We start from the raw sequence: 137,380 nt of genomic DNA on the forward strand, positions 1-137,380 counted from the left end.
CATTAATGTCTGCTCAGATTTGATGATCTATTTTAGAGAATGTGCCTAGCATTATATTGCTACTGCTTGTTTCCTTGTTATTTTTTAAAAAGTTCTTCCTTTCATAATCCCACATTGCAAATCTGCCCTCCAGTTTGGATAATCTATCTTATTTTCTTTCAAGCAGATTTGCCATCTTTGCATAGAGTTTTTAATTTCCTGGTAATCTCTTTGAATCTGCTTCACGTGTTCTATATTTTGTTTATATTTGTCATCAAATGGTTCTCTCCTTTGTTTGAGTTCCTCCCTTCTTCTGTCTGTGTCTGCTTGAGAGATGCTTAGCATCTCTTTTATTAATCTTCTTATATCTAGCTTTACTTGGCTAAATATTTCACTTTTGAACTCGTCTATGATGTCCTGAAGATATCTCTTTATATCCACTGGTGCCATGTCTGATATTGCTTTTATGCTGTTCTGATTCTCCTTTGTACATACCTGTACTGGCTCAGTGTTCTCAGGGTTGGGACCTGGGGACTTTTTGTTGTTGCTTCCTCTCCCCCTTTGATTTGTTTCTTCCAGAAGGCCCCAGTTTCTTTCTTTGTTGGTTGCAATTCTTCTGAAGCACACTGGCTAGGTGACCCTTCCCACTGCAGTATTTAATGAGTTGCAGACAGGGGCAGCATATGCTGGCCACTCCCTTCTGGATAAGTCAAGCTGCTTAGGACTGTACTGTGTTACTATGTGCTGCCTCCCGTCAGGGTCAGTCAAACATGTGAGGCTTTACTGTGTTAGTGTGGGCCGTCGCTGTAGGGAATTGATTTCGGATAACCTATTCAATCACAGCTAGGTCGTGTCACCAAGCCTAGCTCAATTCAACAGTCCCTTTCAGGAAGGTAAAAACTGACTGAAGTCACTGCTGCCATTTGTACTAGCCAGCCCTGCCTGGTCCCAGAATGTCGGCCACTGGAGCTCCCCTTTCTGTGGAATGGCTCCAGTCCCATCATTCACCACTGGTTGATGCAGACTCCCCACCAGCTCAGCTCTCCATGCAACTGGCTCACCCCCGACCTTAGTGTGACTGTGCCCCCAGTGAGTTGATGCGGTGGGACTTTGGACGGCTTGGCAAGTCACTCACTGCATCGGGAGTACTGTTCCTTTAGCTGTTCTAATAATAGCACCAGGACTGTATGTTTGATTGGTTCTTCTCACTTTAGTTTCTTCTTGGGCGAGAGAATTTATCACCCTCTGTTGCAGGCTCCCCATGCTGTATTATGTTGAATACTAAGTTCACTATCTCAGGGAGCCTCTATAGCCAGCTGTTATCTATCTGCCATTTTTGCTCTGCCCCTCAGTATTTAATTTAAATGTAGCTAATTTAAACCTTCTTGCTGAAATTGCAAACAAAGACTAGTAGATTGGTTCAGAAAAACAAAATCATCTACATGCTAACTACAACCTAGGATTTTATTTTTTTATTTTATTTGAAAGAGAATAGAACCCCCCCCCAAAAACTATAAAGTCAATCAAAACAAAGCAGTGAAAGTAGCACTGAATTTCAAAACAGGCTAATAGGATATCAAAAATGCCTACTATAATATTTCTTCCTATCTTCACAACCATACCATCAACATAGCAAAATCAAACAAACAAACAAAAAAAAAACCAGAAGAAAAACCATCAAAACGTAATACTCAACAAAACAATACACTGGAACAAGACCAAACAGAACAATCCTGCACACTGTTATCTTTAAAATAGCACCTAAGTTATCAGACAAACAGTAAAACGGAACAAGACATTGGATTTCAAAAACAAGACATGAGGACATCCCCTACAGCTCACTAATGTGTATGGCCATCCTCAAAGCAGATGAACAGACAACCAACCCAGCCCATAGAGTCAACCAAACAGCACCAGCACCAAGCTATTCCCTTCCCCTCAGCTGCTATCATCTCACCTTCAGTGCTCTGAATCAGTGGAGCAGGGTGGGGATGCTCTTCAGCCTTTTCAGCCTGCGTACTGGTTGGCTCACAGGAAGGCATGGTTTCTCTTGTGCCTGAGGCTATTACCCCTCAGCACAGCTGGGCTTGCTTCATGGGAAGGCCTAGAATGTTCAATAAAAAGAAAGAAAGAAGTTGATAGTAAAAGCTTGGGAAACAATATTCCATCCAAACAGGAACCACAAATGATCTGACATGAATGAATCAGTGTCATAGATGTGAGGTCAAAGAGACTTCAAGAAAAAGATATCATGAATGGGGAAAAAGTCTAGTCCAGCAAAAACATATAGTTTCTATCATGTATTAACCCATTGTCTGTATTGGATTAAACAATTGTATGTGGGATTATGATGCAAATTCAGGATTTGGACAACACTATTCTCACTTAGGCCTCACACATAGATGTGGAACACGCTGCCCAACAAGTGCAGGGAACATCTTCCTCAAGTGCACACAAAACATTCTCTACAAGGTCTGGGGATTTAGCTCAGCGACATAAGAACCTACCTTGCAAGCAGGCAGTCGTGAGTTCAATCCCTGGTGCCGATAAAAAAAAAAAAACCATTCTCTACAACAGACCAAACAGCAGGCCAAAATGATCTAAATACCGTGCTAAAAATTGAGACTCACATAAAACTATTTTCTGGCCATGATGGAAGAAATATGAACTCAGCAGAAGGAAAACTGACAGATATGTGGCAATGAATCAGGGAATCCTTAAATAACCAATGGCTCAAAGAAGAACAGAAAATAATTTGAGTTGGATGGGAAGGAAAGCACTGCGTACAAAACACATCAAATGCAGCAAAGTAGAAATCAGAGATAAAATGTACAACTGCTTACACTTGCATTAAAAAGGAACAAAATTAAAACCAGAAACTGAACTATAGACCTTAAAGAACTAGAAAACTAACAGCATATAAAACCCAAAGTTAGCACAGGGGAGAAAATACACAAGACCTAAATTCAATAGGTGGGTTTGCTAACCCAGACAGGGAGGATGAGTCACTAGGGTTGCAAGTTCAAGGATAGTCTGGGAAACCTATCATGGACTTGTTTGAAAAAGGGTTTGTAGCTGGGTGTGGTGGCTCTCACCTGTAATCCCAGTACTTGGGAGGCTGAGGCAGGAGGGTCATTGCGAGTTTGAGACCAGCCTGGGCTACAAAGTGAGCTCAAGGCCTGCCAGAACTGCATTGAGACCCTGTCTCAAAAAAGAAAAAGGGTTTGTGTGAAGTGGGGGACAGGGATATAACTCAGTGCTCCCTGGATGCAATGCCCAGTGACACAGAGACACAGACAGAGAATGAGAATAGAGTAAGAAAACAAAATATAAAAATCATGAGACAAAAACTGGTTTTGAAAAACACCAACAAGATTGATGAATGTATTGCTAAGTGGGATAAGAAGGAGGGAAGACAACAAAGCTCAGACTTGAAAGAGGATACTATTACAGATTCTGTGAAAAGAAAAAGAAATCCAAGAGTGTTTTAAACAATTCTGTATTTAAATATAGACCAATTCCTAGAGACACAAAAATCTATGTCAACAGAAGTTCATGGTGGATAAGACAGCAAGATCAAGTGGTGGGCAGGCTTTATTTCCTGCCTTATATTGTAGGAACTACCCACCCTAGTTTATGTATAGCTTTCATATGTCTTACCCAAGCATTAGATATTAGACTAATCACTAAATATTCAGCCATCTCTCTAAAGTCTGATCTTCATTACCAGGTAACACTTAGAGAAGGCATCCGTATACCAACCTAATAGCCTGTTTCCTCTGTAGATAGTGACTTCAGATGAGATCGAGCACATTCAGGGTGATGTGGCTGTAACCCATAGTGACTTTGGAGGCATAGTAGATTTTAATAAACATGAAGTCCAATTTTTCTTTCTTGCCCTGTGCTGTTGATGTCCTAGCCAGTACAACATAGCCAATCCCCGTGTGGATTTTGTCCCATGTGTTTTTGAAGGCTTTATAGTTGGAATTCATAGTCAGGGCTTTGACCCATTTTGAGTAGGCTGCTTTCTAAGGTTCATACTTTCATACCAGTGCATTTGGACATCCTATTTCTCAACAAAGTTTTCTAACAAGGCTTTCCTTTCCTAGTACAAATGTTTTGCCAAATTTCCTGAAAATCATTTGGCCATATACCATCATGGGTGCATCCTGTGTAGTATATAGTGTGAGAAGAGCATTGTTAGTCGATTCATTTGCTCCATGAAATCCTAGAGTCGATTTATATAAATCTAGATAGCACAGCCTACTCAGACCTAGGCTGAATGGTAATCTGCTCTCCTAAGGTACAAACTCTTACAGGACCTCCCTTTCTTCCTCCTCTTCTTCCCCATCCCTACTCCTTTCCTTGTTGCTCCTCCTCCTAATGCTCCTTTCCCTCCTGTTTTTTATTTGAGCTCAACAATTTTTTCTTTTGCATTTTGGATCGTTTGTTCATAATATGATTTGGGTGATAGATTTTAAAAGGATGCCTATACCTGGTGTGCAAACTGTTCAAAATACTGCTAAAATTGGTTGTGTAAATGTAAACATATATTGTTTGTTATGACTTGAGTCTTTCATAGTTAAAAAGAATGTGATAAATGTTGTGATTGGGTTTTCATAGGTCATAAAAAATTACTAGCATATTAAACAAGAATTCCTTAGGGTGGGGTGAGATCATTATACAGGAGTCCATTTGATGCATAAGAAAGCAGCTGCCTGGAATGACTTTAACCAGTTCTTATTTGTTAATGGCAGGTCCCAATCATCTCCATAATGTTAATGGAGATGCCCCAATAATTGTTATTAAAATATATTATTGTGATATATTTACTAAATGTCTTATGTAAGACAGAATCACAGTGTTATGGTAATGAATAGTTGTGTCATTATGGTTGTTAAGTGGCGTGTAGTTATTAATGGTTTATGTATGTTAGTAGTATAATACACTGGCTTGATATCCATGGGAACAATAGTTTAATGTTGATTATACATGTAATTGCTCATGTCTTATTCTACATATTATGTGCTAGTATATTTTTGCAATGGGTTATACATTAATGCATGAAGTACATATGAGGGCATTAATTGGGCATACATGGAGCACTATATGAATATGTGTACTGTGTTGTTAAGGAGTAATTAGTGTGAATTCAAGGAACAGTTTAATAAGAGTTTCAGTTTTGGGTACTGATGATGTAACTTTTGTTTCTTCCTTGAGTTGTGGCCTGGAGAAGGGTTTATTTCCATTTCTGGTTTATAAAACCAGGATAATTGTTTATATTACTGGGACTCTTCATTATTGGATTTTTGTTTTCTATTATTCTTGTTAGTGGGAAAAGGATTAGAATGATGAAGAAGTGATGGATGCTAGTTGGCCGATCATGATATAAGGGTATTCATCTGGCTGTCCTCTGATTCAGGTGAGAATGAGGAGGTTGGCTACCACCATCATAAAAGACATTGGCTGAGAGGATGGAATGTTATCTTGCATTGCTTTGACTGGTGCAGTGTTGGGAACAGAGCTAAAATTAGGATAGAGAATACAAGGGCTAAAACTTCTCCTAGTTTTTGGGAATGGAATGGAGAATTGTGTATGTGAGTAGGAAATATCACTCTGGTTGGATATGTGGAGGAGTGTTTTGGGCCTTAGCTGGGGTGTAATTGTCTGGCTCTCCAAGGAGGTTTGATGAAAAGAGGACTAGTGATAATAGTATTAGTACTATAAATAAGAGTCCTACAATGTCTTTAATTGTGTAATAAGGGTGAAATGGGATTTTGTCCGAGTCATAGTTGAGTCCTGACAGATTTTTTGATCCTGTTTTGTGAAGGAATAAAAGGTGTACTATAACTAAGGCTGTGATGACAAAGGGCACGATAAATTGGAAGGTTAAGAATCATGTGAGGGTGGCTTTATCAACCGAGAACCCATTTTTTTGATGTACAGAATTGCTGATAGAAGATCGCACCTCAGAATGATATCTTCCCTCATGGTAACCCATATCCTATGAAAGCAGCTGCTATGACTGCAAATAAAAGTGGGACTCCAATATTTCAAGTTTCTAGAAATGTGTAGGATCCATAGTAAGTACCTCGACCAATGTGAAAATAAAGAAAAATGAAGAATATTGATGCTCTGTTGGTGTGTGGATATTGGATTAATCAGCCATAGTTAACATCTCGGCAGACATGTGGGTAGATGAAAATGCTGTGATTGTGTCTGCAGTGTAGTGTATTGCTAAAAATAGTCCTGTAACAATTTGTAGTCTGAGGCAGATTCCTAAAAGGGAGCTGAAGTTTCACCATGCCGAGATGTTGGATGGGGCTGGAAGGTCAATAAAGAGTGGTTGATGATTTTGATTAGTGGGTGTGATTTTCATATGTGGTTCATTAAGTTTGTTTCTGTAGTTGAATTACAACAGTGGGTTTACATATCAGTAGTCATGGTTAAATTCCATGTCGGAATTATGACTTTAAACATTATGAACATTCTTAGAATTTTATTTGTCATAGGCTTCATGTGCTTATCAGAAAACCCTTCTCCCATTTATGGTGATCTGACATTGATCTTTGGTGATGGCCCTGATGTAAACTCATTTTAAGTCAAGGTGGGTCATTTTTAGGTCTTATAATATTTTTAATTTATTTAGGAGGAATAATAGTGGTATTTGGTTATACAATAGCTCTAGCCACAGAATGATACCTAGAAACATGAATTTCTAGTATAATTATTTGAAGTACTTTATTATTAGGATTAATTGTAGAATTTTTATTATTGTATTGATGGGCAACTAATGATCAGATTGAGATTTTAGTTGATTGCTACAATATAGGACAGTGAATTATTTGTGATAGTGAGAATGCAGTAGGCTTTCTTTGTGAAGATCCTGCAGGAGTAGCAGCTATTTATAGTTATAATTGTTGGTTAATGTTTGAAGCTAATTGATCTATGTTTGCAGGTATTTTTGTTGCTATTGAAATTACTTGGGGCAATTAGAAAACTATAATGATTGCTAGAGTTATAGAGATAAGAAAAGAAAGGAAATAAGCTTAATTTAGCCTATTTGGTTTGATGAAATAATGGCTGCTGAAATTTGTATGCTGGAAATGCATTTTGAAGCTGCTTTTTTGAGCCACATTAAATCGATTATTACTGATCATAAGTTTTGGCTTATCAGCAAATTTTTATAAAGAAGCAACCAGTGTGCAATAACTGGAAAGTAGCCTAATATGTTAAAAAAAAGTTAAAGGGCTTTGTTGAATAATTGATTTTTAAATTATAGTGATCCGGCCCACAGATCAAGGACGTGGTCCTCGCCTGGAGAGGGGATCAAGGCGGGATTCCAATCAAGTCTCATTTATTCTTAAAATGGCTACAACTTATATAGGGTGGAGGCGGGCCAATGGGGCAGGACAAGGGCACGGAGTGTTATCTGATAGGTCATTGTCACATCCAGATATATGATGTAAGCAGGAGAAGATTATGGGTAATGTAGGCAGACATGAGGATCAAGGCGGAAGTGGCAGAGGCCCACGGGAGGGCGAGATAAGGTGGCAGCAGTGAGATATGCTGCTCCCTACATCTCTTCCCTTTTTATTATATTTTTTAGGAGTATGGCAGGCCCTATGAGGACAGTGCCTGTCTTGGGTCAAGGACTCTTTATATGTACCCAATCGAGCCTTACCCGTCATGGGCCTGCAGGACAGCAGTTGGTCCTGTGTCTGTCTTAGGTGGTCGATGGCATAACATATGTGTCCTAGTTGCCTGTCTCTGGCTGTCTGTCCAGTGCCTCAGGGCATTGGGGCCACATCATTATGTGGACCAGCAGTGGAGGTTCTCTCCTGATAAGTTTGTTGTTCTGTCATCTCCAATTGATGGTAATGTAACTGAATGGGCTTTGTCATAAACGCGTTAATCCTGTTATTGAGGAGTGTCACAATCCTCTGGAAAATACAAGGGCCTACAGTAAGGAGTAGCAATAAAGCAGCCAGGGGCCCCAAGACGGGGGCAATGTAAGGGAAGAGACCCCCCACATGGAAAAGAAGGTCATTTCTCTGAGGCATCCTTTTTTCTCTCTTTGAGGTGCTCTCTTAGTTTAGTCGTGGGATCTCTGACGACTCCTGAGTGGTCAGCATAAAAACAGCATTTTTCTTTGAGAGCAGCACATAAGCCATCCTCCTTCATAAATACGAGGTTTAGTCCTCTTTTATTTTGTAGTACTATCTCAGATAAAGACATCAGAGATGTCTGTAAAGCCACCACAGATGTTTCTATTTCTTTTAAATCTTGATCTACTGCTGCCTGTAGTTGAGCTAGATGTTGATTTTCCAACACTAGAGCTGTAGTCCCTGTTTTTATTCCCATTGCAACTCCTAACCCTAGTAACACAACTAAGGTGAGTGTCGCAGGTTCTCTCTTGTACATATAGCCAGTTTTCCATGCCTGGAGATAGTAGTCTCCTGCGTGGAATGTTATGCGAGGAAGAACCTGTACAAGAACACAAAAATCTGCAGACTTGTTAAAAACAGTGGTTGCTATACAGGGTGAGAGGCCAAAATTGCAGGCCCAAGACGTTCCTGGGGGTGGAATGAGGTAATTATTTGTCTTGAACTCTGAATGAAGCTGGGCACAGAGTCGTGCTGCAAGTGCTGATGGACAGCTGGAGTCCCCAAGACAGGTCCCTCTACCTAAGATGTCAGGGAAAGTCAGCTTGTGGCGATTGTCCCAGTCACAGGCAGATGAGCTAGAAGAACTGTTAAAGGTTAAATTGAAGGCCTTTCCTTCATAATATGGGGGAAGAGCAGCCAAGCATAACCAACAGGATTGGGTGAGATCAGGTTGGGTATGATTTAAAGCCATGTATGTTCCTTTAATCAAACTGAATAGGTTAGCATGTGAATACTGAGGGGCAGGTATGTGATCTACCTGGTGTGGGAGGGCTTGAGAAATGCTTATGATTGGGTGACTTACTATGGTTGTTTGAACAGCAGTAACAGGATCTGTATCAGACTGATTGTATTTTGGATTTGGATTGTATTTTGGCTTTAGAGCAGAATTTGGGCCTATGGGCATGTATGAAACCTGTAGGGGAACTTTTTTATGAGAATAAGATTTCCCCTATCTTTGTCTGACTCATAGACTCAGAGTCCCCAAGTGTTGGGAGCCGCAGCCCCGAGCCCAGTCGCCTCACTTGGCGGACGTGAGGCCTGTAGTAAAGAGTGAAGCCTGAGGTAGATTGCCCCTCCCATCGAGCACGTTAGTTTCCTGCTTACCGCGTAAGCAACCCGCTCAACAATATAGTCTGCCTGGCAACTGATGATGTTAGCCAATCAGCTTGCCTTGCTCACTTTAACATGATTGGACACTGTATCCGTATATATACTGGTGCCACCCCTGGGGGGGAAGAAGAAGCCCGGAAGTAGAAGCCCAGAAGGAGCCGCGGAGAGCGGACCGGTAGAGGCTTCAGAGCGAAGCCCGGAAGGAGCCGCGGGGAGCGGACCAGAGGAGGCTTCGGCTGGGAGCGATCCCAGGGCAGGCTGTACGGAGAAGGAAAATAAAAGAAAAGGTTGTCCACTGCCAGACTTTGTCGTGTGTCCTTCCTGCCGGCCGGGAGCGGACATCGACACCCAAGTGCATCCTGTCAGCCAGCCAGTGTCCTCAGGAGTGGTGACAGTGACATTTAGAACCTGACAGGGTCTTTGATTGGCCGGTGGGTAGTCATCTAGGCTGCACCCCGGTGGCCCCCATGTCAGTTTAAGGTGTTTATCAGGAAAGGCAGGTTGTCATCTTGTTGCAACTGTTTGCAGCCTCAACGAGCACAAAAATATTTTCCCAGGGAATTACAATATGATCTGCCCACTGTTGCTGCGGGACAAAGGTAGAAATGACTTTGTCTGGGACATTGGAGCCCCAGAAAGAACCAACAGGGTGTGGGCACAAACCATGGACTTCCTGATCCTACCCAAGTCCAAACCATCTCTTGGTCATTCCAGGGGCTAAGCTCCCATTTCCAGGGTTGATGGGGGTTGCTATCCGTTAGATGTAGTTGTGTCAAAAGTCCAACGATGGTCCATAAGGTTTTGAGAAGTTGCACCATCTGTAAGAGAACACAGGGGATTGTGCCTCAGGAAAGGATGTTATTCCTGGGCGTCACGTAGGATCCTCAATGAAGGGCTGTCTACTTGTTTTATAAGCTGTTTGGGGAGCTATCTAGCTCCTTTTTTCTGTTTGGAGTAAATGCACACAGAGCTTCGTCCCCAGATGAGGACTGGGTCAGGACCATTCCATGTGTTGGTTAGGGGATCTCTCCATAGCACAGATGCAAATTGTGTTGCTGTCTGTGTGTGCCAGAAGCGAGATGCCACTGAGCAGCCTGAGGCATCCAGGGATAGAAAATTCAAAATAAAGAGAGCATGTGAGAGAATATTTCTAGGAGACCCTTGGGTTGGGTACCAGGTTTCTCTTTTTATTTTATCTATAGTGGATTTGAGGGAGCGATGTGTACATTCAACAATACCTTGTCCTTGAGGATTGTAAGGTATACCCATGGTGTGGAGAATATTGAGGCACTTACAAAATTTGGTGAAGTAGGTACTAGTATAGCCTGGGCTGTTGTCAGTCTTGAGCTGTTGGGGACATCCCAGAACCGAGAGAGCTGACAGCATATGGGCTATAATATGTTTAGTAGCCTCTCCAGTCTGGAGTGTGGCAAAGATGAAACCGCTGTATGTAGCAACAATTACATGTATATATTTTAAGTTGCCAAATTTATTAAAATGAGTAACATCCATCTGCCACAAAGCATTGGGGATTAAACCTCTTGGGTTGACTTCCAGATGTTGAACAGGCAAATGAACAGCACAAGTGGGGCAATTTTTTACAATTTGTGTGGTTTGTTCCCAAGTAATGTTGTGGAGGAGGGAAAGGGTTTGAGCATTGAGGTGGTGTAACTGATGAGTCCGTTGGGCCTCAGATACCTTAGAGTCCTCTGTGGGCTCAAAATGTGTCATGAATACCTGTGTCTGTGTGACAATATCAGCCAAATGATTTCTCTGAGCAAGGGGACCTGGGAGGCCAGAATGAGCTCGCAAGTGGCCAATGAAAAACTTATGACTGTAAAGCCAAATCATGTCCTGTAATTGCCTGAATAGGTTTGAAGCTGGGGAGGCATGGCTTATGGTTGCAACAGTTTCTAATAATGGAACAGAGTGAGCGAGATAGGCACTATCAGTAAACAAATTGAAGGGTTGGTCGAGGTAAGCAGTAAAAACTGCAAGAATAGCTACAGGTTCTGTCAACTGCGTGGATGATGTATCTGTCTGGAGTGTAAAAACACTGTTTTGTGCTACGTAAGCAGCCCTGCCAGAGGAGGAACCATCAGTGAATAATACTGGGGCATCGGGAAGAGGTTGTAAGGCTGTAATCTTGGGGAATACGAATGGGTGACCGTTAGCAAAATCAATCAACTTATTTGGAGGGTAATAGTTATCAATGGTCCCTGAGAAGGAGGCTATAGCAATAGGCCATGTCTCAGTGGTCTGGAGTAGCCAGTCCACTTGCTCTTTGGTGAAGGGTTGAATGATGACATCTGGTTCCTTTCCAAAATAACATTTTCCTAGCCTTCTGCCTTGAATTATCAGGTCAGAGACTGCTTGGTAGTAAGGCAATAATACTCTCTTTGGGGAGACTGGCAGATGAAGCCACATAAGAGGAGCTTGTTGCCAAAATATTGCTGTGGGAGAGAGTTTTGTATTAAAAATGAGATATTGTAGTGGTCTGTTATAATCTATGAAGGAGACAGTTTGTTGAGCAATAGCCTCTTCTACTGTATGGAGTGTTTTTCTAGCATTGGGTGTGAGCTCTCGGGGGAAAGTTGGGTCAATGTCTCCTCAGAGGACCTCATAAAGGGGTTGTAGATCATGTTTGGTCAATTTCAAATAGGTTAAAAGCCAATTAATATCACTAGAAGCTTTTGAAAATCATTAAGTGTCTTAAGGCCATCAAGCCTTAGTTGAGGCTTTAGAGAAAACACCTGAGTGCCTTGTAACTGAAAACCCAAATATGTATATGGGGTCAGTAAGCTGGACCTTGTCAGGGACTATTTGAAGCCAGCCTTTTGTAAGGCGGCTTGTAGTACCTGGTAACACTGTAAAGTCTGGTCTTGACTCTCTCCTGCCAAGAGGATGTCATCCATATAATGGGAGATATATATATTTGGCCAATGATCTCTAACTGGCTGTATTGTGGCAGCAACAAAAGACTGGCATAGCGTGGGGGAGTTAGCATCCCTTGTGGTAAGACTCGCCATTGAAATCTCTGCATAGGGGCTCTAAAATTAATTGATGGAAGCGCTGAAGGCAAAACGCTCTTGGTCATTTGGATATAAGGGAATAGAAAAAAAGCAATCTTTAAGATCTATGACAATTTTAAAAAACCCCAGGGGAATGGCACTGGGTGAAGGGAGGCCTGGCTGTAGGGGTCCCATTAAGACCATGGTCTTATTTATTGCCCTAAGTTCTTGTAGCAGCCTCCATTTCCCCGACTTTTTTTGAATAACAAAGATAGGTGTGTTTCAAGGGGAGTCACTAGGGACAATGTGGCCTGCATCTAACTGGTCTTGCATTAACTGTCACATGGCTGCAAGCTTTTCAGAGGTAAGGGGCCATTGATTGACCCAAATAGGTTTATCTGACAACCAGGTAATCTCTTTTGTATGGGCCGCAGGAGTGTCAATGACCCCTATTGAAAATGGCCTAGGCCTGTTTTAGAGGGGTTTGGGGTTGGGGAGATAGGAACTTTAATGTCTGAGCCCTGTTTACCTAAACCTTGATTAGGAAGGAATCCCTGAGTGAGCATTTGTTTGGTGACTATAGTACTGCGCTGCCCATCATCATTCCCATTTGAGTTAGCAAATCTCTGTTCCACAAGTTAAGGGGTAGCCCTTCCACAATATAGGGCTGTATGTGTCCTTGATTTTTTTAAATCTTTCCAGGTAAGTAGACTGGCACTACATTGTGGATTTTTAGATTGTCCAATCCCTTGTAAATGCATCATAGTGGTTTCTAAGGGCCATGTGGGAGGCCAGTCCTCCTTTCTAATGACAGTCACATAAGCACCTGTATCTATGAGCCCTGAGAATCTTTTCCCGTTAAGCAACAAAGCCATAAGAGGTTTATCTTTGGAAATGAATTGAGCCCAATATATATCTGAAGACCCAAGGGAAGAATTTCCCCTATAGGAAGCCACAGCTGCATTAGAAGTTTGGACTAAAGGCAATAGCACCAATTGAGCAATATGTTGTCCTTGGCTAATGGAAATCAGGCCAGAGATAGAGGATGCCATGACAACAATTTCACCAGTATAGTCATTATCTATGACTCCTGGAACAACTTGTAACCCTTTTAATATTGTGCTGCCATGTCCAAGAACTAATCCACAAGAGTCCTTGGGAAGGGGGCCAAAAACTGTGGGAGGCAGATAATGTAGCCTCACCCTGAGCAAGCGTCTCTGCAAACTGGGGATCTGTGTGACATTGTGTCAGCAGCTCAGAGATTAAAGTCCAATATGAAAAAGCAGTAACCAGAACCTTTTCCGGGCCAAAAACCCCAAAGTAGTCTTTGAGAGCATCTCCCACTCTTTTCCACCTATTTAAATCGATGGTGCCCTCTAGAGGGAACCATAGACACACTGAAGGTATAAACTGAAAGTACTGTAGCAAGTCTTTAGTCTTAACCTTGATCCCTCTAATTTTGAGTGCCTCCCTGAGGCCATTGACAAATAATTCATGTTCACTAAGTGTTTGCCCCATGCCGATAGAGAGATAAGATCTGTTCACCTACTGAGATTCAGGCAAGATGTAAGGTGGCTGTCCGCATGGATCACAGGGACGAAGCCCTTGAATCAGTCACACTGGCCAGCACTTTACTCCCGTGAACAGTCCCGCATCCTTATCCCTCGAGCCAGGTCGAGCCCCACATTGGGCACCACTTGATCCGGCCCATGGATCAAGGCTGTGGTCCTCGCCTGGAGAAGGGATGGGGATGGGAGGCTGGGCAAGAGAAAAGAGAGATGGAGACAAGTCGGAATTCCATTCAAGTCTCGTTTATTCTTAAAATGGCTACAACTTATATAGGGTGGAGGCAGGCCAATGGGGCTGGAAGAGGGCACAAAGTGTTATCTGATAGGTCATCATGACATCCAGATATATGACATAAGCAGGAGAGGATTATGGGTAATGTAGGCAGACATGAGGATCATGGGAAATGTAGGCGGACGTGGCAGAGGCTCACAGGAGGGCGAGATAAGGTGGCTGCAGTGAGATATGCCACTCCCTACATTACAGGCTATTCAGATTAGTTCTACTGCAATTGTAAATCCAATGATTTTTACTACAAGGGCCAAAGCTTTTAAGTATGTTGGAATACTCTTTTAATATACAGTTGTAGGTGGAATAATATTTGAAATGAAAAACCCTGCAAAAATGCTTCCAATTGCTAAACAGTTAAGGGAATTAACTAGTATGGGGTTGTTTTCATTGATTAGGGGTGAGAAATTATATCGAGGGCTTCCTAGTAAGGCAAAGAATAGGATTCCAGTGCTGTAGGTGGTGGTTAGGGATGTGGCAGTAAGGGTGAGGGTTAAGGCTGAGGCATTAATATGGGATGTGGTGGCAGGTCAGTAATTAGGTCTTCAGAATAGAAGCCTGTGAGAAAAGGTATTCCTGTTAGGGCAAGGCTTCTGATGATTAGGGAGAATGTGGTGATGGGCATAATTTTAAATAATCCTCCTATCTTTCAGATGTCTTGCTCATCATTTAGGTTATAGACAATTGAGCCCGAGCATATGAAGAGTATGGCTTTGAAAAAAGCATGTGTGCAGATGTGGAGGGAGGCTAGATATGGTTGGTTAATTCCAGTTGTAACTATTATTAAGCCTAGTTGGTTAGAAATAGAAAATGCTACAATTTTTTAAATATCATTTTGTGTGATTGCACAAATTGCAGTGAATAGTGTTGTAACAGCCCTTAGATAGTGTACTTGTTTGAATTAAATAGTTATTTTGTATTGGGGGGGGGAGAATTGGATTAGTAGGGAGACTCCTGCTACTACTATTGTGCTGGAGTGAAGTAGTGCTGATCCTAGTGTTGGGCCTTCTATTGTTGAAGGAAGTCAGGGGTATAGACTGAATTGAGTGGACCTTCCGGCAGCTACTAGCAGGCCTATTAGGGGTACTAAAGAAATTTAGTCTTGGGAGGAACAAGATAGCAGATAGATAACAACTGGTTACAGAAGCTCCCTGAGATAGTCAACTTAGAATTCAACATAATACAGAGTAGGGAACCCCAAACAGAGGGAGATGAATTCTCTAGTCCCAAGAATAAATTAAGGTGACTTGCCAATCTATCTGAGGTCCCGATACGGCTTGCTGAGGTCCCACTGTGGCTTGTTGAGGTCCTGCAACTGCTTACTGAGGTCCCACCTTGATTTGGCGATCTGTCCGATGTCCCGCTGCTTTGACACTGAATTCGGGGGCCTGTGGTGAGTGATGCAAGTGGAGCCATTCTACAGAAAAGGGGCCTCTGGCGAACGACATTCTTGGACTGGTTAGGACTGGGAAGTACAAGGGACAGCAGCAACTTCATTCACTTGCTCCCTTCATGAATGAGACTGGTGGAGTGAGCTAGGCGTGTGTCACGTCACCTGGCTGAGACCCAATGGGTTATGCAAAACCAAGTCCTTACAGTGGTGGCACACACTAACTACACTAACCCAGTGAAATCTCAGAAGTTTGACTGACAGTGCATGCCACAGCAGCTTGACTGACCTGGAGGGGAGGAGGTGCAAAGAAATGCAGTGCAAGTCAGAGCAATTTGACAGATCCTGGTGCTGCAGAGCTACAGCCACCACCTGCGGCACCTCTGGGCCCCCAGTGAGACCTGTCCCCATGGGCCCAAGAGTGACTGGGCACTCACCAGCTGCACCCGCCCCTAACCTTGCCACCACCACTGATGTGGGAAGGAGGTGGCTAAAAGTCCGCCACCACCGCCACCACTGCCACCACCCCTGTGATCCAGCCACCACCACCAGGAGGGGAGGTGATGCAGAGTAATACAGTGCAGGCCATAGCACTTGACTGATCTGGAGGGGAGGGGCTAGCATACACTGTACCTGTCTGCAACTCACTAGCACACTGCAATGGAAAGTGTCCTCTACCCAGCACACTTCAGAAGAATTGTAACCAACAAAGAAAGGAACTGAAGAAGCAAAAAAGATGGGAAGAGGAATCGCCAACAAAAAGTCCCCACGTCCCAACCCTGAGAAGTAAATAGCCAGGACAAGTAAATACAAAGGAGAATGAGAACAGCAAACATGCAATATCAGACACTGTGCCAGTGGACATAGAGATATATTCAGGACATCATAGAAGAGTTCAAAAGTGAAATACTTAGCCAAATAAAGCCAGATACAAGAAAATTAATTAAAGAGATACTAAGAACTCTTCAAGCAGACACAAAAGGAAGAAGGGAGGAACTTAAACAAAGGAGAGAACCATTTGTTGAAGAATATAAAAAATATAGAATACATGAAGCACATTCAAAGAGATCACCAGGAAATTAAAAACTCTATGCAAAGATGGCAAATCAGTTTGAAAGAAACTAAGGATAGACTATTCAACCTAGAGGACAATTTTTCAATGTGGAAGTATGAAAGGGTGTTGGGAGCCGCGTCTGTGATAGCTCGCCTTGCACGGCGGACGTGCGGCCTGTGGTAAAGAGCAAAGCCTGAGGTAGATTACCCCTCCCATCGAATATGTTAGTTTCCTGCTTACCGCGTAAACAACCCGCTCAACAATATAGTCTGCCTGGCAACTGATGATGTTAGCCAATCAGCTTGCCTTGCTTACTTTAACATGATTGGACACTGTACCCGTATATATACCGGTGCCACCCCTGGGCGGAAGAAGAAGCCAGGTAGAAGCCCAGAAGTAAAAGCCCAAAAGGAGCCGCGGAGAGCAGACCGGTAGAGGCTTTGGGGCAGACTGAAGCACAAAAGGAGCCGCGGGGAGCGGACCAGAGGAGGCTTCAGCTGGGAGAACCCAGGGCAGGCTGTACGGAGAAGGAAAATAAAAAGAAAAGGTTGTCCACTACCAGACTTTGTCGTGTGTCCTTCCTGCCGGCCGGGAGCGGACATCGACATTTGGAGGCCCGCCCGGGGACTGATCACCCCCGAGACGTGGAAGTGGACAACGCTCCAGTACAGAGCTGCGAGACAGGTGAGTTGGGGATAAGCCTGGGCTCTGGGTGGCGCGCACCTACAGGGCTTTTAGACTCCCCTCAGGCTCACGCGTAAGTGGCGGATTCCTTGGGCCTCACGCGGTGAGTAACATATTAAAAGATGGGAAACATGTTAGGTAGCAACACTAAGAGCGAGGGTGGTTGTGGAGAAAGCTCTCAAGAGCTTACAAAAGTACGCAGGGTATCTGAGCAGGCCCAGTCAGGGAGCTCCCGAGAGGGGTCCGTCAAGGGGAACAAGGATGCTAAGGAGGAGGACGGGGCTCTAGCCTCGGAGTCGTCTGACTCCGAGGACGAGGGAAAGTTGAATGGCAAGGAGGCCAAAGAGACCAGCTGTCAGGAGCCTAAATCGCTCAATAAGGAGTCGCAGGGTTCTTTTCCAGCGTTGCCCCGCGAATTGCGCTCTGCTCAACCTGGTCTGCGGAGGAGTAGAGAGCTCCTGAGCGCTCCCCGGCGCGAGAGGGAGGCGAAGCCTTCCGCCCCACCTTGGGGGCCGTTTCCGGAGGCGATTCCTCGCCACGAGGCGGCCGCCTGGGAGCTCTCTCCCCTTTCGCCAGAACAGGAAGTGATGCACGGGCCCCCATTTTCCGCCCAATCACGGCCGCTGTCTTATGCTCCGCCGCCGGCGGGTCGGTATTTTTACAGGCGGCTTTGGCAGGGGGGACGCTTGTCTCATGAGGTACATCCACCTGGGATAGATAGTGGCCCCTACGGGATATTTCCTGTACAAGTAGCTATGGGCCAGGGACGCAATGCATGGGAGCCTTTTGAGATAAAGCAGATTAGAGAACTTAAAAATGCAGTTACAACCTTTGGGCCGACTGCGCCTTACACCATTGCCATGCTGGAGAATCTGTCTTCTGGGCCCCTCACCCCCGCGGACTGGATTCAGCTGGCAAAGGCGTGTCTGCCCTCGGGTAGTTACCTGGATTGGCGAGCCTGGTACGCAGAGTTCTCTGCAGAGCAGGCTGAGAAAAACGCCGGTCGAGGAAATGGGAGCTGGGGATTTAGCTTAGCGGCATAAGCGCCTGCCTTGTAAGCAGGCAATCGCCAGTTCGATCCCTGGTACCACTAAAAAAAAAAAAAAAAAAAAAAAAAAAACGAAAAAGATAAAAATAAAAAATAAAAAATAAAAAACAAAAAGGGGGAGTAAGCCAAGGCCTGCCTCTAAAGGCGCGGTTATCTATGGCATGACAATGGATGGGCCCGGATCCAGTGGTCAGCTGGAACCGAGGCGCGGTTTGTGTTTTCCCACAGGAACCGGGACGAGAACCACTGTGGATACCGGAGAGACTGACACGGGCAACAAAGCCCTCGACTGAAGATCAGACCTGCCCTACTGGAGATCCATCACAGACCAACCAATAAGATGAATAGAAATAGCGGTAGCCCGAAATGGACAAGAAGATCCTCAGGCATATGCATGGCTTGCTCAATTGGCCCACGACCGAGTCTAGATATGGCGGGCATCCCTCATTCTCCTCCATAAGGTGACAATACACAGCAGGGTAGGTGAGTCAATGACGGGTAAGAGCGTGCCTCCCCAGCACGACTCGACCTAAGCCAGGCCCTACCCCATCCTGCACGTAAGCCGCTGGACTGTTAGATGCTGCCCAGGTCTAAATTTCTCTCCGAGGGGATTTCTTTACGGAGAGGAAATGAGTGCAAGCTTGTGTGCATCCAGGTTCCGTCCAGTTTGTGCCTGGCCCTAGAAAAAGGACGAGGGCCTCAGGGCCTTGGCAGACCATGGCATGGCCAACCAGGGTCTAAGCCAAGGACCTACGGTGGGCCTACACATAGGGCATAAGCCTCTGCACCCAGTCCAGGAAGGGCTACGATGCGCACATTCATAAAAAATAAAATAGGGGGAGATGTTGGGAGCCGCGTCTGTGATAGCTCGCCTTGCGCGGCGGACGTGCGGCCTGTGGTAAAGAGCAAAGCCTGAGGTAGATTACCCCTCCCATCGAATATGTTAGTTTCCTGCTTACCGCGTAAACAACCCGCTCAACAATATAGTCTGCCTGGCAACTGATGATGTTAGCCAATCAGCTTGCCTTGCTTACTTTAACATGATTGGACACTGTACCCGTATATATACCGGTGCCACCCCTGGGCGGAAGAAGAAGCCAGGTAGAAGCCCAGAAGTAAAAGCCCAAAAGGAGCCGCGGAGAGCGGACCGGTAGAGGCTTTGGGGCAGACTGAAGCACAAAAGGAGCCACGGGGAGCGGACCAGAGGAGGCTTCAGCTGGGAGAACCCAGGGCAGGCTGTACGGAGAAGGAAAATAAAAAGAAAAGGTTGTCCACTACCAGACTTTGTCGTGTGTCCTTCCTGCCGGCCGGGAGCGGACATCGACAAAAGGGAAAATTTTTTTTAAATAACAAGGAAACAAGCAGTAACAATACAAAGGCTAGAAGATGGCAAAAGTATCTATAACTTGAGAATAAAGAATGTGAATGAAGAAGCTGGGGTACAATAAAGGCCACTACAAAGGTTATTCACAGAAATAATTAAGGAAAACTTCCCAAACATAGGAAAAGGAAATAATATTCTGATATATGAGGTACACAGAACTCCAGCCACCTACAACCATAACAGAGCTATACCCAATCATATAATAATCAAGATCCCTAAAATTCAATATAAGAACAAAATATTAAAAGCTGTTAGAGACAAGAAACAGATAACCTATAGAGGAATGCTCATCAGAATAACGGCAGACTTCTCGACACAAACCATCAAGTCAAGAAGAGCCTGGAACGAAATATTCCAAGCCCTGAAAGAAAATAACCTCCACCACAGATTGATATACACTGATTAACTGTCTCTAGAAATTAATGGAGAAACAAGGTGTTTCCAAGACAAAGAGGAACTTGGGAAATTCACAACCACCAATCCAAGTCTACAGAGAATACTGCAGGGCATTCGAGAGAGAGAGAGAAAAGTACTAGGACTCAAGGAACAGTGGCAGAGAGGCCTTAATGAATGGAGCAGAAAACATAATGAAGAAGATAAGCAAACAACTGATGGCAAAAAAGAACATGACAGAAATGAGGCAGAGAAGACTTTATTCAAAACTGAGATGATTGATATTATCAACACTGAGAGTATAGGCAACTACACTGAAGATGACAAGAATTTACGATACACATCCTGGTTTGATAACTGCTGGTTTTTGAAATTCTATACTTTATATAATGTTGTATATTAATTTACTGTTATGTGCTCATATATTCAATTATACTATGTCTGATGATATAACTAATTCTATTAGAGATAAAAAGACAACACAGGAACTATGGTAGAACTCTTTGTACAACAGTCTCATATGTTTATTTCATTTCATGGTTTTATAGGAATATGTTTTGTTTTGCCATGCTTTGTTTTGTTTCTCCCTCTAATACAGAAAGGATAGAAATACACGTCAAGACTAATGCATGTGTAGAATCTGTAAACATTTTATGAGAACTGATCTTATGTGACATGATGAAATGAACAGATACTTTTTTAAAAAAGAGACACTAGAATACCCAGTGCTGATCCTGGAGTGTCATAATGTGCAACCCAGCAATCGTATATTCTTTTTTTTTTAAATTTTTTTTAATTTTATTTAAGAGGAAAAAGAGGAAAACACAAAACAAAACAAAGCGGTATAAGGGTACACGTAATACAGAACTACAAAAAAAAACATAACAGTAAGAAATCACCTGTTAATAGATTACATATTATCATCTTGGAAATAGTTGCTCAAATCATAGTATCAGAAAATACAAAGTGGACATTCAAACAGAGAGACTGCAAACAGCTGTGTTCAATGATCCAAAAACATTAATATAGTCAGCTATTTAACACCCCTAAACACACTTGCTGTTATGTCCGTTAGAGCTCTTTTTATTCCCCTCTCTTTTTTACAACAAAATTTACACATTTTGGATTTTATTAATCCTTAGTTCTTATTACTTTTTTGGGGGGCGGAGAATAAAGTCAAATATGGCAAAACAAAGCTGTCAGTCAAAACCAAGGATAGACATAGCACATGATGTAGAACAGAGTACAAGGTTATCAACAATGGTTAGCCTGTTTGGGTTTATTCAATGTCAACATAATTGAAGATATGGATAACTGCATGGATGTTTAAGTGTGTAGGAATGACAACCATATTACTAAGTTTTTGTTGCGCAGTTGAACACAGTTGTTGTTGTCTCGCTGTTTCAATTCCAACTTTACATATTCCACTCTTGTACCTTGAACAACTATCTGAAAAATGACAATATGTAAACATCAACTAGTGATTTTTACTGTTTTTTTTCCTCCGAACGTATGCATTATTTCTACCTATTTTCTGTTTTGTTTAGTCTTTCTCTAAATACAAATTTTTAAAAAAGGAATTTTGTCTTGTGTATATAAATAGTTGTTGCAGGTCTCGTGAATTAAAGTGAACAATAAACCACGCCATGGAGAGTACGAACCCGATGTCTCCAATTCGGTTATACAAGACTGCTTGAAGTGCTGCTGTGGAGGAAAGATACAATTCCCACCCCTTCCCAACCAATGAAAAGTTTGAATTGTTTGTTTGCTCTAACAGAATTATTATAGTAATTAGAAATAGTAGAAGGTACCTGAAGAATTTGTCAATGTGTGGGTCTGAGTGTATGTACCACAGAGAAAATTCTACAGTAGACTATGTTACAAATAGGGCTACTGATATAAATAAAATAGAAAAGTAGTCTAGTTTAAGTTTATATTCAAGTGTAGTGTTGGATTGTTAGTCAATTTCAGGTTGATACTACTGCTTTGTGGTTTGAGTTTAGGAATATAAGGGTGGAAATTAGGCTTAATAAGAAAGATAAAGAAGTGACTGATTTAACGTATATTGGGTATGAGATTTTTTTTGTGGATGTTAGTTGTGGAAGTTAGGATTGGCAATAAAAGGGTGGTTAGTGTAAGGATAAAAGACGAGATAAATAGATTGATTACTTTTATTTGGAGTTGTACCAATTTTTTGGTTCCTAAGACCAATGGAATACTTCTATTCTATAAGAGTTAAGAAAGCCATATTTTTAAGTATGGTGTGTGGAATTACAATTCCAACTCTCTTTCTTTAAGGTAAATAAGAAGGCTCTATCTTCTATTATTAGACTCACAATCTAATGTTTTTGTTAAACTATAGTTACAGTATAGGTTTCCTAAAATAACCTTAGGGTTTAAGCTGAGGAGGATTAGAGGAAGGATGTGATGAGTTATTAGGGAGTTTTCTCGAGTAAATGATGGGGTAATATTTGTGATATGTATGATATGGTATTTTCCCTCATTGTTTTGAGAAGAATATGAATAGTGTGTATAGGGCTGTAATGAGAATGTGAAGGCCAATGAGGATAATTGTTAGGTTGGACCAAGAGAAAGTGGAGACAATAATGCATAGTTCTCCAGCCAAGTTGATTGTTGGTGGGAGGGCTAAGCTAGTTAGGCTTGATAATAATCATCAAACTATTATAATGGGAGGGTGGTTTGAAGGCCTCAGGCTAAGATTATAATTTGGGTGTAAATGCGCTCATAGTTAGAATTTGCTAGACAAAGTAGTAAGGAGGATGTGAGGCCATGGGCAATTATTAGGGCAGTTGCGCCTATAAAACTCAATGGGGTTTGAATCATAATAGCTACAATGACTGAGTGGCTGACAGATGGGTAAGCAATGAGGGATTTTAAATCTGGCATAAGCAAATGGAGCTGGTTATAATTATGCCCCATATGGAAAGTAGGATGAAGGTTAAGCTATATAATTTGTTAGGGGTTCTAGGAGTTGGAGAATTCCTATTTTCTGTAGCGCCCTAGTTTTAGTAAGATGGCTGGTAATACTATCAATCCTGCAACTGGGGCCTCTACGTGAGCTTTTGGAAGTCAGAGGTAGAGCCCATAAAGTGGTGTTTTTACTATAAAAGCTATCATGCGTGCTAACCATATTGTATTGGTAGATCAGGTTGTGAGGGTTGGCAAAATATTGTAGTTAAATAAGAGAAAATTTAGGGAGCCCAGAGGTTTGGCAGATATACTAGAGCAACTAGTAGTGGAAGCGAACCTATTAGTGTGTAGAATAAGAATTATAAGCCCACTTTTATTCATTCTGTTTAGTTTCCTCATCGAGTAATAATAATTAGGGTGGGGATTCAGGTTGCTTCAAATAGGATGTAGAACATTATTATTTCTGTAGCTGAGGCGGTCATGGGGACAAAGCTCAGGAATCAAAACAGGGTGAGAGGGTTGTGAAGTAGGATGTACACAGGAACAGAGAAAGACTTAGGAAACACACCCTGGACAATGACATGCCACAGATCCACCTTTCAGTCCATGACAATACGGGGAGTACTTTAAGGATATAATGATCTAAAAATTCTTATGCTTCTTAGGGTGAGCTCATATTATCCTGTTACAATCCCCTAAAACACTGAGGATAAAAACACACTGTACTGGTTGGTAGCGTAAGAGCAGTAGGTTCCACCATTGAGCCTCCTTAGCAGAGCAGGTTACACCACCTGTGTTTGTAGGAATCTATGCTTTGGCACTAGAAGGAAATCGTGTTCTCCAAAGGTACTCCCAACACTCATCATTTGACTGAAAAAGGCTCAGTGATTTTCATTGCATGAGGACAGAACAGTCTTTCAAGAATCAGTGCTGGGAAATCCATGCATCTCTGGGGACAGCAATGAAGTGCAGTGCTCAGGTGGCAGCACACACACAGATTGTCCTTAAACAGATCAGAGAGCAAGTTGCATGAGCACAATGTAGAGAGAGGGCAAACACTTCCCCGAGCTAGGTTTGGCAGTGATACTTTGGATGGGACATCAGTGGCACAGGCATGAAAGAGAAAGCATATAAGACTTCACAAAAATTACAGTATTGTCCATCAAAACTCACCATCAACAGAGGGAAAACCCATATCATGGAGAAAAACAACTATTAGCCACACATGTAACAAAATGTAAATAGCAGAATATTACAGAACAATAAAAATGACATCGTTCAATTTAAAAATGAGCAAAGAGTCTGAATTGTCATTTCTCCAAGGAAACTATACAGTAGGCCCCATGAGAACGGGAAAGGATACTCAGTGTCCTCATTATCAGAACAGTGTAAATGAAAACACTCACACCCATCCTAATGGCCATTGTGAGAGAACGACGGAAAACAAGGGTAGGCAGGCGTGCAGGCTGGGGCTCTCCATGAGACCCTCAAATGGTAAAGGCACCATGTGGGATACAGCAGGAGGCTTCTCCTGAAACTAAAGAGAATTCTCTACTCAGAAGCTGCCCTTCTCAGCTCACACCCACAAGAAGCGCAGTGCATTCTGCGAGTGTCAGTGCACACCCAGGACCACTGCAGCATCTTTCACTGTGATACAGGAATGGAGGCAAGACGACTGTGCATCCACAGAGGGCTGAAGGAAGAAAACTGGGACAGCAGTCACCCTCGGAGGTGGGAGCACCCCCAAGACCCCAGCTAGCTGGTTCCCATCTGGGCAGACACAACCGATTGTACATACACTACGGTGTCTCCCTCACATATGCACCAGGAAGAAGGTGGTGTATAACCAGGCCAGGAGGACAGTGTAGCAGTGTGCCACACCGAGTGTGTGTGATGCGGGCTCTCACATCCGGTCTCTCCTGTGCTGCAGCACTTCTCCTGGCTGCCTGCTGTGCTGCTCAGCGCCCTGGTGAGAGGAAGGCACTGTGCCACGGCCTACGGCTGCTCCGCACTGTCCACCTTCAAACCAGCACCGTGACACGGAAACAGCTGCTCACACAGCCAAGAGACAGACAGGTCCGCGGCCAGCAGGGCAAGCACGTGCCTGACACAGGTATACAGGTTCTTAGTGAACATCATGGAGGAAGATAAAGAGATTAATTTTGATCCTCAGTGTGATCTGTAATTGAAAATTCCCAAGTTGTGTATTTCGGAAATTTTCGAATAAGATTTGGATTGTCACTTCTACCCAGGAAACAAAGCTTGTGGGAATGAGAAAATTATTACATATTCATGCAGTGGAAATTTACTCTGCCTTAAAAAGGATGGAAGTACTGATACCTCCTGAAATAGGAGAGAAAAACATGAAGACATTCCCTCAAGTGGAGTAAGTCAATCAAAAAACACACAGACAGGATTCCACTCTGATGACTACCCTACAGTTAGCATTTTCACAGATACAGAAAAAGGAATGGTGGTTGACAAGGGGTGGGGAGGAGGGCACAGGCACTGCTGTGTGAGGAGCTGAGGGCTTTAGTTTTCCATGGTGAAGACAGCTGCGGATGGTCAGTGAGCAAAGTCTTGGTCCATTATTAATACATCTGACACCACTGCAAAGAACACTGGAAAATGGGTAAGTTGAGGCTGAAGTGGAGCTCACTAGCAGAGCATCTGCTGACTGCACACAAAGTTTAGAGTTTGACCCTCAGCATGAGCAAAAAAGAAAAAAAGTAGTAGAGGATGATGCTAAGGTTTGCTAGGTGTCATTCCATGAAGAAATGAAGTCATAAGGATACTCATATGACTGCGAGCACTTTGCTGCAGAAGTCCGGGGCAGGACTGTGCCTTAATCACCATGGGAGGCCCCTGCATTAAACCCTGCATGTGCCAGAGCAAGCGATTGAATCATGGTGGGCAGCAGGGAAGCTTTCCCTAAGGCTTTCACAGATTCCTCCTGAGATGATCCTGGAGGAGCTGTGAGCAAACCTCAGCATTTATACCAGCAGCCTGGCCTAAGTGGGCCCTGAACTGCTTCAATATGACCCAGAGTGAATGTAAACTGAGTTGCTGAGGTCGGCCATGTCAGTGCACTGTGCCTATGGTATGCACCTCAAGAAAACCTCCGGACACCATGGCTGGACTGTTTCCTGGTAAGGAGTGCCCATTGTGTCAGGCACACCATGTAGTTCGGAGAACTGACCATCTGGGTGCTCTCCTCAGATAGCACTGCTGAATCTTGTATCTGACTTCCTGTAACCCAAGGCTGTGCCTTTCAGTGCTGCTGAATTGCATGTGTATTGTGTCACTGTAATAAACCTTAACAACCAGTATAAGAACATTGGCATGTCTATTGTATTTCTAGCTACTCACCTGAGGGGGACACTGGGAATCTCCATCATCTAATCCCCTTTCAGGGATAGTATTTATTCCTGAGAGAAACCCCTTAACACTCAGCACCTACTTGACACTCATGGAGCTCAGACTGCTGCTTAGGGTTTGCCACCAACTCAGCAGCCTGTCTTGGCTGACACCATGGGTGACATGGAGGCCAGGAATCAGGACTGGCTTTAGACACGTGGATGAAAGCATCACATGTGGGCTTTAAGTAAGGAGGAGTCAATACAAATACCAGGCGAGTCACAGATGGGTTTATTGTAACTTATCTAGGGTACAGTGGGGCATGGTGCATCCTCTACCGAAGCACAGCACAGAGCTGGTAGGGGGATGGAAGCACTACGAGGTAAGGCGCACCACGGTCACTGGGCCGAGGCTGCCCTTCAGGCACCGAGAAGCTGAAGCGCTGCAGCAGGGAGGTGAAGAACAAGAAGAGCTCCATGCGGGCCAGGGGCTCCCCAAGGCATATGCGGGGGCCTGTGGGTGGGGCAGGGATCAATGAGACTCCATCCTAAACCTCTTCCCACTTTAACACCCAGGAAGGGGAGAGAAAAGATGGTCCACTACAATCACCTGCGGAGAATGGCATGAAGGCCTCACGTTTCACAAAGCGGCCCTCAGCATCCAGAAAGTGTCCAGGGTGGAAATGCAGGGGCTTCTCCCAGACAGTCTCATCCTTCAGCACAGACGACAGATTGGTGAAAAGCATTGTCCCCTGGCAGAGACACACAGCATGAATGTGGCTTGAGATACACGACACAGGAATCCTGACACTTAATAACCACAAGCACACTCTATGAGGTACACACAGTCTGGTGGGGTACAAAGTCATATGGAGCCTCTCAAATATACTTTAATCCAGAAACTTCTCAGGACCATTCATGAGCACATGGCAAGGCCACAGGACAGGGATCCTGAGGGCGCCCATAGTCACATTATTCCCCATGGACATAGGATCCTCCAACAACTCCTCATTTGGGTTAATTCATCCTCTGATTACCCTGGGGGATCAGCGGGCACAGGGCAGCACTGGGTGCAACACCACTCACACAGGCTGGGCCTGGCAGCACCAATGGTAACGGGGCCCAGGTAGCAGAACAATTCCTGGCTACATCTGGCAGTGGCCATGCGAGGAAAGGAGGGACCAGGCCTACCTTGGGGATGAGGAAGCCTTGCACCTCAGTGTCACGAGATGTCATGTGGGGAACACCCATTGGGACGATGTCTGCAAAGCGCTGCACCTCATGAATCACAGCATTGGTGAGGGGCATGTGGGCCTGGTCCGCCATCTCTGGGCACCGCCCCTGTCCTATCACTTCATCGATCTCCTCTTGGACATGGCCTGAACAGACAAGTATCCCCATGCAGGTCAGTCCCTGGAGACTGGACTCTGACAATCTCCATGCCTGCATTAAGTGCTGTGTCCAGCTGAGCTGAACATCACATTTCATGTGCCTTGGCAGCTGAGGCTGGGAACCATGAGTTTCCCAGATCAGCTGTGCCCACTTCCCCTCCCTTGAGTTCCCATCCATCTGAGCCCAGCTCACGCTGCACATCCGGGTGTAGGATCATGAGGAGCAGAGCCCAGGACAATGTGACTGATGTGGTCACCATTCCTGCACCAAATAAGTCAGATACGAGTAGACGAAGGTTCTCATCATTGAAGCTGCTCTCTGAGTTCCCCTGGGCCTGAGAGAGGCAGAGAGGTTGGCCTCAGTGAAAAGGGGAGGGATGATTCAAATGTCCCCATGCACCACCCCTCAGCACAGGTGCTGGGTCTCTGGGAGATGCTGAGGCCCCACGTGGCCTCACACCTCCCAGAACACTTGGCTCACAGACCCTGATCCCTTCTCACAGCCCACTCTCACCTTATGCATCTCTGTCAGGAAAGCATCAGTCAGATCTCGGGGAGGCTGGTCTGGGGCCCAGCCTGTGTTGTGCTCAGCCAACAGCTTGTCATTCAAGGCAATGAAGGACCTCTGTGCAGACAGGACTTTGGCAGCCACACATGGGATTCGAAGGAGCAGTGGTATTGAGTTCAATACCTGTAACAGTATGGAGGCGGCCTGGGTGCTTCCTGTGCTCCAGACTCACAGGTGCCAGCCTCCTCCATGGTGACCTAAGAACTGGTGCTGCACACCTTTGCCCCGATCCCTCCACTGTGCCAGCAGCAAAACTCTCTCCTGCTGCTGAGCTGCCCCAAGAAACTCCTACCGTGGAAACCTCATGAGATTGGGTAACTTTCCAACATGGATACAGGCTCTACTCTTCTCTGCAGCCTGGAATCTCAAACACCTCTCCCATTACTACTGTCTGATTTGCCACCACAGACCTTTCTTCCTGCACTGATCCTCCCTGATGCTTTCTTCACATCCCTCTTGCAGGCAAGTTATCCTCTCAGAACCCTTATACAGGACGCTGTCCCTGTAGAGCCCTCTGAACCCCGCACCTGAATCTTCAAGCTGCTGTTCTCCCTCAAGGTCTCTTCCAGGAACTCTAAGAGCCTGAGGACCATCGGGTCATCATAGTCGAAGCGGCGTGCATAGATGAGGGAGGAGATCACATTGCACACTGCTTTGTTCAGCAGGGCTTTGGGGCAAAAGGGCTGTCCTGGGAACAGAAATGAAGGCCCTGCTGTTTGCTTTTCTCCCTATCCCTTCTGACGCAGTCCTTATCTTGTGTCCCTGAACCCATCACCCACCAGCATGGTTGGTGAAAGCAGCACACAGGCAGGCGGCCTCCTCGGTCACCCACTGCTCCAGGGACTTCTTCCTCAGGCCGAAATTGCGCAGGCTAGACACAGAGAAGCGTCGCTGCTCACGCCAGGCAGGTCCATTGTAGGCTCCAACAACCCCTGGAATGGGGAGCTCGAGTCAGGACCAGAAAGTACTAACCTGGGCCCATGCATCCTTCCCTCACTCTTGGCTGCTGATCTGACACAAACTTTGTTTCTACCACCATGCAACAGCTCCTTTTCTGACTTCATAGCCAGAAGACAAAGATTTCCATCGTCCCTTGAACATATTACCATGCACAATAAGTCTTGTCTACCTGTCACTAGCCCCAAGGTTATACTCTGATGTCATCTGTGACCTATTGACATTTACCTTGGGCTTTTGGTCCAAAGCCCAGTAGTGCATTGGTGGGCAGTGTGGGCCGATCTGAGGTATCCGTGCTGTGGTTCACCAGAGCCTCCCGCACAGCCAACAGCCCATTGACCACAACGACTGGAGTCCAGACAAACTGCAGGCTGAATACGTCCCCAAACTGATGTCGCAGCTGGAGGTGGAGGGACAGGGCACCTGTGATGTTGGGGCTCCTACCTTAATGTGTGTCCCAGCCTCACTGCCAAGACACAGAGACCCACTTCAAGCAGTGCAAAGACCAGGTCTATTTCCTTCTCTTTTCTGTTCGCTGTTTTCTTCTCCTTTTTCTTTATGGGAGTGATGAGGGCACTCGTGGCCTCATTCTTGCTACACCAGCACTCTGAGCCAACCCCTGCCCAACACCTAGCGTCTGGAGGCTCCGGCCACATTTCTTACATTCAGAACAACCACCTTACACCCGATCTGACAGCCCAGCTAGTGCCTGAGCAGAGGGCAGAAAACGTCAGTGAAATGTGCAAGCAGGGTCTTATCCTCTCTGGTTCCTCAGATAAGGAAACTCAGGTTCACAGATAGAACCAGAGAAGACTGGGACCCCATGACATACAAAGGATTTGATGCTAGAGATAGAACTTCTTTCAACATCAATTTCTATATTCCGGTGCTGCTTAGGACTCCTTTGCACTGTTTCCCCAGCCTCAAGTCTCTGCTCTCACCAGAATGGTCTCAGGTCCTATGAAAATTCTGATCCATCAAGTTGGATGCCAGTCACACTAACCCCTCCTGCCCAATTTCTACTTTGTCCCCCCACTCCTCTCATTATGGAAAGTGCAGTGTTATCTGCCCAGGTGGAGTCCTCCCCAGGACAGATCCTCTACTTCCCTTCTCAGATAAAACCATGTCCTTGTCCAGCATGTAGCCTTGAGCACCACTATTACTACAGGGGTCTCCTGACCTTTGCTGCTGTCTATCACCAGCTCCCCCACCTTGTCGCAGGAGTATGCCATGTTCTCGAAGTCCACCTGCAGTAGGTTGCCCAGCCCAGGCACAGGCACAGGGCCTGGCGGGTAACGAGCTGCCCAGCGTTGGCGTCTGTGCATCAGGTCCACCAGGAGCAGGAAGATGGCTACCGCCACTGCCACAGAGAACAGTGCATCCCCAGTCAGCAGGCCCATGGCTGCCCAGCAACAACCGCGTTGCTCTGAACAAAAGGAGCTTTTACCACTCTGGGCAGCTAGACACACAGAACACACTCTACCACTCCCTTAATATTGGAACTGGCCAGCTGTCCTCTTATAAAGCAGCTAATCCTGCCCTTTTTCCTGCATTGCATAACAACCTCTGTGTTCATTTTGCAACCAGAGGGTATAGAGAAGGACCAGATCAGATGAGTTCCACAGGTCCTTGACCCTTCTGCCTCTTCTTATTGATACACAGGGCAGGGAGGGTCCTGGGAAGAGCTCCGTGGCACTAGACAACTGGTTATGTGGGTTTCAATAATAACCCATGGTGTATCACTGCTCCAAGAAGCATAGTGAAAAGCAGACGCCAGGGAGCTGACAGACCAAACCAGCAGATTTGGTGACATACGATGGTTTGTCACACTGCGGTAAGACTGTTTTGCACACTCTGTAGAGAATGTTGCTGCCCAACAGGGATTAAGTGTTGTCCAAGGATTCTCAAAACCACCTCCAGCAGCTTCAGTTGCTTTGTGGCCTCTCTGAGCAGGCCACAGACAGACAGATCAGTGTGTGCCTATTTACCAAGCGAAGCACACAAGTGCACTCACACATGGGGAACCTCAACCGCACCACCCTCGAGGACAGAAACTAAGACCTGTTCTCATACTACCAATGAAGGGTCTCAGCCCTGAGCCGTGCTCACCTCAGGCCTCCTCCATGAGCACCATAGGGTTCTTCCCTTAGGAGACAAGACCCTGTGGGCCACACCCACGGCAGTTCAAGTTACTTTTACCTTTGATTTAAGCAATGCCTTGCTGGGACAGATGTAAGATTTTTTTTTCCTTTTTCTTTTTGACACACACTCTCACTATGTAGTTCAGGCTGCCTCGAGCTCACTTTGTACACCAGGCTGGTCTCAAAATTACAAAGATTGTCTTATCTTAGTCTTCTGAGGGCTGGGATTATGGGTGTGCACCAGTACGCCCAGCGAGAGGTAAACTTCTTGACTCCTCATTTCAGCTCACATTCTATTCGACCTTCCATGGAGGAGCCTGTGCTCTTCTTGCAAGCCTCTTCTTTGAAAGCCTCATCTGCGGATTCCTCTGAGGAGCCCAGTCAACTTAAAAATAATTTAACCAACAACAATGCAAAACCCAGGACGGTCTAGTGACTATGTGTCACAGTAGATACACAGTAGGTCCTCTGGCTAGAGAAGGGGAGGCGAGTGGATGGAGCAAAGAGACTTTTAGGGCACAACAGGAGGTTGCGGAGGGGTTTCCAGGTCAGGAACAATTCATAGTCATAGGAGGAGCAGGTCATGCTCAGGGGCCCTGACTCTGGCCACACCTGCAGCTCCTGGACTCCTCAGACGGTGTTTCTGTGCAGTTTCTCCCCACATCCAAGCAGTACATGAAGTATGCAATGCACCAGTCGACGAGCACCAGAGTGCCCCCAACTCTCCTAGGCAGCGGTTCCTCAGCCCACCATCCCTATTTAAATTTGGTGCACCTCAGTCAGCAGCATGACTGATTGGGACATAACAGGCTTTTCTCTTTCCCCTACACCTTGACCAGGTGGTCACTATCAGTAATGACATGGTTCATACCACTCATAAGCCCACGACCTCATCTAATGGTGAAGAATGGAGGGGAGAAGTCTGAGCTCAGCCTCATGGCCAACACCCGTCACTGCCCACTCCAGCCCTGCAGACTGCAGCACTGACTTTCTGAAATAGTTAGGATCCATGCGTTTCAGCATTGGACCTCCTAAGCTACTTCAAATCTAAAATCCACCACACAGCCCCTGGGCCAGAGCACAGCCACTAGCCCACTGGATCCCTTGGTTTTTAACCAAAAGCCGAAGTGGGAAACCCTCTGTAGCTCAGTCACAGTGAAAAGCGAAGAGTACAGGGTCAGGAGCCCAACTTTCCGTCCTCCTCCCCTTTCACCCTTGCTCTTTCAGGGCAGCTGGGAGCACAGCCTGCTCTGCGTGCTATGGCAGCACTGGGCAAGTCACACAGACGCTACGCACCTAACAGATGGACGGTTGTGTCTGTTACTACCACTCTGGTTCATAGGAGAGAATCTGCTCGGTAGACAGAGCACAAAGGCCCCCGGTTTAAGGAAACCTCCTTTCCAGAGAGCACACCTCTGCTCTTCACAACGCTCACATCTTGCTGATGCCCTCTGAGCTAGAATTCTGCTCAAATCCCACCTAGGTACCCATGCCCTCTACCCTACCTATTCCTGCTGCCCTACTCTTTCTTTTTGAGGGAAAAATTCACACAGAGGAAAAGATCTGGATTTGACAGAATTAACATGTGTTGAACACATTATGTGTCAAGCACACTGCACTGTTACAGAACTCCCATAACATCTACTTTTGGTGACAATGCACAGTGCTGGATTCCCCCAGGGACAGACCAATCTGGGGCTCACAGATCTCACCGAGCAGGAACCTAAAAAGGGGACAAGAACTATTTCTGCAAAAATGATCCGGTATTCCTAAAACACACCAAAATGCTTCAGTGACAGCCTCTTTCATCCCTGTTGCAGCCTCTCCACTGGTTCACTTTCTCCAAACACTGGGGAAGTGGCTTTAGCACTGACACCTGACTAGGCCCATATCAGACCTGAATGTTGCTCTTCACCTATCACACAGGTGATGACACCCTGGGAAGACAATTCCCCTTTCACCTGGCATTAGTGGAGAAAGACGCCTTCAACTTGGCTTCTCAATTCCAAGTCCTGGCCACGTGGCCTGGACCCACCATGATCGCCATAGCACTCTCTGATAACTCACAGAGCAGGGACCATCAGCTGTGGTGCAACCTAAACCTGTTTCTCCCTCCTGGAGGAAACAGAGCTCTGCCAGGGCCTCTGGCTCGCTCCCCCTCAACTCTGCAGCACTGTATTGCACTGCAGCCTCCACAACCATTTTTATGCCTCAGAAATCAAATGTTCCCAAATGTCTCAAGTATTCACAGGTTGAGTCACTCCGGATCAACCGCACTGACACCCGTACTCCTAAAGGAGACCTTTCCCAATAGGCAGAGGGATTTAGCACACCTATTCCCAGCCTTTGAATATGGCAAACCTGGGGCTCAACGAACTACTGTGAGGAACCTTTCCCTGTCTTATATTGTGGGGGTCAAATACATGGTCATATGTGCCCCACTAAGGACACTGTTAATATGGTGGCTAAACAGAGTGGCAGCCAGAAAGTTTCAATATGTTTTTACAGTCCTTATATATCCCTGTACAGATCTACAATCTAGAATAAAGCTTCTCTGGACTCATGCTTCTGGGTCAGAGTCATGGCAATGGCTAATATAGTCCCCATAAGCCCTGTGTTGTTCTTTCATGTCAGTGTCGGTGGCCACAAAGTTGTCTGCATAAAGATAGAAATGTTTGAAGATGTCATGCTGAAGACAGCCAAGAACTTCAGGCAGTTCTGCACTGGAAAATTTCACAAAAGATGGGGCTCCAAGAGGGTATAAGGAAAATACCTTCCACAGGGGCATAAAAGATTTCATGATTCAAGGTCAAGATTTTGTTAATGGAGATGGTACTGGAATTGCCAGTATGTACAAGAGCCCATTTGCAGGTTAAAATCTGAGACTCAGATCCTCAGCTCCATGGCAAATAGTAGTCTCAGTACAAATGATGTCAACTCTTTATCACCTGCTCCAAGTGGGACAGCTGGATGGGAAGCATGGAGCGTGAAAAAGTCCTTGATGGTGTGCTAGTGATGAGGAAGACTGAAGATATTCCTACAGGCCCCAGCAGTAAGGATCAACTGCCTGTGGTGACCTCAGTGTGGAGAAATGCATCTGTAATACAAGGCTGATTCATAACTCGAAAAAGTCACATGAATCCTTGTCCTGGTGAAGTCAGCACTTGCCAGCCAGAAATGCAAACAGAACAAATTCCATAGGTAGCCATTCCACATTCCAGAGGCCAACTACACCAAGACTCTCTAATAAACTGTCATTTTAGAATACTGGAATTGTTTCTTATGTGTACTGTCCAATATGATTACTGCTGGCCACTGTGACATTTCAACACTGCATATGGTTTGGGGTGGCCTAAAGAGAAATGTGTGACTGAGGAATGCAATGTTTAATATGTTTAAATTTTAATTTTAAAGAGTTCTTTGAGGCTGCTCTACCAGAGAGTGAGCTTTAAACTCAGGTTTCCTCCAATTCAGTCTCCTAATGCTGACTTGCTCAAGATACTGTACTTCATAGCTAATACTTAAGGATCACCACAATGAAAGCAGTTAGTTTTTTTTTTTTGTACCAGAGATCTAACTCACAATCTTGCACTTGCCAGGCAGGCATCTATAAGTTAATCCCCAGCATGCAGTGATTTTTTTTATGCAAAAAAAGAATCAAAATTCTCTTACATACATTAAGTCACTTGCAACACTCAAGCAAGAACAGTTACTGGTAGGTGTTTAATGGTCCTGGGACATCTGCCAGGAGTATCAATATCACTTAATCTAACTGAACCTTGGTCTCACACTCTGATGTGACGTATTTGACAGCGCCTAGACAGTCACCTTGTACACAGAACTAAAGAACTGATTGGCCCATTAGTCCTCCTATAGCTTCTCTAGCAATGCTCACCGCCAGTGTGGCTGTCTCCTCTGCTGTCCTCCCTCTCACCATCCACACAGCTCACTTTATACGTAATTGGAGAAAAACCAACGACAGACCAGGCTTAATAGATAAAGCATGTAATAGACACCAAGCATCAAACACAAATGAGTCTTCTAGAGACCACAGTCCTTTAGATGGGAGATCAAATTAAAAGTGTAGTGACAGTAAGGCCTTCAGTGTCACTGTGTGGTTCCTGGATTTTACATAACTCCCCTACCCCATCTATAATTGGTTTGGCAACTTCTGAAAACATACTAAACACTGACCTCACAGTCCCCCTTATGCATTCCTAATTTTGTCTTTTATTTCATTGTGGACCACAACCCTCACACAGGTAGCTGAGCGTCATGGGCAGGTCCCTGGCACAATTCCAGTTTGGACAAGCTCTTTCCAGAGTTCCCTCCTGGAAACACAAGACCTCTTGCTGCAACCACTGCGCTAGTTTCTCTTTCCTAGACTCTTCTGCGGACCACAGTGCCCTGAAAGCTCCCTCTCACAGCTGTGCCTTCCGCCTTCAGCACAAAAACAATAACACGGTGGTGAGTCATGAGACTTTCTTCTTAATTTAATGGTTTTGTAGACAGGATCTCCCTGTACAATTCAGGCTGGCCTTGAACTCACAGCACTAATCTTGTCTTTCTATCTTGGACATGAGTACTGTGTACGAGTGCCACCATGCCAAGCTTTGAAAATGTTTCCCAAACTGCATGCTCCATGAGAAAAATACACTTCTTTATAGAAAACTGTGTTTGTGACAGCGGAGATGCATTGTTTAGGGTACATTTCCTTTCTGTTTCGGAAAAACGAATACTGTGTAGGACGGTGATTTGTAGCTATGGAAGGAAATACCTGGACCTAAGGACTGAGCTAGGCCTGAGGGGGATGAAGCTGCTGCCCACCTTCTTGCCATCTCCTGGGTAGACGCTTCTTGCTATGCCACTCAGGTCGCCTTGTCCTGGAGGAGGGTGGTGCTCAGAGACCCAAGCTGTGGGGCTGCACTAGAAGGATGCAGAGGTGAAGCCTCTCAAGGCGGGATTTTATCTCAGCCTGCTCCCTGAGTCCTCTGGAACATGTAGTCTGCTAGGGTGCACAGTGCCCTCTGGGAATTGTAGTCCAGTAGTTAAGAGCCCAGTGGGCTGGGACTTACAGTGGGAGGGGATACCTCTGGCTAATTTGGGCTAAGAAGAAATGCAGTAAGAATTCTGAATATAATAAATAAGTGACTTATCTCATGTGGGCAAATGCCAGAGTAACAACTAGGTTCTCACTACTGAGGATGGCAATCAAAAGACTACATGATGACATATTTCAGTACCGAAAGTACAGTAAATAGACTATCAACTAAATTTTCTCTATGTACCGAAGTATCCATTGACAAATGAAGGAGAGGTCAAGACACTGCGAGTGAAACAAATCTTGAGGGATTTCATAATCAGCTTCCCTGCCTACCTTGGAATATGTTACAGAAGGAAATCTGCAGGATGAAATGAAATTACATTAAACAGTGACTGGGAACCACAGATGAGATAACATTGGACAAGGTAAGAACTGAGGCAAATGTAAAAGTAAGCACCATACAGTTCTTGCTTTGTTATTCCTCATTTGTACTCCTATACAACTGAAAACAAATACATAAAGTTATACTTCTATGTTAATGTGTGTAATGTACTCAGGTGTAACACAGATAAATAGCAATATACTGATACACCGATGGAAATGGTTAGGAACAGCTGACTTTGTCAACAATAAAACACAAATTATTAGAGTCAATCTCACACACCAGTAATCTCAGGAGACTGAAAGAATATGATCTGAGTTCAAGTGTAGCCACTGAAAATGAAACTGCAAAAACAATCCCACTTCAAATAGCATCAACTAGCCCTGAATCAAGGCCTGCAACTTCCCAATGCTGTTGGTTTCCAGCAGGAGCCTAAAGATATGTCTTGCAATAGTCTGTTGGCTATTGGGAAGAACATGGCAGACAAAGGGGAGAACATGGCAGACAAATAACAGCAGCCATGGAGGCTTTCTGAGATTACCAGTTTAGAATCCAGGAGCAGTGCCTTGTGAGAAGTCCTACATGAGGGGAGATGTACCCTGCCGACCCAGGAACAAACTAAGCTGAGAGAAACCAACTGGAAATGTAATCCTGATGCTATAACAGGAAAGATAAAATCTCAGTGCGGAAGCTGGATCCCCTGCCATTGGAAGCCGAGATTTGAATTTCCTGCTGCCGGTACTGCGTCCCAATCCACACAGCAGGGAGAGAGACACACGAAAGATCTGAGAGCTGGAATCAGCCAACCAAATGGAGTTGAGAGCAGGACTGGCAGGGAGCCCTGCATTGACCTGCGGTGAGTGAGAGAAATGGGGACCCTTTCATAGACTAGGAGGCTCCAACAGAGGACATTCTGGGAATGAGCAGACTAGCTGGAATAGGGCCCTGCAGTGACTTTAGTCGCATATTCCCCTCCCAAGCGCGAGTGGTGGGGAGTGCTTGGCCTGGTGATGCCGTGGACTAAGATCCAGTAGGCTAGCCCAAATCAGGTCCCTGTGCCTGGCAGTGCACCCTAGCAGTGAAGCATTCAGCAGGTTGACCTGGAGGGACAGGCCCAGCAGAGGCTGCCCAGGTCTGTGTCTCCCTAGTACAATGCAGTGGGAGGGAACAGCTAGCCAGCGGATTCAAACAAACTGTAACAGACAAAGGGGAAAAAAAACTGAGGCCTTCTACATACGCTTGTATGGAAGGAACAAAAAGTATGGGAAAAGGGAGCAACAAGAAAGGGTCCTCAGTCCCCAATCCTGAGAACACTGATGCATGAAAGGTAAATGCAAAAGAGAATGAAGATAGAAAACATGCAATATCAAACACGGCACCTATAGAAATAAAAAGGTATCTCCAGAGCCTCATAGATGAGTTCAAAAATGAAGTATTTAATGAAATAAAGCAAGAAATAAGTTAAATAGTTAGAGAAATCCTAAGTCCCCCCCCAAGAAAAAACAGATGGTGGAATGGAAGAACAGAAAAAAAGGGGAGAACTATTTGATGGAGAAAATAGAGAAAACATAGAATACGTGAAGTAGGTTCAAAGAGATTACCAGGAAACTAAAAACTCTATTGAAAGCTGGCATAACAGCTTGAAAGAAACTACAGATAGATTATCAGAACTGGAGGACAGATTTGTAAGGTGGGAGCATAAAATGAAAAACTTCTTAAAAATAACTAGAAAACAAACAGCAATAATACAAAGACTAGAAGATGATAAGAGGATCAATAACTTAAGAATTAAGAACATAAAAGAAGAATTAGGGACTCAAACAAATGAACTACAAAAGCTATTCACAGAAATAATCCAGGAGAATTTCCCTAAGTTAGCAAAAGGTAAAGATACTCAGATATAGGAGGCGTACAGGACCCCAGCCACCTACACCCCAAACAGAGCAACACCCAGGCATATAATAATCAAAATTCCAGAAATCCAATATAAGAACAGAATATTTAAAGATATCAAAGACAAGAAACAGATCACTTACAAGGGAACACCCATCAGAATTACAGAAGACTTCTCGGCACAAACCATCAAATCATGAAGAACGTGGAGGGAAATAGTTCAAGCTTTGAAAGATAATAACTTCAAGCCAAGATTGATATATCCTGCACAAATGTCCCTAGAAATTGATGGAAAAACAAAGTGCTTCCAAGATAAAGAGGAACTAGGGGAATTTGCAACCACCAATTCAACTCTACAGAGATTACTGCAGTATATTCTAAAAATGAAAAATACCAAGATTCCAGGAACACTGGCAGAGCGGCCACAATAAATGGAGCAGAAAGCAAAATGAAGAGGACAAACTGACAACTAATGACAGAAAAAGAGCTCAACAGAAATGAGGCAGAAAAGGTTGGATGTTAGGAACAGCCATTTTGGAGAAAACAAGACATCATAATAGGTAGTGCTGATTCAATATCCTCTTGTTTTGAAGTCCCATCAAGCTTTTTGTTCTTCTGTCTCCATCAGTTTTAATGTGTTGTATCTTATTGGATTTTATTATATATGATAATATAAACAAAAACTTTTATACACAAGGAGATTATACAGAAACCATTGTTCATATTCTATTAGTTGATTCTAAATACCCTGTAATACTGTCATTCTCTTGAACAGCTTTACATTGTCTTGATACGTTTGATGCTACAGTATACGAAGTTATGCAAAGATTTTAAGGAAAGAGACACTACGGTAACTACTTTGATGTCAAGATTATCTTGTGGTGAAACACTATTTTGCTTAAATGGCTATGTTTTGACCTGTGCTGTTTTGTTGTTATGCCCTCTTTTTTATCTCAATCTCTTTTTTTATTATCTACTTTTTCATTTTTATCTTTTTAATTAAGGATAAAATAAATAAAAATAGCAGGATATATTATAGTAACCCACTTTGATTTCCTATTAACTTGATTTGAAACTCTGTATTGCTCTCACCATCTTGTTTTGACTGATTTTTCTCTATTCTGTTATGCTTGATAGTACCAAGTTTCAAAGTATAGGCAACAACTATGAAGACAATAAGATTCATTGTGATGCCCATTCTGGTTGACAATTATCTTCTTTTGAAGTCCTCTAATGTCTCCAATGTTTTGGTTTTATTGGTCTTATTCTTTACAGTTTTGTTCAATTTTATTATAACTGATGATTTAGGCAATTCTTCTTAAGATAGCAAGAAGCAGTATGGCAACCATTGTTGATCACCTTATATTTTGTTTTTACTTTATGTATTATGTCCATCTTTTTTATTTGAATGACTCTGTCCTGGTAGGTCACATTTGGTTTTACTTTCTTCAAAAAAAAGTAATAAGAACTGTGGGAGTAATAAAACCCAAAATGTATAATTGTCATTGTACAAAAGAAAGGAAAAGAAAGTTCGCTAAAAGATAAATAACTGCATATATATGTGTATAAGATAGATAACCATATTACTGAGATTGTTGGATCATTGAACAAAACTGTTTGCAGTCTCACTGTTTGAAAGTCCCCTCTATATGCTTTAATTTTGTAACTTCAACAACTATTTCTAAGGTGACAATATGTAATTAACTAGTGATTTCCTACTGTTTATTTTTTCTGGCAGTCTGTATAACTTGTACCCTTTTTCTGTTTTTTTTTTCTTTTTTCTCCTTAAATAAAATTTAAAAAAAAAATAGTCTGTTGGCTATTTCAGAACCCTCCATGATTCCAATACATTTTCCATGGATACTTAGCCTAGGTACAGTTTAAGGGTCAGAAAGAATCATTTCTCCATGCTCCCCACTTTTTGGTCTTGCCACTTTTGCTGTTTTCCACTGCCATGAACCATTGCCCTCTACCATGCCAAATGAATTGACCATTTCCCAGTGGTTGGCTGGGAAATGGTCAATTCATTAGAGAGAAACAGCTGGAAGCAACCCTTCCTCTCCTGGTGAGTGGCTGTGAGCATGGCAGGCTGTGGTGGTCCAGGACAGGAGCCACTGGATTTTACTGGGACCCATGCCATTGTAGGACCTGGAGTGCTGAGTAACCAAGCAACCCCTCCCCGCTGGTGAGCAGCTGTGAGGACTGAGAATCAAACATCACACATTCCCCACCATCCCCTGTTAGTAAGTGGGAGCCAGTGCTCTGGACATCCCTTGAGAGGCTAACCATAGGCAATGTAGCAAATAGGGGGGATTTCCTTCTACCTTCTCTTTGAAGGCAAATACTTTTACCCCTGTTTTGGTTTGTTCTAATTAATGGTGTTTTTTAGCCTGTTTTGTTTTGTTGAGCTTCAATATACATGGAAGTATGGATAGCTATTTTGAAGAGAATGAGAGACTCTACGACAGCCATTAGTGACTTCCCTATTGTCTGGTTTTGAAGACCCAAAACACCTTCCTCATTCTGTTCAGATCAGTTTCATACTATGTTGTTTTGTATGAATTCTCTGTATGTGAAGACATGGGCAACTATTTGGAAGAAAACAAGAGACAATATGATAAATAGTGAAGATCTCAGGTTGTCTAGCTTCAAAATTTATGTTTCTTATATTCTATTTTGTTCTGTTTTGTTCTGTTTAATTTTACCCCCTTTAAAATAAAAATAAACAAACACATAACATCAAAAAGAACGAAATTTGGCATGTAAATAATCCATGGATGTACACAGGGAAAACTAAAACATTGCTGAATGAAATTAATGAAAATGCCCATAAAGATTTTAGGAGTTAAAATGAAGAAATTAAAGAAGAATGCATCCATGAAAGAATTTTTTATTGCTCATAGAATGGGATAAAGTATTCCTTGTGTTCCATATCCCAAAATGATCTGCACAGTTAATACAACTCCCATCAACATTCAAGCACTATTTTTTACAGAAACAGAAGCATGATTTCTAAACTTCTTATGGAATGTCAGAGGACTCCTGTGTTGGTTACTTTTCTCTTATTGTTGAGACAAAATAGCCAGTTCCCGAAAAGCAGGAAGGAAAGGCTTATTTACATCACAATTTGTGGAAGTTTCAGTGCACACTTGGCTGGCTCCAAGGCAAAGTGGCATGGTAGAGGGCAATGGTTCATGGCAGTGGAAAACAGCAAAAGTGGCAAGACCAAAAAGTGGGGAGCATGGATAAATGATTCTTTCTGACCCTTAAACTGTACCTAGGCTAAGTATCCATGGAAAATGTATTGGAATCATGGAGGGTTACTTCTTTTTTTTTAAAACCAGATGAGAAAGAAGTCCTCTGCTTGTAGCCTAGGAAACAGGCCTTCAGCCCCATCTCTTTAACAGTTAATTCCAATCTACCAACTCCAGTGCAACTCACAGCAAGAACAAAGACACTAAAACATATTTATACTGAAGGGCACCTAAGAAAGAGATCCTGAGTCCAGGCCAAAAGAGGGTTCAGGGAACAAAGGCGATGATCAAGGGCCTAATATGAATTTTACTAATTCGTGAAGGGAGTGGCTAAGGATGAGTGACTGTGAGAACGGTGGGCATTGTGTTAGTACTATGAGCTGAGCTAGCCGGGAGGCCAGAAAGCACCTCTGCAGTATTCAGAGAAAAGCCTATGAAGAAAGACCAGTCTTCATAACACAATTGAGGTACCAATCAATGTTTAGGAGGCTGCTGTTTAATTTTATGATATGTAAACTTTCATGTCCTGGAAAATCATAGCCTCTTATATCAAGGCTCAATCCAGTTGACAGTCCTCCAGTGTTGGCTCTGACATTCTGCTAGGCTCAACCATAGAGAGAGACACTGAGATGGGGAAGCAGTTGACTGTCCCTTGGCTTCTAACATTACACACAGTACCTTACAGCCAATTGAAGGTAAAAGGAAATAGCTTAGCCAGCTCTGGACACATTGGCACATGAAGAAAGGGTCACATTTATCCAAATGGAGAAAATTGTTCTGTATTCAAAGAGAGCCATCAAAGGGGTCATCCAGGTATTTAAGTGAGGAATAGTCCACCTCCACATCAGTGGTCTCACAAGATTTTAGTAGAGCTGAAAACTCTTTATTCATAGTACCATATTACTCATTGTGTTACAGTAGTGATTATCATTCAGCAGAGAAAAAAGTTGTGTACTGGGTATGACCCACACCTACAATCCTAGCATTTTGGGACAGTGTCTCAAACTAAGAGATGAAAAATTACTGGAGATATAGAAGCATGTGAAGTCTGTGAGATCAACTCCTAGTAGAAACTAAATGACAGGACTGGAGGTTTAGCTCAGTGGTATAAAAGTGTCTGCCTTTCAAGTGCAAGGTCATGAGTTCAATCCCTTGTGTCGCCCCATCAACAGAAAAAAAATGAAATGAGAAGATGGGAGAGGAAGAGGGAAATGTGTGGGAGGAGGGAAAGAAGCAATAGGAGAAGAAGCAATAGGCAAAGGAGCAGGGATAGGGAAAAAGGCAAAGAACCATAAGCATCTGTAGCTTAGGAGAATAGACTAGCATTCATCTGAGAGGTGAGTAAGTATAGTATCTAGGTTTGTATATGTCTATTCTAGGACTTCATCCAGCAAAGGAATCTTCTAACAATGCTCTTCCCACACTATATGCTTCACAGAATACAATCCATGATTGCATATGGTCAAGTGATTTTCAGGAAATTTGGCAAAACCATTCTATTGGGAATAAGATATCCACATGCACAGGTATGAAGTGTGAACCTTAGAAAGTAGCATACTCAAAATGGGTCAAAGCCCTGACTATACAAATTCAAATTAAAAAACTCTTACAAAAAATATGGGATAAAGTCTACATTAGGATTAGCTATATTGTGCTGACTACGACATCAACAGCACAAGGCAAGAAAGAAAATTGGATTTCATGAGTATTAAAACCCATTGTGCCTCCATCATCACCATGGTCTTATAGCCACATCATCCTGTGTGTGCTCGATCTCATCTGAAATCACTATCAACAGAGGAAACGGGCTGTATGTATGTATACAGATGCCCCCCAAAGTCGCATGTGGCATTGAGGAACAGAGTTTAGACACCTGGCTGAATCTTTAGTGATTGGTTCACTGTCTAGTGCTTAGGTTAGGGGTATGACAGCTATACCTGCTCTAGGGTGGTGGCTCCCATAACATAAGGGAGGAAAACAAGCTTGACCCCCTGTCATGGTTTATGTCTGTGTCCCCCAGCCCTCAAGAGTTTGAATTGTGCATTTGTTATTTGTTCATTGTCTAGTGCTTGGGTTGATTATGTCAGTGCTCCACCCACATAGGGGTGGAGCCAGGATGTGATGTAATGGCAGGAAGAAGGTGTGTCTTTCTCTTTGCTAGCTCCTGTTTGCTGTTTGTGGCCACCATAAACTGCAGCCCAGCCATGCCCACCTGTCTTGGAGCCAACTGAGTATGGACCGAAACCTCCAAAAGCTGTAAGAAATAAACCTTTCCTTTCCCCAGTTTGGACTTCAGGTATTTTGTCTCAGCAATGAGCATAAAGTGACTAAGACAGAAATTTGGTACCGAGGAGTGGGGTCATTTGCTGTGACTATACCTGACCATGTTTTTCGAGAGGCTTTGGAAATGGCTTGTGGGCGGAGTTTGGAAAGGTGTGGACATGTCGCCTGGATGCATAGAGCTGGAGCAGCTTAGGCTCTTCTGTAGAGGAGATTCTGGTCAGAGCTCAGGAGACCAGAAGGCTGATGATAGAAAGCCTCATGGTAAAGACCAGGCTTGGAAGGTTTCTGCTGGAAAGGACTGCATTGGTTGTTGGACTCCACATGATGTGTGTTATGGCTTGGCAGAAAGTTTGTCTGCATTTTGCTCCTGCCCAGAGACTTTGCCTGAGACTGAGACAAAGGGCAATGGACTGATTAATCTTGAAAAAGAAATTAAAAAGCAATCAAACATTGAGGCTGTGGCATGGCTATTGTTGGGGGCTTTTAGCCAGCTTTATGTTTCAAATCAGGAGCAAAGAGCCCAGCAGGATAATTTCCAATATTGTGAGTTTGGCCCGAAGGAAGATTCCAGGAAGGGTGTGGATTGTAAAGACAGAGTTGAGATTTTGATTCCTGAGGAGAAACAGAGAGATAAGAAAGATGGCCCCAGGGCATCCCAGGAAACAGGTCCCCACCCTGTGCAGCCTCATAGCAAAGATAAAAAATTTTGCTTAGAGGAAAATGCTGCAGAGTGCCATGCTCCAGAATGGTGACAGAGGCCACGTGAGGTTCCAGAATGGCAGCAACACAGAGAAGCTTTTCATCACAATCACGTAAACAGAGCCCTGCAATCCAGGCAACTAACCCCTACAGCCAAGAGAGAGAAAAGCCTGGCCACTGCTTCAGCTAGCAGCAAACCTTGGCGGCATCCATAAGGTGCTGATTTTAGGTACAAGGAAAATGCACAAATTCTGAGGGTAAGAAGGCTTCCAGCTTGATTGCAAAGGGCCTGGGAGGCCAAGCAGTGTGCCCCTGAGAGGGCAATTTGTGAAGACATAAAGGTTAAGCCAAAGGTGCAGTGGATACCCCAGAAGTTTGGAAAAGCCAGGAATGTGGATGATCTAAGGGAAGCTGCAAAAAGTGAGCAGAGAAGATTTAAGAGAAAAGCTGTGGAAGTTGAAATTGCCAGAGGTGCCCTGAGGGTGGAATCACCCAAGCCTTTTGGAGCTTGCAAGGAGATTGCTTCAGATGCTGAGTGTGGAACTCTAGGACTTAATGTTTGCCCTGCTGGATATTGGACTTGCTTTGTTTCCACTACTTTATATTCCCCTGTTTGTAAACGTTGTAATGGTGGTGTTTATCTTGTGCCTTTGCATTTCAGAAATGTTTAACCTTGTTTCATTTGTACAGGGGTTACAGTTAAGAGCTTGCCATAGATCTTGGAGGAGACTTTGGACTTGGACTCTTCAGCAATGCTGAAGCTGTTAGGATTTTGGCAACTCTTGGAGGTGGACTAAATGTCTTTTATATAAAGGATGTACATGAGTCCTGGGGGCCAGGGGTGGAATGTCATCCTTTATGTCTGTGTCCCCCAGCCCTCAAGAGTTTCAATTGTGCATTTGTTATTTGTTCATTGTCTAGTGCTTGGGTTGATTATGTCAGTGCTCCACCCACATAGGGGTGGAGCCAGGATGTGATGTGATGGCAGGAAAAAGGTGTGTCTTTCTCTTTGCTAGTTCCTGTTTGCTGTTTGTGGCCACCATAAACTGCAGCCCAGCCATGCCCGCCTGTCTTGGAGCCAACTGAGTATGGACCGAAACCTCCAAAAGCTGTAAGAAATAAGCCTTTCCTTTCCCCAGTTTGGACTTCAGGTATTTTGTCTCAGCAATGAGCATAAAGTGACTAAGACACCCCCCCTTGTTGTTGCTGTCTTATGCCACCATGACCTTGTTGCACATCTGCAATGCCACCCTGACTTGAAGCCAGCTCATTATGGACTAAAACCTCCAGAAACAGTGAGGTAAAGAAGCTTTTCCTCCTTTAATATCAGGTATCATGTATTTTGTATCAGCAGTGAGAAAAAAAACCTAAGTGATACTAGAGTTGACACCATACAAGTTGGTTCACTGCTATAAGAATACCTGACCCTGTGGTTCAGGAGATTTGGGTGATGGCTTGTGGAAAGAAATTGGAAAGTTTCAGAGATCCTGGCTGAAAAAGAGCTGGAATGCCTTAAGCTGTTCTGTATGGGAAATTCTGGGAAAAGTCCCAAAGACCAGAAGGATGATAGAAATCATATTAGTAACAACCAGGCTCAGAACGTTTCTGCTGGAAAGGACTGCATTGGTTTTTTGATTTAGGACCATGTGTGTTATGGCTTGGGAAAAAGTTTGTCTGCATTTTGCTGATGTATAGAGACTTTCCCTGAAACTGAGACTAAGGGCACAGGACTAATTAATGTGGCAGAAGAAATTTCAAGGGAGTCTAATATTGAGGTGGTAGCATGGCTACATTGGGGGCTTTTAGCCAGATTTATGTTGAACATGAACAACAAACAGTCTAGAGACATGATTCAAAATGCTGAGTTTGGTCCCTAAGAAAGCTTCACTAAAACTGTGAACTGCAAAGCTACAGTAGAGATTTTGAATGCTGAGAAGCAACAGGAGAATAAAACAGATGGCCTGAGGGCATCAAAGGAAGCAGCCAGTTTCCAAACTTTGCAGCCTCGAAACTGCAAAAGAGAAAGACTTTGTTTTCAGAGGAAAAGCATGGTACAGTTATCTAGAGAATTTATCCCTCAGAATTGGATTCAGAGTGTTCAGCTATCTAGGCACTCAAATCCTACAGCCAAGAGTGAAGGAAGCCTGACTACTGCTCCAGATGTGCACAGATATGATGAACAAAGAAACAAGTACACAGCTTAACAGACCAAACAAACATCTTGCAAAATCAGACTGCATTCAAATATACTTTTAACCAAATTGAATTCTAATAGCATTTTACAATTTTGGAAGTTATAACAATAAATAGACTTGTCATCTTTTGTTGTACATCAATTAGCTGTGATAGCCTGCAAGAAAATTTGGAAGGAATAAAATATTTTCTATATAACAATGTATATTTTTGTATTTTATTTTGTCTAAAGAATAATAATAGTAACTTTTGTGTTACTAGTTTCTTCCGTGTAGCTTTTAACTCAGTTATCTCTATACACTCAGTCACCTCCTCAGACCTTTGACTCCTAGTTTTAGTTACCATGTCCCAGGCATTCTGGGTCCATTCCTTTAATTGGTCTCAGGTGGGATCTAGCTCCATTGTCTATTAGTTGTGCTGGTCTGTCAGGCATCACTGTCATATGACTAAGCATCTCTTTCTTGAGAGGTGGAATCAACTATTTCTCTAAGTCTGGGTCCATCATATAACCACACAGAATGCTCTGGTACCAAGGCAGACCATTCAACACTTTCTGGAAAATCACAAATATAGGGCTGACCCCAGAATAACATTGAGCTGTGTGTCTTCCTCTGTCCAGTATGAACATCTTTCCAAAGAACCCTTCCTAGGTTTTTTGTTATCCCTGATTTAACTGTCTTTCTGCCATTGTCTTTTCATCCTTTGTAGGATTTAAAAAGCTAATAATACACCCTACTAAATGAAGCCTACTAGGAGGTGTAAATTGTATAAGAAATTCACTCATTTGTTTTTGTAATTGAATTTTGAGCATATGGTGAGCATGTTTAACAATTTTTGGTATGTTGGACAGCATGTGACTGTTGAGAGCCATTTAAGCTGCAAATTGACTATTCGTGTAAGGCTGGGCATGGCCATCACAAGAACAAAAAGCACCCAGGGCAATCCATGTAATGAAGCTGCTTCATCCCAGAGAACACCTAGCCTCAAGACCTTCTGAACAGTGACTTCTGGGTCAACAAAGTGTCACATAACATGAAGATGCTAAAAGTATAAATGCCCCTAAGTGAAGGGGCAGTTTCTTTCCTCCCATCATGAGAGTAAGGGCCCCAGCTGACCCCAGCTTTGTCTTTATTTTCTCATGGTGCTTCACCCCAAGAATCTCAAGCACTCTGCAGATCACAGAATGTGAGGAAGTAAAAGTGACAGTAGCTAGCAATCTGTCTATTGTAGCGTTTCCCTCAGTGAGAAGCCTTCACAATTGGGAATGAGAATGTAAATGACCAATTAAACAGGAAACATGGGTGTGACTGTTTGACAAACTGGAAAGTGTGAGATACATGAAAAAGATCTTCCTGGTTGGTATAAATGGTGGCAGTTTTAATGTGGCACATCACACTGCAAACCTAAGTACTATTTGAAAAAGGGTTAATTAGAGTGGATGAAAGATCCTCTGAGGCCCATATAACAGCTTACAATTTTGTATTTTGTGCAGAAGAAAAACTCACATTTTGTATTTAGGAGCCTGGAGCTCCTGGTCTTTGCTCCTTTCTCCAGTTGACGCTCCTACCTCACACCCAGGGATGTGGGTGAGCTCCCCTGCTAGCACTGTCTCATCTTGAGGAGACAACTGTTTTCCCTTGGAATCACATTTTGGCACCAACACTTGGTGGTAAGTGGAATGGTTTAGTGCCTGCCTCAGTGCCTGTTCTGGGCTCCATCTCCAAATCAAACCAATGAATGAAAGAAAGCAATATAAGTCTTCAAAGCAATATAATAGGAAATCATGATTACAATATCCCATTATATTCAATATAGCTGCCCCTATGATCTGATGGCATAAAATCTAACAAAACAAGATGGAACAAAGCCAAACCTAACATAATTGTGTAAACAATGCAAAAGTTCAAGATAAGACAATAAGAAATTGACAGAAGTTGCCACCTTTCCCTCCCAGGTGTTTCCTCCCCTTTGCTCTTACATTAACTATTTTGCTTTTGTATCCCATTAACTCCTTCTGTTTCTTATGCTAGGGTTCACACATATGAGTTCAAACTGTTTTGGCCATGAATGTGATCTCCAGTTGCGTCCGCTGACCTACAGGAGCTTTGAGATTATTCTATTTTATGGCTGGGTAGTTTCAACTGTATGAAAATACCATATCTTTCTTATCCATTCTGTGGTTGATGGGCAAGTTATCTTGCATTTTTTGGGGGGGTCTCCATTCACATGGAACAATTGTTTTCTCTGCTTTTATTTTCAGTCTGAGTTTCTGTTCCAGTTAAATGTGTTTCTTGAATACACTATATCGATGGATCTGGTTTCTTGATCCATTCTTGCTATGGTTTTTTTTTTTTTGATTGCTGATCTGAGGCCATCTACCTTAATGACTACAACTGGCATACATTGGTTTGTCTCTGCCCTGCTATCCTCCTGTAGTTGACTCTCCACTTTTCCCTTTCTTTCAATTGCCTGCCTTGTTTGGCGATCTTCCTCTGCTGCTGTTCCTGGAACCATGCTCAGCTTTATTTCTCTCTAGAATAATCCTTCAGCACTCTCTCTAGCGTTGGTTTGGTAGTCATGAATTCCTTCAGTTGTTCTTTATCATGGAATTATCTTATTTTTCCATCAATTTTGAAAGATTTTGGTGGCTAGATCAGTCTGGGTTGGAAATTGTTTTCTTTCAGGATTTGAAACACTTCACTCCAAACTCCTCTTGACTTGATGGTTTGTGTTGACTATTCTGCTGTGATCCTGATTGGTTTTCCTTTATAGGTGATCTGTCTCTTTTCTCTAACAGCTTTTAATATTTGTTCTTGTGCTGAATTTCTGGGACCTTGGTTATTAAATGTCTGGGTGTAGATTTACTTTGGTTATGGCTAGTTGGAGTCCTGTATGCCTCATTTACCTGCATAACAGATCCATTTCCCGGGGAAAACTTTCTTCACTTACTTTTGTAAATATCCTTTTAATTTCATTTGTGTTGACCTCTGCTTCTTCATTGATACCTATCACTATTAAATTATGCTTCTTTGCATCCTCTTGCAGCCATTGAGTTGTTATTTCCTGATTCCATGTTGTTTTTAAGAGATCTTTCCTTTCAAAATCACTAGCTGCCCATTCTGTCTTAAAGGTTTGAAAGTTTATCTTCAATGTCTTTCAAGCAGTTTTGCCAGCTTTTGATTGAATTTTGCATCTCTCTGCATCTCTCTTTGAATCTTTGAATCTGTTCCATGCATTATAAGTCCTTTCTATATTCATTCAAGGTTTCCATCATTTACCTATGCTCCTCTTTATTGTCTATGTCTTCTTTAGACCTGCTGAACAATTCTTTCAGTATGTTTGTGATTCCTTCTTTTACCTGACACATTCTTTCTGATTTAACTGCTTTTACAATCTCATGAACTTGTTTCCTTTCTTAGTTGTTCTCCTCTCAGAGATTTCAGGTGTGTGACTTCCATTTATTCCATGAATGCATCTCCCAGACTTACTGTGTGTGGGCTAGAGGTCTGAGCTTGCCCTTTGCTTCTTCACCTTGAGATTCTTCTGGGTTCCTCCCTACAAGCTGATTGTGGGTCCCAGGCACTTTCCACATTGGTTGCCCCTGGGAAGTGTAGGGGGATGGGACAGGCACCCGGGTTCCTCTAATTCCAGATTTACAGAGAGGTAGCAGGGTGTGGAATGGGCTTCTCCAGAACTATGCATCTACACTGAGGCTTTGCGGATTATAGAGGGTGTATGTAGGTGGGGCTGCTTCTCTCAGCCTGAGTGTCTACACTGGTCCTCCCACGATGGTGGCAGACACATAGGAGTGTGTTTGTCTGATTCTGCTAGTGGGTGATGGCTGCCTGAGGGAAACAAGGACCTCAAATGGTGGCCATGGATGCACAGGGCTTACCTGGCTGTGGGTCTGTGCTCTTGCTGGCTGCCTGTAGGAAGGAGCCTTCTGGTGGCAGCTCCCTAAATGTGAAGGTCGATTTTCTGGTTCTCTCTGCCCACATGCGTGCCTAAAGATCGTGATCTTTTGGTGGTGGCACACAGCAGGCAGAGGTGTATCTGTGTGTCTCCTTCAGCCTGCACTGGGTGTGTGGAGGAAAAGACCTTCCAGTGGTGGTGCAGAGGCATATCTTCTGACTCTCTCTGCTCATACTGGGCACATGGATGAAAGGGCCTCCAGTATCAGTGCCTGGCAGGTAGAGGTGGTTCTTCTTCTGGTTCTCTTTATCTGCCCTGGGCGGGCAAAGCAAACGGCTTTCCGGTGGTGGCACCCAGCAGGAAGAGGCCTCTCTCAGAATTTATTATCTTGTGAAGAAGGGGATGGCTTGAGGATGAGTGACAGTGTTAGACCCCCCCCCACTCTAAGAGACAGCACAATCATCATGGCAGTGGGTCAAAGCTGTGCTCCATAATGGACAACTCCTTCTTCCCAGGAGCCCCTATGGCTTTACTCTCCCAAAAGTATGCAAAATCTGAGGCATGTAAAAGTTTACCCAACCCCCTGTACTCCTACAAATAACTCGGCTCATATCAGTCCCCAGAGCCCTTTCCTCATCAGAGCCTGAATCAGGCAGAACCTTTGTCTGCAAGCCTTCTTTCTCGTGACTCCCTCTGTGCCCCTTGAAGTCTTTTCTTATCTAGTTGCCTCTTCTCTTTACTATTCTGCAGTACTCTACATTGAGTACAAATCACTCAATCAGTTGGTGCTGTGACTCCAGGGTTCAGCTGTGGCTCCTGGGGAGTCTGTCCCCCAGTCCCAGTACCTGCTGGCCTATGGATCTTTCCTCTCTGCTCCTCCTTCTCTCTCTCTCTGTTTCCCCCTCCCCTCTTTTTGGAACTAGGAACTACTCACCCTTGACATTCCTAGCCAACATCCAACACTGGCTTCAGACTCGTCAGGTCCTAGGTGAGCCTCCCCTCTACTCTACTTTTGGGGTGCCTGTCCTTAAATTGTGACCACATCACAACATCCCTCCCACTCTACTCTACTCCTTCTGGACCTCTACATCCTTCGGGATTTCCCCTTTGTCTTCTCTGGTCATGACTTTTGAATTCATTGTTGGGACTACTCTACTCCCTATGGGACTCCTGGTTGTGCCTCACTGGAGGAGGATGATTCTCCACTGATTCATGACACTTCCAACCCATGGTTCACTTTTCTAATTCAAAAACATGGGTAACAATCAGTCATTACCGGGCTGGGATGCACTTAGATACACTTGGGCTAAAACAAACTCTCAGGCCAAAGAGGCTAACATTAAGAGGTTTACATAACTTTTACTACTTAAACGGCAAATAGGGGTAACAACCTTATGTCCAAATGTTCTCACAGCTGTGGGCACATCCTGACCTAACCCACACCTACAAGGTCTCCCAAATTCTTTGGCTCACTTCACAGGTCCTCCTCCTTTATCAGCTCACAGCCATGACTCTGCCTTCTTGTTTCTCAGACCTCATACATGAAATATCTCCACCCCTCTATCTCCATAACACAGTGGAGTCCCCCCACTTCTGCTTCCTCCTCGCCTCATTTCAAAGTCACTCTCACAGGACTACACCACTATGAGCTCCTCCTCTGTTTACGCAACCCTGCCTCCTCCTCTCTGTGTCCTGCCCATCATGCTTTATCCTACGGTCCTCCTAAACTCTCATTTTATTTCCCAAGCCGCAAACATTCAGACTAAATTTAAACCGTCTGACCTTGGTCCTTAGTCCCCCCAAGGAGACCTCTTACATATGGCTTTCTATGACTTCAACAATACACACAAGCACCAAAATAGGATGACCTTAAAAAGGGTACATTCCAGGATGACCATAGAAAGCTTGCATTCCAAGTCAAAATTATAAGGCCAATTTATGGCCACACCATCTGCAGCTGCAGTGAGCAGCACCTCGGGCTTGAGAAAAAACACAGACTGGAAGAAAACACATCTAAAAACCAGAGCCCAATGCCCCACCATGCGTCAAGTGCAGTAGAAAATAACCCTGGACACGATCCCACCATGACCCACAGCCACGACTAGGAACCAGTCCCATCTGCAACCAAGAAGGCCACTGGATGGGCGACTGCCTGCCCACCAGAGAGCGGGTAAGTCATCACCTTCCCTGCCCTCACATAATGGGACAGTGCCACCTGGGACACATCACCAGCTCATCAGCTCTGCATCACCACTAAAGAGGATTGATGGGGCTCAGGTCCACAGCCTCACCGAGGTGTCTCTCTCAGAGCCCTGAGTCTCAATGGACATCTCAGGTAAAACCTTCTCTTTCCTTGCTGACATGTAAGCCACCCATAATATTCTTCCTGAGTATTAAGGGTGATGTTGCTGGTCTGCAGTCTCTGTTGTAGGAGTTACCAGCCAACGTACATGACCTCTGCAGACAAAACCCACCCCAGCAGATTCCAACCATTTCTTTACACATAGCAGTCTTATTATCCTAACCTGTCCTTTACCTCTTCTTGATAAAAATTCTACTCCAATCTCAATTTCTCTTATACACTCTCCCTCTCCCCACTGCTCTCATATTCCAATCCCACCATCATACACCACTGACTCAGCCCCTTCCCTCCTCCCTCATAGACCCTAGAGCCTGAGACACCTCCCATCCCACTGATGCCACCCACACTACTCCGCTGCTAATTCACCTCAAAGACCCCTCAGTCTTCCCTTCTGTTCCCCAATACCCAACATCAACAGGGACTCAGACCTATTATCTGCCACTTGCTAGCTAATGGGTTTCTAAAAGTCCCTCACTCACCTTATGACACCCCTATTCTCCCTGTCCTCAAATCCAATAGCTCCTATTATGTTATCCAAGATCCCAGAGCTGTTATCAGTATAACCTCAATTGACCTGGTGGTGCCAAACCCTTACACTGTGTGTCTCATATTCCTCCATGTACCTCTCACTTTCCTGAATTAAATTTAAAAATACACTTTCCACTATTCCCTGACATCCACAATGTTATTATCCAAAGGCTTATAGTTATCACTCTGTTCATATTAATAATCTTACTGTTTACATTCCTCAATTGTCTCAGTCAACATGTTAGGCTTCCTCCTGCACCTCGGTCTGTTCCTTCACGTTACCATACAACGCCAGACACCCCAAAATACCCAATTCTACCTGACAAACCATGGAGGAGCAGCGGGTCCATCCCACACAACTATTGCTCAAGCCAATTAGATTTTAGGACCTCTAATATTTGATTTCCCTTAAGAGTGTGCTCACTATTAAAGGTTACCATAATGAACAACCTATGCTCCTCAATTATGCCTGTGCCCTAAAAATCCAAACTATGCACCATGTTTTGACCATTCCAGTTTTTATTATCCCCATTGGTGATATGAGTCCAGAAGATATAATAATCTTCAATTTTTCACAGATATGACAAATACGTCTATATAAACAAAACTACCACATGTATATTCTACACAGAGGTCTTACATGTTCACATAAAAAATCCAAAAACATTTCCACTACTTCTTCGCAGTCAAACATGTATTTTCACTCTATGTCCCGTCTGCCCCTAAACCTACGTTTACAGCTCTTCATAAACACCGCTCCCCAATACATGGGTCCTCACTTCACAGCTCTTAACACTGTCCCCACTCTTAAGAGACACACAGCTCACAGCCCCTTCCAAACCTCAACATTTAAACAACACTTTTCAGCTTTTACATGCTTTAAGTATCTCAGACCCTAACTGCTGGGTATATCTACCGTATCAATGAAATCCCCATGTAGCATCTCAGATAAAACTAAACCAATCTCTGTTCCAACAAAAACCTCCAAGTAAAATTGTGGGGCCCCTTACCCATCACAACTATGGCCTGTAGACAACCTTGACAATTCACAAAATGTTCTTTAGGTAAAAACCCAACTTCCCATAAAACATACATAATACTGTCACAAAAATGCCAATCAACCTGTCCCTCAACAGGATCATTTTTGCCTGTGGAGAAAGGGCCTACACATGTCTTCCATCCCTATGGCAGGGATCATGTACAGTGGCTGTGATAACACCACAGGTCACTTTACACACTCATTCACAAATCCTACACCAACATCTACAAGGCCCACCTCATCACACTATCACACTTAGAGTGGCCATAGTACCTACTGTGGGTGGACAAGTATATTTTCTGCCAGCGGTCAGGGAACAAAGAGATTAAAAACCAGTCTCACATGACTTAAAAAGAATGATAAAATCAGTCTCCCAAAACGTTAATTCACCCTAAATCAAATAAACTCACTGACACGGCAGTTCTCCAACAAGGAAGGGCACTCGATATTCTCACAGCAGAGAAAGGGGTACATTATGCCGTGCTGGGAGAAGAATGCTATTTTTTAACCAATTGGATTTAGTAAAAGACCAGGTACAAGACTCAAATGATTGACAACTGATACAAGCAGACACTGCTTTTCAAAATCTACCGCCTGGTCATCATGGTGAGGCTTCCTAGACACAGGGGCCCCCATCTTAGTGCCCACTATGAGTTTTACTAAAATAATTTTTTGCTTTTTGTCCCCTGTGCCTTCAGGCTCCTCTGATGGTTTATCCAAGCCAGAATACAGGTGTTCACTACCAAAGAAATACTACTACTGGGTAACATCTCTATCTTATAGACTCAGACTCATTCTCATTCTGTTCTACCCTAGGCCCCAGGAACACTCCCTCTCTCAGGAAGCAGCCAGAGAGACTCCATAGCACCCCCTAACACCAAAGAGATGGGACTGTTAGACACTGCCCCCATGCCACTTTCTGAGAGACAGCACAATCATCATGGTTCAAAGCTGTGCCCCAATAATGCACACCTCCTTCTTCCCAGAAGCCCCTACAGCTTCCCCCTCCCAAAATTCTGCCAAAGCTCAGGCACCTAAAGGTTTACCCAACTCCTTGCACTCTCACAAAATAAATCAGCTCACATCAGTACCCAGGCCCCTTCCCTCATCAGAGCCTGTATCAGGCAGAACTTTGGTCTGCAGAGAGCTGCCACAGCCTTCTCTGTGGTGACTCCCTCTGTGCACCCCGATTAAACTCTTTTCCCAATCACTGTAGCACTTTTGCCTAGCAACTGACTGCTTGGATTTTCTCAGAGCTGGATGTTCTCTAGACTGAAGCAGCTGGGCTCTGGCACTTTTGTTCTTGGGCCAGCCTTTCTTCGCCACCACATGTCACCAATGCCCACCTTCAGCCACACCCCACACAGAAGCAGAAAGAAATAGGATCTCTGAACAGAGGTTACAGTGCTAAGGTGGTGAGGTCAGTAGTAAAATGAAATGTACCACAATATTTATATGCATACAATGTACGAAGGATGAAGGGTAATATATCTATTGGGCCCAGGGTAAGCAATAATGATATGCCAAAACCAGTCTATATGAATGCAGTCTCTCAAATATTGCAGCTTACTGTACTGCACACTCTTCTCCTTGGTGCGTGCGGTCTGCCAATCCACAGCACCAGGACAAGATGAGGCAAAGTGAGGGGAAGCCCTGTGAGATGGCCTTAGGCTGCTCCTGACTCTCTAACTCCACCCCAGCACTGTGACACAGCAACAGCTGGCCAGACAGACAAACAAGTGACAGGTCCACAGGCAACACAGCAATAAAATGCTGGACAGGTATTCATGTTCTTAGTGAACGAGATGGAGGAAAGAGTTACGAGATGCATGGGGCTCCTCAGCGTGGCTTACACAATAAAATTCACAAATTGGGCCAGGGATACAGCTCAGCAACATAGCACATGCCTGTCAGGTGCAAGGTCATTAGTTCAATCCCTGGTACCAAAAATAAAAAAAATGGAAATGGAATGAAATTCACAAATTATGGACTTCTGAGATTTTCATGAAAGATTTTCAGACCATGCTTTCCCACTCTTAACTGAACCAAGTTAGGAGGTTCACCTGGGATTAGGGGGAAATCCTACTAATTCACACAATGGAAAGTTACCCTGCCATAAAGGAAAGAGGTGCCACCTGCCACAACATGAAAGAAAACCGAGTATGTTACCTCAAGTGAAATAAGCCACGCAAAAAGGATAAATAGCGTATGACTTTGATGACTTCCCATATTGGTCCAATTCAGAGAAAGGGATAATACGATGGTGACTGCCAGAGGGTGGGGGAGAAAGAATGCAGTCTATTTTCTAATGGGTTAGGGCTTCAGTGTTACCTGATGAAAAGCACCTTGGATGCTCAATGTGCTTTTAGGACATTATAACACATTGCACAATGTATTGGAGGATGAATTAACCCAAGTGATGTGGAAGGGACTGCAAGCCTGGTCTACTACAATCACCTGCAGAGAATGGCATGAAAGCCTCATATTTCACAAAGCAGCCCTCAGCATCCAGAAAATGTCCAGGGTGGAAGTGCAAGGGCTTCTCCAAGACAGGCTCATCATTCAGCACATTATAATACATTGTGAAAGTGTAGCTCACTGTGTCTGCTGACAATATGTAGTGCTTTGAGTTTACCACAGAGCATGACCAAAACAAAGTGTGTTGGAGGAAGATGCCACAATGAAATGAAACAGGATGGATATTCATAGGGCTCTGATCATTTATTTTGCTGTAAGAGTCCAGAGGCAAACCTGTGCCTCAGTCACCATGACAGGATCATGATTGCATCCTGCACATGCCAAAGCAAATGCTTGACTCCTGTTGAGGAGCAGGGAAACCTTCGGTAAGGCTTTGGATCATTCTTCCAGTTTGGATCAGTTTGGAGATGCTCACTGTTTGTGCCAGCAGCCTGGCCTCAGTGGGGTCCTGGACTGCCTCAATATAACCCACAATGGAAGGAAATTGTGTCCGTTAGGTGAGCCATGTCTGCGCACTGTGACAATGGAGTGCACCTCGAGAAAATCCTTGGACACCGAGGTTGGACTGCATCTCCCCTGGCAAGGAGTGCTCATTATGTCATTCACCTCTGTGGCTGGGAGAACTAATCATCTGGTTGATTTTCCTCAGACAGTGCAGCTGAACCTTGTGTGTCTCCCCAACCCTGTGCCTCTCAGTGCTGCTGATTTGCATGTGTATTGTGTCACTGTAATGAAATATAACAATGAAAAGAATATTGCCATTTCTACTGTAATTTCTACTTACTCACTAAATCTGAGGATGACCCTGGGAATTACCAACATCATCCAGCACCCTGCAAAGACCCCCTTCACACTCAGTGACTTCCTGACATGCATAGAGCTCAGACTTCAACCTAGGGTATGCCAAGAACTTAGGGTGAGTCATGGGTCTCCATGGGTGACATGTGGTGAGCTATCATCTGCTAAGCATCAGAACATACATTTGTCATGGGTTGACTGCACTGATCAGGTCAACATGCATAAGGCAGGGAATCAGTGCTGCCTTTACACATGTGGATAATAGCATCACGCATGGCATTTGAATAAAGACACAGACACCAAGTGACAGTCACAAGACTGGTTTATTGTACAGTAAGTCGCTCATGGTCACTTGGCTGGGACTGCACTTCAAGGAGAGTAGCTGAAGCCCTGCAGCAGGGAGGTAAAGAAGAGGAAGAGCTCCATGTGGGCCAGGGGCTTCCTGCACCTGGGACATTGTGGGGGCCTGTGGGCAGGGCAGGGATCAGACACACTGAAGCCTGAGCTCCTTCCCAGCAAGGCCTGGAAGGGCAGCAGGCCTGGTCCACTACAATCAGCTGCAGAGAATGGCATGAAGGTCTCATGTTTCATAAAGCAGCCCTCAGTGAGCTATAAGAAATAAAACAGGGCTGTGGATGCAACACACTGCTAAGGCCCTGGGTTCAATACCCAGTGTGCAGTGCCACCACAATAGAACAAGGAAACCCTGTCTTTCACCAGTGTAGAACAGGGGTTCACTTGAAATTCAAGCAGCCAAAAGAAGAGCTGCAGAGCCGTGGACTGGGTTAAACATCTTTTACTCAGCTGCTCAGCTACAGGCCACCTGGTTAGCCACTCCTGCAGCCCTTACCACTGTACACTCCCAGCAGTCCTTGGCCGCTTAGTCTCCATTTATACCAGATTCACCCTGGTGGCCCCATGCCAGTAATAACCTTGATTATGAAAGTTGTTTAAATCAGTCAACATCGACCTTGGCTACAGAGGATGTTATTTTCACTGAGCTATTGGGAGGGGGCCTGCCCTGGAGATCCACTAACAGGAATCAGTGAACTTGGAAGTCACCTGCCCCCAGCCTCACCCAGTTTAGCCATACCTACAACCATGTCTCATGCTCCTTCTGGGGGCCATGGGGCTGATGGTCACTGCAGGCTGCGGTTTGTCAGGGCCACCATTGAGCTGGCCAGATGGATGCAACAGACGAGAGCAGTTTAAAAAATTCCTGCTCTTACTGTGCTTTCCATGGTACAGCCACTCCTCTGAATAAGCAATCGAGGTGGTGAAATTTTATGTAATCTCCACATTTCAGGAGCAGATAGGGCAGGCCGTGATGATTTGGGAGAGAGTGCTGGCCATGGACTTTGAGGGTGTCAGATAGCAGGAATGTGTTGTTTCATGGGGCTGCACTGAGCCTCGTGGCTTCTGATGACTGTATCTGTGTTTGTGGCTTGTTGGGACAGTGAGTTCCTAGAGGTAAGTTGTCCCCTGATATCACCACTTGGGTGAGGGGTCTTGAGAGGCCACTCATGGCTTAAAATACGCCTATTCAGGCAGCAATGGCCGCTTGAGTAACTGGAGACTTACTCTCTGCCCACACTTCTCCTTGGTGCTCGCTGTCAGCTGATCTCACCCCGTGACACCATGAAGGGAGCTGAGGGGAAGCACTCTGAGGTGGCATTAGGCTGCTCCTGACTTTCTAACTTCAATCCTGCCCTGTGACACAGCAATGGCTGCACAGACAACCAAGCAATTGACAGGTCTGTAGCCAACAGGGCAAGCACGTGCTGGACATGGGCATTCATATTCTTAATGAACATGGAGGAAAGAGTTATGAAATTAATTGGCCTTCTCAGTGTGGCTCACCCTTTAAAATTCACAAATTCTGCATTTTTGAACTATTCAGGAAAAATTTTCAGACTGCAGTTCCCTACTCTTGATTAAACCAAGTTAGGAGAAACCTGTGCAGGGGAGGACTACAAATTCACACAATGGAAAGTTATTCTGACTTAAAAGGAAAGATGTACGGATGTCTGCTACTCCGTGAAGCAAACTTGAGCTCGGTACCTCAAGTTTAATAAGCTAATCAGAAAAGACAAATGGTGTACAGTCACACTGTGATGACTTCCCGTAGTGGTCAAACTCACAGACACCAAAAATAGAATGGTTGTTCCCAGGTGCTAGGGAAGGAAACAATGCAATCTATTGTCTAAGCAGATTAGGGCTTCAATTTTACCTGATGAAGAGAGATGTGGAGAGTCCACTTGCTTTTTGTACATTGTAATACATATTACAACACTGAAAAGAACACTTGGAAATGGGTAAGGTGGCACTGGAAGTGTAGCTCATTGGACAAGTATCTGCTGACTATGTGCAAGGGTTTCCGTTTGACCCTCAGAATGAGAAAAAAAAAAAGCAGAAATGTGATGGAGGTAGGTGCTAAAGGTTATGTAGGTTTCATTCCAAAATGAAATGAAATAGTGTGCATGCTCATGTGACTGTGAGCATTTTGCTTCAGGAGCCTGGGGCAGGACTGTGCTTTAGTCACCATGGGAGGCTCCTGCATTGGAGCCTATATGTGCCAAAGCAAGTGCTTGACACCCAGTGGGCAGCAGGGAAACCTTCCTAAGATTTTGGCCCATATTCCTGATGAGATGATCCTGTAGGCAAAACCTCACCATTTATGCCAGCAGTGTGGTCTAAGTGGTGCCCTGGACTGCTTCAATATGACCCAGAGTGGATGGAAACTGAGTCCCTGAGGTCACCCATGTCAGTGCACTGTGCCAATGGAGTGCACCTCAAGAAAATCCCTGGACAGCAAGGCTGGACTGCATCTGCCCTAGTAAGGAATGCCCATTGTGTCAGTCACCCCTTGTGACAGCGAGAACTGAGCATTTGGGTGACTCTTCTCCAACAGCTCAGCTGAACCTTCCTGGACCCCAACCCTGTGCCTTTCATTGCTGCTGATTTGCATGTGTATTGTGTCACCTCAAAAAACCATAGTAATGAGTCCAGGAAGATTTCTGTTTCTACTGCATTTTCTAGATAATCACTGAATGTAAGGGGGATCCTGGGGACCTCCAACATCATCTAGCACCCTGCGAAGTGTTGTGTTTATTCTTGCAAAAAACACCTTCACACTCAGCCCCTACCTGACATGCATGGAGCTTAGACTGCTGTTTTTGCACACTCACCTGACTAGGCCCTTATGGGGCCTGCCTGTTGCTCTGCATCTATCATACAGGTGATTCCACACTGGAAAGGCAACTCCCCTTTCACCTGGCTTCAGGGGACTCAGACACCTCCAGCTTGGCCTCTCAAGTCCAAGTGCTGAACCCACCATGATCCCGAGAGCTCTCTCGGATAACTCACAGAGTAGGGCCCATCAGCTCTGGTGCCACCTAGGCCTGTTTCTCTCTCCTGGAGGAGACAGAGCTCTACCACGTGTCCCTAAACCAGCCTGTTTGGGATTCATGCACCTCACCATCGGTGTGTAGAGGAGGGGCTGGGCGGATCTGGGGTGCCTGCATCAGCTTGCCCATGTGTCTGGAGGACTGTGGATGTCTCGGCAAGCAGGGGAGGATCGCAGGTTCCAGAGGCACTGCGGCCAGTGGTGAGTGCTCAGCACACTCTGCCCAAAGCCCAGACTGTTTGGGACCCTCCAGGCTTCCAGGTGCAGTGAAGTGGAGAGGCGGGTTTGAGGTGGCTACATCCGCCTCCGCATCCCAGCTGCGCTTGGAGAGCTGTGGAGCTTCCAAAGGGCAGGTGGGCGCACAGTGTCCCTGAGGCCCAGCTTATCTGGAACTGCAGAGTTCTGAGCAGGCAGAGGAGGGCCATTGGTTCTGCAGGCCCAGAGGCTTGGGGTAACGGGGTGCTAGAGTCTCAGGAGCTGCAAACATAAAAGGGAATTTCCAACAGACCCTCAAGAAGTTTTCAAATAACACTTGAAACACAGAAATATAGGAAAATGACAAAATGAAAGACCAAATTACAACCTCAAACCTCCAGGCCAACTCAAGAAACCCTAGGAGCAATGTATATAGAAGAAAATATATGACATTCACCTCAAATATCGGACACAGTTGCTTGAAATTAACAAGCAACTCCAGGAAGCTTTAAAGAAATTCAAACATGAAATAATCTCCCAGGTAAAAGATGAAATGATAAAAGAAATGAAACAGATTCTGAATATATCTAAATAAAACACAGATAAACAATTGGAAAAACTAAACAAAAAGATAGAATCACTAGACGAGCAATATAAGAAACAAACAGAATACATAACCCAGATGCACAGAGATATACAGGAAATAAAAAACTCCACTGAAAGTTGTAAAAACCAGCTTAATGAAAGTGAAGATAGAATTTCAGACCTTGAAGACAGGATTGCAGCTAGTGAACAGGAAAGGAAAGATCTTTTAAAAATAACAAGGCATCAGGAAACAACAATTCAACAACTGCAAGATGATGCAAAGAAAAATAACATAAGAATGACAGGGATTAATGAAAAAGAAGGAGACAACATAAAGGATGTCAAGAGGATACTTAGAGAAGTAATAGCTGAAAATTTCCCAAGCATGAGATCAGAAACTGACATCAGGATCAGTGAAGCACATAGAACTCCAAATAGTCATAACCAAAATAAAACTACCCAGACATATAATAATCACCATCCCAGAAATCCAGCACAAGAATAGATTATTAAAAGCTGTCAGAGAGAAAAGACAGATCACATATAAAGGAAAACCTATCAGAATCACAGCAGACTTCTCAGCACAAACAGTAAAGTCAAGAAGAGCATGGAGTGAAGTATTCCAGATACTAAAGCAAAATGATTTCCAACCTAGACTGATGTATCCTGCAAAACTATCATTCAAAATTGATGGGGAAATACGATACTTCCATGACAAAGAACAGCTGAAGAACTTCATGAACACCAAACCAACCCTGCAAAAAATATTGAAAGACAGTTTAGATACACTAAGGAAAAAAACACTAAGCAAAGCAGATAATTAAACAGAACAGAAAGATAAAGATGCAACAGCAGAGAGATAACATTCCTACAATTAACCAGCATTTAACAGTAATAACCACTAATGTAAATGGTCTCAATGCACCAATCAAAAGAAACAGACTAGCAGAATGGATCGAGAAACAAAATCCAACCATATGCTGTTTACAGGAAACCCATCTAACCCAGAAGGATACTCACAGACTGAAAGTCAAAGGATGGAAAACAATTCTTCATGCAGCAGGAATCCAAAAAAAGGCAGGAGTAGCCATTCTGTTTGCAGACAATGTGAACTTTAAACAAACAATGACCATAAAGGACAAAGAAGGTCACTACATACTCGTAAGGGGGAAACTCCAAGAGGAAGAGATAACTATCTTAAATATATATGCAGCAAACACCAGAGCACCCAGTTATATAAAACAACTATTAACAGAAATGAAAACTCAAATTATCAGTAACACAATTGTAACAGGGGACTGCAATATGCCATTGACACCAAGGGACAGATCAACCAGACAGAAAATGAGCAAATAAATAACAGAACTGAATCACACCTTTGAACAAATAGATTTGATAGACATATACAGAATGTTCCACCCAACAACATCAGAATACACATTCTTCTCAGCAGTACATGGATCATTCTCTAAAGCAGACCGTATATTAGCTCACAGAACATATTTAAACAAATGCAAAAGAGTTGAAATCATCCCTTGCATGTTATCGGATCATAGCGCTCTGAAATTAGAAATTAATCATAAAAGATACTGCAAAAATCTCACAAACACATGGAAACTGAATAACACTCTTGAGTAATCAGTGGGTCACAGAAGAAATTAAAGAAGAAATTAAACAATACCTAAAAGAAGATGAAAATGCAGATACAACTTACCGGAATTTGTGGGATACAATGAAAGCCGTCCTGAGAGAAAAATTTATTGCACTGAGTTCCCACATCAGGAAAACAGAACAAATACAAATAAATAACTTGATGCTACACCTCAGCTAGAAAAAGAAGAGCAATCAAGCCCAAGCCAAAAAAGAGCGGAAATTATAAAAATCAGAGCAGAAATCAATGCAATAGAGACTAAGAAAACAATCCAAAGAATCAACAAATCAAAGAGTTGGTTCTTTGAAAGAATAAATAAAATTGATAAGCCCCTAGCCAACCTTATTTTAAAAAGGGAAAAAAAGCTCAAATTCATGCAATAAGAAACAAAAAAGGTGAAATCACTACAGACCCAATAGAAATACAAAAGATCATCAACACCTATTTTGAAAATCTCTACTCTCAAAAGTTTGATAACACAGAAGAAATAGACAGATTGTTAGAAACATATGAAGTACCAAAGCGGGATCAGGAGGATGTAAAACTGTTGAATAACCCAATCTCTGTTAATGAAATTGAAAATGTAATTAAGTCCCTACCTATAAAGAAGAGCCCAGGCCCAGACAGATTCACTGCGGAATTCTACAAGAAATACAAAGAAGACTTAATGCCAACACTCCTCAAACTATTCAATGAAATTGAAAGGGAAGCAATCCTTCCTAAGTCATTCCTGGAGGCAAATATTACTCTAGTACCAAAACCTGAGAAAGACCCAACTAAAAAAGAGAATTATAGACCGATCTCCCTAATGAACACAGATGCAAAAATCCTCAATAAAATACTGGCAAATAGGATGCAGCCAATCATCAAGAAGATTATACACCATGACCAAGTGGGATTCATCCCAGAAATGCAAGGATGGTTCAACATACGTAAATCAATAAATGTAATCCACCATATCAATAAAGCCAAAAGTAAGAATCACATGATCATTTCTATAGATGAAGAAAAAGCCTTCAATAAGGTCCAACATTTATTCATGATAAGAACTTTACAGAAAACTGGAATAGATGGTCTTTACCTCAATATAATAAAGGCCATTTATGACAAACCAACAGCCATCAACATACTAAATGGCCAAAAATTGAAAGCCTTTACTCTAAAATCAAGCACAAGACAAGGATGTCCTTTATCACCACTCCTATTTAATATAGTACTGGAAGTACTAGCCAGAGCAATCAGGCAAGAGAGAGAAATAAAAGGGGTAAAGATAGGAAAACAAGAAGTTAAATTATCATTGTTTGCAGATGACATGATACTCTACATAGAAGACCCCCTAAAGTCCATTGAAAAACTCTTAGATACAATAAATGAATTCCGTAATGTGGCTGGATACAAAATCAATACTCAGAAATCAATAGCATTCCTATACACGAACAACAAAATCACAGAGAGGGAAATAAGAGAAACTACACTCTTCACATTAGCAAGCAAAAAAATGAAATATTTAGGAATTACTCTTACAAAAGAAGTGAAAGATTTATACAGTGAAAATTATAATACACTGAAAAAAGAAATTGAAGATGATCTCAGAAAATGGAAAGATATCCCTTGCTCATGGATAGGAAGAACAAACATTGTGAAAATGGCCATTCTCCCAAAACTGTTATACAGATTCAATGCAATCCCAATAGAAATACCATCAACATACCTTATAGATCTAGAGAAATCACTCCTAAATTTCATCTGGAACCAGAAGAGACCTAGCATAGCAAAGGCAATTCTAAGTAGCAAAGACGAAGCAGGAGGCATCACAATCCCTGACTTGAAGTTATACTACAAAGCAACAGTAGCAAAATCAACATGGTATTGGAATCAAAACAGAGCCGAAGACCAATGGAATAGATTAGAAGATACAACCACAGCTACAAACACACTCAACCACCTTATCTTTGATAAAGGAGCCAAGCAGGTTCACTGGAAGAACGACAGTCTCTTTAATAAATGGTGCTGGAAAAACTGGCTCTCCATTTGCCAAAACCTAAAGCTAGACCCATGTCTATCACCATGTACTAAATTAAAATCTAAATGGGTCAAAGATCTGAATATTAAAACAGAAACACTAAATCTATTGGAAGACAAATTGGGTAGAATCCTTGAAGACATAGGAGTAGGTAGAGAATTCATGAATAGGACTCAAACCGCATGGGAAATACTTCCCAGAATCAATAGCTGGGACCACTTCTTATTAAAAAGTTTCTGCATGTCAAAACAAATCTCCAGCATAGTGAAAAGAAAACCCACAAACTGGGAAAAGATTTTAGTCAACTCTCTCTCAGACAAGGGACTCTTGTCTAAAACATATAAAGAATTAAAAAAACTCAGACCTCCAAAATTCAAAGATCCAATCCAAAAATGGGCATCTGAGATGAATACGCACTTCTCAGATGAAGAAATGCAAATGGCAAATAAATACATGAAAAAATGTTCATCATCATTAGTCATTAGAGAAATGCAAATTAAAACCACACTGAGATACCATCTCACTCCTGAAAGAATGGCCAGGATCAAGAAAACCAACAACAACAAATGCTGGAGAGGCTGTGGGGAAAAGGAACTCTCCTACACTGTTGGTGGGAGTGTAGACTGGTGCAGCCATTGTGGAGGTCATCTGGAGATTTCTCAAAAAGCTGGGATTGGAAGTCCCATTTATTCCAGCTATTCCACTTCTAGGCATATTCCCAGAAGAACTGAAAGCATCATACCACAGGGATATATGTGCACCTATGTTTATAGCAGCACAATTTGTAATCGCCAAATCTTGGAAACAACCCAAGTGTCCATCAACTGAGGAATGGATAAAAAAGTTGTGGTATTTCTATACAATGGAGTATTATTCAGCTATAAAGAAGGATCACATTGAGATATTTATCAATAAATGGGCGCAGCTTGAGACCATACTCATAAGTGAAATAAATCAATCTCGCATGTATGAATACCGAATAGTTTCCCTAATGTAAGTAATGATTCAAATATATAAAAATATGTGGTAATCATGATTCCCCATTAGGTGGCCTTGAAGCCTTATAAAGTTTTCACTTATTAATTGGAAAGGCTTTATTCTGGGCTTCTTGATGTGGAAATACTTGAAGCTATAGTATATGAAGTTTTATTCAAATATTTCAAGGAAAAAGACAGACACTATGGTAACTACTATTAAGTCAGGTTATTTGGTGGTGAACCACTAGGTTGCTGAAAACAGTCATGCTTTGACCTGTATTGTTGTATTGTTATGTCCTGTTTTATCTCAATCCTGCCTTATTCATTAAAAAATTATTTAGTTATTTTTTTTTAATTAAGGGGAAATTTTTAAAAAATTAGCAGGGTATATAATAGTAACTTTTTTGATTTCCTATTAACTTGTTTTGAAGTCCTGTAATACTCCCACAATCTTGTTTTGACTAATTAGACTCTGTTCCATTCTGTATGATAGTATCAAGTTTGAGGGTATAGGCAACTACTTTGAAGGCAATAAGGTTCACTAAGATGCCCATTCTAGTTTGACTATTGTCTCCTTTGGAAGTCCTGTAATTTTTACAATGCTTAAGTTTTATTTGTCTTGTTCTCTACTGTTTTGTTCAACTTTATAATATCTAATGAGATAGACAATTCTTTTTAAGGAAACAAGAGACATTGTTGATAACCATTGTTGATAACCTTGTACTCTGTTTTACATCATGTGCTATGTCTATCCTTGGTTTTGACTGACAGCTTTGTTTTGCCATATTTGACTTTATTCTCTCCCAAAACAAAAGTTATAAGAACTAAGGAGTAATAAAACCCAAAATGTGCAAATTTTGTTGTAAAAAAGAGAGGGAAAAAAAGAGCTCGAAAGGATACAACAGCAAGTGTGTTTTGGGGTGTTAAATAGCTTACCATATTAATGTTTTTGGTTGGATCATTGAATACAACTGTTTGCATTCTCACTGTTTGAATGTCCACTTTCTATGTTTTGATACTGTGATTTGAGCAACTATCTCTAAGATGATAATATGTAATCTATTAACTGGTGATTTCTTACTGGTTTTTTTTGGTAGTTCTGTATTACTTGTACCCTTACACTGCTTTGTTTTGTTTTGTTTTTTCTCTTTTTCCTTTTAAATAAAATTTTTTTTAAAAAGGAGCACTATAGTGTTACCTGATTTTACATAAATCTCTACCCTGTCTATAATCAGTCTGATCACCTCACACCATGTATAATCTGCTCACCCCTGACAACATATTAATCATAGTCAGGGGGCTATGCATGAAAATTGAACTCTAGACCTAGGTGTTTTACAAAACAAATCATCTGTGTCTCAACCAATTCAGAATTTTTATAAACAAGATTGAGATCAATTTTATGATATCCTGGACCAAGTAAATCCTTTTTAAGTATCTTCAGGCTCACTTCTTGTTTTATGTTACTATATTCACAGTAGTTTGTTTCTGTCTTCTCCTTTCTTCTTAGTCTGCACCACAGAAACTCAAACCTTACTAGTGTCTAAAAGTTTGTAGCCACAGCTCACTCTCATTCAACTTCTGCAATCAAATAAATGAAATGGGAAACTGTCGAGAACCATGAATCAAAAATTATGCATCAGGTCCTTCCAAAGCAGCACTTGCCCTGCCTTGTGTGCCAGTTAGAATGAAGGAAATCCTGTTTTCTCAGAAAAGGTTAAGACCTCAATGGTCCCTAAAACCCTGGCACTCCCAGGGCAGCTTGAGATCTTCTAAGGAAATAACAGGGGGGACAAGGACCCAGGTGTGGGAAAGGCTGTGAACTTCTTTCTTTTGTGATGCTAAACTGTCAGTGTCACCAGAAATCCAACAGAATTGCCACTGCTGTGCCCTGATTCATTGCCCCTCTAAAAATGTGTACATGTGTTCAGTAAATAGGGGCTACCTTAGAGAGTCCTAGCCTTTGCCCATCCTGAGGCGCTGACCTCACAATCCCTACTGTGTGCATTCATAATTTTGTCTTTTATTTCATTCTTGATCATATTCCTCATCCAGGTAGCTAAGGGTCTTGGGCAGGTCCCGAGCACAATTCCAATTGGGCAAACACTTTCCAAACTGCCCTCATGGGAACACAAGGCCTCCTGTCACAACCACTGGACTGATTTACCTCTCTGGTCCCTTCTAAAGACCACAGTTCCCTGTGGAGATCTTTCTGCATGCTGCCTCCTCACAGTGATGCCTTCCACATTCAGAACAGAGAGAACACAAAACGACTTGACTTTCTTTTCAATTTAATGTTTTTGGAGACAATGTCTCACTGTATGTAACTCAAGCTGACCTTCATCTCAAAGCAATATTCCTGTCTTTAGCTCTTGAATGTGGGAATTATAGGTATGTGCCAACATGCCAAGCTTTGAAAATACCTGCTTCCCTATATGCATCCTCTAGAAGTAAAAACAATCCTACATGCAAAACAGTGTTTTTGACAATGGTGATGAAGTTTTTCAGGGCCCAATTCCTTTCTGTTTCAGACAAATGAATAGGGTGAGGGTTTTGTGTTTGGAGCTATGGAAAAATATTCCAGGACCAAGAGACTCAAAGGTGAGAATTCTATTCATCAGCACTATGAGCTGGACAGCAGTGCTATGCAGCCCCATTCCCCTAATGCTGAGAAATCACACGCCAAACTAGCAGATTGAAACACAGAAAATTTTTACTTTAAAGACATGTCATAGCACAGGGGATGCGGAGCAATATCAGCTCGTTCCAACATGATCTGCTGTGGCTACTAGGTCTAGGGTCATTCCTTTTTATTGGGCTCTTGCCTAGATTCCCAATCTCCCAACAGAGTGCATGGCAAACTGCCAAACAAATGAGACAAGTAGCATGACTTTTAGGGTTCCAGAGGACCAAAACAGAATTCTTAACTTTGGTGGCTGAGACAGACAAGGTGTCTGAGAGGTCCGAATTTATTTAGTATCCAAACAAGGAAGGGGTTGGAGTGGAAAATGCAGGAAAAGAGTTCAAGGGAGGAGTTCAAGGACAGCAGACAATGTTAATGAGAACTCTGCTAGGAAAAAGTCTCCAGGTGTCCTCAGCTGTCCTCAGCCAATTCAAGAACCGGATTAAATCCTGCTGCTTTTCTCTCCCGGGATCTTAACTTGTCACCACCCACACACACTCAACACCGGCCAATTAATTTCAGATGAGCACTCTCTGGAGAATCCTTGATGCTAGGCTCCGCCCCAGGCGAGTTTTCTCCCCCATTCGTGTGGGTCTGTGATGTTTCCACGTCCTTAGGACAGCCCAAGGCAGGGTCTTTCTGGGCAAGCCTCTGTCCACAAATCTCTCCTCCTTTGGGTTCAGATAGCCCAAGGCAGAGCTTTTGGACTGCCCACACTGAGGGGCCCTCGTTTCCCTTTAGATCTTCATGCTCTCAGGGGCAGAACTGTTACTGACCCCACGTGGACTCCACTCATACATCTCTCAGTGACGACTGGAATATACGAGTTTTGGGACCTTACCTGCCGTGTGGTGCCACAGGACAAGTGACGGCTTGCCTTCTGGACCATGGCTTCTTTCTTGCCTGAATTAGTTATGGGAAAAATGTTCTCTAACTCCCAAAAGACACCTCTACAATGCCTTACATATCTCAACTTTACATCATGTCCTGGTGGCCCGGGACCTGGCCACCCAGGCCAAGCCACACTCTCTGTCACTCTTGTGTTGACGATATTATGTTAACCTGGTTGTCTTGCAAATTTTAAAGCCACCATGCACAACATGAAGAAAGCTTTGCTAACATGGGGGTAAATCACAGGCAAAGATAAGCTCCAGGGAACTGGCTTGTCTATGAAACTCTTGGTGCTATATGGTTGGGTAAGACCAGACCCACAGCAACGTGCCCACAAGTGGTATATATGGGCTTGCTAGATGTTGGCAGGTGTACTACATCTACCTATCCCCCTGTGCCCTTTACCCAAGGTGACTAAAATGCGCACAACACAGGGCTGGATAGATGCTGCAAAAACTGCTTGCTGGACTCAAAGAGGGCTGTTACACAGATGCATGCCTTACAAGACATTGGCCCTAATCTGCCATTTATCCTAATCATCAATGTTGACAATGCCTATGACAAAATTAGAGCAAGTAAAAGCACTTTGTGGGGTTTTGGTCACAGTTATGAAAGAGCCAAGACCTGTAATCCCCTGATTAAAAACAGAGCAGTGGTGTATACAGCTCTGCATGCATGTGACAAATCACGAGACAGACATATAGCTAGCCCATCCCAAGAATAAAATGGCACAGGCACCAGCCAATCCAACAGCTGCCTCTTCTCAAGGAGCCTGTTGGCACTGAACTGACAACAGTTTTGAGACCTGTGATATCCACAGTCCATGAACCCATCTCAGAGAAAGGACAGCAGACTTGGCCTCTAGTCCCTTTGCAGAAGGGAAAGAGGGATCTCCAGCTGATGCTGGATAAACTGATGGGTCTAGCTGTGATCCAGTCCCACAGTGGACAGCAGTTACTGTCTACCCCCATAGGGAAGTACTCTGGTTTGGAACCAAAACAGGGAGGATAAGCCAATGGGCAGAGCTGAAGACAATGTGATTGCCTGTGATACACGAAAAACAATCCCTACATGTGTAGATAGACACCAGGGAAGTCTTTGGGGCTGCCTCTCTTGGTGCTGGCCTGGGCTGGGCAGAAAGAACAGAGATCCAGCCCTGGATTCACTGCTCCAGAATCAAGCGGACTCATCCTGACAACTCCTGGAAGGCCCTCAAAGCCTTGCTCCTGCCACTCTGGAAGTTGGCGGGTCAACATGCAACTGAAGATTGAATAGACATCATACATTGGAGTACCTGTCCTGATTGGCTGATACTCGGTTACCCTGGTTGGGGTTTGGTTCCCCTTTTCTCACAAATTTTAGAGCTTACTACAGGACTCTGGGCTGTACCCTCAGAGGAGTGGAAGATTCTTCCACAAAAGCACTTTCATTCTCTTCTACACTGGTGTAACTGTTGTGCTAGGTATCTTAATCTATTTTTGCCAAGTTATATAGATCTAATGTATTGTTACTCTGCCTGGTTTCTGGTTTCATATCTCCTGTTAATCTCAGTGATTGTTAGCATTCTCTAGTCCATAGCATGAGTAGACTGGGAGTCACACGGAAAGGCTGCCTTTGTCCTCTGTTATATGAACATAATTCTTGGGATGCTTATCTTATTTACCAACAACTAAGGCAAAAACTACTCTCCTATGAATTATATGTAGTAACATTTTAGGAATGTATGGAAATTCAGGACATTAAAAGTTCCAGGTTCAAATGGAAGATGCATGTCCCATAACAATAGTTGATCAGACAAGATGGGGCTCTTTAGAGTCTAAAGTAAGTTTCTTGACACATGCCCAACATAGGCTTACTTTCCAGACTGGAGAAACTGCCATTATCCCTCAGGTTTGGAGGGTTGCACTGGGAATGAGAATACCATTCCAATAATAAGTATGTCTGTCTGGAATGATGACAGGTTAAAAAACACTTCCTGCCTCCTTTAACATCTCCATTCTGTCCCACATGGCACTGTAACACTGGTGAAGAACCAAGAACCAAGGATGGTATTTTAACTGTGCTCCCTTCTAGTCCCATTACAGTGGGACTAGCTTTTACCCATGATAGTGTTGTGTCCCAGATTCCTCCTATCGAGACTGGGTGTCACGTCACCAAAAAAGAGCCCAACGTAGATGCACAGGGACTGGACCCATGGCTTCTTTTAAGACTTATAAAGGTCTAAATACCCTCTGCACCCTCATCCTGCATTAGGATAACTTCGTCAAGACCACTGGTGTTTCCATTGGCTCCTGTACCTGTTACAAATCATCCAGAAACCCCAACTCCTGACCTACTGATTATGGTTAATGGTACCCATTGGGTCCTCCGATAAGTGAACCCAGACTTAGGCAAAGCCTGTTCACTCTGTGTCCCTCCTTCGTTTCTTATGGTGCTTCAAGGCTCTTTCACAACAATTCTAAACTTCATGCAACCCGGGCTCTGGGTGGCCTGTTCCAGCCCCCTCCAGCAGTGGTGTGAGGAAACATGTCCTGCTTTTTAGGGTCCAGTAAGGGCCAGGCAATTCTCCTGACTGTATAGGTGTGTTGAGTGTCAGTCTCCCCTCTGGAACTTTCTTTCTTTGTGCTGATGGGTAATATCAAGGGTTTGATAGCACTAAAATGAGTCGTTGTGCACTTGCTTTCATGGTACCTGACCTCAGCGTGTATTCATGACAAGGACCTACACTTACCTGGCAGTGACTTGTTCAACTTTATAATATCTAATGAGGTAGACAATTCTTTTTAAGGAAACAAGAGACATTGTTGATAACCATTGTTGATAACCTTGTACTCTGTTTTACATCATGTGCTATGTCTATCCTTGGTTTTGACTGACAGCTTTGTTTTGCCATATTTGACTTTATTCTCTCCCAAAACAAAAGTTATAAGAACTAAGGAGTAATAAAACCCAAAATGTGTAAATTTTGTTGTAAAAAAGAGAGGGGAAAAAAGAGCTCTAAAGGATACAACAGCAAGTGTGCTTAGGGGTGTTAAATAGCTGACCATATTAATGTTTTTGGTTGGATCATTGAACACAACTGTTTGCAGTCTCACTGTTTGAATGTCCACTTTGTATGCTTTGATACTGTGATTTGAGCAACTATCTCTAAGATGATAATATGTAATCTATTAACTGGTGATTTCTTACTGTTTTTTTTTGTAGTTCTGTATTACTTGTACCCTTACACCACTTTGTTTTGTTTTGTGTTTTTCTCTTTTTCCTTTTAAATAAAATTTTTAAAAAATGTGACTTAGTGATAATGCCCGTATTAACTGGGCTAGCAATAGCTGGGAGACTGACCTTCAGTGCTACAGCTATGGGAGGAAGCCAACAGCAGTACTCAGAGTTAAGTGTCAGACAGCTAGAGATTCTACCATCACACAAACCTCAATACACACTGTAGGGTTTACTCCATCAAAGCTGGTACCATGGATAATTGTTTTTTTTTTATTTTATTTAAAAGGAAAAAGAGAAAAAACAAAACAAAACAAAGTGGTGTAAGGGTACAAGTAATATAGACTACAAAAAAAAAAAACAGTAATAAATCACCAGTTAACAGATTACACATTATCATCTTAGAGATAGTTGCTCAAATCACAGTATCAAAGCATACAAAGTGGACATTCAAACAGTGAGACTGTAAACAGTTGTGTTCAATGATCCAACCGAAAACATTAATGTGGTCATCTATTTAACACCCCTAAACACACTTGCAGTTGTATCCTTTAGAGCACTTTTTCCCTCTTTTTTTACAACAAAATTTACACATTTTGGGTTTTATTACTCCTTAGTTCTTATAACTTTTTTATGGAAGAGAATAAAGTCAAATATGGTAAAACAAAGCTGTCAGTCAAAACCAAGGATAGACATAGCATATGATGTAAAAACAGAGTACAAGGTTATCAACAGTGGTTACCATAATGCCTCTTGCTTCCTTTAAAAGAATTGTCTATCTCATTAAATATTATAAAGTTGAACAAAACAATAAAGACCAATAAAACTTAAACATTGTAACATTACAGGACTTTCAAAGGTGATAATAGTCAAACCAGAATGGGCATTTAGTGAATCTTATTGCCTTCTAAGTAGTTGCCTATACCCTCAAACTTGATACTATCATACAGAATGGAACAGAGTCTAATCAGTCAAAACAAGATAGTGGGAGTATTACAGATGAATAACTGTTTTTAAATTTTCCTAATAACATGTACAAAGCTTCCCCAACCTGCAGAAAAACCTAGGAGCTTCAGGATAGAACTGAAAGCAGACAGACTTTTGAACACCCAGGTTGCTGTTATTTCTGAATCAAGAAGTAGGAAGTATTCTAAGACTCTAGTTGCTAATATGTGAGCTTGACTAGTTTACAGGGCTACTCTGATGGCCCACATATGATTTTGAAATTCGCAAGAAAGTAAAGTCCGATCAGCCCTTGAGTGGGCAGAAATGTGACAAGTGTGCTGGCTTTAGTAAACAGAACTGTGACCAAGTACAACAGACTGATAATTGCGTGTCCAGTGGGTGTCTGTGTGCAGTCACTGTCAAACTCCTTGCAGGTTCATTGTCAAATTCCTGTATCCTTCAATTGAACCTAATTAACCGGGTGGTGGGGCAGAGGTCATCCTCTGAGGTGGCAGGAAAGAGACAGCCCTCTCCTCTCCTCACCTGCAGCTTGGGTGGGCCCCAGACCAGGACGATGACACCTGAGGGACCTCATCAGCCAGCCTGTCCATCCCATCATGTCCAGAACGCTGGTCTAAACGCTACAGAAGACCCCAGCCCGCCCCGCCCTCCTCCACCTCCAGATACTGGGCTGGAAGAAGACAGACTACAAGTCCCAGATGTCTCTGTGCATTTCTTTTCTTTTTCTTTTCTTTTTTTTTTGAGGGGGGAGTATAACTTTGTATATTATAACATCAAACACAACATGACAGTGTAAAACCACTCAAGAGAATGAAATATTATAGGGTATTTAGAACCAACTAACAGAAAACTAACAATGGTTTCTATATTATCTCCTTGTCTATAAAAATTTTATTAATACTATCACATATAATAAAATCCAATAAGATACAACATGATAAACCAATGGAGACAGATGAACAAAAGCTTCATGGGACTTCAAAATAAGATGATATTATATCAGCACTAGCTATTATATTGTCTTGTTTTCTTCAAAATAATTGTTCATGCCATCACAGATAATAAAATCAAACAATCCAGAATAGAACCATTCCAATTAATTAATGAAAACATTATAAGGCTTCAAAGCAATATAATGGGGAATCATGTTTACCACAGATTATTACCATTTCTTACACTTGGGAAACTATTCAGTTTTTATGCATGTGAGTTTGATTTACTTTGCTTATGAGTATGGTCTCAAGCTTCCCCCCATTTATTTATAAATATCTCACTGTGGGTCAGCCGATTGGAGGCCAGCCTTGCTGCTGCCTCTCCCACCTGGGGCCCAACTACCACCGCTGGGGACTGGAAGGTGAGCGTCCAGCCGAGCAGAGGCCGGCCCTGCTGCCACCTCTCCCACCCAGGACCCATACTGCCACCGCTGGGGACTGGAAGGTGTGCATCCAACTGAGCTGAGGCCGGCCCTGCTGCAGAGCCGCCTCTCCACCCAGGGCCCAACTACCACCTCTGGGGACCGGAAGGTGCGCATCCAGCTGAGCGGAGGTGACTCTGGTCCGGCCCTGAAACTGTGCAAATTGAGGAAGCTTTAGGTCTACCTGAGAGGAGCCTGGCAAGCCTCTTTTAATCCAGGGGCTCCGCTGCCCAAGGAGGGAGCTACTACAAGAGGAGTCCCAAGAGCCCAGGACATAAGAGTCAATTTACAACACAACCAGGGGAAACTCTGAAACAACACTTGAAACACAGTAATATAGGAAAATGACAAAACAAAAGACCAAAATGCAATCTCAAACACCCAACCCATCCCCCCAAGAAAGCCTAGGAGCCATGTACATAGAAGAAAGTACATGCCATATACCTGAAATACCTGAAACAATAGTAACAGAAATAAAGAAGCAGCTCTGGGAAGCTTTGAAGGAATTCAAACTAGAAATAATATATCAGGTAAAAGAAGAAATAATAAAAGAAATGAAGGAGATGCTGAACATATCTAAAGAAGACACAGCTAAAAAATTGGAGGAACTAAACAAAAGGATAGAATCTCTGGATGAACAATATAAGGAACAAACAGAATATATAAAACAGATGCAAAGAGATATACAGTAAATCAAAAGCAACATTGAAAGTTGTAAAAACCACCTGAATGAATGCGAAGATAGAATTTCGGACCTCGAAGACAAGATTGCAGCCAGTGAACAGGAAAGGGAAGATCTTACAAAAATAGCAAGAAATCAAGAAATAACAATACAACACCTGCAAGGTGAGGCAAAGAAAAACAACATCAGGTTGATAGGGATAAATGAAAAAGAAGGAGACAATACAAAGGATGTCAAGAGGATATTTAGAGAAGTAATTGCTGAAAACTTCCCAAACATGAAATTGGAAACTGATATCAGGGTCAATGAGGCATATAGAACTCCAAATAGCCATAACCAAAATAAAGCCACACCCAGACATATAATAATCACCATTCCAGAAATCGAACAAAAGAATAGAATATTAAAAGCTGTCAGAGATAAAAGACAGATCACCTATGAAGGAAAACCTATCAAAATCACAGCAAACTTCTCAACACAAACAATAAAGGCAAGAAGCATGGAGTGAAGTATTTCAGACCCTAAAGGAAAATGATTTCCAACCTAGACTGATGTACCCTTCAAAACTGTCCTTCAAAATTGATGGAGAAATAAGACACTTCCACGACAAAGAACAGCTGAGGAAATTCATGATCACCAAGCCAATCCTGCAAAGAATACTGAAAGACAGTCTAGATACACTTAAGAAAAAACCACTTAACAAAGCAGACAATTAAATAGAACAGAAAGATAAAGATGCAACAGCAGAAATATAACATGTCACTAATAAACCAATATATAACACTTATAACCATTAACGTAAATGGTCTCAATGCACTAATTAAAAGAAATAGACTGGCAGAATGGATCAAGAAACAAAATCCAACCATATGCTGTCTACAAGAAACCCATCTAACCCAAAAAGATACTCACAGACTGCAAGTAAAAGGATGGAAAATAATACTTCATGCAACAGGAACCCCCCAAAAATGGGGGTAGTTTTCTGTTTGCAGACAATGTGAACTTCAAACCAATAATGATCAGAAGAGACAAAGCAGGTCACTACATACTGGTTACAGGAAAACTTGAAGAGGAAGAGATAACTATCTTAAATATATATGCACCAAATTCCAAAGTACCCAGTTATATAAAACAAATAATATCAGAAATGAAAAATCAAGCTAGCAGTAATACAATTATAACAGGAGATTTTAACACACCGTTGACACCAATGGACAGATCAACAGGACAGAAAATCAGCAAAGAGATAAAAGAAATGAATCACACCTGTGAACAAATGGAATTGATAGACATATACAGAGTATTCCACCCAACAACAACAGAATACACATTTTTCTCAGCAGTACATGGGTCATTCTCTAAAATAGACCATACATTAACTCATAGAACATATTTAAAGGAATTCAAAAGAGTTGAAATCATCCCCTGCATGTTATCAGATCATAGTGCTATGAAATTAGTAATTAATGATAAAAGATACTGCAAAAATCCCATAAACACATGGAAACTGAATAACACACTCTTGAGTAATCAGTGGGTCACAGAGGAAATTAAAGAGGAAATTAAACAATACCTACAAACAAATGAAAACACAAATACAACTTACTGGAATCTGTGGAATGCAATGAAAGCTGTCCTCAAAGGGAAATTTATTGCACTGAGTTCCCACATCAGGAAAACAGAACAAATGCAAATAAATAACTTGATGCTACACCTCAAACAGCTAGAAAAAGAAGAGCAAGTCAAGCCCAAAGCCAAAAGAAGAGAGGAAATTATAAAAATCTGAGCAGAAATCAATGAAATAGAGACTAAGAAAACAATCCAAAGAATCAATGAATCAAAGAGTTGGTTCTTTGAAAGAATAAATAAAATTGATAAACCCCTAGCCAACCTTATTTAAAAAAAGGAAAGAAAAGGCTCAAATTCATGCAATAAGGAATGAAAAAGGTGAAATCACTACAGACCCAATAGAAATACAGAAGATCAGCAACACCTATATCAAAAACCTCTACTCTCAAAGGTTAGATAACACAGAAGAAATAGACAGATTTCTAGAAGCATATGAAGTAACAAAGCTAGGTCAAGAAGAAGTAAAATTGCTGAATAACCCAATATCTATTCATGAAATCAAAAATGTAATTAAGTCCTTAACTACAAAGAAGAGCCCAGGCCCAGATAGATTCACAGCAGAATTCTCAAAGAGGACCTAATGCCAACACTCCTCAAACTCTTCAATGAAATTGAAAGGGAAGCAATCCTTCCTAAATCATTCCTGGAAGCAAATATTACACTAGTACCAAAACCTGAGAAAGACCCAACTGAAAAAGAGAACTACAGACCAATCTCCCTAATGAACACCGATGCAAAGATCCTCAATAAAATATTGGCAAATAGGATGCAGCAAGTCATCAAGAAGATGCAAAGATCCTCAATAAAATATTGGCAAATAGGATGCAGCAAGTCATCAAGAAGATTATACACCATGACCAAGTGGGATTCATTCCAGGTATGCAGGGATGGTTCAATATACGTAAATCAATAAATGTAATCCACCATATCAATAGAGTCAAAAGTAAGAATCACATGATCATTTCTATAGATGCAGAAAAAGCTTTTGATAAGGTACAATATTCATTTATAATAAGAACCTTACAGAAAATTGGAATAGATGGTCTTTACCTCAACATAATAAAGGCCATCTACGACAAACCAACAGCCAGTATCATACTAAATGGCCAAAAATTGAAGGCCTTTACTTTAAAATCAGGCACAAGACAAGGATGTCCCCTGTCACTGCTCCTATTTAATATAGTACTGGAAATACTAGCCAGAGCAATTAGACATGAAAGAAAAATAAAAGGCATAAAGATAGGAAAAGAAGAAGTTAAATTATTACTGTTTGCAGATGATATGATACTCTACATAGAAGACACCCAAAACTCCATTGAAAGACTCCTAGATATAATAAATAAATTCAGCAATGTGGCTGGATACAAAATCAATACTCAAAAATGAATAGCATTCTTGAGAGAAATAAGAGAAGCCACACCCTTCACACTAGCAACCAAGAAAATGAAATATTTAGGAATTACTCTCACGAAAGAAGTGAAAGACCTATACAGGGAAAATTATAATACATTGAAAAATGAAATTGAAGATAATCTCAGGAAATGGAAAGACATCCCTTGCTCGTGGATAGGAAGAATAAATATTGTGAAAATGGCCATTCTCCCAAAACTGTTATACAGATTCAATGCAATCCCGATAAAAATACCATCAACATAACTCATAGATCTTGAGAAATCAATCCTAAAATTCATCTGGAACCAGAAGAGACCTAGAATAGCAAGGACAGTTCTAAGCAGCAAAGGCAAGGCAGGAGGCATCACAATCCCTGACTTGAAGTTATACTACAAAGCAACTGTAGTAAAATCAACATGGTACTGGAATCAAAACAGAGCCGAAGACCAATGGAATAGATTAGAAGATACAACCACAACTACAAACACACTCAACCACCTCATCTTTGATAAAGGGGCCAAACAGGTTCACTTGAAGAATGACAGTCTCTTTAATAAATGGTGTTGGAAAAACTGGCTCTCCATATGCCGAAAACTAAAACTAGACCCATGCCTGTCACCAGATACTAAAATAAAATCTAAATGGATCAAAGATGTAAATATTAAAACAGAAACACTAAATCTACTGGAAGACAAATTGGGTAAAAACCTTGAAGACATAGGGGTAGGTAGAGAATTCATGAACAAGACTCAAACCGCATGGGAAATACTTCCCAGAGTCAATAACTGGGATCACATCTTATTAAAAAGTTTCTGTACATCGAAAGAAATCTCTAACATAGTGAAAAGAAAACCCACAAACTGGGAAAAAAAATCCTAGTGAACTGTCCCTCAGACAAAGGACTTCTGTCTAAAACATACAAAGAATTTTAAAAAATCAGATCCCCAAAATTCAAAGACCCCATCCAAAAATGGGCATCAGAGATGAATAAACCATTTTCAGATGAAGAAATACAAACGGCAAATAAATATATGAAAAAATGTTCAGCATCACTAGTCATTAGAGAAATGCAAATTAAAACCACACTGAGATTTCATCTCACTCCTGAAAGAATGGCCAAGATCAAGAAAACCACCAATAACAAATGCTGGAGAGGCTGTGGGGAAAAAGGAACTCTCCTGCACTGTTGGTGGGAGTGTAGACTGGTGCAACCATTGTGGAGGTCAGTCTGGAGATTTCTCAGAAAGCTGGGACTGGAAGTACCATTTGACCCAGCTATTCCACTCCTAGGCATATTCCCAGAAGAACTGAAAGCATCATACCATAGTGATATATGTGCACCCATGTTTATAGCAGCACAATTTGTAATAGCCAGATCTTGGAAACAACCTAAGTGTCCATCAACTGAGGAATGGATAAAAAAAGTTGTGGTATTTTTATACAATGGAGTACTACTCAGCTATAAAGAATGATCACATTGAGACATTTATAAATAAATGGACGCAGCTCGAGACCATACTTGTAAGTGAAATAAATCAAACTCACCTGCATAAATACCGAATAGTTTCCCTTGTGTAAGAAACGATAAGAATACATGAAAGTACATGGTAATCATGATTCCCAGTCCCACTGGTTTGAAGCCATATAATGTTTTCACTCATTACTTGGAATGGTTTTAATTTGGGTGTTTTTATTTTATTGTCTGTGATACTAAAATGACTATTTTGAAGAGAATAAGAGCATAATAACTATCACTGATTTAATATCATCCTGTTTTGAAGCCACATCAAGTTTTTGTTCATTTGTTTCCATTGGTTCTAGCATGTGGTACCTTATTATATCTTAATGTATGTGATAGTATAAGCAAGTTTTTTATAGACAAAGAGATAATATAGAAATTGATGTTTGGTTTCTGCTAGCTGGTTCTAAATTCCCTGCAACAATTTCATTCTCTTGAACGGTCTCACACTGTGTTGATAAACTTGATGCTATAGTATACGAAGTTAGACTCAAATATTTCAAGGAAAGAGTCACTATGGTAACTACTATTAATGTCAAGCTATCTGGGGGTGAAACACAATGATGGTTAAATTTTTCAATTCTGACCGGTGTTGTTATATTGATACATTCTTTTTTTTTTTAATCTCAGTCTCCCCCCTTTTTCTTTCCTTTTTTTAAAAAAAATTAATTTATTTCTTAGTATCTTTTAACTAAGGGAAAATTAAATTAAAAATAGTGCGATAGATTATAGTAATTTTTGTGTTTCCCTACTAACCTGATTTGAACCCCTGTAGTGTTCTCCATATTTTGTTCTGACTGATTTTATTATATTCTGTTTTGCTTAATAGTATCAAGTTTGAGGGTATAGTCAACCATTTGGAAGGCAACCAGATATTCTATGATGCCCATTATTATTTGACTATTATCTTCTTTGGAATCCTGTAAGCTCTCCAATGTGGTTTTATTGGTCTCATGTACAGTTTTGCTCAATTCTTTTATACTAGCTGATATAGGCTACTCTTTTTAGGATAACAAGAGGCATAATGGTAACCATTGTCGATCACCTAGTAATCCCCCCCTTTATTTTTTTTTTCATTTTATGCTATGTCCATCCTCCTGATCTAAATGATGCTGTTTTGCTTTGTCACATTGGGTTTTTCTTTGGTCCGTCTTGTTTTGGTTTTTGTTTTTTGGCCTTTTTTCAATCTTTTTTCTTTTCCTCTTCAAAGAAAAAGTTAAAAAACACTGTGGAAGTAATGGAAACTAAAATGCACGATTGTTAGTGTAAAAAAGAGAGGAAGGAAAGTGATCTCAAGGATATAACTGCAAGTTTATTTAAATGTGTAGGAAAGAGAACCATATTGCTGAGTTTTTCTTTGATCATTGAACAGAACTGACTGCAATCTCACTGTATTAATCTCCACTTTGTATGCTTTAATTTTGTAATCTGGACAGCAGTTTGTAAGTTGACAATGTGTGATATATTAACTGGTGAACTCTTACTGTATGTTTTTTCTCTTGAAATTCTGTATTGCTTCTAGCCTTTTACTGTCTTGCTTCATTTAGTTTTTTTTTTCTCTTTAAATAAAAAATAAATAAATATCTCACTGTGATCATTCTTTATAGCTGAGTAGTACTCCATTGTATAAAAAACCACAACTTTTTAAAAATATTTATTTTTTTATTTAAAGAAAACAAAACATTATAAGGCTACAACTAATACAGAATTTTAAAAAACAGTAAGAAATCACTAGTTAATAGATTACACATTGTCTTGTTAGAAACAGTTGTTCAAGTTACAGGATTAAAGCATACAAAGTGGACATTCAAACAGTGAGACTGCAAACAGTTGTGTTCAATGATCCAACAACAAAAACTTAGTAATATGATCATCTATCTTAACACACTTAAACACACTTGCAGTTGTATCCTTTGGAGCATTTTTCCCTCTCTTTTTTACAATAAAATTTACACATTTTTACAATAAAATTTACACATTTTGGGTTTTATTACTCCCGTAGTTCTTATTACTTTTTTGGCAGAGAATAAAACCAAATATGATAAAACAAAGCAGTCAGTCAAAACAAAGGATAGACATAGCACATGATGTGAAAACAGAATACAAGGTTTATCAACAATGGTTACCATAATGCCTCTTGCTACCTTAAAAAGAAGTGCCTATATCATTAGGTATAATAAAATTGAACAAAACAGTACAGAACAAGATCAATAAAACCTAAACCTTGGGAACATTACAGGACTTCAAAAGAAGATAATAGTCAAACCAGAATGGGCATCATAGCGCATCTTATTATCCTCAAAGTAGTTGCCTATACCCTCAAACTTGATACTATCAAACAGAATGGAACAGAGTAAAATCACTCAAAACAAGATAGTGGGAGTAATACAGGGCTTCAAATCAAGTTAATAGAAAATCAAAAAAGTTACTATAATATATCCTGCTAATTGTTTGATTTTTTCCCTTAATTAAAAAGATAATGATAAAAAATAAGTAAATAAATTTGTTTAAGAAAGGGGGAGATTGAGGTAAAAGAGGACATAACAACATAACAATACAGGTCAAAGCATAACAAGTTCAGCAACATAGTGCTTCACCACAAGATAACCCGACTTAATAGTAGTTACCATAGTGTCTCTTTCCTCAAAATATTTGAATATAACTTTGTATACTATAGCATCAAACATATCAAGACAGTGTGAAACCATTCAAGATGATGAAAGTTTTACAAGGTATTTAGAACCAGCTAACGAAAAACAAACAATGGTTTCTATATAATCTCTTTGCCAATAAAAATTTTTGTTTATACTGTCACATATAATAAAATCCAGTAAAATTTAGTGTTTCTATTTTAATATTCAGATCTTTGATCCATTTAGATTTTAATTTAGTATATGGTGATAGGCAAGGATCTAGTTTTAGTTTTCGGCATGTGCAAAGCCAGGTTTTTCAACACCATTTATTAAAGATGCTGTTGTTCTTCCAGTGAACATGTTTGGGCCCTTTATCAAAAATAAGGTGGTTGAGTGTGTTTGTAGTTGTGGTTGTATCTTCTAATCTATTCCGTTGATCTTCAGCTCTGTTTTGATTCCAGTACCATGTTGATTATACTATAGTTGCTTTGTAGTGTAACTTCAAGTCAGGGATTGTGATGCCTCTTGCCTTGCCTTTGCTGCATAGAACAGTCTTTGCTATTCTAGGTCTCTTCTGGTTCCAGATGAATTTGAGGAGTGATTTCTCTAGATCCATAAGGTATGTTGGTGGTATTTTTATTGGGATTGCATTAAATCTGTATAGCAGTTTTGGGAGAATGGCCATTTTCACAATATTTATTCTTCCTATCCATGAGCAAGGGATGTCTTTCCACTTTCTGAAATGCTCTTCAGTTTCTTTTTTCAATGTATTATAATTTTCCTCATATAGGTCTTTCACTTCTTTTGTGAGAGTAATTCCTAAATATTTCATATTTTTGGTTGCTAGTGTGAAGGGTGTGGCTTCTCTAATTTGTCTCTCTGTGATCTTGTTGTTAGTATATAAGAATGCTATTGATTTTGTATCCAGCTACATTGCTAAATTTATTTATTATATCTAGAAGTCTTTCAATGGAGATTTAGGGGTCTTCTATGTAAAGTATCATGTCATCCACAAATAATGATAATTTAACTTCTTTTCCTATCTTTACCCCTTTTATTTCTCTCTAATTGTCTAATTACTCTGGCTAGTATTTTCAGTACTATATTAAATAGGAGTGGTGATAAGGGATATCCTTGTCTTGTGCCTGATTTTAAGGTAAAGGCTTTCAATTTTTGGCCATTTAGTATGATACTGGCTGTTGATTTGTCATACATGGTCTTTATTATATTGAGTTAAGACAATCTATTCCAATTTTCTGTAAAGTTCTTATCAGGAATGAATGTTGGACCTTATCAAAAGATTTTTCTGCATCTATAGAAATGATCATGTGATTCTTACTTTTGGCTTTATTGATATGGTGGATTACATTTATTGATTTACGTATGTTGAACCATGCCTGCATGCCTGGGATGAATCCCACTTGGTCATGGTGTATAACATTCTTGATGATTTGCTACATCCTATTTGCCAATATTTTATTGAGGATTTTTGCATCTGTGTTCATTAGGGAGATTGACCTGTAGTTCTCTTTTTTAGTTGGGTCTTTCTCAGGTTTTGGTACTAGAGTAATATTTGCTTCCAGGAATGACTTAGGAAGGATTGCTTCCCTTTCAATTTCATTGAAGAGTTTGATGAGTGTAAGCAGTAAGTCTTTGTATTTCTTGTAGAATTCCGCAGTGAATCTGTCTGGGCCTGGGCTCTTCTTTGTAGGTAAGGCCTTAATTACATTTTCAATTTCATTAATAGATATTGGGTTATTCAGCAGTTTTTCATCTTCTTGACCTAGCTTTGGTACTTCATATGTTTCTAGGAATCTATCTATTTCTTCTGTGTTATCAAACCTATGAGAATAAAGGTTTTCGTAATAGGTGCTGATGATCTTCTGTATTTCTACAGAGTCTGTAGTGATTTTGCCTTTTTCATTCCTTATTGCATGAATTTGAGCCTTTTCTTTCCTTTTTTAAAATAAGGTTGGCTATTGGGCTTATCAATTTTATTTATTCTTTCAAAGAACCAGCTCTTTGATTCATTGATTCTTTGGGTTGTTTTCTTAGTCTCTGTTGCATTAATGTCTGCTCAGATTTTTATAATTTCCTCCCTTCTTTTGGCTTTGGGCTTGACATGCTCTTCTTTTTCTAGATGTTTGAGGTGTAGAATCAGGTTATTTTTTTGTATTTATTCTGTTTTCCTGATGTGGGAACTCACTGCAATAAATTTCCTTCTGAGGACAGTTTTCATTGCATCCCATAGATTACGGTAAGTTGTATTTGTATTTTTGTTTGTTTGTAGGTATTGCTTAGTTTCGTCTCCAATTTCCCCTGTGACCCACTGATTACTCAAGAGTATGTTATTCAGTTTCCATGTGTTTGTGGGATTTTTGCTGTATCTTTTATCATTAATTTCTAATTTCATGGCACTATGATCCGGTAACATACATGGGATAATTTCAACTCTTTTGCATTATTTAAATATGTTTTGTGGGCTAATATATGATCTGTTTTAGAGAATGTCCCATGTACTGATGTGGAACACTCTGTATATATCTATCAAGTCCATTTGTTCACATATGCGATTCACTTCTATTATTTATTTGCTGATTTTCTGTCTGGTCCCTTGGTGTCAATGGTGTGTTAAGGTCTCCTGCTATAATTATGTTACTGCTAATTTGGTTTTTCACTTCTGTTAATACTTGCTTTATATAACTGGGTGCTCTGGAATTTGGTGCATATATACTTAAGATTGTTGTCTCTCCCTCTTGAAGTTTTCCCTTAACCAGTATGTAATGACCTTCTTTATCTCTTCTGATCATTACTGGTTTGAAGTTCACATTGTCTGCAAACAGAATAGCTACCCCTACTTTTTTTTTGGTTTCCTGTTGCATGAAGTATTATTTTCCATCCTTTGACTTTCAGTCTATGAGTATCCTTTTGGGTTTAGATGGGTTTCTTATAGACAGCCTATGGGTGGATGTTGTTTCTTGATCCATTCTGCCAGTCTGTTTCTTTTAATTGGTGCATTGAGACCATTTACATTAATGGTTGTAACAGTTATATGTTTGTTTATCATTGATATGTTATCTTTCTGCTGTTGAATCTTTATCTTTCCATTCTGTTTAATTGTCTGCTTTGCTTAGTGTTTTTTTTCCTAAGTGTAAAATGTCTTTTAGTATTCTTTGCAGGGTTGGCTTGGTGATCATGAAGTCCTTCAGCTGTTCTTTGTCATGGGAATATCTTATTTCTCCATCGATTTTGAAGGAAAGTTTTGCAGGGTACAGCAGTCTAGGTTGGAAATCATTTTCGTTTAGGATCTGAAGTACTTCACTCCATGCTCTTCTTGACTTTATTGTTTGTGCTGTGAAGACTGCTGTGATTCTGATAGGTTTTCCTGTATAGGGATCTGTCTTTTCTCTCTGACAGCTTTTAATATTCTATTCGTATGTTGAATTTCTGGGATGGTGATTATGATATGTCTGGGTGTAGTTTTATTTTGGTTATGACTATTTGGAGTTCTATATGCTTCACTGATCCTGATGTCAGTTTCTGTTCCCATGATTGGGAATTTTTCAGCTATTACTTCTCTAAATATCCTCTTGACATCTTTTATGTTGTCCCTTTCTTTTTCATTTATCCCTATCAATTGTATGTTGTTTTTCTTTGCATCATCTTGCAGCTGTTGAATTGTTTTTTCCTGATTCCTTATTGTTTTTAAAAGATCTTGTCTTTCCTGTTCATTAGCTACAATCCTGTCTTCGAGGTCTTCTATCTTCACTTTCATTGAGGCGGTTTTTACAACTTTCAATGGAATTTTTCATTTCCTGTGTATATCTTTACATCTGCTTTACATATTCTGTTTCTTTCTTATATTTTTCATCAGGGATTCTACCTTTTTATTTAGTTCTTCCCATTTTTTAACTGTGTCTTCTTTATGTATGTTCAGCATCTCTTTTATTACTTTTATCATTTCTTCTTTTACCAGGGAGATTATTTCTAGTTTGAATGCCTTTAAAGCCTCCTGGAGTTGCTTCTTTATTTCAATTGCTATAATTTCAGATATTTCAGGTGTATATCATATACTTTTGTCTATGTACATACCTCCTAAGGGTTCTTGGGATGGGCTAGATGTTTGAGATTGCATTTTGACCTGTCACTTTGTCATTTTTCTATACTTCTATGTTCACGTGTTGTTCCAAGGCTTCCCTTGTATTTGTTGGAAATTGTCTCCCATGCTCTAGGCTCCTGGGACTGAGAGGAAGTTGCTGAGCCTGGTCCAGTTAGGCCCTCAGGCCCTCCTGTGCCACCTACAGTGTTTCAGGTATCTGAGCAGGCACCTAACCAATGTGTGTGTGGGCTCTGGGTGCTTCTTTGAGCTCAGGAAGAGATGATCTTAACGTCTCCCTAGGGCTCGGGATGGCCCGCGGACTAACACCAATCAGCTATTTCCCGCTTTGGGAGGTGTCTTGTCTTGTCCTGGGCAGTCCCGAAACCTGCCAAGCATAGCCTAGTTTGGCTGGGCTCTGGGAGGGTCCTTGAGCTCTGGCAGAGTTGTTCTTAAAGTCTCCTTGGAGCTCCGGATGGCACGAAGGCTTACCCCATCCAGCTGTATCCCAGTTTGGGACTCTGTGTGCACTTCTGAGGACTATACATCCAATGGCTGACCCTCCGGGTGCACACAATTTAAATCCCCTGAGGGCCCTAGGCAGGGCTCCAAGGCCCCCACTAGCTACCTCTTCTGCTGGCGCCCTCCTCCGAGCGTGCTAGGCACTGGTCTTTGCTTACCTCCAGGTCTGCAGGTATCTGGGGGCAGATATTAGGCAGGGCAGGCTCAGGGCCACAAGGTCCAAGGAGGGCACTACCGTGAGAAGTTTAAAAGTAGTAAAGAGAAGTGGCTCATGACATGCAAGGAGAGCTCCATATGTTTCCTTACTCATTTCCAGCTAATTTTTAATTAGAGCCCATGCAGATCAAAAGGTAATGAGATAATATGCTTGTGAAAGAAAATAAGTGTTCCACAGAATTTTTAGATTTGGCCAAACTACCTGACATGAATAAAGAAGTCAAAACAATGCTAGGAAAATGCAGCAGAAGGACTTCATTAACAGTGGACTCACTTTCCATGAGGCGGTGGAGGACCAGTTCATTTCATGAACTTACACTAGATAGTAACTCAAAGTGCTAAAGAAACACCCAACACCAGACAGGTTGAGGACACAAGTGTTTATTAATGTTGAAATTGTTGGATTGTGGGTTTGTTGTTTCTGTTTACTGCCCTGTGTGATTTTCTCCTCCCATGTTTATTATTCTTGAATTAATTTAAAACACCAATGAATAAACAACCAATAATAAATCTATGTTAATAAGTACACAATGTATAAACTTGGAATCTGGACCTTAACAAAGCAATGCTGGAATGATAGAGGTAGATGACAACAGACTTTGTAGAACACAGAGTATAAATTTATTATTCAAACTAGGTTTTTATATTTAAGATATTGAGTTTAACGCATGTAATCAATGAGAAAATAGAGAAAAGTGCAAAAAGGAAAGCAAAAGGTAACCAAACTGGACACAAAAATAGCCACTAAAGGCAAGAAGATAATAATGCAAAACATATATAATAAAGGAATAGTTAAGGGGTAACGTGCAAGACAGAGATAAATGGTAGAAGCCTTTCTTTTCTATCAGTAGTTAGTTTATTTTTTCTCTTTTAAAATTTTATTTAAAGAAAGACTAAACAAAACAGAAAATGGGTAGAAATACATATGTTCAGAGAAAAAATTAATAGTAAGAAATCACTAGTTAACATTTACATAATGTCTCTTTTACAAATAGTTGTTCAAGATACAAAAGTAGAACATATAAAGTGGGAATTCAAACAGCAAGACTGCAAACAGTTCTGTTCAACTATCCAACAAAAACTTAGTAATATGGTTGTCAATCTTATACACTTAAACATACATGCAGTTATCCATATCTTCACTTATGTTAGGATTAAAATACTATAACAGGCTAAAGTCATTCTGAACAAAGAATAATAGTATTGCTGGATTTCACATCATCACACTCTGCCATCAGCACTGGGTTCTGTAGTGTCTTTTTTTAAAATTTAATTTAAAGAACACTAAACAGAACAAAAAATGGGTAGAAATAATACATACTTTCAAAGAAAAAAATAAGCAGTAAGAAATCACTAGTTGATGATTACAGATTGTCCTCTTACAAATAGTAATTCAAGATAATAAGTGGAGCATATAAAGTGGGGATTCAAACAGTGAAGATGCAACCAGTTCTGTTCAACTATCCAGTAAAACTTAGAAATATTGTTATCAACCCTATACACTTAAACATACATGCAGTTATCCATATCTTCAATTATGTGGACATTGAATAAACCCAAGCAGGCTAATATCACTCTGAACAAAGAATAATACCATTGCTGTGTGTCACATTAGGACACTCCAGGATCAGCATTGTTTACGTTAGTGTCTCTGTTTCTCCAAAGTGTCTGTTTATTTCATCATGTGTCATAAGATCAGTTCTCATAAACTGTTTACAGATTCTACACATGCGTGAGTCTTAACATGTATTTCTATCCTTTCTATATTAGAGGGAGAAACAAAATAAAGCAAGACAAAACAAAACATATTCCAATAAACACATGAAATGAAAAAGACATATAATACCATTGTACAAGGAGTTCTACCATAATTCCTGTGTTGTCTCTTGTTATCTTCAATAGAATTTGCTATATCATCAGACATACTAAAATTGAATATATCAGTAATAACAGTATTAATAAAAACACCACTTTATATATAGTAAAAAACTTCAAAATCAGGCAGTTATCTAACCAGAATGTATATTGAGGAGTCTTGTCATCTTCAGTGTAGTTGCTTATACTCTCAGACTTAATACTATCACTCATGTCACTTTTGAATAAAATCTGTCGATACCAAACAGCAATCAAAGACCAGATTTAACTAAGATCCGTCATGATAAAATGTATAAGTCATACAGGACTCCAAATTAAGATAATAGGAAATTAAAGATGATTATTGTGCTATTCCTTGATATTTTGGGGATAGCTGTCTGTGCCCTCAAATCTAATGAAACTAGACAAACTGGGGCAGAATAAAATCTATCTAAACAGAGCAGTGCAAGTAATGTGGGGTTTAATTCCTGATATACTACTAACAATATCTTCTGCCATCTTTTTTAAGACTCTTCCTCCCCTTTCACTTTCCCAGGGTACACTGCATTTTTGGGTCTGAGCAAGACCCTTGGTTTTAAATTGGAGGGAGGGCAACCTGCTATTTACCTAAGTGGTTCCGAATCTTCTCTCTCCTGGACTTGATGTCTAATTGTATTCCTTTACCTATTAAAGCCTGTCTTTACAACCTATTCACAAATACTGCTCTAGTTGCCCCTATTACTCTCTGGCTCTCTGTCACATACAGCATTGTTTTCCCATATTTGAGTTTCAGTCCATGTACTTTTTTGCATGTTAATTATATTTCCCATAAATAGCTCTTGGTGGACCCTGCCTACTAATCTAGTCCGTGTGTGGTTCTTTTTTTTAATTTAGTGAATCAAGGCCATCTATATTAGAGATTATAACCAATCTTCTCTGCCTCATTTCTGTTATGCTCTTTTTTGCCATCAGTTGTCTGTTTATCTTCTTCATTCTGTTTTCTGCTCCATTCGTTGAGGCTTCTCTGCCACTGTTCCTGGAATCCTAGTACTTTTCTCTCTCTCTAGAATGCCCTGAAGTATTCTCTGTACAGTTGGATTGGTGGTTGCAAATTTCCCAAATTCCTCTTTGTCTTGGAAGCATCTTGTTTCTCCATTAATTTCTAGAGACAGTTTAGCAGGGTATATCAATCTGGAATGAAGGTTATTTTCATTCAGTGCTTGGAATATTTCACTCCAGGTTCTTCTTGAGTTGATGGTCTGTGTTGAGAACTCTGCCATTATTCTGAAGGGCATTCTGCTATAGGTTATCTGTTTCTTCTCTCTAACAGCTTTTAATATTCTGTTCTTATATTGAATTTCTGGGAACTTGATTATTATATGCCCGGGTGTAGTTCTGTTTTGGTTGTAGGTGGCTGGAGTTCTGTATGCCTCATATGTCACAATATCATTTCCTTTTCCTATGTTTAATTTTCCTTAATTATTTCTGTGAATAACCTTTGTAGTTCCTTGGTTTGTACCCCTGCTTCTTTATTCACATTCTTTATTCTCAAGTTGTAGATCCTCTTGTCCTCTTCTAGCATTATATTGCTACTGCTTGTTTCCTTGTTATTTTTTAAAAAGTTCTTCCTTTCATAATCCCACATTGCAAATCTGTCCTCCAGTTTGGATAATTTATCTTTAGTTTCTTTCAAGCAGATTTGCCATCTTTGCATAGAGTTTTTAATTTCCTGGCAATCTCTTTGAATCTGCTTCATGTGTTCTATATTTTGTTTATATTTGTCATCAAATGTTCTCTCCTTTGTTTGAGTTCCTCCCTTCTTCCGTCTGTGTCTGCTTGAGAGATGCTGAGTATCTCTTTTATTAATCTTCTTATATCTGGCTTTACTTGGCTAAATATTTCACTTTTGAACTCATCTATGAGGTGCTGAAGATATCTCTTTATGTCCACTGGTGCCATGTCTGATATTGCTTGTATGCTGTTCTCATTCTCCTTTGTATATACCTGTCCTGGGTCAATGTTCTCAGGGTTGAGACCTGGGGACTTTTGGTTGTTGCTTCCTCTCCTCCTTTGATTTGTTTCTTCCAGAAGGCCCCAGTTTCTTTCTTTGCTGGTTGCAGTTTTTCTGAAGCACGCTGGCTAGGTGACTCTTCCCACTGCAGTGTGTAATGAGTTGCAGACAGGGACAGCATATGCTGGCCACTTCCTTCTGGATCAGTCAAGCTGCTTAGGACTACACTGTGTTACTATGTACTGCCTCCCCTCTGGGTCAGTCAAACATCAGAGGCTTTACTGTGTTAGTGTGGGCTGCTGCCATAGGGAATTGATTTCGGATAACCTATTCGATTGCAGCCAGGTCCTGTCACCAAGCCTAGCTCAATTCAACAGTCCCTTTCAGGAACGTAAAAACTGACTGAAGTCACTGCTGCCCTTTGTGCTAGCCAGCCCTGCCTGGTCCCAGAATGTTGGCCACTGGAGCCACCTTTCCGTGGAATGGCTCCAGTCCCATCATTGACCACTGGTCAATGCAGACTCACCACCAGCTCCACTCGCCGTGCAGCTGGCTCACCTCTGACCTCAGTGTGACTGTGCCCCCAGTGAGTTGAAGCGGTGGGACTTTGTACGGCTCGGCAAGTCACTCACTGCATCGGGAGCACTGTTCCTTTAGCTATTCTAATAATAATTGCACTGGGACTGTATGTTTGATTGGTTCTTCTCACTTTAGTTTCTTCTGGGTGAAAGAATTTATCACCCTCTGTTGTGGGCTCCCCAGACTGTATTATGTTGAATACTAAGTTCACTATCTCAGGGAGCCTCTGTAGCCAGCTGTTATCTATCTGCCATTTTTGCTCTGCCCCTCAGTATTTAATTTAAATGTAGCTAATTTAAACCTTCTTGCTGAAATTGCAAACAAAGACTGGTAGATTGGTTCAGAAAAACAAAATCATCTACATGCTAACTACAACCTAGAATTTTATTTTTTTACTTTATTTGAAAGAGAATAGAACCAAAAAAAAACAATAAAATCAATCAAAACAAAGCAGTGAAAGGAGCACTGAATTTCAAAACAGGCTAATAGGAAATCAACAATGCCTACCAAAATATTTCTTCCTATCTTCACAACCATACCATCAACATAGCAAAATCAAACAAAAAAACAGAAAAAAAAAAAACAATCAAAATGTAACACTCAACATAACAAGACAAACCAATACATTGGAAAAAGACCAAACAGAACAATCCTGCACACTGTTATCTTTAAAATAGCGCCTAAGTTACCAGACGTAGGGACAAAACAAAACAGTAAAATGGAACAAGACATTGGATTTCAAAAACAAAATATGAGGCCATCCCATACAGCTCACAGATGTGCATGGCCATCCTTGAAGCAGATGCACAGACAACTAGCCCAGCCCACAGAGTCAACCAAACAGCACCAGCACCAAGCTGTTCCCTCCCCTCAGTGGCTGTCATCTCACCCTGAGTGCTCTGAGTCAGTGGGGCAGGGTGGGGATGCTCTTCTGCTTTTCAGCCTGCGCACTGGTTTGCTCACAGGAAGGCGTGGTCTCTCTTCTGCCTGAGGCTCTTCCCCCTCAGCACAACTAGGCTTGCTTCATGGGAAGGCCTAGAATGTTCAATAAAAAGAAAGAAGTCGATAGTAAAAGCTTGGGAAACAATATTCCATCCAAACAGGAACCACAAATGATCTGACATGAATGAATCAGTGTCATAGATGTGAGGCCAAAGAGACTTGAAGAAAAAAAGATCATGCATTGGGAAAAAGTCTAGTCCAGCAAAAACACATAATTTCTATCCTGTATTAACCCATTGTCTGTATTGGATTAAACAACTGTAAGTAGGATGCAAATTCAGGATTTGGACAACACTATTCTGACTCAAGCCTCACACATAGATGCGGAACACGCTGTCGAACAATTGCAGGAAACATCTTCCTCAAGGCACACAAAACATTCTCTACAACAGACCAAACAGCAGGTCAAAAATGATCTAAATATGCTGCTAAAAATTGGGACTCACATAAAACTATTTTCTGGCCATGATGGAAGAAGTGTGAAGTCAGCAGAAGGAAAACTGACAGAGATGTGGCAATGAATCAGGGAATCCTTACATAACCAATGGCTCAAAGAAGAACAGAAAATAACTTGAGTTGGATGGGAAGGAAAGCACTGCATACAAAACACATCAAATGCAGCAAAGTAGGAATCAGAGGCAAAATGTACAACTGCCTATACTTGCATTAAAAAGGAACAAAATTAAAACCAGAAACTGAACTATAGACCTTAAAGAGCTAGAAAACTAACAGCATATAAAACCCAAAGCTAACACAGGGAAGAAAATACATAAGACATAAATTCAATAGGTGCATTTGCTAACCCAGACAGGGAGGATGAGACAGAAGGGTTGCAAGTTCAAGTATAGTCTGGGCAACTTAGCGTGGACTTGTTTCAAAAGGGGTTTGTGTGCAGTGGGGGACAGGGATATAGGTCAGTGCTCCCTGGATGCAACACCCAGTAACACAGAGACACAGACAGAGAATGAAAACCGAGTAAGAAAACAACATATAAAAATCACGAGACAACTGGTTCTTGAAAAACACCAACAAGACTGATGAACCTATTGCTAAGTGGGATAAGAAGGAGGGAAGACAACAAAGATCAGACTTGAAAGGGGATGCTATTACAGATTCTGTGAAAAGAAAAAGAAATCCAAGAGTGTTTTAAACAATTCTGTAGTTAAATATAGACAAACTCCTAGAGACACAAAAATCTATGTCAACAGAAGTTCATGGTGGATAAGACAGCAAGATCAAGTGGTGGGCAGGCTTTATTTCCTACCTTATATTGTAGGAACTACCCACCCTAGTGTACGTATAGCTTTCATATTGCTTACCCAAGCACTAGACAGTGATCCAATCACTAAATATTCAGCCATCCCTCTAAAGTCTGATCCTCATTACCAGGTAACACTTGGTATACAAACCTAATAGCCTGTTTCCATTGTACATAGTGACTTCAGATGAGACCGAGCACATTCAGGGTGATGTGGCTGTAGCCCATAGTGACTTTGGAGGCATAGTGGATATTAATACACATGAAGTCCAATTTTTCTTTCTTGCTCTGAGCTGTTGATGTCCTAGCCAGTACAACATAGCCAATCCCCATGTGGATTTTGTCCCATGAGTTTTTGTAAGCTTCGTAGTTGGAATTCATAGGGCTTTGACCCATTTTGAGTAGGCTGCTTTCTAAGGTTCATAATTTCATACCTGTGCATTTGGACATCCTAACCCTAACCCTAACCCTAAAACACTGAGGACAAAAACACACTGTACTAGTTGGTAGCCTAAGAGCAGGAGGCTCCACCATCGAGCCTCCTTAGCAGAGCAGGTTACACCACCTGTGTTTGTAGGAACCCATGCTTTGGTACTAGAAGGAAATAGTGTTCTCCAAAGGTACTGCCAACACTCATCATTTGACTGAAAAAGGCTCAGTGATTTTCATTGCATGGGGACAGAACAGTCTTTCAAGAATCAGTGCTGGGAAATCCATGCATCTCTGGGGACAGGAATGAAGTACAGCGCTCAGCTGGCAGCACACACACAGACTGTCCTTAAACAGATCAGAGAGCAAGTTGCATGAGCACAAAGTAGAAGAGGGCAAACTCTTCCCTGAGCTCAGTGATACTTTGGATGGGACATCAGTGGCACAGGCAAGAAAGGGAAAGCAGATTATGCTTCACAAAAGTTACAGCTTTGTCCATCAAAACTCACCATCAACAGAGGGAAAAGGCAGTCCATAGCATGGAGAAAAACAACTATTAGTCACATATGTGACAAAATGTTAATAGCAGAATATTACAGAACAACAAAAATGACATCGTTCAATTTAAAAATGAGCAGAGTCTGAATTGTCATTTCTCCAAGGAAACTATACAGTACGCCCCATGAGCACAGTACAGGATGCTCAGTGTCCTCATTATCAGAACAGTGTAAATGAAAACACTCACACCCATCCTGATGGCCCCTGTGAGAGAACGACGGAAAACAAGGGTAGGCAGGCGTGCAGGCTGGGGCTCTCCATGAGACCCTCAAATGGTAAAGGCACCATGTGGGATACAGCAGGGGGCTTCTCCTGAAACTAAAGAGAATTCTCCTCTACTCAGAAGCTGCCCTTCTCAGCTCACACCCACAAGAAGCGCAGTGCATTCTGCGAGTGTCAGTGCACACCCAGGACCACTGTGGCAGCTTTCACTGTGATACAGGAATGGAGGCAAGACGACTGTGCATCCACAGAGGGCTGGAGGAAGAAAACTGGGACAGCAGTCACCCTCGGAGGTGGGAGCACCCCCAAGACCCCAGCTAGCTGGTTCCCATCTGGGCAGACACAACCGATTGTACATACACTACGGTGTCTCCCTCACATATGCACCAGGAAGAAGGTGGTGTATAACCAGGCCAGGAGGACAGTGTAGCAGTGTGCCACACCGAGTGTGTGTGATGCGGGCTCTCACATCCGGTCTCTCCTGTGCTGCAGCACTTCTCCTGGCTGCCTGCTGTGCTGCTCAGCGCCCTGGTGAGAGGAAGGCACTGTGCCACGGCCTACGGCTGCTCCGCACTGTCCACCTTCAAACCAGCACCGTGACACGGAAACAGCTGCTCACACAGCCAAGAGACAGACAGGTCCGCGGCCAGCAGGGCAAGCACGTGCCTGACACAGGTATACAGGCTCTTAGTGAACAACATGGAGGAAGATTAATGTTATTAATAAGGCTCATCAGTGAGGCTCACAATTGAAAATTCACAAATTGTTATTTTGAAATTTTCACATAAGACTTTCAGATGATGCACTGTCACTTTTAAATGAGCCCAGGAAAAGAAAACGCAGGAACAAGACGATACCTACAAAGTCACGCAGTGGAAAATAACTAGGCTTAAAAAGGGTGGACATACTGCTATCTGCCGAAACAGGAAGGAAACCTGAAGACGCTCCCTCAAGCGGAATAAGTCAGTCAAACAGACACACAGACAGGATTCCACTTTGATGACTTCCCTATGGATATCATTTTCACAGATACAGGGGTGGTGCTTGCCAAGGGGTGGCGAGGAGGGCACAGGCGCTGCTGTGTGAGGGGCTGAGGGCTTCAGCTTTCCGTGGTGAAGACAGCTGCGGGTGGTCGGTGAGCTCTTTGTCCATTATTAACACCTGTGACAGCACTGCAGATGCTGGAAAATGGGTAAGGTGAGGCTGGAAGTGGAGCTCACTGGCAGAGCATCTGCTGGCTGCACACAAAGCTTAGAGTTTGACCCTCAGCATGAGCAAAAAAGAAAAAGTAGTAGAGGAAAATGCTAAAGTTTGCTAGGTGTCATTCCATGAAGAAATGAAGTCATAAGGATACTCATATGACTGTGAGCACTTTGCTGCAGAAATCCGGGGCAGGACTGTGCTTTAATCACCATGGAAGGCCCCTGCGTTGAACCCTGCATATGCCAAAGCAAGTGCTTAAATCCTGGTGGGCAGCAGGGAAGCTTTCCCTAAGGCTTTCACAGATTCCTCCTGAGATGATCCTGGAGGAGCTGTGAGCAAATCTCAGCATTTATACCAGCAGCCTGGCCTAAGTGGGCCCTGAACTGCTTCAATATGACCCAGAGTGAACGTAAACTGAGTTGCTGAGGTCGGCCATGTCGGTGCACTGTGCCTATGGTATGCACCTCAAGAAAATCCCCAGACACCATGGCTGGACTGTGTCCTGGTAAGTTGTACCCATTGTGTCAAGTATACTGTGTGGCTCAGAGAACTGACCATCTGGGTGCTCTCCTCAGACAGCACTGCTGAATCTTGTATCTGACTTTCTGGACCCCAAGACTGTGCCTTTCAGTGCTGCTGATTTGCATGTGCATTGTATCACTGTAATAAATCTTAACAACCAGCATAAGAACATTGCCAGGTCTACTGTATTTTCTAGCTACTCACTGAACCTGGAACCCTGGGAATCTCCAACATCATCTAGCACCCTTTCACGGATTGTATTTATTCCTGAGAGAAACTCCTAAATGCTCAGCACCTACTTGACACTCAGGGAGCTCAGACTGCTGCTTAGGGATTCCCACCAACTCAGCAGCCTGTCTTGGGTCACCATGGGTGACATGGAGGCCAGGAATCAGGACTGGCTTTAGACACGTGGATGAAAGCATCACATGTGGGCTTTAAGTAAGGAGGAATCAACACAGATACCAGGCAAGTCACAGATGGGTTTATTGTAACTTAAGTAACTTATCTAGGGTACAGTGGGGCACGGCGCATCCTCTAGCGGAGCACAGCACAGAGCTGATAGGGGGATGGAGGCACTACGAAGGCAGGTACACCACGGTCACTGGGCCGGGGCTGCCCTTCAGGCACCGAGAAGCTGAAGCGCTGCAGCAGGGAGGTGAAGAACAGGAAGAGCTCCATGCGGGCCAGGGGCTCCCCAAGGCATATGCGGGGGCCTGTAGGTGGGGCAGGGATCAATGAGACTCCATCCTAAACCTCTTCCCACTTTAACACCCAGGAAGGGGAGAGAAAAGATGGTCCACTACAATCACCTGCGGAGAATGGCATGAAGGCCTCACGTTTCACAAAGCGGCCCTCAGCATCCAGAAAATGTCCAGGGTGGAAATGCAGGGGCTTCTCCCAGACAGTCTCATCCTTCAGCACAGATGACAGATTGGTGAAAAGCATCGTCCCCTGGCAGAGACACACAGCATGAATGTGGCTTGAGATACACGACACAGGAATCCTGACAATTAATAACCACAAGCACACTCTATGAGGTACACACAGTCTGGTGGGGTACAAAGTCATATGGAGCCTCTCAAATATACTTTACTCCCAGAAACTTCTCAGGACCATTCATGAGCACATGGCAAGGCCACAGGACAGGGATCCTGAGGGCGCCCATAGTCACATTATTCCCCATGGACATAGGATCCTCCAACAACTCCTCATTTGGGTTAATTCATCCTCTGATTACCTTGGGGGATCAGCGGGCACAGGGCAGCACTGGGTGCAACACCACTCACACAGGCAGGGCCTGGCAGCACCAATGGTAACGGGGCCCAGGTAGCAGAACAATTCCTGGCCACATGTGGCAGTGGCCATGCGAGGAAAGGAGGGACCAGGCCTACCTTGGGAATGAGGAAGCCCTGCACCTCAGTGTCACGAGATGTCATGTGGGGAACACCCATTGGGACGATGTCTGCAAAGCGCTGCACCTCATGAATCACAGCGTTGGTGAGGGGCATGTGGGCCTGGTCTGCCATCTCTGGGCGCCGCCCCTGTCCTATCACTTCATCGATCTCCTCTTGGACATGGCCTGAACAGACAAGTATCCCCATGCAGGTCAGTCCCTGGAGACTGGACTCTGACAATCTCCATGCCTGCATTAAGTGCTGTGTCCAGCTGAGCTGAACATCACATTTCATGTGCCTTGGCCCAGCCTCAGCTGGGAACCATGAGTTTCCCGGATCAGCTGTGCCCACTTCCCCTCCCTTGAGTTCCCATCCATCTGAGCCCAGCTCACGCTGCACATCCGGGTGTAGGATCATGAGGAGTAGAGCCCAGGACAATGTGACTGATGTGGTCACCATTCCTGCACCAAATAAGTCAGATACGAGTAGACGAAGGTTCTCATCATTGAAGCTGCTCTCTGAGTTCCCCTGGGCCTGAGAGAGGCAGAGAGGTTGGCCTCAGTGAAAAGGGGAGGGATGATTCAAATGTCCCCATGCACCACCCCTCAGCACAGGTGCTGGGTCTCTGGGAGATGCTGAGGACCCACCTGGCCTCACACCTGCCAGAACACTTGGCTCACAGACCCTGATCCCTTCTCTCACAGCCCACTCTCACCTTATGCATCTCTGTCAGGAAAGCATCAGTCAGATCTCGGGGAGGCTGGTCTGGGGCCCAGCCTGTGTTGTGCTCAGCCAAAAGCTTGTCATTCAAGGCAATGAAGGACCTCTGTGCAGACAGGACTTTGGCAGCCACCCATGGGATGTGCAGGAGCTGTGGTATCGAGTTCAATACCTGTGACAATACAGAGGCAGCCTGGGTGCTTCCTGTGCTCCAGACTCACAAGTGTCATCTCACACCCAGCCTCCTCCATAGTGACCCAAGGCCTGATGCTCCACACCTTTGCCCCGATGCCTCCACTGTGCCAGCAGCAAAACTCCTCCTGCTGCTGAGCTGCCACAAGAACCTCCTACTATGGAAATCTCATGAGCTTGTGTTGCTTCCAGCGTGGACACAGGCTCTAAACTTTTCTCCGGAATCTCAAACACCTCTCCCATTACTGCTGTCTGATTTGCCACCACAGACCTTTCTTCCTGCACTGATCCTCCCTGATGCTTTCTTCACATCCCTCTTGCAGGCAAGTTATCCTCTCAGAACCCTTATACAGGACGCTGTCCCTGTAGAGCCCTCTGAACCCCGCACCTGAATCTTCAAGCTGATGCTCTCCCTCAAGCTCTCTTCCAGGAACTCTAAGAGCCTGAGGACCATCGGGTCATCATAGTCGAAGCGGCGTGCATAGATGAGGGAGGAGATCACATTGCACACTGCTTTGTTCAGCAGGGCTTTGGGGCAAAAGGGCTGTCCTGGGAACACAAATGAAGGCCCTGCTGTTTGCTTTTCTCCCTATCCCTTCTGACGCAGTCCTTATCTTGTGTCCCTGAACCCATGACCCACCAGAATGGTTGGTGAAAGCAGCACACAGGCAGGCGGCCTCCTCGGTCACCCACTGCTCCAGGGACTTCTTCCCCAGGCCGAAATTGCGCAGGCTAGACACAGAGAAGCGTCGCTGCTCACGCCAGGCAGGTCCATAGTAGGCTCCAATAACCCCTGGAATGGGGAGCTCCAGTCAGGACCAGAAAGTACTAACCTGGGCCCATGCATCCTTCCCTCACTCTTGTCTGCTGATCCGAAACAAATCTTGTTTCTACCATGCAACAGCTCCTTTTCTGACTTTGTAGCCAGAAGACAAAGATTTCCATCATCCCTTGAACATATTACCATGCACAATAAGCCTTGTCTACCTGTCACTAGCCCCAGGGTTATACCCTGATGTCATCTGTGACCTATTGACATTTACCTTGGGCTTTTGGTCCAAAGCCCAGTAGTGCATTGGTGGGCAGTGTGGGCCGATCTGAGGTGTCCTCGCTGTGGTGCACCAGAGCCTCCCGCACAGCCAACAGCCCATTGACCACAACGACTGGAGTCCAGACAAACTGCAGGCTGAATACGTCCCCAAACTGATGTCGCAGCTGGAGGTGGAGGGACAGGGCACCTGTGATGTTGGGGCTCCTACCTTAATGTGTGTCCCAGCCTCACTGCCAAGACACAGAGACCCACTTCAAGCAGTGCAAAGACCAGGTCTATTTCCTTCTCTCTTCTGTTCGCTGTTTTCTTCTCCTTTTTCTTTATGGGAGTGATGAGGGCACTCGTGGCCTCATTCTTGCTACACCAGCACTCTGGGCCAACCACTGCCCAACACCTCGCGTCTGCAGGTTCCGGCCACATTTCTTACATTCAGAACAACCACCTTACACCCGATCTGACAACCCAGCTAGTGCCTGAGCAGAGGGCAGAAAACGTCAGTGAAATGTGCAAGCAGGGTCTTATCCTCTCTGGTTCCTCAGATAAGGAAACTCAGGTTCACAGATAGAACCAGAGAAGACTGTGACCCCATGACAGACAAAGGATTTGATGCTAGAGATAGAACTTCTTTCAACACCAATTTCTATATTCCGGTGCTGCTTAGGACTCCTTTGCACTGCTTCCCCAGCCTCAAGTCTCTGCTCTCACCAGAATGGTCTCAGGTCCTATGAAAATTCTATTGCATCAAATTGGATGCCAGTCACACTACCCCCTCCTGCACAACTTCTCCTTTGTCCCCCCACTCCTCTCTTCATGGGAAGTCCAGTGTGGGCTGCCCAGGTGGAGTCCTCCCCAGGACAGATCCTTTATTTCCCTCCTCAGATAAAACCATGTCCTTGTCCAGCATGTGGCTTCAAGCACCACTATTACTCCAGAGCGTCTCCTGACATTTGCTGCTCTGTACCACCAGCTCCCCTACCTTGTAGCAGGAGTATGTCATGTTCTCGAAGTCCACCTGCAGTAGGTTACCAAGTCCAGGCACTGAAACAGGGCCTGGTGGGTAGCGAGCAGTCCAACGTTGGCGTCTGTGCATCAGGTCCACCAGGAGCAGGAAGATGGCCACGGCCATGGCCACAGAGAACAGTGCATCCCCAGTCAGCAGCCCCATGGCTTCCCAGCAACAACCGCGTTGCTCTGAACAAAAGGAGTTTTCACCACTTTGGGCAGCTAGAGACACAGAGCACACTCTACCACTCCCTTAATATTGGAACTGGCCAGCTGTCCTCTTATAAAGCAGCTAATCCTGCCCTTTGTCCTGTGTTGCCTGACAACCTCTGTGTTCATTTTGAAATCAGAGGGTAGAGAGGACCAGGTGAGATGAGTTCCATAGGTCCTTGCCCCTTCTGCCTCTTCCTGTTGATACACAGGACGGGGGAGGGGGGATCCTGAGAAGAGCTCCATGGCACTTGACACTGGGTATGTAGGTTTCAATATTAACCCATGATGCATTACTGCTCCAAGAAGCATAGTGAAAAGTAGATGTCAGGGAGCTGACAGACCGAACCAGCAGACTTGGTGACGTGTGATGGCTTGTCACACTGCGGTAAGACTCTTTTGCACACTCTGTAGAGAATGTTGCTGCCCAACAGGGATTAAGTGTTGTCCAAGGATTCTCAAAACCACCTCCAGCAGGTTCAGTTGCTTTGTGGCCTCTCTGAGCAGGCCACAGAAAGACAGATCAATGTGTGCCTATTTACCAAGCGAAGCACAGAAGCGCACTCACACATGGGGAACCTCAACCGCACCACCCTCGAGGACAGAAACTAGGACCTGTTCTCATACTACCAATGAAGGGTCTCAGCCCTGAGCCGTGCTCACATCAGGCCTCCTCCATAAGCACCACAGGGTTTTTTCCCTTAGGAGATGATTTTGTGAGTCTCGTCACACAGCCACGGCAGTTCAGGTTACTTTTACCTCTGATTTAAGCGATGGCTTGCTGGGACAGATGTAAGATTTTTTTTCTTTTTTCTTTTCGTACACGCTCTCACTATGTAGTTCAGGTTGGCTCGAGCTCACTTTGTAGACCAGGCTGGTCTCAAAATTGCAAAGATTGTCTTGTCTTAGCCTTCTGATGGCTGGGATTATGGGTGTGAGCCACCACACCCAGCCAGATGTAAACTTCTTGACTCCTCATTTCAACTCACATTCTGTTCGACCTTCCATGGAGGAGCCTGTGCTCTTCTTGCAAGCTTCTTCTTTGAAAGCCTCATCTGCAGATTCCTCTGAGAAGCCCAGTCAACTTAAAAATAATTTAACAAATAACGATGCAAATCCCATGGGTGTCCAGTGAGTGTGTGTCACACTAGATACATAGGAGGCCCCCTGGCTAGAGAAGGGGAGGCGAGTGGGTTGAGCAAAGAGACTTTTAGGGCACAACAGGAGGTTGGGCAGGGGTTTCCAGGCCAGAAACAGTTCATAGTCATAGGAGGAGCAGGTCATGCTCAGGGGCCCTGACTCTGGCCACACCTGCAGCTCCTGGACTCCTCAGACGGTGTTTCGGTGCAGTTTCTCCCCACATCCAAGCAGCACGTGTAGTATGCACTGCACCAGTGGACGAAAATCATAGTGCCCCCAACACTCCTAGGCAGCGGTTCCTCAGCCCACCATCCCTGTTTAAATTTGGTGCACCTCAGTCAGCAGCATGACTGATTGGGACATAACAGGCTTTTCTCTTTCCCCTACACCTTGGCCAGGTGGTCACTATCAGTAATGACATGGTTCATAGCACTCATAAGCCCACAACCTCATCGAATGGTGAAGAACAGAGGGGAGAAGTCTGAGCTCAGCCTCATGGCCAACACCCGTCACTGCCCATTCCAGCCCTGCAGACTGCAGCACTGACTTTCTGAAATAGTTAGGATCCATGCGTTTCAGCATTGGACCTCCTAAGCTACTTCAAATCTAAAATCCACCACACAGCCCCTGGGCCAGAGCACAGACACTAGCCCACTGGATCCCTTGGTTTTTAACCAAAAGCCGAAGTGGGAAACCCTCTGTAGCTCAGTCACAGTGAAAAGCACAGTACAGGGTCAGGAGCCCAACTTTCCGTCCTCCTCCCCTTTCACCCTTGCTCTTTCAGGGCAGCTGGGAGCACAGCCTGCTCTGCGTGCTATGGCAGCACTGGGCAAGTCACACAGACACTACCCACCTAACAGAGAGACAGCTGTGTCTGTTACTACCACTCTGGTTCATAGGAGAGAATCTGCTCGGTAGACAGAGCACAAAGGCCCACAGTTTAAGGAAACCTCCTTTCCAGAGAGCAGACCTCTGCTCTTCACAATGCTCACATCTTGCTGATGCCCTCTGAGCTAGAATTATGCTCAAATCCCACCTAGGTACCCATGCCCTCTACCCTACCTATTCCTGCAGCCCTACTCTCCCTCCTCGAGGGAAAAACTCACACAGAGGTAGAGATCTGGATTCACTGGAATTAACATGTGCTGCACATGTTATGTGTCAAGCACACTGCACTGTTACAGAACTCCAATAACATCTAATTTTGGTGACAATGCACAGTGCTGGATCCCCCAGGGACAGACCAACGTGGGGCTCACAGATCTCACAGAGCAGGAGCCTAAATTGGGGACAAGAAACATTTCTGCAAAAATGATCCAGTATTCCTAAAACACATCAAAATGCTTCAGTGACAGCCTCTTTCTTCCCTGTTGCAGCCTCTCCACTGGTTCACTTTCTCCAAACACTGGGGGGAGTGGTTTTAGCACTGACACCTGACGAGGCCCATATCAGACCTGAATGTTGCTCTTCACCTATCACACAGGTGATGACACCCTGGGAAGACAACTCCCCTTTCACCTGGCATCAGGAGACAGAGACACCTCCAGCTCCGCTTCTCAATTCTAAGTCCTGGCCACGATGGCCTGCACCCACCATGATTCCCACAGCAATCTGTGATCAGTCACAGAGCAGGGACCATCAGCTGTGGTGCCACCTAGACCTGTTTCTCCCTCCTGGAGGAGACAGAGCTCTGCCACGGGCCCCTGGCTCGCTCCCCCTCAACTTTGCAGCACTGTATTGCACTGCACCCTCGACAGCCATTTTTATGCCTCAGATCTAGAATGTTCCCAAACGTCTCAAGTATTCACAGGTTGGGTTTTGGAAGGTGATGGGATCATGGGGTGCTCATCAGTGGAGTAATGCACATAAGAATCCACAATGAAATGTGCTGTCAGCACGTGAGGCCTTGGGAAGAGTGAAAACTGGCATTGTGACCTAGCACAGTACATGTGTCCCTTCCTGGCTCTTCTCCTCTGTCTGTGCTTCCCCGCTGCCTCGATGCAAGCAACTTTTCTCAGCAAACCCTTCCAGCAGGATTTTCCTGCATGGCACACAGCAGGTTGTGCACTCAATTCTCTAAAAGCTGTGAGGTAAAGAATCCTGTTGTTACAGTTTATATGTCAGCATCCCCAACTGCCACCAAGCCTCAGACACTCATGGACCTGGCCAAACTTAGCATTTATGATTTGCTCATTGTTTGGTGTTCAGTTTGGTGGTATGAGTGCTACATTCGCCCAGGGTGGAGCCAGCGTACAGTGTAATGGCCGGAAGAATGTGTGTCTTCTCTTTCTTGCTGGTTCCCTCTTGCTGTTTATGGCAGCCCCACTATGCCACCTTGCAGCTTGGAGCCAGCTGAGTATGGACTGAAACCTCCAACCTGTGAGAAATAAACTTTCCTTTCCCTAACTTTGGGCATCAGGTATTTTATCTCAATGAGAGAGTAACCGAGACAGATGTCTTCTTTCATTTCTGGTTATACAGCAATGTGTTCAGGGGAAGGAAAGAAACGGAGACAGCCTCTGCAGGAGATCACAGCCAGAGACTAGTGAGCTGGCAGAGGGAGAGAAAGCAGCCTGCTCCCTTGGAAACAGGCACATTTCTATTGGGGACCACAAGTTATAAACTGAGACCACAGCCTGTTTGAGACAGTGCTGGCCATGTTTTTCACTCCAGTCCGATGTAGAAACTCCCCTTCAAGCACCATTTGTCCCTGCTGCTTTTACAGCACATATGTTAAATCCATGAACAGAAAGTAAATACACTCCTGCTCAACTGCACTGACACCCATACAGACTCTCTCTAGAGGAGAACTTTCCCAATAAGCTGAGGGATTTAGCACACCCATTCCCAGGCTTTGAATATGGCAAACCTGGGGCTCAACGAACTACTGTGTGGAACCTTGCCCTGCCTTATATTGTGGGGGTCAAATAGATGATCATAATATGTGCCCCACCAAGGACACTATTAATATGGTGGCTGAACAGAGTGGCAGCCTGAAAGTTTCAATATGTTTTTACAGTCCTTACATATCCCTGTTACAGAACTACAATCTAGAATAAAGCGTCTCTGGGCTTGTGTTTCTGGGTCAGAGCCATGGCAATGGCTAATATAGTCCCCATAAGCCCTGTGTTGTTCTTTCATGTCAGCGTCGGTGGCCACAGAGTTGGCTGCATAAAGATAGAAATGTTTAAAAATGTCATGCTGAAGACAGCCAAGAACTTCAGGAGTTCTGCACTGGAGAATTCACAAAAGATGGGGCTCCACGAGGGTATAAAGAAAGTACTTGCCAGAGGGGCATAAAGGATTTCATGATTCAGGGTGAAGATTTTGTTAATGGAGATGGTACTGGAGTTGCCAGTATTTACAAGAGCCCATTTGCAGGTGAAAATCCGAGACTCGGAACCTCAGCTCCTGGGCTACTTTCCATGGCAAACAGTGGTCCCAGTACAAATGGCTGTCAGCTCTTTATCACCCGCTCCAAGTGGCACTGCTGGATGGGAAGCATGATGTATGGAAAAATCCTTGATGGTGTGCTTGTGATGAGGAAGACTCACAATGTTCCTACAGGCCCCAGTAGTAAGGATCATCTGCCTGTGGTGATCTCAGTGTGGGGAAATGAGTCTGTAATACAAGGCTGATTCATAACTCGAAAAAGTCATGTGAATCTTTGTCCTGGTGTATTCAGCCCTTGTCAGCCTGAAATGCAAACAGAACAAATTCCACAGGTGGCCATTCCACATTCCAGAGACCAACTACACCAAGAGATTCTAATAAACTGTCATTTTAGAATATTGGAATTGTTCCTTATTAGCACTGTCCAATATAATTAATGCTGGCCCCTGTGACATTTCAGCACTGCATATGGTTTGGGGAGGCCTAAGGGGAAATGTGTGACTGAGGAACACAATGTTTAATATGTTGAAATTTTAATTTTAAAGAGTTCTTTGAAGCTGCTGTATCAGAGAGTGAGCTGTAAACTCAGGTTTCCTCCAATTCAGTCTCTAATGCTGACTTGCTCAAGACACTGTACTTCATAGGTAATATTTAGGATCACCGCAATGAAAGCAGTTACTTTGTTTTGTACTAGGGATCTCACTCACAATCTTGCACTTGCCAGGCAGGCACATCTAAGCTAAATCCCCAGCCTGAAGTGATTTTTTATGCAAAAAAAGAATAAAAATTCCCTTACATACATTAAGTCAATTGCATATACTCATGCAAGAACAGTTACTGGTAGGTGTTTTAATGGTTCTTGGAGATCTGCCAGGAGTGTAGATATAACTTAATCTAACTGAACCTTTTTTTTTTTTTTTTTTTTTTTTTTTTTTGTCTTTTTCGTTTTTATCGGTACCAGGGATCGAACTCACGACTGCCTGCTTTCAAGGCAGGCGCTTATGCCGCTGAGCTAAATCCCCAACCCCAATCTAACTGAACCTTGATCTCACACTCTGATGTGGCATATTTGACAGCACCTAGACAGTCACCTTGTACACAGAACTAAAGAACTGATTGGCCCATCAGTCCTCCTATAGCTTCTCTAGTAATGCTCACCGCCAGTGTGGCTGTCTCCTCTGCCGTCCTCCCTCCCACCATCCACACAGCTCACTTTATACGTAATTGGAGAAAAACCAACGACAGACCAGGCTTAATAGATAAAGCATGCGATAGACACCAAGCATCAAACACAAATGAGTTTTCTAGAGACCACAGACTTTTAGATGGGAGATCAAATTAAAAGTGTAGTGACAGTAAGGCCTTCAGTGTCACTGTGTGTTTCCTGGATTTTACAGAACTCCCCTACCCTATCTATAATTGGTCTGGCCACCTCTGAAAACATACTAAACAATGACCTCACAGTCCCCCTTATGCATTCCTGATTTTGTCTTGTATTTCATTCTGGGCCACACACCTCATGCAGGTAGCTGTGGGTGTTGGGCAGGTCGCTGGCACAATTCCAGTTTGGGCCAGCTCTTTCCAAAGTTCCCTCATGGACACACAGGCCTCCTGCCACAACCACTGCCCTGGTTTCTCTGTCCTACTCTCTTCTGCAGACCACAGTGCCCTGCAAGCTCCCTCCTCACAGCTGTGCCTTCCACCTTCAACACAAAGACAATACGGTGAGTCATGAGACTTTCTTTTTAATTTAATGGTTTTGGAGAGAGGGTCTCCCTGTATGGCTCAGGCTGGCCTTGAACTCACAGCACTAATCTTGTCTATCTTGGACACGAGTACTGTGTATGAGTGCCACCACGCCAGCTTTGAAAATGTTTCCTAAACTGCATGCTCCGTGAGTAAAAATACACTCCTTTATGTAAAACAGCGTTTTTGACAGCGGAGATGCATTGTTCAGGGTACATTTCCTTTCTGTTTCAGAAAAATGAATACCATGTAGGATGGCGGTTTGTAGGATAGTGGAAGAAAGTTCCTGGACCTAGGGACTAAGCTAGGCCTAAGAGGCTGAAGCCACTGCCCACCTTCTCACCATCTCCTGGGTTGACGCTTCTTGCTAGGCCACTTCTTGCTAGGTCGCCTTTTCCTAGATGAGGGTGGTGCTCAGAGACCCAAGCTGTGGGGCTGCACTAGAAGGATGCTGAGGGGAAGCCTCTCAAGACGGGATTTTACCTCAGCCTGCACCCTGGGACGAGTCCTCTGGGACATGTAGTCCGCTAGGGTGCACAGTGCCCTTTGGGAATTGTAGTCCAGTAGTTGCGAGCCCAGTGGCCTGGGGCTTACAGTGGGAGGGGATACACCTGGCTAATTGGGGCTAAGAGGAAATGCAGTAAGAATTTTGAATGTAGTAAGTGACTCATCTCATGTGGGGAAATGCCAGAGTAACAACTAGGTTCTCACCACTAAGGATGGCAATCAAAGACTACATGATGACGTATTTAAGTACCGAAAGTACAATAAATAGACTATCAACCAAATTTTCTCTATGTACCAAAATATCCATTCACAAATGAAGGAGAGGTCAAGAAACTGCTAGTGAAACAAATCTTGAGGGATTTCATTATCAGCTTACCTGCCTGCCTTGCAATATGTTACAGAAGGAACTCTGCAGGATGAAATGAAATTACATTAAACAGTGACTAGGAACCACTGATGAAATAACACTGGACAAGGTAAGAACTGAGGCAAATGTAAAAGTAAGCACCATACAGTTTTTGTTTTGTTATTCCTCATTTGTACCCCTATACAATTGAAAACAAATACATAAAGTTATACTTCTTTGTTAATGTGTGTAACATACTCAGGTGTAATATGGATCAATAGCAATATACTGATACACTGATGGAAATGGTTAGGAACAGCTGAATTTGTCAACAATAAAACACAAATTATTAGAGTCGAGCACACACACCAGTAATCTCAGGAAATTGAAAGAATAGGATCCAAAGTTCAAGTGTAGCCATGTGAAAATGAAACTGCAAAAACAATCCCTCTTCAAATAGCATCAACTAGCCTGAATCAAGGCCTGCAACTTCCCGATGCTGTTGGTTTCTAGCAGGAGCCTAAAGAGATGTCTTTCAATACTCTGTTGGCTATTTTAGATCTTGGGCAGGGAAATGGTTAATTCATTAGAAAGAAACAACTGGAAGCAACCCCTCCTGGATGGGAGCCACCAGGTTTTATTGGGACCCATGCCATGGTAGGAGCTGGAGCGCTGAGAAACCAAGCAATCCCTTCCCGCTGGTGAGCAGCTGTGAGGGCTGAGAATCAAACATCACATATCCCCCCGCCAGGCCCCTGTTAACAAGTGGGAGCCAGTGCTCTGGACATCCCTTGAGAGGTTGACTATAGCCAGTGTAGCAAATAGGGGGGATTTCCTTCTACCTTCTCTTTGAAGGCAAATACTTTTATCCCTGTTTTGCTTTGTTCTAATTAATGGTGTTAGCCTGTTTTGTTTTGTTGAGCTTCAATATACATGAAAGTATGGATAGCTACTTTGAAGAGAATGAGAGACTCTACAACAACCATTAGTGACTTCCCTATTGTCTGGTTTTGAAGACCTAGAACACCTTCCTCATTCTGTTTGATCAGTTTCATACTACGTTGTTTTGTATGAATTCTCTGTATGCAAAGACATGGATAACTATTTGGAAGAAAACAAGAGACAATATGATAGATAGTGAAGATCTCAAGTTGTCTAACTTTGAAATTTATACACTGCTTTCTTACACTGCTTTCTTATGTCCTATTTTGTTCGTTTTGCTGTGTTTAACTTTACCCCTTTTAAAATAAAAACATTGAAACAGTTTTGGGCCAAACAGGACACTGTAGCTGATAAAGCCTCAGGCAGAACCAAGGAGCTCCACCTCCCCCACCCCTAGGAATTTACCTATGGCGCCAAAAGAATACCAATGGGCTACTTGTGCATCACTAATGCCCCCTTAGCCTCCACCCAAAACCTAGGCTACTTATATGTCTCAACTCCACGTGGTCCTTGGAGCGATCGCCGACCCCAGGGGGAAATGCCACACACCAGGGGATCGGTGGTGTCTCTCCCCACATTCTCAAAATAAAGATCATTTATATTTCATACTTCTTATCTTTTCAGCTGCCACCGGTCCCCCACAGTTCTGTCATATGGTTCCCTGACTGGGAACGGCAGACAAGAGACTCCTGGGCCCTCCCAGTTTAAGTCTCCTGCTGTTCAGGACCTGGACCAGACTGCATCCTGCATTAATTCCTCACTTCTACACTCGGGAGCTGTAAACTTGTCGCTGCTGGCTCACAAACAACACCGACCCAATTTACCACAGCTCAGCAACTCCCCGGAGATTGCCACTAGGCCAGGCCCCAGGCGGGTTTTCTCCCCCTTTCCATGGGTTCACGTGACACTCTCACATCCTTAGATAGCCCAAGGCAGAGTCTTTCTGTGCCAACCTGTGTCCACACTGGAAGACTCTCACGTACTTTGGGTTCAGATAGCCCAAGGCAGAGTCTTCCTGGGCCAGCCTGTGTCCACACTGAAAGATTCTCACATCCTTCAGAGCTTTTTAAGTACTCAGGGCAGAGTTGTTACTAAACCCACATGAAATCCACTCATATACTGGTGACAGCCAATTGTTATGAGTTCTGGAACCATGTAACACTGATCGGTCTAGAGTAAAAAGTGACGACTTTAAACTTAGCAGACCAAGGTCCATTGCCTCATCTGGCTATAACTCCGTGGGCCAGAGCCCCACACCAGATTTTATCTTGAGGACCACTTCCTGCCCCCCCCCAAAAAAACAAACCATACCTATATACGTGGCTTATCACACTGATGACAAGTTTACAAAACTCTCTCTTTAAGCCTTTGTTTTGGGAATGTGCGTCCTTTCCCACTCTTCCAGGATCCCTCCCCCTCCCCCACACTTAAAGAGATAATAGCGTCTTTCTCTGCAGCCTTTCAGAGCTTTCTCAGCATCTCATTTCCTCCCTGCTTCCCCTCCCCTCACCCCCACCGCGCGCCCACCCATTCCCCACTGAGATGGGGGAGGTGTGCCCAAACAGTGTTGAGAGATATGTGCAGCTACTTTAAGCTCTCAAGTGCTCCAGCCCAAACAGTGTTGAGAGATGCACAGGCTGCTTTAACCTCTCAAGCACACTCCAGCCCCAACAGTGTTGGGAGATACTACTGCTTTAGGCTTTCACACCGTGCCCCAACTCCACATGATATCTCGGCTCTCATGCCATGCTTCAGGTCCACATGGGTTCGGCTCTAACACCGCACCCTAATCCGTGCATCCTGCGAGCGGTTCCTCCATGTGGCAGCTCAGTGCCATATTGGTCGGCTACCAGCTGCGCCTCTGGGAGCAGTCCCAGCTTCATGGGGAGTCCCAACTCCACCTCCCAGCTCCGCCCCCGTGCACCTTCGCCTCTGCCGCCCTGTGCATGTTTCCGGGGGCAGGCCCAGCCCACCCTGCATGCTATGTCCCAGCGCTCACCCCGCCTTCACTCTGCATGCCCCTCCCCCACACTGGGCGTGCTCTTTGCATGCCAGGCCAGTCCGTGCCCCCAAGCTCAAGCATGGCTCTGTCTGCCAGCGCAGACAGGCGCAACAGATAACTCATTATATTGCTGATCTGATGCCGTTTGTGTTTTCAGATATAAAATTCAGATTGTTTCTGCTGCCTTTTTATTGTGTTCCAGCCATGACAAATGTTTTCTTTCAGATCCAAATATACGCTTAGAGATGTTTAACAAGTAAAATTAAAAAAAATAACTATAAATTCCTTTTGCTGGGAACCACTAGATCTTTTCCAAGACAAGGGTTGTATGACATATGCAAAACAGCAAAACTGACACTGTGGCAGAAGCCAAACTTAAAACTTTTCCCAGCCTATCTGCCTGCCCTGGCTCAGACTTCCACCAAGCCAAAATTAACTGTATTCAACTGATACTAAATAACACCGTAGCTGATTTCTCTGAGCTATAATTAACTATATTCAACTGATATTAAATAACATCATAGCTGATTTCTCTGAGTCATAATTAACTATATTCAACTGATATTAAATAACACTGTAGCTCATTTCTCTCCTAAATAAAAAGAGAAAAAATTAATTAAACAGGCCATCCTCCAAAAATCAGATGGCATTAGACATTTTAATAACATAAAGAGATACTTATATATATGACATAAATAACATGTTAGTTCCTAAAATTCTCTGGACCTGTCCTCCTTATGGGAAGTCATTACTAAAATTATGAATACTCTGTTGATTATATTTGACTCCTGAATACTTACTTAATTCTATAGATACCTTCTTCTACTGTAGGCCAAATCCCAAACAAAAAGGCAAAGCTTGACCTTCAAACCTCACAGAGACCTTAATATGGCTTTTCATGTTTTCAACAACAGAGCTAACACTTGTGACACTTGGAGTTCTAAGATAGGTAAACCAACACAAGGTGGAGCTGCCTGGCCGCCCCCTGCCATGGACCATGCCTCAAATGCAGCAGAAGACATTGGGCAAGAGAGTGCCCCATCCTGGCGTTCTTTGAGACCTTACCCCAGGGCTACGGGACTGTCCTAGTCACCAGAGAGTGGGTAAGCCATCCTAACTTCTAGCCTCACAGGAAATGGCAACACTGCCAGATTCATCACTGACAGATCTGCTTAAACTTGCTGCCAAAGACTGATGGGGCTCAGGGCAAACAACAGCCCCCTTTATGGGTGTCCATCTGAGTCCAAGTCCCACTAAAACTCTCAGGTAAGACATTCTCTAAATTTATGGACATAGAGGCCATATGTACAGAGTTCTTTCTCAGTTTTCAGGACAGTATATTAAGTCCTCAAATTTCTATGGGGTATTAAAGATTAACCTATGCCATTTACAAACAGGGACTATTTTGTGCAGAGTCCAGAAAGACCACCTCCTTCCTTTCTTATTCACCAATTTCTCAGGCAACCCTGGTCAACACTGACAGATAAATTTTGCCTTCTCACTTTGTTTATACTTTTTCAGGATACAAAGAAGCCTTTCACACAACCAGGCAGACTGCTGATATACTTGCTATAGTTCTGTTACAGCAAATCATTCCAAGGACTACCAGGTTACACTGATCCATACCTGATATTCTTGGCAACCTTAACAGTGATCAGAGTTGCTAGACTGCCATCCTGATTTCACATCACTCAGCCCTAAATCTCACCATCATTTTGCTTACTCATCTCTGCCTTACCAAGGCCCCAAAGCCACAACTCTCAGGCTGTCATGTTTTGTTATCCAATTTGGTTTTTAATTTCTTATTCTTTTCACAACAGGACTCCTAACAGTATTTCCTAAAGACTTCAATGTCATCCATACCAGAGACAAGTTTTACCCACCTACCCTCTTAAATTTTATGCTTTCAGATGGGGGAGTAATCACCTCTCATAACTTGACTCCTCCTAACCCCACACTTATTTTTCAGAATTCTACCTCATGGTGACAATGATCCTACCTCAACATGGTCCTGATATAATGACATGTCTAAATCAAAGGCACCTTTCCTTTTACCTCACCTGGGTCCTTAAATATGACAGTGCCATGCCTCCTGATATCATCTTGTCTCTTTGTTTTTCCAGTCTAACATACGTGCATTCACCAGTGAAGTTGTCCTGGCTAAAACACCTGGCACCAGCTTCTACCTGGGCATCAACTGTCATCCTGTCAACTCCCCTAGACCACAGTACAGTGCCCTCTTTGAGCAGGAAACAGTTAAAGAGAGAAACCTTTGCCCCTTTTCATAATAATAATCATAAGACAGGATATAAAAGAGTTTTGGCCCAGACAGGACACTGTAGCAGGTAAAGCCTCAGGCAGAACCAAGGGGCTCCATCTCCCCCACCCCTAGGAATTTACTTATGGCTCCAAAAGAATACCAATGGGCTACATGTGGATCACTAATGCATCCTTAGGTTCCACCACAAACCTAGGCTACTTATATGCCTCCATTCCACGTGTTCCATGGAGCAATCGCCAACCCTGGGGGGGAGATGACACACCCCAGGGGATCAGAGGTGTCTCTCCCTGCATTCTCAAAATAAACGTCATTTATATTTCATACTTCTTATCTTTTCAGCCACCGCCAGTCCCCAATAGTTCTATCACACATAGCATCAAAAAGAACGAAATTTGGCAAGTAAGTAATCCAAGGATATACACAGTGAACACTAAAACATTGCTGAGAGAAGTTAATTAAAATGCCCATAAAGATTTTAAGAGTTAAAATGAAGAAATTAAAGAAGAATGAATCCATGAAAGTATTTTTTATTTCTCATGGAATGGGAAAGTATTCCTTGTGTACCATATCACAAAATGATCTGCACATTTAATACAACTCCCATCAACAGCCAAACACTATTTTTTACAGAAACACAAGCATGCTTTGTAAACTTCTTATGGAACATCAGAGGATTCCTGGGTTGGTAACTTTTCTCTTATTGTTGAGACAAAATAGCCAGTGCCCAAAATGAAGGAAGGAAAAGTTTATTTAGCTCACAATTTGTGGAGGTTTCAGGGCATACTTGGCTGGCTCGAAGGCAGGGTGGCATGGTGGAGGGCAATGGTTCATGGCAGTGGAAAACAGCAAAAGTGGCAAGGCCAAAACCTGGGGAGCATGAAGAGATGATTCTTTCTGTCCCTTATACAGTACATAGGATAAGCATCCATGGAAAATGTACTGGAATCATGGACGGTTACTTCTTTTTTTTTAACCAGATGCAGAACAAGTCTTCTGCTTGTATCCTAGGAAACAGGCCTTCAGTCCCAACTCTCTAACAGTTAATTCTAATCTACCAACTCCAGTGCAACTCACAGTGAGAACAAAGACACTAAAACATATTTATACTTAAGGGCACCTAAGAGATCCTGAGTCCAGCCCAAAAGAGGGTTCAGGGAACAAAGGTGATGACCAAGAGCCTAATGTGAATTTTAGTAATTCGTGAAGGGAGTGGCTAAGGATGAGTCACTGTGACAATAGTGGGCATTGTGTTAGTACTATGAGCTGAGCTAGGCAGGAGGCCAGAAAGCACCTTTGCAGTATGCAGAGAGAAGCCTATGTAGAAAGACCAGTTTGCATAACACAATCGAGGTACCAATCAATGTTTTAGGAGGCTGCTGTTTAATTTTATGTAAACTTTCATGCCCTGGGAAGTCATAGCCTCTTATCTCGAGGCTCAACCCAGGTGACAGTCCTCCAGTGTTGGCTCTGCCATTCTGCTAGGCTCAACCATAGAGAGAGACACTGAGATGGGGAAGCAATTGACTGTCCCTTGGCTTCTACAATTACACACAGCTATTTACACTGCTTACAGCCAATTGAAGGGAAGAGGAAATAGCTTAGCCAGCTCTGGATACATCAGCACATGAAGAAAGGGTCAGATTTAGTGAAGTAGAGGTAATTGCTCTGTATTCAAAGAGAGCCATCAAGGTGGTTATCCAGGTGTTTAAGTGAGGAACAGTCCACATCCACATTGGTGGTCTCACAAGATTTTAACAGAGCTGAAAACTTTCTATTCCCAGTACTACATTACTCATTGTGTTACAGTAGTGATTACCATTCAGCACAGAAAAAAGTTGTACATGGGATATGACCCACACCTACAATCCTAGCATTTTGGGACAGTGTCTCAAACTAAGAGATTAACAATTACTGGAGATGTAGAAGCATGTGAAGGCTGTGAGATAAACTCCTAACAGAAATTAAATGAGAGGACTGGAGGTTTAGCTCAGCAGTGTAAAAGTGTCTGCCTTTCAAGTGCAAGGTCATAAGTTCAATCCCTTGTATCTTCCCATAAAAAGAAAAAGAAGAAATGAAATCAGAAGATGGAAGAGGAAGAGGGAAATGTGTGGGAGGAGGGAAAGGAGCAGTAGGAGGAGAAGCAATACGTAAAGGAGCAGGGATGGGAAAGAAGGGGAGGTCCCATAAGTATCTGTAGCTTAGGAGAATAGACTAGCATTCAGCTGAGGTATGAGTAGGTATACTATGTAGGTTTGTATATCTCTACTCTAGGATTTCATCCAGCAAATGAATCTTCTAACAATGCTCTTCCCACACTATATGCTTCACAGAATATGATCCATGATTGCATATGGTCAAGTGATTTTTAGGAAATTTGGCAAAACCATTCTATTGGGAAAAGGATATCTACATGCACAGCTATGAAGTGTGAACCTTAGTAAGTAGCATACTCAAAATGGATCAAAGCCCTGACTCTATGAATTCAAATTATAAAACTCTTACAAAAAATATGGGACAAAATCTATACTAGGATTGGCTATGTTGTGCTGGCTATGACATCAACAGCACAAGGCAAGAAAGAAGAATTGGACTTCATGAGTATTAAAACCCATTGCGCCTCCATTGTCACCATGGTATTATAGCCACATCATCCTGTATGTGCTCGATCTCATCTGAAATCACTATCAACAGAGGAAACGGGCTGTTATGGTATGTATACAGATGCCCCCCAAAGTCGCACGTGGCATTGAGGAACAGACTTTAGACACCTGGCTGAATCTTTAGTGATTGGTTCACTGTCTAGTGCTTAGGTTAGGGGTATGACAGCTATACTTACTCTAGGGTGGTAGCTCCTATAACACAAGGGAGGAAAACAAGCTTGCCCCCCGCCGCTTGTTCTTGCTGTCTTATGCCACCATGAACTTGCTGCACACCTTCTGTGCCACCCTGACTTGAAGCCAGCTCATTATGGACTGAAACCTCCACAGTGAGGTAAAGAAACTTTTCCTCCTAAAAAACATCTGGTATCATGTATTTTGTCTCAGCAGTGAGAGAAAAAATACCTAAGTGATACCAGAGTTGACACCATAGAAGTTGATTCTCTGCTATGAGAATACCAGACCTTGTGGTTCAGGAGACTTGGGGAATGGCTTCTGGAAAGAAATTGGAAAGTTTCAGAGATCCTGGCTGAAAAAGAGCTGGAATGCCTTAAACTGTTCTATATGGGAGATTCTGGGCAAAGCCCCAAAGACAAGAAAGATTATAGAAATCCTGCTGGTAAAGACCAGGCTCAGAAGGTTTCTGCTGGGAAGGAATGCATTGGTTGATTGATTCAGGACCATGTGTGTTATGGCTTGGGAAAAAGTTTGTCTGCATTTTGCTCATGTCCAGAGACTTTGCCTGAGACTGAGACTAAGGGCACAGGACTAATGAATGTGGCAGAGGAAGTTTCAAAGGAGTCTAATGTGGAGGTGGTATCATGGCTACATTGGGGGTTTTTAGCCAGATTTATGTTGAGCATGAAAAACAAAGAGTCCATAGGCATGATTGAAAATGCTGTGAGTTTGGTTCCAAAGAAAGCTTCACTAAAGCTGTGAACTGCAAAGATACAGGAGATATCTTGAATGCTGAGAAGCAACAGGAGAATAAAATAGATGGCCTGAGGGTATCACAGGAAGCAGCCAGTCTCCATCCTTTGAAGCCTCAAAACTGCAAAAGAGAAAGACTGTTTTCAGAGGAAAACCATGGTACAGGTATCTAGAGAATTTGTCCCTCAGAACTGGATTCAGAATGCTCAGCTATCTAGGCACTCACATCCTACAGCCAAGAGTGAAGAAAGCCTGACTACTGCTCCAGATGTGCACAGATACGATGAACAGATAAAGAAACTAGTACACAGCTTAATAAGCCAGACAAACAAACATCTTGCAAAATCAGACTGCATTCAAATATACTTTTGACCAAATTGAACTCTAATAACATTTTACAATTTTAGAAGTTATAACAATAAATACACTTATCAGATTTTGTTGTGGATCAATTAGCTGTGATACCCTGCAAGAAAATTTGAAAGGAATAAAATATTTTCTATATAACAATGTATATTTAGGTATTTTATTTTGTCTAAAGAATACTAATAACTTTTGTGTTATTAATTTCTTTCATGCAGCTTTAGCTCAGTTATCTCTATACACTCAGTCACCTCCTGAGACCTTTGATTGCCAGTTTTGGTTACCATGTCCCAGGCATTCTAGGTCCATTCCTTTAATTGGTCCCAGGTGCGGTCTAGCTCCATCCTTGTCTATTAGTTGTGGTGGTCTGTCAGGCATGACTGTCATATGACTGAGCATCTGTTTCTTGAGAGGTGGAATCAACTATTTCTCTAAGTCTTGGTCCATCATATAACCAGACAGCATGCTCTAGTGCCCAGGCAGACCATTCAACATTTTCTGGAAAAACACAAACATAGCATTGTCCCCAAAATAGCACTGAGCTGTGTGTTTTCCTCTGTCCAGTATGAACATTTTTCAAAAGAATCCTTCCTAGGATTTTTGTTTTCGCTGATTTCACTGTCATTCTGCCATTGTCTTTTCATCTGATCTGGCCTGCAGATCAATCCATGGAGAACTCCTGAAGGAGGAATGGGGATTAAATAAAAGACACGGGGGAGACAAAGAGAGATAGAGGCAAGTCGAGATAATCTGATCAAGCCTCCAGTTTATTCAGGAAATGATCACACCTTTTATAGGCCAAGGGTGGGACATAGGACAGGAAGAGGTTAAAGGGATGAATACCACAGGGTCACCATCACATCCGGATATGTGATGTAAGCCGAAGAGGATTATGGTTAATGTAGGCAGATGCTGTGCCCATAGGGGAGAGAGGCAGGGAGGCAGCAATGGGCTGTCACTCGGCTCCCTACATTCATCCTTTGTAGGATTGAAAAAGTTAATAGTATACACTACGAAGTGAAGCCTACTAGGAGGTATAATTTGTGTAAGAAATTTCCTCGTTTGTTTTTGTAATTGAATTTTGAGCATATGGTGAGCATGTTTAACAATTTTTGGTATGTTGGACAGCATATGAGGATTGGGAACCATTTAAGCTGCAAATTGACTATGTGTGTAAGGCTGGGCATGGCCATCACAAGAACAAAAAGCACCCAGGGAATTCCATGTAAAGCAGCTGCTTCATCCCAGAGAACATCTAGCCTCAAGACTTTCTCAACAGTGAGTTGCTAGGACAACAAAATGCCACATAACATGAAGATGATAAAAGTATAAATGCCACTAAGTGAAGGGGCAGTTCCTTTCCTCCCATCATGAGAGTAAGGGCCCCATCTGACCCCAGCTTTGTCTTTATTTTCTCATGGTTCTTTACCCCAAGAACCTCAAGCACTCTGCAGATCACAGAATGTGAGGAAGTAAAAGTGACAGTAGTTAGCAATCTCTCTATTGTAGCATTTCCCTCAGTGAGAAGCCTTGACAATTGGGAATGAGAATGTAAATGACTAATTAAACAGGAAACATGCCATGACTGAGTGACAAATTGGAGAGTGTGAGATATATAAAAAAGATCTTCCGGGTTGGTATAAAAGGTGGCAGGTTTAATGTGGCACATCACACTGCAAACCTAAGTACTGTTTGAAAAAGGATTAATTAGAGTGGATGAAAGATCCTTTGAGGCCCATATAACAGCTTACAATTTTGTATTTTGTGCAGAAGAAAAACTCACATTTTGTATTTAGGAGCCTGGAGTTCCTGGTCTTTGCTCTTTTCTCCAGTTGACGCTCCTACCTCACACCCAGGGATGTGGATGAGCTCTCCTGCTAGCAGTGGCTCGTCATCTTGAGGAGAGAACTGTTTTCCTTTGGAATCACATTTTGGCACCAACACTTGGTGGTAAGTGGAAAGGGTTAGTGCCTGCCTCAGTGCCAGTTCTGGGCTCCATCTCCAAATCAAACCAATGAATGAAAGAAAGCATTATAAGTCTTCAAAGCAATATAATAGGAAATCATGATTCAAATATCCCACTATATTCAATATAGCTGCCCCTACAATCTGATGGCATAAAATCTAACAAAACAAGATGGAACAAAGCCAAACCTAACAAAATTGTGTAAACAATGCAGAGTTCAAGATAAGACAATAAGAAATTGACAGAAGTTGCCACCTTTCCCTCCCAGGTGTTTCCTCCCCTTTGCTCTTACATTAACTATTTTGCTTTTGTATCCCATTAACTCCTTCTGTTTCTTATGCTAGGGTTCACACATATGAGTTCAAACTGTTTTGTCCATGAACGTGATCTCCAGTTGCATCCATTTACGACAGGAGACTTGAGATTATTCTACTTTATGACTGGGTAGCTTTCCACTGCATGAATATACCATATCTTTCTTATCTGTTCTGTGGTTGACGGGCAAGTTATCCTGCTTTTTTTTTGGTCTCCAGTCACATGGAATAATTGTTTTCTCTCCTTTGATTTTCAGTCTATGACTTTCCTTTCCAGTTAAATGTGTTTCTTCAATACAGTATATCGATGGATCTTGTTTCTTGATCCATTCTCCCTGTGGGTTTTTTTTTTAAATTGCTGATCTGAGACTATCTACGTTAATGGCTACAACTGGCATACATTGGTTTGTTTCTGCCCTGCTATCCTCCTGTTGTTGGCTCTCCACTTTTCCCTTTCTTTCAATTGCCTGTCTTGTTTGGCGATCCTCCTCTCCTGCTGTTCCTGGAACCATGGTCAGCTTTATTTCTCTCTAGAATAATCCTTCAGCACTCTCTCTAGCGTCGGTTTGGTAGTCATGAATTCCTTCAGTTATTCTTTATCATGGAATTATCCTATTTTTCCATCAGTTTTGAAAGAGTTTTATTGGCTAGATCAGTCTGGATTGGAAGTTGTTTTCTTTCAGGATTTGAAACACTTCACTCCAAACTCTTCTTGACTTTATAGTTTGTGTTGACTAGTCTGCTGTCATTCTGATTGGTTTCTCTTTATAGGTGATCTGTCTCTTTTCTCTAAGAGCTTTTAATATTCTGTTCTTGTGCTGAATTTCTGGGATCTTGATTATTATATGTCTGGTTGTGGATTTACTTTGGTTATGGCTACTTAGAGTCCTGTGTGCCTCATTTATCTGCATACCAGATCCATTTCCTGGGGCAACTTTTCTTCTATTACTTCTGTGAATATCCTTTTAATTTCATTTGCGTTGACCTCTGCTTCTTCGCTGATACCTATCACTCTTAAATTATGCTTCTTTGAATCCTCTTGCAGTCATTGAGTTATTTCCTGATTCCATGTTGCTTTTAAGAGATCTTTCCCTTCACAATCACTAGCTGCCATCCTGTCTTAAAGGTTTGAAAGTCTATCTTCAATCTCTTTCAAGCAGTTGCCAGCTTTTGATTGAATTTTTAATTTCCTTCATCTCTGTTTGAATCTGTTTCATGCATTGTAATTCCTTTCTACATTCATTCAAGGTTTCCATCATTTACCTATGCTCCTCTTTATTGTCTGTGTCTTCTTTAAACCCACTGAACAATTCTTTCAGTATGTTTGTGATTTCTTCTTTTATCTGAGACATTATTTCTGATTTAACTTCTTTTACAGTCTCATGAAGTTGTTTCCTTACTTCAGTTGCTATCCTCTCAGAGATTTCAGTTGTGTGACTTCGATTTTCTTCCATGAACCCATCTCCCAGACTTATTGTGTGTGCAAGAGGTCTGAGCTTGCCCTTTGCACCTTCACCTTGACATTCTCCTGGGTTCCTCCCTACAAGCTGATTGTAGGGTCCCAGGCACTTTCCACATTGGTTGCCCCTGGGAAGTGTAGGGGGATGGGACAGGCACCTGGGATCCTTTAATTCCAGATTTACAGAGAGGTAGCAGGGTGTGGAATGGGCTTCCCCAGAGCTATGCAGCTACACTGAGGCTTCACTGATCATCAGGGGTGTATGTAGGTGGGACTGATTCTCTCAGCCTGAGTGTCTACACTGCGACTCCCACAATGAGAATGTATTTGTCTGATTCTGCAAGTGGATGATGGCTGCCTGAAGGAACCAACGACCTCCAATTGTGGCCTATGGATGCACAGGGATTATCTGGCTGTGTTTCCCTTCTCTTGCTGGCTGCCTGCAGGAAGGAGCCTTCTGGTGGCAGCTTCCTAAAGGTGAAGGTGAATTTGCTGGTTCTCTCTGCCCACACTGGCTGCCTGAAGATCGTGATCTTTTGGTGGTGGCACACAGCAGAGAGAGGTGCATCTGTCTGTCTCCTTCAGCCGGCACTGGGTGTGTGGACGAATAGTCCTTCCAGTGGTGGCTCTCGGTAGGCAGAGGCAGATCTGTCTCTCTGGCCCATACTGGGCACATGAATGAAAGAGCCTCCCAGTGGTAGTGGCTGGCAGGTGAGGTTGTTCTTCTTCTGGTTCTCTCTATCTGCCCTGGGTGGGCAGAGCCAAGGGCCTTCTCGTGGTGACGCCTGGCAGGAAGAGGCCTCTCCCAGAATTTATTATCTTGTGAAGAAGGGGATGGCTTGAGGATGAGTGACAGTGTTAGATCTCCCGCTGTGAGAGACAGCACAATCATCATGGCATTGGTTCAAATTTGTGCCTGATAATGCACACCTCTTTCTTCCCAGAAGCCCCTATGGCTACTCTCTCCCAAAAGTCTGCCAAAGCTCAGGCATGTAAAGGTTTACCCAACCCCCTGTACTCCCACAAAATAACTCGGCTCATATCAGTCCCCAGAGCCCTTTCCTCATCAGAGCCTGAATCAGGCAGAACCTTTGTCTGCAAGCCTTCTTGCTCGTGACTCCCTCTGTGCCCCTTGAAGTCTTTTCTTATCTAGTTGCCTCCTCTCTTTACTATTCTGCAGTACTCTACATTGAGTACAAATCTCTCAATCAGTTGGTGCTGCGACTCCAGGGTTCAGAGGCTGTGTGGCTCCTGGGGGATCTGTCCCCCAGTCCCAGTACCTCCTGGCCTATGGATCTTTCCTCTCTGCTCCTCCTTCTCTCTCTCTGTCTCTCTGTCTCTGTCTCTCTCTGTCTCTCTCTCTCTCTCTCTCTCTCTCTCTCTCTCTCTCTCTCTCTCTCTCTCTGTTTCCCCCTCCCCTCTTTTTGGGACTAAGAACTCCTCAGCCTTGCCATTCCTAGCCAACATCCAACACCAGCTTCAATCTCATCAGGTCCTAGGTGAGCCTCCCCTCTACTCTACTTTAAGGACAGGGGTGCCTGTCCTTAAATCGTGACCACATCAGAACATCCCTACCACTCTACTCTACTCCTTCTGGACCTCTACATCCTTCAGGATTTCCCCTTTGTCTTCTCTGGTCATGACTTGTGAATTCATTGTTGGGACTACTCTACTCCCTTCAGGAATCCTGGTTGTGCCTCACTGGAGGATGATGATTCTCCACTGATTCATGACACTTCCAACCCCTGGCTCACTTTTCTAATTCAAAAATATGGGTAACAATCAGTCATTACCGGACAGAACCACTCCACTGGTATGCACTCAGATACACTTGGGCTAAAACAAACTCTCAGGCCAAAAAGGCTAACATTAAGAGATTTACATAACTTTTACTACTTAAACGGCAAGTAGGGGTAACAACCTTATGTCCAAATGTTCTCACAGCTGTGGGCACATCCTGACCTAACCCACACCTACAAGGTCTCCCAAATTCTTTTGCCTCACTTCACAGGTCCTCCTCCTTTATCAGCTCACAACCATTACTCTCCCTTCTTGGTTCTCAGACCTCATACATGAAATACCTCCACCCGTCTATCGCCATAACACAGCAGAGTCCCCTCAGTTCTGCTTCCTCCTCCTGCTCATCTCAAAGTCACTCTCACAGGACTACACCACTGTGCACTCCTCCTCTGTTTACCCAACTCTTCCCCCTCCTCTCTCGCCTCGGCTCACCATGCTTGATACTAGAGTCCTCCTAAACTCCCATTTTATTTCCAAGCAGCCCCAAACATTCAGACTAAATTTAAAATGCCAGACCTTGGTCCTCAATCCCCCCATGGAGACCTCTTACATATGGCTTTCCATGAATTCAACAACAGACAAAAACAAAAAAATAATCCTAAAAAGGGTAAATTCCAGGACGACCACAGAAGGGTTGCATTCCAAGCCAAAAGTATAAGGCCAAGTTATTGCCACAGCATCTGCAGCTGCAGTGAGCCGCACCTGGGGCTTGAGATAAAACACAGGTTAGAAGGAAAAACATCTAAAAACCAGAGCCACCTGCCTTATCATGCTTCAAATGCAGTAGAAAATAACACTGGACACGATCCTGCCATGACCCACAGGCACGACTAGGAACCGGTCCCATCTGCAGCCAAGAGGGCCACTGGAAGTGGAACGGCCTGCCCACCAGAGAGCGGGTAAGTCATCACATTCCCCGCCCTCACAGGATGGGACAGTGCCACCTGGGACACATCACCAGCTCATCTGCTCCGCATCACCACTAAAGAGGATTGATGGGGCTTGGGTCCACAGCCTCACCGAGGTGTCTCTCTCAGAGCCCTGAGTCTCAATGGACATCTCAGCTAAAACCTTCTCTTTCCTTGCTGACATGTAAGCTACCAATAATGTTCTTCCTGAGTATTAAGGCTGATGTTGCTCATCTGCAGTCTCCGTTGTAGGAGTTACCAGTCAACGTACATGACATCTGCAGACAAAACCCACCCCCGGCAGATTCCAACCTTTTCTTTACACATAGCAGTCTTATTATCCTAACCTGTCCTTTACCTCTTATTGATAAAAATCCTACTCCACAAACTCAATTTCTATTATACACTCTCCCTCTCCCCACAGCTCTCATATTCCAATCTCAACATCATACACCACTGACTCAGCCCCTCCCCTCCTCCTTTATAGACCCTAGAGTCCAAGACACCTCCAATCCCACTCATGCCACCCACATTACTCTGCTGGTAATTCACATCAAACATCCCTCAGTCTTCCCTTCTGTTCCCCAATACAAAACATCAACAGGGACTCAAACCTATTATCTGCCACTTGCTAATTAATGGGTTTCTAAAAGTCACTCACTCACCTTATGACACCCCTATTCTCCCTGTCCTCAAATCCAATAGCTCCTATTATGTAATCCAAGATCTCAGAGCTATTATCAGTATGACATCAAATGACCTGGTGGTGCCAAACCCTTACACTATGTGTCTCATACTCCTCCATGTACCTCTCACTTTCCTGTATTAGATTTTAAAATACATTTTTCACTATCCCCTGACATCCACAATGTTATTATCCAAAGGCTTATGGTTATCACCCTGTTCATATTAATAATCTTACTGTTTACATTTCTCAATTGTCTTAGTCAACATGATAGGCTTGCTCCTGTACCTCAGTGTATTCCTTCACCTTACTCTACAACACCAGACACCCCAAAATACCCAATTCTACCTGACAAACCATGGGGGATCAGCGGGTCCTTCCCACACAACTATTGCTCAAGCCAGTTAGACTTAAGACCTCTAATATTTGATTTCCCTTGGAGTGTGCTCACTATTAAAGGTTACCATAATGGACAACCTATGTATGCAACCTATGCTCCTCAATTTTGCCTGTGCCCTAAAAATTCAAACTATGCACCATGTTTTGACCATTCCAGTTTTTATTGTCCCGACTGGGGATGTGAGTCCATAAGATATAATAATCTTCAATTTTGCACAGATATGACAATTACATCTATATAAACAAAACTACCACATGTGTATTCTACACAGAGGTCTTACATGTTCACATAAAATATCCAAAAACATTTCCACTACTTCCTCCCAGTCAAACATGTATTTTCACTGTATGTCACGTCTGCCCCTAAACTTACATTTATAGCTCTTCAGAAACAACGGCTCCCCAATACACGGGTCCTCACATTTCAGCTCTTAACACTGTCCCTACTCTTAAGAGATACACAGCTCACAGCCCCTCCCATACCTCAACTTTTAAACAACATTTTTTTTTGGATTTCTGTATTTTTACCGGTACCAGGGATTGAACTCACGACCACACACTTGCAAGGCAGGTGCTTATGCCGCTGAGCTAAATCCCCAGCCCTAACAACACTTTTCAACTTTTACATGCTTTAAGTATCTCAGACCCTAACTGCTGGGTATGTCTACCCTATCAATAAAATCCACATGTAGCATCTCCGATAAAACTAAATCAATCTCTGTTCCAACAAAAACCTCAAAGTAAAATTAGGGGGCCCCTTACCCATCACCACTATGGCCTATAGACAACACTGACAATTCACAAAATGTTCTTTAGGTAAAAACCCTTACTTCCTATGAAACATACATACAACTGACACAAAAATGCCAATCAACCTGTCCCTCAACAGGATCATTTTTGCCTGTGGACAAAGGGCCTATACATGTCTTCCATCCCTATGGCAGGGATCATGTACCGTGGCTACGATAACACCACAGATCACTTTACACACTCATTCACAAATCCTACACCAATATCTACAAGGCCCACCTCATCACACCATCACACTTAGAGTGGCCATAGTACCTACTGTGGGTGGACAAGTATATTTTCTGCCAGCGGTCAGGGAACAAAGAGATTAAAAACCAGCCTCACATGACTTAAAAAGAATGATAAAATCAGCCTCCCAAAATGTTAATTCACCCAAGATCAAATAAACTCACTGGTCATGGCAGTTCTCCAACAAGGAAGGGCACTGGATATTCTCACAAAAGAGAAAGAGGTACACTATGCTGTGTTGGGAGAAGAGTGCTATTTTGTTAAGCAATAGGATATAATAAAAGACCAGGTACCAAACTCAAAAAGATTGACAACTGATATATGAAGCAGACACCACTTTTCAAAATCTCCCTCCTGGTCATCATGGTGAGGCTTCCTAGACACAGGGGCCCCCATCTTCATGCCCATTATGAGCCCCCTAATTACAATAAAATAATTTTTTGCTTTTTGTCCCCTGTGCCTTCAGGCTCCTCTCACGGTTTATCCAGGTCAGAATACAGGAGTTCACTACCAAATAAATACTACTACTGAATGACTTCTCTACCTTACAGACTCAGACTGAAAGGATCCTCAATCTCATTCTGTTCTAGCAGCCAGAGAAACTCCATAGCACCCCCTAACACCAAAGAGATGGGAATATTAGACACTGCCCCCATGCCACTTTCTGAGAGACAGCACAATCATCATGGTTCAAAGCTGTGCCCCAATTATGCACACCTTCTTCTTCCCAGAAGCCCCTACAGCTTCCCCCTCCAAAATTCTGCCAAAGCTCAGGCACCTACAGGTTACCCAACTCCTTGCACTCTCACAAAATAAATCAGCTCACATCAGTCCCCAGAGCCCTTCCCTCATCAGAGCCTGTATCAGGCAGAACTTTGGTCTGCAGAGAGCTGCCACAGCCTTCTCTGTGGTGACTCCCTCCGTGAACCCCCCATTAAACTCTTTTCTTATCTAGTTGCCTCCTCTCTTTTAATATTCTGCGCTGCTCTAGATTGAGTACAAAGTTTCCACTCAGCCAGTGAGGATGGCAGGAACTATGTGGGTAACTTTAGCTGCCTCACTAGGTAGGGTGAAAAGCACCTTTGCAAAATTCAGGGAGAATGACATGGAGAAACAACAATCTGCATATTTCAACTAAGGTAACATTGGAATGGTTTTAGGAGGCTGTTGCTTCAGTTTCTGAGATGTAAACTTCTGTGCCCTGGGGACTTCTTGCTTTGAGGCTCCGACCCAGCTGACATCCTGGAGCTGAGTGGCTCTATCATCCCACTTCTGTGCTCATCTTTTACAGAGAACACTATGCAAGGAAACAGGAGACTTTCTGATGGCTTTAGAGAACACATACCAGTACCTGGGCTACCAAAGAAAGTCTGTTTTTAACTTATCAGTACGTGGAAATAAGCTGTCATATAATCAATGTTGCAGCAATTGCTCAGCATTCAATAGGAATCACTCAAATTGTCTCTTACAAAGGAGGATGCTATTTTATGAAGGGTGCAAAGCTCAGCCTCTGGTTCAACAAAATTTCTGTGAATCTGGAAGGCAGAGATTGTCTCTTATGGGTCAGTTAAGTTTATCTGGGTAGTGGCTGTTTTGCCATTTTTTTTCTTCTTAGGAATTGATTTTAAAATAATGCTCCAAGCCAAATCCTTGGTGATTGTAAGACTGCTTCTAATTAAAATCCACTAAAGACAGGTAACTATAGGAATCGAACATACAACAAACAGACCCATTTACATTTGTGATTTTTTTTAATTTTATTTAAGGAGAAAAGAAAAAAAGCAGTGAAAGGGTACAAGTTATACAGATTTACAGGAAAAAAAATGAACAGTAGGAAATCACCACTAAATGGATTACATATTGCCATCTTAGAAATAATTGTTCAAGTCACAAAATTAAAGCTTGTAGAGTGGACATTCCAACAATGATACTGCAAGCAGTTCTGTTCAATGATCCACTAAAACTCTGTGATATCATTTTCTATCTTATACACTTAAATATACATGCAGTTATATAGTTTAGGGCACTTTCTTTTCCTCTCTTTTGTACAATGACTATTACACTTTTTGTGTTTCATTGCTCCCACGATTCTTATTGCTTTTTTGGAAGAGAGTAAATACAAATGTGACATAACAGAACAGAATCGGTCAAGTCAAAAGGGTGGACTTAATAGATAATGTAAAAACATAATACAAGGTGATCAACAATGGTTACCATAATGCCTCCCGCTATCTCTAATAGAATTGCCTATATCAGTTATAATACAATTGAACAAAACAGTAAAGAACAAAACCAACAAAACCAAACCATTGGAGACATTGTAGGTCTTCAAAAGGAGATAAAAGTCAATGAGAATGGGTGTTAAAATGAATCTCATTATCTTCACAGCTGATGATTAAACTATCAAACCTGATACTATCCAGCAAAACAGAATAGGGGAACATCAGTCAAAAACAAGATGGTGAGAGTAATACAGGGCTTCAAATCGAGATAATAGAAAGTCAGAGTGGGTTACTATAATATATCCTGCTATTTTTTTCCCTTTAATTAAATGGATAAAAATAAAAAAGTAAGTAATGGAGTGGAGATTGAGATAAAAGAGGGCATAACAACGAAACAGCGCAGATCAAAACATAACCATTTAAGCAGAATAGTGTTTCACCACCAGATAATTCCGACCCAAAAGCAGTTACCATATTGACTCTTTCCTTGAAGTCCTTGAGTACAACTTCGTATACTGTAGCATTAAGTATATCAAAACAATGTAAACCCATTTAAGAGAATGACAGCATTACAGATTATTTAGAATCGACTAACAGAAAATGAACAATGTTTTCTGTATAATCTCCTTGTCTTTAAAAGGTTTTTGCTTATACTATCGTACATAATAAAATCCAATAAGATACAACCTATTTAGACCATTGGAGACAGAAGAACAAAAGCTAGATGAGACTTCAAAACAAGATGATACTAAATCAGTATTACCTATTAAGATGTCATTTTCTCCAAAATAGCTGTTCCTATCATCCAATCTTCTCTGTCTCATTTCTGTTGAGCTCTTTTTCTGTCAGTAGCTGTCAGTTTGTCTTCTTCATTTTGTTCTCTGCTCCATTCGTTGTGGCCTCCCCGCCACTATTTCTGGGTTCTTTGTATTTTTCTTTTTTTAGAATATCCTGCAATACTTTCTGTAGGGTTGAATTGGTGGTTGCAAATTCCCCCAGTTCCTCTTTATCCTGGAAGCACCTTGTTTTTCCATCAATTTCCAGGGATAGTTGTGCAGGATATCTCAATCTTGGCTGGAGATTATTATCTTTCAAAGCTTGAATTATTTCCCCCCCACGCTCTTCGTGATTTGATGGTTTGTGCAGAGAAATCTGCTGTAATTCTGATGGGTGTTCCCTTGTAAGTGGTCTGTTTCTTGTCTCTGACAGCTTTTAATATTCTGTTCTTGTATTGAATTTCTGGAATTTTTATTATTATATGCCTGGGTGTTGCTCTGTTTGTGTTTAGGTAGCTGGGGTCCTGTATGCCTCATACATCTGAGTATCTTTACATTTTGCTAAATTAGGAAAATTCTCCTGGATTATTTCTGTGAGTAGCTTTTGTAGTTCACTTGTTTGTGTCCCTACTTCTTCTTTTATGTTCTTAATCCTTAAGTTATGGCTCCTCTTATCATCTTCTTGTCTTTGTATTATTGCTGTTTGTTTCTTTGTTATTTTTAAGAAGTTTTTCATTTCATTCTCCCATATTACAAGTCTGCCCTCCAGTTCAGATAGTCTGTCCTTAGTTTCTTTCAAGCTGTTATGCCAGTCTTGGATAGACTTCTTAGTTTCTTGATAGTCCCTTTGAACCTGCTTCACGTACTCTATGCTTTCTCTGTTTTCTCCATCAAACAATTCTCCCCTCTTTTTCTGTTCTTCCATTCCACCATCTGTTTTTTCCTGGGTGGTGCTTAGCATTTCTCTAACTATTTTGCATACTTCTACCTTCAGGTCGTTGATAACTTCATTCCTGAATTGGTCTATGAGGCTCTCTATATGGCACTTTATGTCTATTGGTGCGGTGTCCGCTATTGCCTGTTTCTCAGAATTGGGGGCCGAGGAGCCTTTCTTGTTGCTGCCTTTTCCCATATTCTCTGTTCCTTATATATGCAAGCTTACATAGGAGGCCCAGCTTCCCTCCCTGTCAGCCACAGCCTGATCAAATTGCGCTGGCTAGGTGTTCCCGCCCACCGCAGTGCACCAGGGAGTTACGGACTAGGCAGCCTACGCCGGGGTCTCCCCTCCGGGCCACCGTCAGGCTCTGGGATCTGGGTTGGGCCAGCCTACCGAGTCCGCCAGCAGCGTCACGCAGGCCAGGCACTTTTCACCAATCCCACCCGAGAGGGGGATGTGTGGCTGGAGTCGCCACCGCGCCCTGCTCTTACAGGACTGCCCGAGCCCAGAAAGGCCTCCGCTGGAGTCAAACTGTGGTAGAGTGTCAGTTTCTCTCACTCACCTCACCACAAGTCAGTGTACGCCTCCCTGCCCGTCCTGTTTTCGACTCCGTTCGCAGACTCCCGTTCTCAGAGCTTCCGTGTGTCTCTCTCCTTGCCGAGCCACTGTAGAGTCAGTCGCTGCACGGCGGGAAACCCAAATCACGGCTTCCAATGGCGCGGGGTCCAGCCTCCACACCGAGGCTTTTCTGTTCCTGTTTTAGCACCAGGACGGCATTCCAAGTTGGTTTCTCTCAGCCCAGTTCGTTCCTGAGTCAGCAGAGCATATCTCCACCGGCTTATGTCTCCTCAGTTCGCACCATTCCTGACTTCTGAACCAAGCCTTTCAGAGAGCCTCCGTAGTATCTGCTATCTGTCCGCCATGTTCTACCAGAAGTCTACATTTGTGATTTTTAAAATTCTGTTTACCCCATGCTTAACACCTGGTAATTAATGAACCCCTCTCTTTTCAGTTTCCCACAAGCCTATTTTTCTTATTTTTGGGGCCCTAGTGAACTCAATTATTTGCCTCAAGTTTCACACCTGATGATGTCAATATCAGGACAATCCTGGGATGACCACTGATGGTGTCAGTCCAATTCTACCTTTGTGTGCAACAGAGAGAAGTGTCCCCGCACCGACTATTTCCTCTCACCCCATTCCACATACAGGCACCATTTGTAGCATCCAGCCACAGCTCTAGATGTTCCTGCGAGTGGGGGAGATGGGGAGAAGATGGGAAAATAAAGAAAAGAGGAAAAAAGCTCAGGTCTGGTGGAGCCTTCTCTCTGGATAGGATGAAGGAAATTCCCAATCACTGTAGCACTTTTGCCTAGCAGCTGACTGCTTGGATTTCTTCTGGGCTGAGTGTTCTCTAGACTGAGGCAGCTTGCCTCTGGCACTCTTGTTCTTGGGCCTGCCATGTTTCATCACCACATGTCACCAATGTCCACGTTCAGGCACATCCCACACAGAAGCAGAAAGAAATAGGATCTCTGAAGAGAGGTTACAGTGCTAAGGAGGTGAAGTCAGTAGTCAAATGAAACATACCACAATATTTATATAGATGCAATGTACAAAGGATAAAGGGTAATATATCAATCGGGCCCAGGGTAAGCAATAACGATATGCCAAAACCGGTGTCTATCAATGCAGCTTACTGTGCTGCACACACTTCTCCTTGGTGCATGCTGTGTGCCAATCCACACCACCAAGATGAGATGAGGAAAAGTGAGGGGCAGCTCTATGAGATGGCCTTAGGCTGCTCCTGACTCTCTAACTTTAACCCAGCACTGTGACACGGCAACAGCTGGCCAGAGAGCCAAGCAAGGGACAGGTCCAGAGGCAACACAGTAATAAAATGCTGGACAGGTATTCATGTTCCTCGTGAACAAGATGGAGGAAAGAGTTATGAGATGCATGGGGCTCCTCAGCCTCATGTGGCTCTCAATATAAAATTCACAAACTGGGCCAGGGATATAGCTCGATGGCACAGCACCTGCCTGTCAGGTGCAAGGTCATGAGTTCAATACCTGGTACCAAAAATAAATAAATCAAATCAAAAGAAATTCACAAATTGTGTATTTCTGAGATTTTCATGAAAGATTTTCAGACTATGCTTTCCCACTCTTAATTGAACCGAGTTAGGAGGTTCACCCGAGATTGGGCGGAAATACTACTAATTCGCACAATAGAAAGTTACTCTGCCATAAAAGGAAAGAGGTGCCACCTGCCACAACATGAAGGAAACCCAAATATGTTACCTCCAGTGAAATAAGCCACTCAGAAATGATAAGAGCATGACTTGATGACTTCCCATATAGGTTCAATTGAGAGAAAGGGAAAATACGGTGGTGACTGCCAGAGGGTGGGGGAGGAAGGAATGCAGACTATTGTCTACCGGGTTAGGGCTTCAGTGTTACCGATCAAAAGAACCTTGGATGGTCAATGTGCTTTTAGGACATTATAACACATTGGACAATGTATTCGAGGATGAATTAACCCAAGTGAGGCGGGAGGGACAGCAAGCTTGGTCCACTACAATCACCTGCGGAGAATGGCATGAAGGCCTCACGTTTCACAAAGTGGCCCTCAGCATCCAGAAAATATCCAGGGTGGAAATGCAAGGGCTTCTCCCAGACAGGCTCATCATTCAGCACATTATAATACATTGTGAAAGTGTAGCTCACTGTGTCTGCTGATTCTATGAAATGCTTTGAGTTTACCACAGAGCATGATGAAAAAAAATTGTGGTAGAGGTAGATGCCACAATGAAATGAAATAGGATGGATACTCATAGGGCTCTGATCATCTATTTTGCTGAAGAGCTCAGAGGCAGACCTGTGCCTCAGTCACCATGGCATGTCACTACTGCATCCTGCACGTGCCAAAGCAAATGTCTGACTCCTGTTGAGCACAAGGGAAACCTTCGCTAAGGACTTGGATTATTTTTCCAGTTAGGATCAGTTTGGAGATGCTCACCATTTGTGCCAGCAGCCTGGCCTTAGTTGGGTCCTGAACTCCCTCACTATAACTCAGAGTGGAAGGTAACTGAGTCCCTGAGGTCAGCCAAGTCTGTGCACTGTGTCGATGGATTGCACCTCGAAAAAATCCTTGGACACCAAGGTTGGACTGCATCACCCCTGGCAAGGAGTGCTCATTATGTCAGTCACCTCTGTGGATGGGAGAACTAATCATCTGGGTAATTTTCCTCAGACAGCGCAGCTGAACCTTGTGTGTCTCCCAACCCTGTGCCTCTCAGTGCTGCTGATTTGCATGTGTACTGTGTCACTGTAATGAACCATAACAATGAAAAAAAGGACATTGCCATTTCTACTGTAATTTCTACTTACTCACTAAATCTGAAGATGAGCCTGGGCATCACCAGCATCATCCAGCACCCTGCAAGGAACCCCTTCACACTCAGTGACTACCTGACATGCATAGAGCTTAGACTGCAACCTAGGGTATGCCAAGAACTCAGGTTCAGTTGTGGGTATCCATGGGTGACATGCGGTGAGATATCACCTGCTAAGCATCAGAACATGCATTTGTCATGGGTTGACTGCAATGATCAGATCTGGATGGATAAGGCAGGAAATCAGGGCTAACTTTACAGGTATGGATAATAGTATCACACATGGCATTTGAATAAAGACACAGACACCAAGTGACAGTCACAAGACTGGTTTAATGTACATTAAGTCTCCCATCTAGTGGGGTATGTTTCATCCTCTAGCAGGGCACAGTGCGGAGCTCGTAGGGGGATGGAGACACTAGGAAAGAAGGTACACCATGGTCACTTGGCTGGGACTGCCCTTCAGGGAGAGAAGCTAAAGGGCTGCAGCAGGGAGGTAAAGAAGAGAAAGAGCTCCATGCAGGCCAGGGGCTTCCTGAGGCATGTGCACGGACCTGTGGGTGGGGCAGGGATCAGACAGACTGAAGCCTGAGCCCCTTCCCAGCAAGGCCTGGAAGGGGCAGCAACCCTGGTTCACAACAATCACCTGCAGAGAATGGCATGAAGGCCTCACATCTCACAAAGTGACCCTCAGTAAGCTATAAGAAATAAAACAGGGTTGTGGATGCAGGACACTGGTAAGGCCCTGGGTTCAATACGTAGTACCCAGTGCCACCAGAATAGAACAAGGAAACCCTGGCTTTCACCAGTGTAGACCACGGAGGTCACTTGAGGTTGGAGGAGCCTGAAGAAGAGCTGCAGAGCCATAGACTGTGTGAAACATCTTTTATTCAGCTGCTCATCCAGAGTCCACCTGGTTAGCCATTCCTGCAGCCCTCACCACTGTATATGCCCAGCAGTCCTTGGCCACTTAGTCTCCATTTATATCAGACTGACCTCCATGGCCATGTGCCAGTAATGGCCTTGGTTATGTAAGTTGTTTACACCAGTCAGCATCGACCTTTGCTACAGAGGACATTATTTACACTCACCCATTGGGAGAGGGGCCTGCCCTGGAAATCCACTGACAGGAATCAGTGAACCTGGAAGTCACCTGCCCCCAGCCTGGACCAGTTCAGCCATCCCTACACCACGTCTCATGCTCCTTCTGGTGCCATGGGGCTGATGGTCACTGCAGGCTGCAGTTTGTCAGGGCCACCATTGAGCTGGACAGGTGGATGCAATGGACAAGGGCAGTTAAGAAAGATTCCTGCGCTGACTGTGCTTTCCATGGTTCACCCACTCCTCTGAATAAGCAATCAAGGTGGTGAAATTTTATATAATTTCCACATTTCAGGAGCAGATAGGTCAGGCCGTGATGATTTGGGAGAGAGTGCTGGCCATGGACTTTAGAGGCTGTCAGATAGCAGGAATGTGTTGTTTCATGGAGCTGCACTGGGCCCTGTACTTCTTATGACTGTGGCTGTGTTTGTGTCTTGCTGGGACAGTTAGTTCCTAGAGGTAAGTTGTCCCCTGATATCACTACTTGGGTGAGGGGTCCTGACGGGTCTCTCACGGCTTCAAATATTCCTATTCAGGCAACAATGGCCGCTTGAGTAGCTGGACACTTACTCACTGCACACACTTCTCCTTGGTGCTCGCTGTCAGCTGATCAACGCCCCGTGACACCATGAAGGGAGCTGAGGGGAAGCACTGTGAGATGGCCTTAGGCTGCTCCTGACTCTCTGACTTCAACCCAGCACTGTGACACGGCAACAGCTGCTCAGACAACCAAGCAAGTGACAGATCCACAGCCAACAGGGCAAGCACATGCCGCACACGGATATACGCGTGCTTGGTGAACAACACGGAGGAAAGGGCTACGAAATTAAGTGGCTGCATCAAGGGGCTTCCAATTTAATATTCACAAATGGTAGACTTCTG

General features: G+C 43.1%; 2 protein-coding genes, 1 non-coding gene and 2 pseudogenes across 3 annotated transcripts; 3 read left to right on the plus strand and 2 right to left on the minus strand.

The window, feature by feature from the left end:
* Window positions 1–26,631: 26,631 nt before the first annotated feature.
* Cyp2d16 (cytochrome P450 2D16) lies at window positions 26,632–30,726 on the minus strand (the record flags this gene model as incomplete). The annotated part of the gene is given in 9 exon segments (NM_001173036.1): window positions 26,632–26,876; window positions 26,973–27,114; window positions 27,554–27,741; window positions 27,947–28,088; window positions 28,268–28,444; window positions 28,849–29,009; window positions 29,101–29,253; window positions 29,507–29,678; window positions 30,490–30,726. Coding segments are annotated over 9 exon segments (1,503 nt in total). The 3' UTR covers window positions 26,632–26,697.
* Window positions 30,727–34,006: 3,280 nt separating this feature from the next.
* On the plus strand, window positions 34,007–97,493 carry LOC100721708 (peptidyl-prolyl cis-trans isomerase H-like; annotated as a pseudogene).
* Window positions 97,494–99,080: 1,587 nt separating this feature from the next.
* On the minus strand, window positions 99,081–103,251 carry LOC100716263 (cytochrome P450 2D16-like). Its single transcript, XM_063243681.1, has 9 exons — window positions 102,955–103,251; window positions 101,971–102,142; window positions 101,568–101,720; window positions 101,316–101,476; window positions 100,731–100,907; window positions 100,408–100,549; window positions 100,013–100,200; window positions 99,431–99,572; window positions 99,081–99,334 (listed from the first exon to the last, which is right to left on the minus strand). The coding sequence occupies exons 1-9, from the start codon at window positions 103,141–103,143 to the stop codon at window positions 99,156–99,158; spliced, it is 1,503 nt and encodes a 500-aa protein (XP_063099751.1). The 5' UTR covers window positions 103,144–103,251; the 3' UTR covers window positions 99,081–99,155.
* Window positions 103,252–107,423: 4,172 nt separating this feature from the next.
* LOC134474833 (peptidyl-prolyl cis-trans isomerase H-like) lies at window positions 107,424–107,968 on the plus strand (annotated as a pseudogene).
* A 2,821-nt stretch (window positions 107,969–110,789) lies between these two features.
* Window positions 110,790–110,924, plus strand: LOC111757044 (small nucleolar RNA SNORA2/SNORA34 family). The gene has a single exon (XR_002791430.1). It is a non-coding gene; the product is annotated as a small nucleolar RNA SNORA2/SNORA34 family (small nucleolar RNA).
* The last annotated feature ends 26,456 nt before the right edge of the window (window positions 110,925–137,380 follow it).

This window comes from Cavia porcellus, unplaced genomic scaffold (genome assembly GCF_034190915.1).
Source record: "Cavia porcellus strain 051 isolate PalLab524CR breed Dunkin Hartley unplaced genomic scaffold, mCavPor4.1 scaffold_40, whole genome shotgun sequence".
NCBI lineage: Eukaryota > Metazoa > Chordata > Mammalia > Rodentia > Caviidae > Cavia > Cavia porcellus.

Excerpts from the sequence above, each read along its gene's own strand:
- LOC100716263 (XM_063243681.1), bottom strand. The coding sequence starts at position 103,143 with ATGGGGCTGCTGACTGGGGATGCACTGTTCTCTGTGGCCATGGCCGTG. Across the intron at positions 101,721-101,970 it reads CTTTGGACCAAAAGCCCAAG|GGGTTATTGGAGCCTACTAT; the intron begins GTAAATGTCAAT and ends TCCCCATTCCAG. Across the intron at positions 101,477-101,567 it reads TGCTTTCACCAACCATTCTG|GACAGCCCTTTTGCCCCAAA; the intron begins GTGGGTCATGGG and ends TTGTGTTCCCAG.